We start from the raw sequence: 121,896 nt of genomic DNA on the forward strand, positions 1-121,896 counted from the left end.
CTATAGAAAGATAAACTCCATTAAATTTAATTAGTCTAAAATGTTATTGTTTTTCGAGACAGATGCCCTGGGTAGAAGGCTTGGTGTCAAGTTCACAGCAACTTCAAACTCGTGTACTCAAGTGATCATCCTGCCTCAGCCCCCCGAGTACCTGGGACGACAGGTGCCTGCCACAATGCCCATCTATTTTTTCTATTTTTAGGGGGTGGCACCTGTGGCTCAAAGGAATAGGGCGCTAGCTCCATATGCTGGAGGTGGCGGGTTCAAACCCAGCCCCGGCCAAAACTGCAAAAAAAAAAAAAAAAAGAAAGAAAGACATATTTTTAGTAGACATGGGGTCTTGCTATTGCTCAGGCTGGTCTTGAACGTGAACTCATGAGCTCAAGGAATTCACCTGTCTCAGCCTACCAGAGTACTGGGATACAGGTGTGAGCCACTGCACCCAGCTGGAACTCTACTTTACATTAAATTGTCACCACCTGCATAGGTGAGGCATGGGGTGATGGCATTCATATTAGCGATGAGAATATAACTTAGCAGAAATGTTCTCATGGGGAAGCTGGCAGTATGCATAAAGAGACAGTAGCCTTTGATCTTGATCTTCAACCAAACTAAATAATAAAGATCAGGCACAAAGACTTAGCTGCCGTATTATTTATGACCACATGATTTACAAAAGCAACATCCAGTAGGAAAACAGATGAGATTTTCTGAGAAATAGATCATTTAAATCTCCCACATGTACCACAACAAATACATGTTACTTTGTACAAAGAAAATGTTCAAGTAAGAGTCATATTTACTATTCTTAAAAGGATGACAAGGTCCTTACACAGAAAAAGTTTGAAAACCACTGTCAAACAGTGGATTTTGCCAGGGCCATCTCTCTAGATAACACCTCAATACACAGAGAGGTCATGGGGTAGGACCCTAACCTTTTCCAGTTCAGCCTTTCAGGGTCTCAGAGAACTGGGATTCCTGGAATGTGGGTGAGAAGGACTGGTGGAGGGGGAGGCACCCTGCTGCTTATTGCTTCCCAGGCTGAAACCCCAGGATAGATTGGCATCTGTATAACACCAGCCATCCTCTTCAGCATGGAGCTCAAGTTCTTTCTTTCAAATAACCCAATACCATCTCCCATCACTACCAACATAGAAAATCAATAATTTAATCCACATCTGCCAATGTAATAGCTCACTCCCTGCCCCAATGCCCTAAAGAAAAGCCTACGCAAACCAGCACTCCAGCCCCTCAGTTTGCCTCACAAGGCACTGAGAAAAGGCTGAGAAAAAAATTTGTCAACCCTATAGAAGACAAGGGGAGTGGGGGCTATGACTAGGCAGACGTATGATGCCACAGATTCAACTGGCATCAAAAGGAGACAGCCAGGAATTTTGAAAGCACCAAAAGGAAAATGGTGTGCAGTACGCAAAAGAGCTGCTTGTTAATAAGAAACATAGCTGACTTCTCATCCAAAATCATGACTGTCAAAAAATATGAAATACATATTCAGGCCTGGCATGGTGGCTCACACCTGTAATCCTAGCATTCTGGGAGGCCAAAGCAGGTGAATCACCTGAACTCAGGAGTTTGAGACCAGCCTGAGCAAGAGTGAGACCTCATATCTACTAAAAATAGAAAAAATAGCTGGGTGTTTTGGTGGGTGCTTATAGCCCCAGCTACCTGGGAAACTGAGGCAAGAGGAAACTTGAGCTCAAAGGTCTAAGACTGCTGTGAGGTATGACACCTCAGCACTCTACCCAAGGTGACACAGTGAGACCCTGTCTCAAAAAAACAACAAAGACCTTTTTCTTGTAATATCAGGCACTAACTGTCCAGAGCAAGTTGATAACTCTGGGTTAGGGCTAGGTTAAGTTCTCCACAAGACTTCCCTCCTTCCAGATGCAGTCACAAGTGGAGGCCCAGCGCACCCATACTTCTGAGCACCTAGATACAAATTTCTGGCCTCTCATGACTCCCTGATGTTTGATGGTTTACCAGATTCGCTCACAAACTCAAAGAAAGAGCTATACTTACAATTACAGTTTTATTATAAAGGATACAAATAAGTCTAGGAGAGAGATAAGAGCATTCATGTCCCCTACCTGAAAAGTCCACGCATATCACCCTTCCAGCAGATCAATTTGTTCAACAGCCAAAAAGCTCTACTCAGCCTTAGTGTCTACAGTTTTTATTCGGGTTTCATTATGTACACATGATGCATTCAATCACTGCCCATATGGATAAGCTACATCTTCAGCCTTCTTCTCTCTCCAGAGCCCTATTCAATCTACCTAGAGGCCCACTGTGAGTCACCTCATTAACATAACAAGACACTTCTATCATGCAAAAAATTCCCAGAGCTGATGCGGCGGAGCAAGATGGCAGCCGAGTAACAGCTTCCTTGCATCTGGGCACCGTGAGTCTGGGGAGATAGGACTCCAGGCATCTCTGACTGGTGGGATCTGCCTATCATCACTCCTATGAGGATACAGGGAGTCAGCGAGAGACTTCTGGACGCCAAGAGGAGGACTAAAACAGCGGAAAAAACGGCAAGTGGTCGCGTGTATTCAATCCATCTAAACCCGCCCGCAACTGTAAGTTCAGTGGCAGCGAGACTGCAAACCAGAAAGGCCTTACCTGTGAACTGTTTTGGTGTCCTTGGACTTGGCACTGAGTTGAACTGCCTTGGGGAGGGTCTGAGCGGGAGTGTGGAGAACTTTGGCCATTGTTTGGGGCCCCAGTCTGAGCCGCTGAGCCAGACAGAGCTAATAGAGTTTGGCGGTGGGTCACAGGGAGCCATTGTGAGTGATCTGCCCTGGCAAGCTCCGCCCTCAGGGTCGCAGAGCTAGAATTGGGTGGGAGCTGGTAACCCAGCAGACCAAGTAACCCTAAGGGGTGGGGGTCTGAGCCGCCTTGCAGCCCTAACCCTCAGGGGGCAGAGTGAGACCGGTTTTGGCACACTGGGTAAGTGGATAGCCACTTCAGCAGTGATTCCAGAGAGAAGCACATTACTGGGAAAGCTTCTGCTCAGCAAGTTTACAAGTTCAAAGTGACTTTTAAGTGGGCTGAAGAGAGATTTAGGGTGTCTACCTGCTGGGGTTTGAGAAATCAGCAGCCTCCAGTCGTATCAGAACTGTGATTAACATCTCATACCCCAGAAGACCACGTGTTGCCCAGAACAATATTCAATGACATATACAAAACTGCTTTGTTTTTGGTTGTGTTTTTTTTTCTGTTTTGTTTATGTTTGGTTGTTTTTTGTTTTTGTTTTTTTTGTTTGTTTATTTTGACGTTGTTTATGTTCTTTTGTTTTTTAATTTCAATCTTTTCCATACAGATCCTTTTTCTTTCTCAATTTTTCTAGTTTAATTATAATTTCCCATTGCTGCCTTTTTTAATAACAAGAACTTCATTTTTGCTAGTGTTTCTACCGCTATCATTTGGTTTTTCACCCAATTTTATCCCCGTGAAGTTTTCTGTTTGCTTGTTTTGGTTTGATTTATAGCATTTTTGTCTTTCCTCTCTACTTGGTGGAGTTGGGGTACTGTGTCTGATCAGGTTAGCAAAGAGCTGCTGACCTCAAGGGAACCACCCAACTGGGCACCCCGAGAAGGTGGGGTCTTTTTAAGGTTGTGTCAAAGTACCCTACTGTACACCTATATTGCTCTGTCTCCCTCTTTCTGTGCCTCTCTTCTTTTTGTCAATATTCCTTATACCCACACCCTCTCCTTTCTCTATTTTTCTTTTTTTTTCTTATCACTAGGTCCTCCTTTCTTTCATCCCTTTTTTGCTCTTCAACCTTCTCACCCTTCTGGTCCTGTAACCCTTAGTCCACAGGCACAAGAACTTTAAGAGCAAGAGGAAGTGAAAGGAAAATTAGGGCAAGGAAACAGATAAAAGAAATCACTCATGAGGAAGAATCAGCAGAAAACTCCAGGCAACATGAAGAACCAGTCTACAACAACCCCACCAAGGACCATGAGGTAGCTACTACAGATGATTCCACCTGTAAAGAAATGTTAGGAATGACAGAAGGGGAATTTAGAATACACATGTTGAAAACAATGAAAGAAATGATGGAAACAATGAAGGAAATTGCTAATAAAGTGGAAAATAACCAAAAGGAAATCCAAAAACAGAATCAAATAAGAGATGAACGATATGAAGAATATAAAAAGGATATAGCAGACCTGAAGGAACTGAAACAGTCAATTAGGGAACTTAAAGATGCAAAGGAAAGTATCAGCAACAGGTTAGACCATGCAGAAGAAAGAATTTCAGAGGTAGAAGACAAAGTTCTTGAGATAACTCAGACAGTAAAAGAGGCAGAAAGGAAGAGAGAGAAAGCAGAACGTTCACTGACAGAATTATGGGACTTTATGAAGCGTTCCAACATACGAGTTATAGGAATCCTAGAAGGGGAAGAAGAATGCTCCAGAGGAATGGAAGCCATACTAGAGAATATTATAAAAGAAAATTTCCCAAACATCACCAAAGATTCTGACACACTGCTTTCAGAGGGATATCGAACCCCAGGTCGCCTCAACTCTAACCGAGCTTCTCCAAGACACATTGTGATGAACCTGTCCAAAGTCAAGACAAAAGAAAAGATTCTTTTTTTTTTTTTTTTTTTGTAGAGATAGAGTCTACTTTATGGCCCTCGGTAGAGTGCTGTGGCATCACACAGCTCACAGCAACATCCAGCTCCTGGGCTTAAGCGATTCTCTTGCCTCAGCCTCCCAAGTAGCTGGGGCTACAGGTGCCCGCCACAGCACCTGGCTATTTTTTTGTTGCAGTTTGGCCGGGGTTGGGTTTGAACCCACCACCCTCGGCATATGGGGCCGGCGCCCTACTCACTGAGCCACAGGCGCCGCCCAAAAGAAAAGATTCTGCAAGCTGCCAGGAGTAAGCGCCAGTTGAACTACAGGGGCAAATCCATCAGAGTGACCGCAGACTTCTCTGATGAAACTTTCCAAGCAAGAAGACAATGGTCATCTACCTTTAATCTACTTAAACAGAACAATTTTCAGCCCAAAATTCTGTACCCTGCTAAGCTAAGCTTCAAAATTGATGGAGAAATCAAATCATTTACGGATATACAAACATTGAGGAAATTCGCCACAACAAGACCAGCTCTACAGGAAATACTTCAACCTGTTCTGCACACTGACCACCACAATGGATCAGCAGCAAAGTAAGAACTCAGAAATCAAAGGACAGAACCTAACCTCCACACTGATGCAAAAGATAAAACTAAGCAATGGACTCTCACCAAATAAGACGACTAGAATACTACCACACTTATCAATTATCTCAATAAATGTTAATGGCTTGAATTCCCCACTGAAGAGACATAGATTGGCTGACTAGATTAAAAAACAGAAGCCATCCATTTGCTGTCTGCAAGAAACACACCTGGCTTCAAAAGACAAATTAAAGCTCCGAGTCAAGGGTTGGAAGACAATTTTTCAGGCAAATGGAATTCAGAAGTAAAGAGGAGTTGCAATCTTATTTTCAGATACATGTGGATTTAAAGCAACTAAAGTCAAAAAAGACAAAGATGGTCACTTTATATTGGTCAAGGGAAAAATACAACAAGAAGACATTTCAATTCTAAATATTTATGCACCCAATTTAAATGATCCCAGATTCTTGAAAAAGACCTTACTCAGTCTGAGCAATATGATATCTGATAATACCATCATAACAGGGGACTTTAACACTCCTCTTACAGAGCTGGACAGATCCTCTAAACAGAAATTAAACAAAGATACAAGAGATTTAAAAGAGACCCTAGAACAACTGTGCTTCATAGACGCATATAGAACACTCCATCCCAAAGATAAAGAATATACATTCTTCTCATCACCCCATGGAACATTCTCCAAAATTGATCATATCCTGGGACACAAAACAAATATCAACAGAATCAAAAGAATTGAAATTTTACCTTGTATCTTTTCAGACCATAAGGCACTAAAGGTGGAACTCAACTGTAACATAAATGCTCCACCCCTCCCAAAGGCATGGAAATTAAACAGTCTTCTGTTGAATAACAGATGGGTGCAGGAAGAAATAAAACAGGAAATCATTAACTTCCTTGAGCATAACAACAATGAAGACACAAGCTACCAAAACCTGTGGGACACTGCAAAAGCAGTTTTGAGAGGAAAATTCATCGCTTTAGATGCCTACATTCGAAAAACAGAAAGAGAGTGCATCAACAATCTCACAAGAGATCTTATGGAATTGGAAAAAGAAGAACAATCTAAGCCTAAACTCAGTAGAAGAAAAGAAATATCCAAAATCAAATCAGAGATCAATGAAATTGAAAACAAAAGAATCATTCAGAAAATTAATGAAACAAGGAGTTGGTTTTTTGAAAAAATAAATAAAATAGATAAACCATTGGCCAGACTAACAAGAAATAGAAAAGTTAAATCTCTAGTAACCTCAATCAGAAATGATAAAGGGGAAATAACAACTGATCCCACAGAGATACAACAGATCATCTCTGAATACTACCAGAAACTCTATGCCCAGAAATTTGACAATGTGAAGGAAATGGATCAATATTTGGAATCACACCCTCTCCCTAGACTTAGCCAGAAAGAAATAGAGCTCCTGAACAGACCAATTTCAAGCACTGAGATCAAAGAAACAATAAAAAAGCTTCCAACCAAAAAATGCCCTGGTCCAGATGGCTTCACACCAGAATTCTATGAAACCTTCAAGGAAGAGCTTATTCCTGTACTGCAGAAATTATTCCAAAAAATTGAGGAAGAAGGAATCTTCCCCAACACATTCTATGAAGCAAACATCACCCTGATACCAAAACCAGGAAAAGACCCAAACAAAAAGGAGAATTTCAGACCAATCTCACTCATGAACATAGATGCAAAAATTCTCAACAAAATCCTAGCCAATAGATTACAGCTTATCATCAAAAAAGTCATTCATCATGATCAAGTAGGCTTCATCCCAGGGATGCAAGGCTGGTTTAACATATGCAAGTCCATAAACGTTATCCAGCATATTAACAGAGGCAAAAATAAAGATCACATGATCCTCTCAATAGATGCAGAAAAAGCATTTGATAAAATCCAGCATCCCTTTCTAATTAGAACACTGAAGAGTATAGGCATAGGTGGCACATTTCTAAAACTGATTGAAGCTATCTATGACAAACCCACAGCCAATATTTTACTGAATGGGGTAAAACTGAAAGCTTTTCCTCTTAGAACTGGAACCAGACAAGGTTGTCCTCTGTCACTTTTACTATTCAACATAGTGCTGGAAGTTCTAGCCAATACAATTAGGCAAGACAAGGAAATAAAGGGAATCCAAATGGGAGCAGAGGAGGTCAAACTCTCCCTCTTTGCTGACGACATGATCTTATACTTAGAGAACCCCAAAGACTCAACCACAAGACTCCTAGAAGTCATCAAAAAATACAATAATGTTTCAGGATATAAAATCAATGTCCACAAGTCAGTAGCCTTTGTATACACCAATAACAGTCAAGATGAGAAGCTAATTAAGGACACAATTCCCTTCACCATAGTTTCAAAGAAAATGAAATACCTAGGAATATACCTAACGAAGGAGGTGAAGGACCTCTATAAAGAAAACTATGAAATCCTCAGAAAGGAAATAGCAGAGGATATTAACAAATGGAAGAACATACCATGCTCGTGGATGGGAAGAATCAACATTGTTAAAATGTCTATACTTCCCAAAGCAATCTACCTATTCAATGCCATTCCTATCAAAGTACCTACATCGTACTTTCAAGATTTGGAGAAAATGATTCTGCGTTTTGTATGGAACCAGAAAAAAACCCATATAGCTAAGGCACTTCTTAGTAATAAAAATAAAGCTGGGGGCATCACCATACCAGATTTTAGTCTGTACTACAAAGCCATAGTGGTCAAGACAGCATGGTACGGGCACAAAAACAGAGACATAGACACTTGGAATCGAATTGAAAACCAAGAAATGAAACTAACATCTTACAACCACCTAATCTTTGATAAACCAAACAAGAACATACCTTGGAGGAAAGACTCCCTATTCAATAAATGGTGTTGGGAGAACTGGATGTCTACATTTAAAAGACTGAAACTGGACCCACACCTTTCCTCACTCACAAAAATTGATTCAAGATGGATAAAGGACTTAAATTTAAGACATGAAACAATAAAAATCCTCAAAGAAAGCATAGGCAAAACACTGGAAGATATTGGCCTGGGGGAAGACTTCATGAAGAAGACTGCCATGGCAATTGCAACAACAAAAATAAACAAATGGGACTTCATTAAACTGAAAAGCTTCTGTACAGCTATGGAGACAATAACCAAAGCAAAGAGACAACCTACAAAATGGGAAAGGATATTTGCATATTTTCAATCAGACAAAAGCTTGATAACTAGGATCTATAGAGAACTCAAATTAATCCACATGAAAAAAGCCAACAATCCCATATATCAATGGGCAAGAGACATGAATAGAACTTTCTCTAAAGACGACAGATGAATGGCTAACAAACACATGAAAAAATGTTCATCATCTCTATATATTAGAGAAATGCAAATCAAAACAACCCTGAGATATCATCTAACCCCAGTGAGAATGGCCCACATCACAAAATCTCAAAACTGCAGATGCTGGCATGGATGTGGAGAGAAGGGAACACTTTTACACTGCTGGTGGGACTGCAGACTAGTACAACCTTTCTGGAAGGAAGTATGGAGAAACCTCAAAGCACTCAAGCTAGACCTCCCATTTGATCCTGCAATCCCATTACTGGGCATTTACCCAGAAGGAAAGAAATCCTTTTATTATAAGGACACTTGTACTAGACTGTTTATTGCAGCTCAATTTACAATCGCCAAAATGTGGAAACAGCCTAAATGCCCACCAACCCAGGAATGGATTAACAAGCTGTGGTATATGTATACCATGGAATACTATTCAGCCATTAAAAAAATGGAGACTTTACATCCTTCGTATTAACCTGGATGGAAGTGGAAGACATTATTCTTAGTAAAGCATCACAAGAATGGAGAAGCATGAATCCTATGTACTCAATTTTGATATGAGGACAATTAATGACAATTAAGGTTATGGGGGGGAAGCAGAAAGAGGGATGGAGGGAGGGGGTAGGGCCTTAGTGTGTGCCACACTTTATGGGGGCAAGACATGATTGCAAGAGGGACTTTACCTAACAATTGCAATCAGTGTAACTGTCTTATTGTACCCTTAATGAATCCCCAACAATAAAAAAAATAATAATAAATAAATAAATAACAAAAAAAAAAAAAAAATTCCCAGAGCTGTTTAAGCTTGGTGCCAGGACAAAACACAGATTTTCTTCAATGAGTAATTATGAAAAATTCTAATACTATATTGCTCTGTGTCCCTGTGAACCAGAATATTTGATGTATAACATATATGAGACAAAAGAGATGAGATTAAGTAATAATGCTTCATTCCTGACTTTGAATTGGAAGTGTCAGTATAAACTCATTATGTACTTCATTCTTTGAAATAGGTGACATAGATGAATATCTCCATAATATAGATTATATATAATGCAGCTTAAATAAAAGAAAAGTTTTGTGACCACCCTGGGCAGAACAGCAAGACCCCATCACTATAAAAAAAATATTAAAAAATAAGGCAGTGCCTGTGGCTCAGTGAGTAGGGCACCAGCCCCATATAGCAAAGGTGGCAAGTTCAAACCCAGTCCCAGCCAAACTACAGCAAAATAAAAAGCCGGATATTGTGGCGGGTGCCTGTAGTCTCAGCTACATAGGAGGCTGGGGCAACAGAATCGCCTAAGCCCAAGAGCTGGAGGTTGCTGTGAGCTGTGATGCCATAGCATTCTACCAAGGGCAACATAATGAGAGACTGTCTCAAAAAAAAAAAAAAAAAGAGAGAGAAATTTTAGGAAGCTTCCTCAGGTCAGTTGAATATATCAAAGGCACCACAAACACAATATGCCTATTAAAGAACTCATGATTTTCCTACCTCTTTATGCTCCCTAGTGAAAAACTGACAGTCAAGAGGTTGACAAGGTCAGAAATAACGTAGGCAACTCCTTGACATCTGTCTCCATCATACCCAACGTCCAGCCATTCTCAAGTCCAGCTCTGTGTTTATCATGCAATTCTCCTGAATCCATCACTTCCAAAACTTTCTTTAGCTGTATGACCAATGCATTAGTCAAAACTATTACCTCTCAAGGGGAGGGGCAAGAAGGCCTACTGGAGGCAACCTCTGACAGAAGCTCCTATCCAGAGGAAGGGTAATATACAGAATGTACCCAAATAAGCTGAAGACTGGGAGCCAAGCTGAGAGAGAAGAGTGATAACTTCAGGTCACCTCTGCTGAGGCAAACTGCAACTACAAGAAAGCAAATTTCAGGTACAAAATTCATCCAAAATTAAAACTGTCCATCCCCTCCCCCAAGAAAGCTGGGGTTTTTTTCTTTCCTTTTTCTCTTCATTTGCTCCTGTAGGTTTTCTACAGGTGAGCAGTGAACTGAGGACCTCTTCTCTCGCCCCATGGGTGAGAACTGTAGGAATTTGGGAATTCTTCCCCAGAGGGACCTTGCTGTGACTCTGAACACTCTCTTGCCAGGCAGAAAAATTGAACTAACATTTTCCCTGCCATTCTGAATTTCCAGTCCACCCTTCCCCCATTTCCTGATGAACCAGAAGCCTAAACCCTGCAGAGACTGTGAGAGGAAGCTCATGAGCAGCGTCCCCCCCTTCCAGACTGCTGGAACATGTGCCCCAACCCTGCCCGGCCAGAGCCTGCTAGAGCTGGGCATCCCATGCCCTGCCCCCTGCACCCACCCTACCTCTGCACCATGCCCACACCCAGCTGTTGGATCACACTCCCGGAGCTGCTCCCACAGCCAGAAATCCCTAGCTGTGGCAGTCGCAGGTGAGCTGCACAGGATCACTTCCCACAAAGATCCAGCAACAATAGAGTGATCCTGCCGGAGTCTAATCTTGGAAAGACACCTCCCCAACTCTGAGGACTGCCAGAGCAAACCAGAACTCACTCTATAAGGATACCAGTGCTGCAGAGCGGCAGGGGCAAAGGTGCAGTGGCTGAGGGAGAAAAGTATTCACTGACTTGTTACCCTCAGGATTAGACTGAGTCCAAGTATAACACTCATCAGTGCCTGGATATTGAGTACCCAAGGTAGGCAGGCCTCAGCTCCCTCAGCTGGCTGGTAGCAGAGGGCAATGGCCAGGCCATGGGGGCATTGATCTTCCTTTGACTCTGACAGGCGCTAAGCCCTGGCACATCTGCTTATTGGTGGGAGCAGGAATGAAGCCCTGTGGGGTCACCAATTACTGGGCATGAAAGAGGAGCAAAGTGGAGAAAGACTCAACTCCCTGGTCCAACTCTGCTACCAGGCGGGACTTTCTGACTCCATAGAGCACCAGAGCAAGACAAATCTGAGCAGTCAGAGACCTCTGCCATCTAATTACTGGAGACCTTTTGAACTCTCCCACTTGAGAGTTTGTACTGACTGGGTCAATTGGTTTGGAGCTCCTAACCTGAGTCAATAACCCAAGGACACTCTTGGGTGGTACCCTGGTTGTGTAGTAACGAAAAGGGTTGATTTTCCTCTTCTAATTGTTGTCCCTGTGGGGGACTTCACCAGAGTCACTGATCCACTATGATCGGACAAAAACCAGCTGAATACAAGACAGAGCCACCTAACCCCACCATACCAAGCAGGATTCCTCAGCCTCAGACTGTAATACTATATGGGTTCTTTCCAAAGCTATAGGGGGAAAAGCTGCAATCATCAGTCCCAGATCCTTGACAAAGGGCTGGTTAAGCATAACTCCAGGAGCTCCCAATCCAATTTCACCTTACCTGCCCACCTAGCCAATGGTGAAAAACAATCATGAGGCAGAATCAATGAAAAAACTCTGGCAACATGAATAATCAGAGTAGATCAACTCCCCCAAGAAACGATAAGACAAGCACAAGATCCCATTCATAAACAAATGGCTGAGATGTCAGAAATCGAGTTCAGAATTTGGATAGCAAATAAAATCAACAGAATGGAATAAAAAATGGAATTAGAATTTCAAGCAGTAATTCAAAAGATGTCTCAAGAATTCAATGAAGTCACAGATAAAATGACCAAAGATTTTGACACATTAAGGCAAGAATTTGCAGCCCTCAAATATCTGAAAAATAAAATAGAATCCCTCAGTAACAGAATGGAGCAGGCAGAAGAAAGGATCTCTGTCATTGAAGACAAAGCTTTTGAATGCTCCCAAATGCTCAAAGAGGAAAAAAAGTGGAGAACAAAAATGAATCATTCTCTCAGGGAGCTCTGGGACAATTCAAAGAGATCTAATATTCGCCTTATAGGAATACCTGAAGGTGACGAGGTTGCTGTGAAGGACACAGATGCTTTACTTCATGAAATAATCAAAGAGAATTTTCCAGCTATGCCAAGAGATTCTGAAATTCAGATAGCAGACAGTTTCAGAACACCAGCATTACTCAACCCAAATAAAAATTCTCATAGACACATTATAATTAAATTTGCCAAAGTTAATATGAAGGAGAAAATTCTGCAAGCTGCCAGCTGTAAGAAAACCATAACCTACAAGGGGAAGAGCATTAGAATGACTGCAGATCTCTCTGCTGAAACCTTCCAAGCTAGAAGAATGTGGTCATCGACCTTTAATCTCCTTAAACAAAATAATTTTCAATCCAGGATCCTGTATCCAGCTAAACTGAGTTTTATCTATGATGGATAAATTAAATACTTTAATGACATTCACATGTTGAAGAAATTTGCCATAACTAAACCAGCTCTCCAGGATATTCTTAGACCTATCCTCCATAATGACACAATCCTCCACCACCAAAGTCAACTCACTCAGAAACTTTTGATCAAATTCCAACTTCCAGAGTGGTGAAAGGATTAAAATATCCACTGGACTTTCAAAAAACTCGATACCCCAAACTATATCTGGCTTATCAATACTCTCAATTAATGTGAATGGCTTAAATTTCCCTCTAAAGAGGCACAGATTGGCTGACTGGTTACAAAAACTCAGGCCAGACATCTGCTGCATTCAAGAATCTCACCACACCTTAAAAGATAAACATAGACTCAGGGTGAAGGGATGGTCATCTATAATTCAGGCAAATGGAAATCAGAAAAAAACAGTTGTTGCAATTTTATTCACAGATACAATAGGCTTTAAACCAACAAAAGTAAGGAAAGATAATGATGGTCACTTCTTATTTGTTAAGGGCAACACTCAACATGATGAGATTTCAATTATCAACATTTATGCACCCAACCAGAATGCACTTCAATTTATAAGCGAAACTCTAACTGACATGAGCAACTTGATTTCCTCCAGCACCATAATTGTCGGAGACTTTAACACTCCTTTGGCAGTATTGGATAGATCCTCCAAAAAGAAGCTAAGCAAAGAAATTTTAGACTTAAACCTAACCATTCAACACTTACATCTAACAGACATCTACAGAACATTTCATCCTAACAAAACTGAATACACATTCTTCTCATCAGCCCATGGATCATCCTCCAAATTTGATCACATCTTAGGTCACAAGTCTAACCTCAGCAAAATTAAAAGGATAGAAATCATTCCTTGTATTTTCTCAGACCATCATGGAATAAAAGTTGAACTCAGTAACAACAGGAATCTGAATACGCATACAAAAACATGGAAACTAGGGCAACGCCTGTGACTCAAAGGAGTAGAGTACTGGCCCCATATGCCAGAGATGGTGGGTTCAAGCCCAGTCCTAACAAAAAACCACACACACACACACAAAAAAAAAAAAAACATGGAAACTAAATAACCTCAAGCTGAATGATAGCTGGGTCATAGATGAGATCAAGAAGGAAATAACCAAATTTGGGGAACAAAACGATAATGAAGACATGAACTATCAGAACCTCTGGGATACCGCAAAGGCAGTCCTAAGAGGAAAATTTATAGTGTTGCAAGCTTTCCTCAAGAGAACGGAAAGAGAGGAATTCAACAACTTAATGAGACATCTCAAGCAACTGGAAAAGGAAGAACTTTCCAACCCTAAACCCAGAAGAAGAAAAGAAATAACTAAAATTAGAGCAGAACTAAATTAAATTGAAAACAATCATACAACAGATCAACCAAAGAGTTGGTTTTTTGAAAAGGTCAACAAAATAGATAAACCTTTGGCTAACCTAACCAGAAGTAGAAAAGTAAAATCCCTAATTTCATCAATCAGAAATGATAAAGGCCAAATAACAGACTCCTCAGAAATTCAACAAATCATTAATGAATACTACATAAAACTCTGTTCTCAGAAGTATGAAAATCTGATGGAAATAGATCAATACTTGGAAACATGCCACCATCCTAGACTCAGCCAGAAAGAAGTGGATATGTTGAACAAGCCTATAACAAGTTCTGAAATAGCGTCAACTATAAGAAATCTCCCCAAAAAGAAAAGCCCAGGACCAGATGGCTTCACAACAGAATTCTACCAAACCTTTAAAGAGGAACTAGTACCTATATTACTTAACCTTTTCAAAAACATAGAAAAAGAAGGAATACTTCCCAACACATTCTATGAAGCAAATATCACCCTGATACCCAAACCAGGAAAAGACCCAACAAGAAAAGAAAATTATAGACCAATATCTCTAATGAATATTGATGCAAAAATATTCAATAAGATCCTAGCAAACAGAATCCAACAACATATCAAACAAATGTAGACTTGTTTCATCTCCTGGGGTCCCAAGGATGGTTCAATATATGTAAATCCATAAATATAATACACCACATAAACAAATTAAAAAACAAAGACCATACAATTCTCTCAATTGATGCAGAAAAAGCTTTTGACAATATCCAGCATCCTTTCTTGATCAGAACACTTAAGGAAATAGGTATAGAAGGAACATTTCTTAAACTGATAAACACCATCTATAGCAAACCCACAGCCAATATTGTATTGAATGGAGTAAAATTGAAATCATTTCCACTCAGATCAGGAACAAGGCAAGGATGCCCACAGTCTCCACTGCCTTTTAACATTGTAATGGAAGTCTTAGCCACTGCAATCAGGCAAGAGAAGGCAATCAAGGGGATCCAAATAGGACCAGAGGAGATCAAACTGTCACTCTTCACAGACGATATGATTATATATCTGGAAAACCCCAGGGAATCAACTACAAAACTCCTAGAAATGATCAAGGAATATAGCAATGTCTCAGGATACAAAAGTAACACTCATAAATCTGTAGCCTTTATATATACCAACAATAGTCAAGGGGAAAAAAACAATCAAAGACTCTAATCCCTTTACAATAGTGCCAAAGAAGATGAAATATCTGGGAGTGTATCTAACTAAGGATGTGAAAGATCTCTATAAAGAGAACTATGAAACTCTGAGAAAATAAATAGCTGACGATGTTAACAAATGGAAAAATATACCATGCTCATGACTGGGAAGAATCAACATTGTTAAAATGTCTATACTACCTAAAGCAATCTACAGATTTAATGTGATCCCTATTAAAGCACCTCTGTCAAGACCTGGAAAAATTAGTACTTCATTTTACATGGAAACAGAAAAAAACTCGAATAGCCAAGACATTACTCCGAAATAAAAATAAATCAGGAGGAATCACGCTGCTAGACTTCAGACTATACTATAAATCAATAGTGATCAAAACAGCATGATACTGGCACAAAAATAGAGGTAGATATATGGAACAGGATTGAAGACCAAGAGGTGAACCCAGACACTTGTCATCATTTCTTTTTTGATAAGCCTATTAAAAACATAAATTAGGGGAAAGATTCCCTATTCAATAAATGGGAATCTGGCTGTCAACCTGTAAAAGACTGAAACTGGACACACACCTTTCTCCTCTAACAAAAATTGACTCTCACTGGTTAAAGGACTTAAACTTAAGACATGAAACTATAAAAATTCTTAGAGAGAGTGCAGGGGAAATGCTTGAAAAAACTGGCCTGGGAGAATACTTTATGAGGAGGATACCCCCAGGCAATTGAAGCAACATCAAAAATACATTACTGGGATCTGATCAAATTAAAAAGCTTCCACACTGCCAAGAATACACTAAGTAAAGCAAATAGACAGCCCTCAGAATGGGAGGGGATTTTTGCAAGTTATATTTCTGATGAAGATCTAATAATCAGAATCCACAGAGAACTCAAACTTATGACTAAGAAAAAAACAAGTGATCCCATTTCATTGTGGGCAAGAGACATGAACAGAAGTTTCTCTGAAGAAGTCAAGTGCATGGTCTAAAGACACATGGAAAAATGCTCATCATCTTTAATCATCAGAGAAATGCAAACCAAAACGACTCTGAGATATCATCTAACTCCAGTGACAGTAGCTCACATCACAAAATCTCAAAACTATAGATGTTGGCATGGATGTGGAGAAAAGGGAACACTTCTACACTGCTGATGGGAATGCTAGCTAGTACGTTCCTTTTGGAAGGAAGTTTAGAGAACACTCAGGGATATAAATGTAGACCTGCCATTTGATCATGCAAGTCCTCTTCTAGGTGTATATCCAAAGGACCAAAAATCATTTGGCAATAAAGATATTTGGCAATAAAAATCATTTGGCAATAAAGACCAGATTGTTCATTGCAGTCGTGGAAGAAGCCCAAGTGCCCATCGACCCGTGAATGGATTAATAAATTGTGGTATATGTATACCATGGAATACTATGCAGCATTAAAAAATGGAGACTTTGGGTGGTGCCTGTGGCTCAGTGGGTAGGGTGCTGGCCCCATATACCAAGGGTGGTGAGTTCAAACCCAGCCCAGGCCAAAGTGCAATGAAAAAATAGGCACATTGTGGTGGGCACATTTAGTCCCAGCTACTCAAGAGGCTGAGGCCAGAGAATCGCCTAAGCCCAGGAGTTGGATGTTGCTGTGAGCTGTGTGATGCCATGGCACTCTACCAAGGGTGATAAAGTGAGACTCTGTCTCTACAAAAAAAAAAAAAAATGGAAACTTTACCTCTTTTATGTTTACATGGATGGCTCTGGAAAATATTCTTCTTAGTAAAGTATCTCAGGAATGGAAAAAAAATATTCAATGTACTCAGTACTACTGTGAAACCAATTTATAATCGCTCATACTTGCATATGAAAATAACGTACGGAGTGGAGGAGAGCAAGATGGCAGCCGAGTAACAGCTTCCTTGCATCTGGGCACCATGAGTCTGGGGAGATAGGACTCCAGGCATCTCTGGCTGGTGGGATCTGCCTATCATCACCCCTGTGAGGATACAGAGAGTCAGCAAGAGACTTCTGGACACAAGAGGAGGACTAAAACAGTGCAAAACCAGCAAGTGGTCGCGTGTGTTCAATCGGTCTAAACCTGCCCACAACTGTTAAGTTCAGTAGCAGTGAGACTGCAAACCGGAAAGGCCTTACCTGTGAACTGTTTTGGTGTCCTTGGACTTGGCAATCAGTTGAACTGCCTTGGGGAGAGCCTGAGCGGGAGTGCAGATAACTTTGGCCGTTGTCTAGGGCCCCAGTCTGAGCCAGACGGAGCTAATAGTGTTTGGCTGTGGGCCACAGGGAGCCATTGTGAGCAATCTGCCCCGGCAAGCTCCGCCTCAGGGTCGCAGAGCTAGAATCGGGTGGGAGGCGGTAACCCAGTGACCAAGTAGCCTAAGGGTGGAGTCTGAGCCGCCTTGCAGCCCTAACCCTCAGGGGCAGAGTGAGACCGGTTTTCACACACTGGGTTAGTGGATAGCCACTTCAGCAGTGATTCCAGCGACAAGCACTTTCCTGGGAAAGCTTCTGCTCAGCAAGTTTACAAGTTCAAAGTGCCTTTTAAGTGGGCTGAAAAGAGATTTAGGGTGTCTACCTTCTGGGGTTTGAGAAATCAGCAGCCTCCAATCGTATCAGAACTGTGATTAACATCTCATACCCCAGAAGACCACGTGTTGCCCAGACAATATTGAACAACATATACATACTGCTTTGTTTTTGGTTGTGTTTTATTTTTTCTGTTTTTTTGTTTTTGTTTTTGTTTTCTTGGTTTGGTTGTTTTTTTGTTTATTTTGATGTTGTTGATATTGTTTTGTTTTTCAATTTCAACCTTTCCCATACAGATCTTTTTTCTTTCTCAATTTTTCTAGTTTAATTATAATTTCCCATTGCTGCCTTTTTTAATAACTACAACTTCATTTTTGCTAGTGTTTCTACCGCTATTATTTGGTTTTTCACCCAATTTTATCCCGTAAAGTTTTCTGTTTGCTTGTTTTGGTTTGATTTATAGCATTTTTGTCTTTCCTCTCTACTTGGTGGAGGTGGGGTACTGTGTCTGATCAGGTTAGCAAAGAGCTGCTGACCTCAAGGGAACCACCCGACTGGGCACCCACAGAAGGTGGTTTTTTTTAAAGGTTGTGTCAAAGTACCCTACTGTACACCTATATTGCTCTGTCTCCCTCTTTCTGTGCCTCTCTTCTTTTTGTCAATATTCCTTTTACCCACCCTCTCTCCTTTCCCTATTTTTTTTTCTTTTCACTCAGTCCTCCTTTATTTCATCCCTTTCTTGCTCTTCAACCTTCTCACCCTTCTGGTTCTGTACCAAAAGGACTCATCTAACCCTTAGTCCACAGGAATGAGAACTTCAAGAGCAAGAGGAAGTGATAGGAAAATTAGGGCAAGGAAAGAGATAAAAGAAATCATTCATGAGGAAGAATCAGCAGAAAACTCCAGGCAACATGAAGAACCAGTCTACAACAACCCCACCAAGGGACCATGAGGTAGCTACTGCAGAGGATTCCACCTATAAAGAAATGTTAGGAATGACAGAAGGGGAATTTAGAATACCCATGATGGAAACAATGAAGGAAACTGCTAATAAAGTGGAAAATAACCAAAAGGAAATCCAAAAACAGAATCAAATAGGAGATGAACGATATGAAGAATATAAAAAGGATATAGCAGACCTGAAGGAACTGAAACAGTCAATTAGGGAACTTAAAGATGCAAAGGAAAGTATCAGCAACAGGTTAGACCATGCAGAAGAAAGAATTTCAGAGGTAGAAGACAAAGTTCTTGAGATAACTCAGATACTAAAAGAGGAAGAAAAAAAGAGACAGAAAGCAGAACATTCACTGTCAGAATTATGGGACTTTATGAACCGTTCCAACATACGAGTTATAGGAATCCCAGAAGGGGAAGAAGAATGCCCAGAGAAATGGAAGCCATACTAGAGAATATTATAAAAGAAAATTTCCCAAATATCACCAAAGATTCTGACACACTGCTTTCAGAGGGATATCGGACCCCAGGTCGCCTCAACTCTAACCGAGCTTCTCCAAGACACATTGTGATGAACCTGTCCAAAGTCAAGACAAAAGAAAAGATTCTGCAAGCTGCCAGGAGTAAGCGCCAGTTGAACTACAGGGGCAAATCCATCAGAGTGACCGCAGACTTCTCTAATGAAACTTTCCAAGCAAGAAGAAAATGGTTATCTACCTTTAATCTACTTAAACAGAACAATTTCCAGCCCAGAATTCTGCACCCTGCTAAGCTAAGCTTAAAAATTGACTGAGAAATCAAATCATTTACGGATATACAAACATTGAGGAAATTTGCCACAACAAGACCAGCTCTACAGGAAATACTTCAACCTGTTCTGCACACTGACCACCACAATGGATCAGCAGCAAAGTAAGAACTCAGAAATTAAAGGACAGAACCTAACCTCCACACTGATGCAAAACATAAAACTAAGCAATGGACTCTCACAAAATAAGATGAATAGAATACTACCACACTTATCAATTATCTCAATAAATGTTAATGGCTTGAATTCCCCACTGAAGAGACATAGATTGGCTGACTGGATTAAAAAACACAAGCTATCCATTTCCTGTCTACAAGAAACACACCTGGCTTCTAAAGACAAATTAAAGCTCCGAGTCAAGGGTTGGAAGACAATTTTTCAGGCAAATGGCATTCAGAAGAAAAGAGTAGTTGCACTCTTATTTTCAGATTCAGGTGGATTTAAAGCAACTAAAGTCAAAAAAGACAAAGATGGTCACCTTATATTGGTCAAGGGAAAAATGCAACAAGAAGATGTTTCAATTCTAAATATTTATGGACCCAATTTAAATGCTCCCAGATTCTTGAAACAGACCTTACTCAGTCTGAGCAATATGATATCTGATAATACCATCATAACAGGGGACTTTAACACTCCTCTTACAGAGCTGGAAAGATCCTCTAAACAGAAATTAAACAAAGATACAAGAGATTTAAATGAGACCCTAGAACAACTGTGCTTGATAGACGCATATAGAACACTCCATCCCAAAGATAAAGAATATACATTCTTCTCATCACCCCATGGAACATTCTCCAAAATTGATCACATCCTGGGACACAAAACAAATATCAACACAATCAAAAGAATTGAAATTTTACCTTGTATCTTTTCAGACCATAAGGCACTAAAGGTGGAACTCAACTCTAACAAAAACACTCCACCCCACACAAAGGCATGGAAATGAAACAATCTTCTGTTGAATAACAGATGGGCGCAAGAAGAAATAAAACAGGAAATCATTAACTTCCTTGAGCATAACAACAATGAAGACACAAGCTACCAAAACCTGTGGGATACTGCAAAAGCAGTTTTGAGAGGAAAATTCATCACTTTAGATGCCTACATTCGAAAAACAGAAAGAGAGCGCATCAACAATCTCACAAGCCATCCTATGGAATTGGAAAAAGAAGAACAATCTAAGCCTAAACTCAATAGAAGAAAAGAAATATCCAAAATCAAATCAGAGATCAATGAAATTGAAAACAAAAGAATCATTCGGAAAATTAATGAAGGCGACGCCTGTGGCTCAGTGAGTGGGGCGCTGGCCCCATATGCTGAGGGTGGTGGGTTCAAGCCCAGCCCCGGCCAAACTGCAACAAAAAATTAGCCAGGCGTTGTGGCGGGCACCTGTAGTCCCAGCTACTCAGGAAGCTGAGGCAAGAGAATCATGTAAGCCCAAGAGTTAGAGGTTGCTGTGAGCCATGTGACGCCATGGCACTCTACTGAGGGCGGTACAGTGAGACTCTGTCTCTACAAAAAAAAAAAAAGAAAGAAAGAAAGAAAAAAGAAAATTAATGAAACAAGGAGTTGGTTTTTTGAAAAAATAAATAAAATAGAGAAACCATTGGCCAGACTAACGAGAAATAGAAAGTTAAATCTCTAGTAACCTGATTCAGAAATGATAAAGGGGAAATAACAACTGATCCCACAGAGATACAACAGATCATCTCTGAATACTACCAGAAACTCTATGCCCAGAAATTTGACAATGTGAAGGAAATGGATCAATATTTGGAATCACAACCTCTCCCTAGACTTAGCCACGAAGAAATAGAGCTCCTGAACAGACCAATTTCAAGCACTGAGATCAAAGAAACAATAAAAAAGCTTCCAACCAAAAAATGCCCTGGTCCAGATGGCTTCACACCAGAATTCTATGAAACCTTCAAGGAAGAGCTTATTCCTGTACTGCAGAAATTATTCCAAAAAATTGAGGAAGAAGGAATCTTCCCCAACACATTCTATGAAGCAAACATCACCCTGATACCAAAACCAGGAAAAGACCCAAACAAAAAGGAGAATTTCAGACCAATCTCACTCATGAACATAGATGCAAAAATTCTCAACAAAATCCTACCCAATAGAGTACAGTTTATCATCAAAAAAGTCATTCATCGGGATCAAGTAGGCTTCATCCCAGGGACGCAAGGCTGGTTTAACATATGCAAGTCCATAAACGTTATCCACCATATTAACAGAGGCAAAAATAAAGATCACATGATCCTCTGAATAGATGCAGACAAAGCATTGGATAAAATCCAGCATCCTTTTCTAATTAGAACACTGAAGAGTATAGGCACAGGTGGCACATTTCTAAAACTGATTGAAGCTATCTATGACAAACCCACAGCTAATATTTTACTGAATGGAGTAAAACTGAAAGCTTTTCCTCTTAGAACTGGAACCAGACAAGGTTGTCCTCTGTCACCTTTACTATTCAACATAGTGCTGGAAGTTCTAGCCAATACAATTAGGCAAGACAAGGAAATAAAGGGAATCCAAATGGGAGCAGAGGAGGTCAAACTCTCCCTCTTTGCTGAGGACATGATCTTATACTTAGACAACCCCAAAGACTCAACCACAAGACTCCTGGAAGTCATCAAAAAATACAGTAATGTTTCAGGATACAAAATCAATGTCCACAAGTCAGTAGCCTTTGTATACACCAATAACAGTCAAGATGAGAAGCTAATTAAGGACACAACTCCCTTCACCATAGTTTCAAAGAAAATGAAATACCTAGGAATTATACCTAACAAAGGAGGTGAAGGACCTCTATAAAGAAAATTATGAAATCCTCAGAAAGGAAATAGCAGAGGATATTAACAAATAGAAGAACATATCATGCTCGTGGATGGGAAGAATCAACATTGTTAAAATGTCTATACTTCCCAAAGCAATCTACCTATTCAATGCCATTCCTATCAAAATACCAACATCGTACTTTCAAGATTTGGAGAAAATGATTCTGCGTTTTGTATGGAACCAGAAAAAAACCCATATAGCTAAGGCACTTCTTAGTAATAAAAATAAAGCTGGGGCATCACCATACCAGATTTTAGTCTGTACTACAAAGCCATACTGCTCAAGACAGCATGGTACTGGCACAAAAACAGAGACATAGACACTTGGAATCGAATTGAAAACCAAGAAATGAAACTAACATCTTACAACCACCTAATCTTTGATAAACCAAACAAGAACATACCTTGGGGGAAAGACTCCCTATTCAATAAATGGTGTTGAGAGAACTGGATGTCTACATGTAAAAGATTGAAACTGGACCCATACCTTTCCCCACTCACAAAAATTGATTCAACATGGATAAAGGACTTAAATTTAAGGCATGAAACAATAAAAATCCTCAAAGAAAGCATAGGAAAAACACCGGAAGATATTGGCCTGGGGAAAGACTTCATGAAGAAGACTGCCATGGCAATTGCAACAACAAAAATAAACAAATGGGACTTCATTAAACTGAAAAGCTTCTGTACAGCTAAGGAGACAATAACCAAAGCAAAGAGACAACCTACACAATGGGAAAGGATATTTGCATATTTTCAATCAGACAAAAGCTTGATAACTAGGATCTATAGAGAACTCAAATTCATCCACATGAAAAAATCCAACAATCCCACATATCAATGGGCAAGAGACATGAATAGAACCTTCTCTAAAGATGACAGATGAATGGCTAACAAACACATGAAAAAATGTTCATCATCTCTATATATTAGAGAAATGCAAATCAAAATAACCCTGAGATATCATCTAACCCTGGTGAGAATGGCCCACATCACAAAATCTCAAAACTGCAGATGCTGGCGTGGATGTGGAGAGAAGGGAACACTTTTACACTGCTAGTGGGACTGCAAACTAGTACAACCTTTCTGGAAGGAAGTATGGAGAAACCTCAAAGCACTCAAGCTAGACCTCCCATTTGATCCTGCAATCCCATTACCCAGAAGGAAAAAAATCCTTTTATCATAAGGACACTTGCACTAGACTGTTTATTGCAGCTCAATTTACAATCGCCAAAATGTGGAAACAGCCTAAATGCCCACCAACCCAGGAATGGATTAACAAACTGTGGTATATGTATACCATGGAATACTATTCAGCCATTAAAAAAAATGGAGACTTTACATCCTTCGTATTAACCTGGATGGACGTGGAAGACATTATTCTTAGTAAAGCATCACAAGAATGGAGAAGCATGAACCCTATGTACTCAATTTTGATATGAGGACAATTAATGACAATTAAGGTTATGGGGGGAGGAAGCAGAAAGAGGGATGGAGGGAGGTGGGTGGGGCCTTGGTGTGTGTCGCACTTTATGGGGGCAAGACATGATTGCAAGAGGGACTTTACCGAACAATTGCAATCAGTGTAACCTGGCTTATTGTACCCCCAATGAATCCCCAACAATAAAAAAATAAAAAAAAGTACAACTATAGCCTAGGATGAAGGAGGTAAGAGGAGAGAGAGGGCAAGGGAGAGGGGTAGGTTGATAGAGGGAGGGTTAGTAGGGGGATCACACCTATGGAGCATATTGCAAGTACAAGTTGCATCTATCAGATGTAGAACACAAATGTCTTAATGCTGTAATTGTGTAAATGAGGTGAAAGCTATATAGATTAGTAGGATGCAAGCACTCCAATTTGTACGAATAATCAACACACCGAATCGAAAAAAAAATCTATTACCTCTCGCTAGTATGATCGCAACAGACTCCTAACTAGTTCCCACACATCTTGGTGCCTGTGGTCAGTTCTGTCTTTCGCACTAGTTCCCAGTACCTAAAATTTCATCAGATCACACTTTCAAACTTACATAACAAGTCAGAAAATGAGTTTCCAAACAATTCAAAATGTAATAATAGGTTCGGCGCCTGCAGATCAAGGGTTAGGGTTCCAACCCAGCCCAGGCCAGCTAAACAACAATGACATCTGCAACAATAACATAGCCAGGCATTGTGGTGGGCACCTGTAGTTTCAATTAGTTGGGAAGCTAAGGCAAGAGAATCACTTAAGGCCAAGAATTTGAGGTTGCTGTGAGTTGTGACACCATGGTACACTACCAAGGGCAACATAGTGAGACTCTGTCTCAAAATAAAAAAAAGAAGAAGAAGAATGTGTTTCAACTCCATCCAGGTAAACACCAAAGATGTAAATTCTTCAACTTTTCTTTTCTTTTTTGGGGGGGGATGGGGATGGGGCTCAAGCGATTCTCTTGCCTTGGCCTCCTAAGTAGCTGGGACCACAGGCTCCCACCACAATGGCTGGTTATTTTTTTGTTGCAGTTGTCCTTGTTTAGCTGGCCCGGGCTTGGTTCAAACCCACCAGCCTTGGTGTATGTGGTTGGTGCCATAACCACTGTGCTATGGGCGCCAAGCTAAAGATATGATTTAAATAGAGCTTATTAATCACTAGCATGCCTTTTATAGAAGTCCATTAGACTTTTCTTTTGATATTTGCTTTATGTATTTTTTGTTTTGTTTTGTTTTGTTTTGTTTTAATAATATTAAATCATAGCTGTGTACATTAATGCGATCATGGGGGCACCATACACTGATTTTATAAACAGTTTGACACAGATATTTGCTTTTTAATATGTCATTATATTACAGATTAGTCTCACACAGTTAAATGAATTTATTTTTTTTTTTTTATTATTGAGACAGAGTCTCAGTTTGTCACCTCAGTAGAGCTATGGTGTCATAGCTCACAGCAACCTCAAACTCCTGGGCTCAAGTGATTCTCTTGCCCCAGCCTCCCTAGTAGCTGAGACTACAGGTGCCGGCCACAATGCCTGGCTATTTTTCGTTTTTGTTTTTGTTTTGTTTAACAGGCCTGGGCCAGGTTCAAACCCACCAGCCCTGGAGCAGGTGGCTGGCACCCTAACCACTGAGCCACAGATACTCAGCCAAGTTAAATGGATTTTAAAATAAGGAAATTTCCTTTGCATTTGCACTGAGGTCCGAAAATATTTGTTGGAATTATAGTTTTGCTTTGGAAATATCTGATGCAAATTTGTGTGGGAATTTAGATCTCATTTCTCGTTTTAACTTTTGCCAATACAGAAAATGTATTAGAGAAACTTGACCTTACTTGAGATTCACACAAGTTTAGTTTTTGTCTAAAAGACTTCAACATAATATAAATTCTGCACATACAGGCTGTACTGCCTGGTAGTTTTAGATTTGAATACATTAGGAAACAATCAAGTTTGACTGAAAAAAAAAAAGTTTTCAGAGGCTTTAGTGTACAAGAATAGTGGGTAAAGTAGATCTTTTCATTCAGAAAAAAATTAATATTACCCCTGAGTTTTAAAAATCACAATAAAACTTCTAAGTTATTATACTGTACAGTAGAGCAACTTGGGTTAGCTTTTATTTCTGTCCAAAATTCATGGAATAGATAATTAGATCCCTGAAAGTGAGTAAAAGTAACCTTTGACACTGCTAGTTCACTAGTACGTGACAGATGCAGGTATATTCTGCAAAGTTCCTGCTGTTGAATTATACGGTGAATGTCAAGAAGATTTAAATGCCTTACCTTTAGACAAGTTTTATGAATTTATCCAACTTAGCCTTCCTCTTTTTTTTTTTCTTTTTTTGAGGCAGAATCTAGAATCTCAATCTATCACCCTGGGTAGAAAGCCCTGGTGTCATAGCTCACAGTAACCTCAAACTCTTAGGCTCAAGCCTCTGAGTGCCCGGCTAGTTTTTCTTTTTCTAGTAGAGATGGGGGTCTCGCTCTTGCTCAGGCTGATCTCTAACTCCTGAGCTCAAGCAATCCACCTCCCTCAGCCTCCCAAAGTGCTGGGATTAACAGGCGTGAGTCACTGCGCCTGGCCAGCATTTTTCTGTTCCATACAGGTAGTCCTCACTTTGCACTAAATGTACTCAAACTTTGATTATTTATGTGATACCATACAAGTTCCCGATAATATGGTTGTAATTTCACATTAACTGTGAGTAATTTAAATAAGTACAAATATTGCTGCCAGCTCTTCAGTCCACAAATCACTGTGTAAATAACACACAGGACCATCCATGATCAGTAGACAGTCATGTCATTTCTCTCAAAGTCTGTCAGTGTGTATCTGTCATTTAGGTTCTCCCACAGCCAGAAAACCATGTAGCTATATTGCTTCTTTGTCTTGTGGTAATAAATCCTTGTGGCAGTTTTTTAAAATGCATAATTGAAAGAGGGCCAAGAATGATAAAAGTGCAGGAAAGAAACAAAAAGCCTAACAATGGAATTGAAATTCACTACTTTTGACCTGTTTTGATCTCTGAGATTTTCTTCCTTGTCTAATATTTGTGGATGGATATTTCCTCCACTTTCTAGTAGTTTCCTAATATACCAGTGCTCAGACAAATACTTGAGGGTGCCTTCTACAGATCTTAGAGAATCTTCCTCTGTTCCTCTCATTTCTGGCACTCTGTTGTACAGCTGCATAGGCCTATAATTCTAATTTCATCCCCTTACTGTAAGGAGACTTCCAGGCTCCATTTAGTTCCCCCGTTCACGTAGCATGAATTTGAAGTTTTCTCTAGGCAATAAGATGGGGCAGTTATAGGGTCTACTTTGTATGTTGCCTTCCCATAATTTAAAGCTAACTCTCCCACACTGCTTCATGTACAATATCTTGAGACTTGTTTCATGTATTTTGTGTGGTTTACAATCATTTTAATTAAGAATAAATCTGCTCCCTGTTATTTTGTCTTGATTAGAAACAGAAGTCATATGTGGCATCTTTTGATTTGTCATGTGAGGAATTAATTCTGATATCTCAAAGACAATTTTGGTTCAGCAAAAGATATTTAAAATATTATAAATTAAGGAAGCAAAATTATAAATATCAAGGGGAGGGCAAAAGTCTAGAATATTTCTATGTGACCAAAGTTAAGTTACCTACATAAAATAACTCTGTATAATTCCATTCTTCCTTTACTAAAGCTAGAAGGAAACATAAAAGAAGACCTGGATGATGTGAATAAAGAAATCAAGAAAACAGCTAATTAAATTTGAGCTGAGATGAAGTTCACTGAACAAAGTTTTCATCAGGATGAGAGTGGGAATCCAACTTCTGTACATCTTCAGATAAAAAGAACTCACCAGAGGAATTCTGGGAAGATGGCCAACTAGTAGCAATGCTGGGCAGAGGCTCCTGAGCAGAGGAAGAAAAACTGGATGGAATCAGACTCTATGAAGCCAAAGACGGGGAGCTGAGCCAAGAAAGAAGTTCAGCAAGCTCTAACTCCAAGGAAGAGCATTCAAGAAACCAAATTACAGGTACAAAGCCGTTGACTAGAGGATGGGAGACCCTTCCCCAGGGGGCCTGCCGCAGGCCATCTGCGAACAAGCAGGGAACAGAAGACCTCTCATTTTACCTTCCTGGAGACAGCCACTAAACTCCAGGTCTCTTTCTCCGGGGAGGTCCCACTTATGAACCTAGACACCACCCCGCCAGGCATAAAATTGAACAGATATTTTCCCCCACAAGTCCAAACTACCACTCCACCCTTTCCCCCCTCTCATGGCCGTCTGAAGTTCTTCCCCCTGCAGAGCACAGAGTGTTTGGTCTTTTCCTGAGAGAACTGGGCATAGTGTGGACCACCAACCATCAGGATGAAATCTGTGACTAACGGGGAAGAAAGAGGGTGAGGGTAGAAAGGGACACTCGGCCGGAGGAGGAGCCCCCTGGTTATGACTATGCCTGGCCAGTGGTGGTGTTGACCCTTGGTTTGGGCTGGGTCTGGAGGGATGGGGTGCAGAACTCCCAGCTCTGATGGCACCCACAGAGGGAGAGTGGTTGCCCTGTGTGGACTGAGTTGGTAGACAGGGCTGGTCCCCAGCCCCTGTTGGGCCTGGAAGCAGAGGCTTGATGGGCATGGACTGCATGTGACCTGAGAGCAAGGGCATGATCCCCTGATTCCAACAGAACCCTTGAGCAGTGGCTTACTGGGTGGGAATCAAGACCTGAGGGCGAGGGCGTGGCCCACTGTCTCCAGCGGGGCTGGTGAGCAGAGGCTTACCAGGTGAGGGCTGAGACCTGCCAGTGGAGTGCAGTGCCCTGACTCTAACAGAGCCTACGAACAGAGACTTGCCAGGCAGTGGACCAAGACTGGAAGGCAGGGCTTGGTCCTCTGACTACAACTGGTCTGGCAAGCAGAGGCTAGCTGTGTGTGGAGTGAGACCAGAGGGTGGGCCTGGTGCCCTGACTCCATCAGAGCCTACAAACAGAGGTTTGCCAGGCAGTGGACTGAGACTGGCTGGCGGGGCCTGGTCCCCTGACTCCAACTGGTCTGGCAGGCAGAGGCTAGCTGTGTGTGGACTGAGACCAAAGGCTGGAGCCCAGTGCCCTGACACCAACAGAGCCTCCGAACAGAGGCTTGCCAGGCGGTGGACTGAAGCTGGCAGGTGGGGGCATGGTCCCATGACTCCACCTAGTCTGGCAAGCAGAGGCCAGTTGTATGTGGACTGAGACCGGAGGGCGGGGCCAGTACCCTGACTCCAACAGAGCTTGTGAATAGAGACTTGCCAGGCAGTGGACTAAGACTGGTAGGCAGGGGCATGGTCCCCTGACCCCAACTGGTCTGGCAAGCAGAGGCTAGTTGGATGTGGACTGAGACTGGTGGGTGGGGGCATGGCCCCTGGCTCCAGCTGGGTCTGTGAGCAGAGAAGCGAACCATAGTGTGGACTGAGTCTGGTGTGCAGGAGTGTAGATTCCTGGCTCCAATTGTGCTGTTTGAGACCCTTGAATCTCTCTCTATTGGGCAGGGTTTGCACTGCCTGAGATAATTTTGTGGAACCCGTGTCTGGAGCTGTCCACTTGGGGACATTCTGAGGTTGATCTTCAAGTTCTGTAGTGAAAAGAACTGAAGGGTGGGGGCTTGGCACCACAGCTGTTTGTCTCTCTCCTCAGTCGAGATTTAAACCTAATACTGTGGTTTCTTAGCATAGCATAGAGGTTGGTTCATATCAAACAGACCTAGCTTGCGCTATCTCACCAAGTAGGTCCTCAGAGTCTCTGGCTAAAACTCTGAAAGAGGCCTTTGTAAGGTTGTAGGAGACAAGCCACAATTACAAAGCCTAGTGCTTTGGTAAGGCGCTATCTCAACTACCTGAGAACCGCAATTCAATCTCACCCTACCAGTTCATTTTTTTTTTTCTTTCTTTTTTTTTTTTTTTTTATTGTTGGGGATTCATTGAGGGTACAATAATTCAGTTACACTGATTGCAATTGTCAGGTAAAGTCCCTCTTGCAATCATGTCTTGCCCCCATAAAGTGTGACACACACTAAGGCCCCACCCCCCCCTCCGTCCCTCTTTCTGCTTCCCCCCCATAACCTTAATTGTCATTAATTGTCCTCATATCTCACCCTACCTGTTCTAATAACCAAATGGTAAAAAAATGAACATGATGCGGACCCAACAGAAGAACTCTGGCAACATGAATAACCAAAGTAGATCAAACCTGCCACCCCCAAGAAATGACAAAGGAGATACAACTGAAGACGCCATGCATAAACAAATGGCAGCAATGTCAGAAATCGATATCACAATATGGATTGCAAATAAGATAAATAGAATGGAAGAAAAGATAGAAATTGAATTCCAAAGAGTAGTTCTAAAGTTGTCTCAAGAGATTAATGAATTCAAAGCCCAAGTCACCAAAGATGTGGACATAATGAGAAAAGAGATAGCAGAGCTCAAGGAAATGAAAAAGTTAGTTGAGGAGCTCCTAAATACAGTAGAATCCCTCAGTAATAGAGTTGACCAGGCAGAAGAAAGGATCTCTGAAACTGAAGACAAAGCTTTTGAATGTTCCCAAACACTCAAAGAGACAGACAAATGGAGAGTAAAAACTGATCATTCCCTGACGGAACTGTGGTATCACTCCAAAAGATCAAACATTCATCTTTTAGGAATTCCCACAGGAGAATAGGATGTTCCTAAAGGTACAGATGCTCTACTCCAAGAGATTTTGGAGGAGAAGTTCCCAAGCATTATAAGAGATACAGAAATTCAGATAGCAGACAGTTTCAGAACCCGAGAAAGACTCAATCCAAATAAGGCATCTCTAGACACATTGTGATTAACTTTGCCAAAGATAAGATGAAGGAGAAAATTCTGCACGCAGCCAGACGTAAGAAAAGCATCACCTACAAATGGAGAAATATCAGAATGACTGCAGATTTCTCAGCCAAAATGTTTCAAGCCAGAAGAAGATGGTCATCGACCTTCAGTCTCCTAAAACTAAACAACTTCCAGCCCAGGATCCTGTATCCAGATAAACTGAGTTTCATTTGTGATGGAGAAATCAAATACTTTAATGACATACACATGTTGAAAAAAATTGCGATAACTAAACCAGCTGTCCAGGATATTCTCAGACCCATCCTGCACAATGACCAGTGCAATGCGCTACCTCCAAAGTAAACTCACTCAGAAATTTTTGAACAAAACCCAACTTCCACAGTGGTAAAAGGATTAAAAATGTCCACTGGACATCTGAAAATCATGACACCCAAAATACAACCTTATCATTTCTCTCAATTAATGTGAATGGATTAAATTGTCCTCTAAAGAGGCACAGGCTGGCTGACTGGATACATAAACTCAGACCAGATATCTGTCTGAGTTTCTCAACTTACCTTAAGGGTAAAAATAAGAATCTCAACTAAACTTAAGGGATAAAAATAGACTCAGGGTGAAGGGATGGACCTGTATATTACAAGCAAATGGAAACCAGAAAAAAAAAGCAGGTGTTGCAATTTTTTTTTTTTTTTTTTTGTAGAGACAGAGTCTCACTTTATAACCCTCGGTAGAGTGCCGTGGCATCACACAGCTCACAGCAACCTCCAACTCCTGGGCCTAAGCGATTCTCTTGCCTCAGCCTCCCGAGTAGCTGGGACTACAGGTGCCAGCCACAACGCCCAGCCATTTTTTGGTTGCAGTTCAGCCGGGGCCAGGTTTGAACCCACCACCCTCAGCATATGGGGCCGGCGCCTTACCGACCCCATATGGGGCTCGGCACCATACCGAGCCACAGGCGCCACCCCAGGTGTTGCAATTTTAGTAGCAGAAACAATTGGCTTTGAACCAGGGGTCCTCAAACTTTTTAAACAGGGCACCAGTTCACTGTCCCTCAGACCATTGGAGGGCCAGACTATACTTTAAAAACAAAAAAAACTATTAACAAATTCCAATGCACACTGCACATACCTTATTTCGAAGTAAAAAAAACAAAACAGGAACAAATACAATCACACCACCTCATGTGGCCTGCAGGCTGTAGTTTGAGGATGCCTGCTTTAAACCAAAAAAGATAAAGAAAGATAAGAAAGGTCACTACATATTTTTCAAGGGAAATGCCCAACATGAAGAGATTTCAATAATAAACATTTATGCACCCTACCAGAATGCTCCTCAATTCATAAAGCAGACCCTAATGGATATGAACAACTTGATATCTTCCTGCACTACAATAGTTGGAGATTTTACCACCCCTTTGACAGTTTTGGATAGATCCTCCAAGAAGAAACTAAACAAAGAAATATTAGACTTAAACCTGCCTTAGAACAAATGGACTTCCCAGACCTCTATAGAACATTTCACCTTAATAAAACTGAATATACATTCTTCTCATCAGCCCATGGGTCATCCTCCAAAATAGATTATATCCTAGGACACAAGTCTAACCTCAGCAAATTTAAAAGTATAGAAATTATTCCTTGTATCTTCTCAGATATAAGATGGAATAATGGAATAAAAGTTGAACTCGACAGCAACAGGAATCTTCATACTCAAAGTCATGGAAGCTCAATAACCTTAGGCTGGGTCTAAAATGAGATTAAGAAGGAAATCACCAAATTTTTGGAACAAAATGACAACAAAGACACAAATTATCAAAACCTGTGGGATACTGCAAAGGTAGTCCTAAGAGTGAAATTTATAACACTGGAAGCCTTCATCAAGAAAACAGAAAGAGAGGAAGCCAACAACTTAGTGGATCATCTCAAGCAACTGGAAAAGGAAGAACAGTACAACCCCAAAGCCAGCAGAAGAAAAGAAATAACAAAAATTAAGGCAGAATTAAATGAAATTGAAAACAAAAGAATCATTCAGAAGATCAACAGAACAAAAAGTTGGTTTTTTGAAAAGATTAACAAACTTGATAAACCTTTGGCCAACCTAACCAGAAACAGAAAAGTAAAATCTCTAATATCATCTATTAGAAACAATAAAGGAGAAATAATAACAGACACTTTAGAAATTCAAAAAATCCTCAATGATTACTACAAAAATCTCTATTCCCAGAAATATGAAAATCTGAACAAAATGAACCAATACCTGGAAGCACGCCACCTTCCTAGACTCAACCAGAAACAGTTAGAAACCTTGAATAGACCTATATCAACCACTGAAATAGCATCAATAATATGAAATCTCCCTAAAAAGAAAAGTCCAGGACCAGATGGCTTCACATCCGAATTCTATCAAACCTTTTAAGAGGAACTAGTACCTATATTATACAACGTTTTCCAAAGCATAGAAAAAGAAGGAATACTTCCCAACACATTCTATGAAGCAAATATCACCCTGATCCCCAAACCAGGGAAGGATGCAACAAAGAAAGAAAATTATAGACCTGTATCATTAATGAATATCAATGCAAAAATATTCAGCATTATTTCTACATTTTCCTCTAGAATTCTTGTGGTTTTATACCTTATATTTAAGTCTTTTCTTTTATCCATCTTTTGTGGATCATGTTTCAGTCTAGATCCTGTTTCAGTCTAGATCTGTGAAATATGACATTGGTATTTTGTATTGCATCTGTTGATCACTTTGGATAGTATGCACATTGCAGCAATGTTGATTCTACCAATCCTTGAGCAATGTATGTTTTTCCATTCGTCTGCATCCTCTGCAATTTCCTTCATAAGTGTTTCATAGTTCTCCAGGTAGAGATCTTTCCTCTCCTTGTTAAGTATATTCCTAGGTATTTTATTTTCTTTGTAGCTATTGTGAATGGTATTGAGGCTTTGACTTGGCTATCAGCTTGACTGTTACTAGTATATAGAAATGCTACTGATTTATGTTCATTGATTTTTATAATCTAAGGCTTTGGTAAATTTATTTATCAATTCCAGGAGTCTCATGGTGGAGTCTGGGGTTTTTCAGATACAACATCATGTCATCAGTGCAGACTGACAGTTTGGCCCCCTCCTTCCTGATTTGAACACCCTACATTTCTTTTTCTTGCATGATTGCTCCGGTTAGGACTTCCGGCACTATATTGAAAAGTAGTGATGGCAGTGGCATATTTGTCTTCTTCCAGTCCTTGGGGGGAATATTTTCAACTCTTCCCCATTCAGCATGATGTTGGTTGTGGGTTTGTCATGTATGTCTTTGACAATTTTGAGTAATGTTCCTTCTATGCCTAGTTTGTTGAGGGCTTTTATCATGAAAGTGTGCCGAATTTTGTCAAAGGCTTTCTTTGTATCTCTTGAGATGGTGCAGTTGGCCATGTGATGCCTTTGGAAATAGACTCTGGGGGGAGATAACAGCAGTTGTCCCAGGAGGCACATTCTATAAGTAAGATTTTTCTTTTTTTGAGACAGAGTCTCACTTTGTCACCCTTGGTAGAGTGCTGTGGCATCATAGCTTATAGCAACCTCAAACGCTTGGGCTCAAGTGATCCTCTTGCCTCAGCCTCCCGAGTAGCTGGGACTACAGGCAGCCACTGCAATGCCCTGCTATTGTTTTAGAGATGGGGTCTCACTATTGCTCAGGCTGGTCTCAAACTCCTGAGCTCAAGGGATCCACCTGCCTCAGCCTCCCAGAGTGCTTGGATTCCAGGTGGGAGACACTGCACCAAGCTATAAATAAGACCTCAAGGCTGGGCGGCGTCTGTGGCTCAAGGAGAAGGGTGCCGGTTCCATATGCCGGAGGTGGTGGGTTCAAACCCAGCCCCGGCCAAAAACCACAAAAAAAAAAAAAAGACCTCAAGGCCTGAGCTCTTTCCATGATACTGGCATTCCTTGATGGTGAGTTTCTGTCATCTACTCCTTTAGTCCCCCTTCCCAGGCTGAGACTACTTGGTGTCCTGGTCCCCATGGCAGAACTCACAAGCAGCAGTGTTACTGCTGAGCATCCCTGCAGAAGGTTGGCCTCCGCAGGAGACATCTAGCCAAGAAGTAGAAAATAGGGAATGACACTGGGAGGCCAAGAGCGTTTGGAATGAGCCCGCCCAGTCACCTCCTGAGTTACTCAACAATTATCAGCCATATAAGAGACTACAGCCTTGCAACTATGAGAAAGGCCAGAGCCAGAGAAATGCTGCCTGTAGCTGCTCACACCATTTTTATCCTGCCAGACTCGTAGAGCCTAGGGTGACACATATGTTATTGAGTCCTCATTTGACATTGTACAGCATCATAAAGATAAACTGCCTTGCCCATGATCACACAGCTAGTCGGTGGCAGGGCCTGTCCCCACAGTCTCAGTGGCCACGTGTGTCATCTCTCCTCACCCTCAGCCACATTCTGCTCCTCACACAACACACAGACACCAGGCACGCCTTGCTGAGCTGCAAGTTTTTATTAGGGACAGTCTAACAAAGACAGCATCAGGTGGGGACAGGTGTCTGGATTCCAGCTTCAGGTGGGATGGAGAGCATGGCAGGAAGATGGTGCTCACATCAGGCATGAGTGACAAAGATTCATCTCGAAAAAGGGTTCAGTTTGGAAAGTCCTTTTTTGACATCTTCCTTTAGCTCTTTTCCTGCGAAGCTGAGGCATTCTGGACTAAAGGCAATGGAGCCCTGGGAGAGAGGGGGGAAAGAGGTGGCTGCAGGCAGGTCCTGAACCCACAGCAGGGCTACCCAACCCCCACCCAGCAGCATCCCACTCCTCATCCACAAGAATGAAAAGTTCCTCTCCGTGATCTAGCTCCACCACCGCAGGCCCACCCTGCCAGGGGGCTGCAGTCAGTCAAGCCAGAATGAGGATGGCTGCTCAAATGCCCAACTACAGGTGTCAGGAGGGAGGCTGAACAACCACTCCAGCCAGGGAGGGAAGGAGATGAGAAGGTTCTGGAGGGCAAGGGGAGACTGGGCCCAAGGGCGGGACAAGGTGGCTCAGCCTGGTTTTCTGTGAAGCACCTAAGACCCATCTGTCAGATGCATGGAGGATAGAACGTGTACACATATGTCCTAAACAACTTCATGTGTCCTGTGTGCATAGATCAGCATAAGGAATTCTGTTACTTGAAAATCTCTCATTTTGCAGAATCAGACACTCAAAATAAGAGCACTTTGGGTAAAATAGGGTGAGAGACAGACTATTCAAAATCTATGTAACTGTGGGACAAGAACAATAACAAAAGCAGCAAAAAGCTCATCAGGGGCCAGGCTGAAGTGGGAGCATCGCTTGAGGCCAGGAATTTGAGACCAGCCAAAGCTACATAGCAAGACCCATCTCTACAAGAAATACAAAAACTTAGCTGGGTGCAGTAGCTCATGCCTGTAATCCTATCACTCTAGGAGACCAAGACAGGAGGGTCACTTGAGCTCAGGAGTTCAAGACTGGCCCAAGCAAGAGTGAGACCCTGTCTCTTCTAAAAATAGAAAAATTAACCACAGGTCGTGGTGGGCACCTGTAATCCTAGCTACTTGGCAGGCTGAGGCAGGAGGATCCCCTGAACCAAGGAGTTTGAGGTTGCAGTGAGTTATGATGATGTCACTGCACTCTGGCCCAAGCAACAGAGCAGGACTAATCTCAGAAAGAAAGTAAAAATAAAAATAAAAAAGTTTCATCAGGAAATATATTGGATAATCCTGGTGAGCAGTAGCCTGTAACTAAAAGCTGCCTCAGGCATCAAAATCATAGGGATAAATTCTGGCTTTTGCAGCCTGAGACAATAGAGATGGAAGTGGGACTCCACCTGAGCTTGGAGAATGGCCATCAAGGCGGCACCAGCAGAAGTGAAACTAGCCCATAAGCAGAGGTCTTACAAGGCCAGGGCCTTCTTCCTGGGGAGGGAATCCAAGGGCAGATGCTCAATTTTAAAATTCGTCAGATAGAACTTACAGGGCTCCCACCTGTGCAGGAGCTGAACTGAGAACTTTCTTTGCTGACAAACGTTAGAAATTCTACTCCTGCTATGTTAGCTCCCCTAGGAAAACAATCACAGGAGTCTCACGGGTATCCTTCCCCTGTTTACCAACTGTGTGTAAGCTCATTGGTGTCAGAGGAACAGGTGTAGCAGCAGAACAGGGTGGATGTGCAGGTGGCTTATTGTGACATATTATATGTCCTGAAGGTTGGAGCAGATTGTTGGTAGCAGATTGTGCTGCGTGTGGAGTGGGCAGGGCAGGCGAGGAGAGGAAGTTACCATGCTGAACGTATCCAGCGTCTTGCCTTTGATACCCCCCTCATTGAAACATTCCTGGACTTTTTCAAAGGCTGTTATTTCTGGTTCGGTAGCCTTGAACTCTTTGAGGACGGCGTCCAACAGGTGCTTGTCTCCAAGGCCAAGTGCAGCAAAGACTTCGTCGAAAGCAGGGCAAGCTTCTGCTGAAAACACAAACAGGAAAACACCTCATTAGAAAGCAGCCAGGGTTGGACAGGTTGGGGTTCTTCATGTCCCCAGTGTCTCCTGGGTGACTTGCTACAGAGATGTGCCCTCTCCCAGGACTACTGATGTCCCAGAGACTGCCCTCTCTAGGGGGCACCCCCAGAAAGAAGGAGCAGTGAGAGAGGCCAGAACCAGCAACCCCTCTGTCCCTGAACACCGTCCCCGACACACCAGCCTGCTGTGCTTCTGGCTTTCAAATAAGCACCACTGTCCCTATTCATTCTCCCCACTATGTGCTCAGCTCCCAGCAGGCCTCTCTCTCCCCACCACTTTCTCCACTCAGGTCTTCTGAAGGCCCCTGGGTAAATGATCTCCCAGATGCTCCCTAAATCCCTAGAAGCTGCTCTGAGATCTGGAAGGACAGAGGGAGATAGAGGACGGCGAGGTATAAAAGGCCACCTGTTCCCTCCTTCCTACTCTCACCCGTCTTGAAGCTCAGCTCTCCGGTCACCAGCAAGGCCAGCATAAGCAGTGCCCCCTTCATAGTGTTGGCTGCTAGAAGGCTCTGCTCAGGGCAGGGTTTCTGCTGCCTTATAAACTGCTGGCTCCCTGAGACTAGCCCATGCCCCTTCCAGGAGCTCATAATGCCTGTGGGCTAGGCCAAGGAACACGTGATTCCTTTAGGCCCACTCTCAGGAGCAAAACTCCTGGAGATGGTTGTCCTAATGCTGTTGACTTTTGGAGAGAAGAGGTTGTATCTTTGCCAAAAAGCAACTGGAGTTGATCTTTCTAAGGTCAACAAATACTCTGTTGTCCCAGCCACAAATGTCATCTCTGCCTCCTGGCCACATCCTTCCCCCACCTATCCTGGCTCTAACACAGTACTCTCCTCAAATGGACAAATGAAAGTCACAGAAGGAGTCAAGGACAAGTCTGTGTCACTATAGGTGTCCAAAAGATCATCTAGAAAACTGACTTTTGCCTGAGTTAAAGACCTGGGGATAAGAATGGGGATCTGGGATTGACAGAGGCCTCTTGAACATCTTAACAGCTGCCATCTCTGGATCGGGCCACAGGGACAAGTGGGTGCATCTTTGGGCTCTGAGTCCCTCTATGCCAGGGAAGTGCCAGGACTTGTGGCCACTTGTTTTCTTCCTCAGGGTCTGGTAATGCTCTCCTTTCCCTACCAACTGGATCATGCCACCAGCTTCCCTCTCACCCTATAGGGAGCTAATTCCCGGACCCTTTCTTGACTCCTTATGGCTCCAGTACTGTCCCTTCTCTGGTTGTCTCACCCATGTCCATCAGTAAAGACGGCCCAAAAGGGTGGACCTACATAGCCCATCCAGTAACATCAGCAGAACCCCCCAAGGTGTCCACATCCCTAAAGGCCACTGTGGGCCAGAGTTCTATAGACCAGAGTTCCAGGTCAACCAGAGGTGACACTTTGTCTGCTTAGCCTCTCAGGAGTTCAACTCAATCTTCTACCCTAGGAAAGCTGTTTGTGGCACTGACAAGATGAGATTGTCCATGAGCACTGTAGCAGGAGGAAGCCTGAGAAAGTTCCTGGTGGTCAAATCTGGGACAGTATGAGCATCAAAATAAATGACGTATTATTGGATTGTAAGCCAGAGTGTAAAACTGTACACAGTTAGCACTCTGTATGTGTGGGTCCCGCAGCTGTGGATTCAACCAAATGTAGATTGAACATATTTCGGTGGGGGGACAGAATTCTACAAAGTTCCAAAACCCTAGGATGGCGCCTGTGGCTAAGTTAGTAGGGTGCCGCACCATATACCGAGGGTAGTGGGTTCAAACCCAGCCTCAGCCAAAGCGTGACAAAAAAAAGCCGGGCATTGTGGGGGCACCTATAGTCCCAGCTACTTGGGAGGCTGAGGCAGGAGAATCGCCTAAGCCCAGGAGTAGGAGGTTGCTGTGAGCTATGATGCCACTGAACTCTACCAAGGGCAACAAAGTGAGACTCTGTCTCAAAGCTCCAAAACCCTAAACTTGAATTTCTTGTGCACCAAGTGCTGTGTTTGAAGTCACGTGAATGAGGGGGAGGACGTGCCCAGGTGACATGGGATCACCGCACGTGCGCGCAGACGGAAGGGCCTAAGCGTCTGTGGATGTTGTTATCTGTGCGGTCCTCCTGCACCACATCCCCCATGAATACCAAGGGGGGCTGAATGTGAGTTCCTCCTGCAGCCAGATGGAGATAGAAATAAATGATTGAATAAACAAGCAGGGACGAAGAGACAAACGTTCCTTACAGAAGAATTCCCAGCAGGATCTATAGACATTTCCAAAGAAAAGAGTAGAGAAAGGGGAGAACAGAAAGGGTCTGGGAATGCTCCCGTTCTTTCCCACCAACTGGATCATTCCACCAGCTTCCCTGGCGCGTGGCAAAGATAATATTAATCAAGGGGTAAGTGATAACCAGTGATGAGACATGGATATCGCACACACCCTGATACCATGTGACAAGAAAGACACTTCATTTCTGTGGTGTCTTCCCCGAAATCCTACCCTAGTGTAAATTATGAGGAAAACTCAGACAGACTCAGCTTGGTGTACTTTCTACAACACCTGGCGTGTCCTCCTCAAGATGGCTAAGGCCATAAAATACAAGGAAACACTGAGACTGTCACAGAGCAGATGGCATGGTGGACACCTGGCAGCTACACTCAGTGCTGGAGCCTCTCGGCCAAGAGCAGTTACCGGATGCGAGTCCTGTTTGGCGTGGGGTTCTAATCCAGATCAAAAAATGTATGTCCTCCCTCTGGTTCTGGGACACCAGCAAACCTTACTCTGTCACTGAGAGTAAAGGTCGGGCAAGGGCCTCAAGCAGAAAATAAATAAATAAATAACTGTTTAATTCTGACATGACGAAGCATTGAGAACTTTCACTCTATTGAATACCAATTAATTTCATAAGTACCTATAGTGCAAGTGTACATATGATTTTTTTTTTTTTTTGGACTCACAGCCTCAAGCTGTCACCCTGGGTAGAGTGCCTTGGCATCACAGTTCACAGCAACCTCCAGCTCCTGGGCTTAAGCGATTCTCTTGCCTCAGCCTCACAAGTAAGTGGGACTACAGGTGCCCACCACAACGCCCAGCTATTTTTTGGTTGTCATTGCCGTTGTTTGGCAGGCCAGGACTGGATTCGAACCAGCCAGCTCTGGTGTATGTGGCTGGTGCCTTAGCTCCTTGAGCTACAGGCACTGAGCCTGTATGTATGATTTTCTTGTTTATAGATTCTTGTTTATAGCCCAGAGAAATTGGCTGTCCCTTCAATTTATCTCACATTTATGGAGCACTCATGTGGGGTTCCCTGTCCTAGTTCTGGGGACACAGCAGCAGGAGCAGCAAGGCCTTTGCTGTCCTGGACCTCAGCATACACACCTAAGAGGGAGCCAGACAGGAGTTTGAGATCAGCCTGGGCAAGAGCGAGACCCCATCTCTACTAAAAATGGAAAAACTAGCTGGGCTTGGTGGTGGGCGCCTGTAGTCTCAGCTACTCTGGAGGCTGAAGCAAGAGTAAGAGGGAGAGACCATCCACCCATGACGGGAAGTGGTGTGGAGGAAGGGAAGGGAGAACGGAGGACGCTGTGTAGGAGATGGGGAAGGCCTTTTATTGTAAGGGGTCAAGAATTTAGATCCATCTCTCTGAGAAGATGATTTTCGTTTTGTGTTTGTTTGAGACAGAGTCTCAGTTGCCCTGGGTACAATGCTGTGGAGTCACCATAGCTCATAGAAACCTCAAACTGCTGGGCTCAAGTGATCCTCCTGCCTCAGCCTCCTGAGCAGCTGGGACTACAAGTGCTGCCACGATGGCCGCTAGTTTTTCTATTGCTAGTAGAGATGGGTCTCACTCTTGCTCAGGCTAATCTTGAACTCCTGAGCTCAAGGGATCCACCTGCCTCAGCCTCCCAGAGTGTTGGGCTTACAGGCATGAGGCACTTCACTGCCCCCTTATAAGGTGATATTTGAAAAGAATGAGGGGGAGTCCCTGAGGAATTGGGGCATGTGGATCCTGCAGCCAGTTGGAGAAGGAGCATCTCAGGCAGCAGACACAGCACACACAAAGGCCCTGCTGCAGGAGCAGGCTTGGCCTGAAACAGAAAGGAAGCCAGTAGGGTGGCACCTGTAGCTCAGTGGGTGGAGCGCCGGCCACATACACCAAGGCTGGCAGATTTGAACCCTGCCCCAACCAGCTGAAAAACAAGAATGACAACTGCAAAATAAAAGAAAGGGAGGTGCTTTTTGGTCTTCTGGATATCTACCTAGTAGAGGAATTGTAGGATCGGAATGGCAGGTCTATTTTTAGATCATTAATGTACACAACTACAATTTAATAAAATAATATTAAGAATAATAATAAGAAGAAGAAGAAAGGAAGGAAGGAAGCCAAGGAGGGAAGGGAGGATGTTGGGGTGAGCTCAGAAAGGTCTCAGGGCTGAGACATGGGACCAGCACACCACAGAGGGCGGTGGGCTGCAGAAAGATGCTTGGCTTTCACTCTGGACAGATGGTGTTGTGAACTCCGTTCTCTTGAGTTCACAGTGACAGAGTAAGGTTTGCTGGTGCCACAGAGCCAAAGGGAGGATGCAAGCTTTTTGGTCTTGTTTAGAACACTGCACCAAACAGGGTTCACAGTTCGTCACTGCTCTAGGCCGAGAGGCACCAGCACTGAGCTGCAGCTGCCTGGTGTCCACCATGTCCTCTGCTCTGTGACAGTTTCTTAGTCTTTCCTTGTTTTTTTATGGCCTTGGCCATCTTGAGAAACTCAAAAATAATTTCCCTTTCCATTTGATAAATTCCCTTTCCATTTGATGTGCCCTCCCAATACCCAGGTGGCAGGACTCGATTAAAAGACAGCTACAGCTAAGAGAAACTTCTCTGAAGAAGACAGGCACACGACCTACAGACATATGAAAAAATGCTCATCATCATTAATTATCAGAGAAATGCAAATCAAAACTACTTTGAGATATCATCTAATTCCAGTAAGATTAGCCCATATCACAAAATCCCAAGACCAGAGATGTTGGTGTAGATGTGGAGAAAATGGAACACTTCTATACTGCTGGTAGGAATGCAAACTAATACGTTTGGAAAGATATTTGGAGAACACTTAGAGATCTAAAAATAGACCTGCCATTTGATCCTACAATTCCTTTACTAGGTATATACTCCGAAGACCCAAAATCACATTATAACAAAGACATTTGTACCAGAATGTTTATTACAGCCCAATTCATAGTTGCTAAGTCATGGAAGAAGCCCAAGTGCCCATCGACCCACAAATGGATTAATAAATTGTGGTATATGTACACCACGGAATATTATACAGGGTTAAAGAAAGATGGAGACTTTACCTCTATCATGTTTACGTGGATGGAGCTGGAACACATTTTTCTTAGCAAAGTATCTCAAGAATGGAAGAAAAAGTATCCAATGTACTCAGCCCTACTATGAAACTAATTTATAGCTTTCATATGAAAGCTATAACCCAATTATAGCCTAAGAATATGGGGAAAGGGGAAAGGGAGGGGAGGGGAGGGGAGAGGCTGGGTAGAGAGAGGGTGATTGGTGGGACCACACCTACAGTACATCTTACAAGAGTACATGTGAAACTTACTAAATGTAGAATATAAATGTTTTCACACAATAACCAAGAAAAAGCCAGAAAGGCTATGTTAACCAGAGTGATGAAAATATTTCAAATTGTATATAAAACCTGTGCATGGTACCCCATGATTGCATTAATGTACACAGCTACAATTTAATAAAAAAAAAAAGGAAAGAAAGAAAAAATTAAGATATCTATTCACTGTTGGAAAAAAAAAAAAAAAAGACAGCTACAGCTGCAGGCCCAGTGAGCACAGGAGCCAAGTCCAGGCTCCAGAAATAAACAAGCTGGCTTAAGGGAGACCACTGGGCAGGTCTGGGACAGAGAGCCACCAGGGGCCTGATCATGTGGCCTGCCCTTAATGCTTAGTAGCTGTCAGATCCTTAGCAAAAGCACTAAGTTTCCTGAAAAATCCATAAAGTCCTCACTAGACTATCCCCAAGGTCACATCCAGATGTGACAGGCTGACATGGGCCATCACTCAGGAGGCCTGATTTGGGAGCCCTCTGTCCATTTCTCTAGTCAAGTTGTCCGTTGGTTCTTCCCTTTGGCTTCCCATGTCGCCTGATCCTCAGAAAAAGCCCTGGGGGTGGGGGAGAGAATGAGCCAACCCCTCTGTTGACTCAGGACTTACCCTCTTCCTGCCAACACAAATTCTCCCTTGACGGCCTCAGGCAGTTAGGGTTATGGCCTAGGTGGGGCCTGGAGGTACCTCCTAGAACAAGAAGGCCCCTCCCTGCCCCACTGGGGGACCCAGGACAGTATAAAGGGCCCCAGGGTGAGGAGGGAGTACCTGCCGCCCGCACCATGAAGCTGGCTGCTGCTTTCCTGCTGCTCTGCGCAGCCTCGCTCCTGCTCTCAGGCGCAAGTGGGTGCCTGGGGACATGGTTTCCCTGGGACATCCTGAGCAGGCTGGGGAGGGGAAGGATGGCTGGGTTCTGATGGACCTCTTTCCAGGGTGAGTCAGCCTGTCTTTGTGTTCTAGATTGTGACATATGCCCAGCTGTGGAGAAGCATGTTAACCTCTTCCTGAAGGGAAGCATGGATGAACATCTCGATTATATGAGAAAATTCGTAAAATCCCCTGCAGCATTGGAAAATGCTAAGCAACTGAAGATGTGTGTTGACAATAAACTGACAGAAGAGGATAAGGATAATGCCCAGTCTGGGATGGTGAGTACCACTGGGTGTGTCTGCACCCCAGTGCCGGTCAGGGGCTCTGCTCAGCCCAGGTCTCATCCTCCTCCCCACCACGGCCCTTCCCTGGGAATCTGGGAGGGAAAAGTAACACATGAGCCAGGATACACAGGGAATGGAGCAGACACCAAACAGTGTGGGTGGGAAAGGGCCAGGAAGGGAGATTCGATCCAGCCCTTGAGCTCTGCAGCTGGCTAAGGCTGGTCAGCTGAGCAGGAGCCATGTGGGAACCTCCAGCATCTCCCCTCTCCGCAGCACAACCTGCCCTCTGATTCAGCTCCTCAGCTCTGGTCTCCCTGACTCCAGCACACAAGCCTAGATCTCTATTCAACCATAATTGGATTTGGATTAAGTGGCACAAGGGAGGTGTGTCACAGTTTACCCCCTCATGATTCAGAAATGTGTAATAAAGTATGGTTTGCAGCTTAAAAAAAAAAAAAGAATTGGATTCAGACAGTGCCTGTGGCTCAGTGGGTAGGGCATCAGCCCCATATACCGAGGGTGGCAGGTTTGAACCCAGCTCCGGCCAAACTGCAACAAAAAATAGCAGGGAGTTGTGGTGGGTGCCTGTAGTCCCAGCTACTTGGAAGTCTGAGGGGAGAGAATTGCCTAAGCGCAGGAGTTGGAGGTTGCTATGAGCTGTGACCTCACAGCAGTCTACCGAAGGCCATAAAGAGAGACTCTGTCTCTAAAAAACAAAAAAGAAGAATTGGATCCGTCCCCTCTTCAAATATTGCTTCCTTAGCTCTGCACGTGTAGCTCAGCGGCTAGGGCACCAACCACATACACCAGAGCAAGCGGGTTTGAACCCGGCCTAGGTCTGCCAAACAACAATTACAGCTACAACAACAAAATAGCCAGGCCTTGTGGTGGGCCCCTGTAGTCTCAGCTACTTGGGAGGTTGAGACAAGAGAATCCCTTAAGCCCAGGAGTTGGAGGATGCTGTCAGCTGTGACGCCATGGCACTCTATCCAGGGCGACATACTGAGACTCTTTCTCAAAAAAAAAAAAAAAAAAATTTTTTTTCTTCCTTCCTTTCTCCTAACCCCTCAAGTCCCCTCCTCCACTTCCCCTTCCCCCCAAATCTTCATTTCTTTATTATTTCCTGGATCCCAAGGAGCCATCCCGTGGCTCACATGCCAGGAGAGGAGGCATCTCTAAAAGCCTCCCTGCCTGTCCTCTCCAGGCCTGGACAACCCCTCGTAGAGTCAAAGTGAATCCTCTCTCTGTTGCCCCCGGAGTTGGTGGGGAGAAATTGGTGCTTCACCTACAAGTGTCCAAGGGGCAGAAGCAGGAAGGGAACTGGGAACAGTTCATTCCTGGAGGCTTACAGGTGCCCAGACTCACCAGGTCCTCCTCAGCAGCCACCAACACTGGCTGCCCCTCCTCTTCTTTTTGTCCCGTTGAAAGGAGCTTTCCAAGACTTCTCAGGCAAAGGGTGGGCTACTCTCATGGTGCAGAAGATTGGAAGGAACCCCCCTTTACCTGCCCAAATCCAAAAGCCACAATCCAGACGAGGCTGCAAGCCCTTTGCCAGGAAGTGTCCGAGGGGTACTCAGTGCAAACTCCAGGTCTCTATTGCCCCTGAGGCCTCACCAAGTTTCCCGATCTTCTCTTTGCAGCAAAAAGTCTACTCAAGCGAATTTTGTTAAGAGAACTGACCTTGCCAGAAGACCCAAGGGAGCCACATGCCTGATCACTAAGTAGTCTCAGCAACCCGCCATACCCAGGTGTCTAACTAGAGGATTCCAGCAATAAAAACCTTGCAATTCATAGAAGAGTGCTTACTCCTTGGACTAGAGATTGGGCTTTCCTGGGGATGGAGGTGGGGGACACCATGGAGACATCAGGGTGACATCCAACTGCAGCTGGATTTGAATGCTGTCAGATGTTGTTCCTCCACTGAATTTGACAGGTGGTAGGCACCATGGGATGACAATCACAACAGCCAGAGTGTCTGATCATTTCCATGAACCAGGAGCCCACAGAGGAGGGGCTGGGGAGCAGAATGGCAGCGCGACCCAGGGCACCACTTGCAGAGAGGGCTGGTCAGAGAACTCTGGCCTCAAGCATCTATCTCTAACTTGCACCCGGTGCTGCACGTTTGGGGCCAAGGTTTGTAGCTGGCTAAGTGGCCTTTCTAAAAGTGAGTTGAAAGGACTCAGGGACCCTGATGTGACTGCATGGCCAGACATCTGACCACCCAGCTGAGAACACAAGGCAGGAGCCTGGTGATCACCATACACTGTCCTCCCACTTCTGGCTTATGTGTGTCCCCCATGCCAGCTGAAGTGACACAGAGACCCACATAGAGTCAGACCACAGAAATGCCTGTCCCATGTTCATTCACTTCATTGATGACAGTAAGTCACTTTACTGAGCATTAATTAAGCACCTGTCAGTATTCCGAAAGGTTGACAGGTACAGTCCAAGTCACTCAGCAACACTCACCAGCACCCTTGGACCCAGGTACCAGGCCAGGGCTGGGCACAGCCGTGACCGTTGCACTCACAGCCCCCGTCCCCATGGAAAGTCTTCTGGGAAGACAACCCTGACATCACCCATGTGGGCTGAAACTGAACACGTGGCCAGGAAGCCTGAGCTGGGCCTCAGTGCCTGGGAGGACTCTGCCTGACCCCTCAGCCCTGGTCAGACACTGCAGCTGCTCCTGACTCTCCTTCCCACCCCTCATCTCAGCGGGTTGCCATCTGTGCCTCCCACTCACCTACTACACTGAACCAGCTTTATTCAAGACCTTCACCTTTCCTCCTCCTCCAGCAGCTCTACCACACCTGACCACCCTTTTCTTCCCCAAGCCCAGCAGGCTCAGATGGAGATGAGTCTCCAAAACTATTTGGCATGAAGAAGGGTTAAAAAAAGTCAGGCCTGGGCATTGTGATGGGCACCTGTAGTCCCAGCTACTTGGGAGGCTGAGGCAGGAAGATCACTTGAGCCCGAGTCCAAGAGTGCGAGGTGCCCATGGCTCTCTACTCAGGGCCTCTCTCAAAAAGGTAAAATGACTGCCCTGGGCTCAAGCCCCACCTAGGTGCCTACCAGCAAAGGTGATGGAGGATGGGGCTGGCAGCCCAGGTGGTGTCAGAAAAAACAGTGAGCCAGCTGTGTCCTGCAGGTGCTTAGAACAGGTCTGTGTAGCAAGTAAATTCAGGCAGGTAAGACTCAGTTCCTGAACAGTTGTGCGTGTACCCAGTGGCAAAGCAGCTGGTGTGGTCTGGGAAGGTCACCTACACAGCAGTTGTGAAGGAGGGTGTGCACTGGGTATGGGATGATGGGGTCACAAGTGAGGGTCAGGCACAGACAGGTGTGTGTGTGACGGGCTTACAAACACAACATCACTGCTGGGCACTTCCAGGTGTCCTGGGAAGGCCGAGGGACTGACTTCTTTAGGGAGCCTCCTCCTTGCAGAACAGGAAAGGGCCCATCTGTGACACCCAGGCCTGGGTTTGCAGCCCAGCAAAGCCCTCGGGCCCAGGGAAGGTGGCAAGAGAGGAGCTGCTCTCCTGCCCCAGCCGTATTTCCTTTGGGTTCTCCATGATCCCAGATGTGTCCTGGGGTCTCTGTCACCAGGGACTTGGTGAGGGCCTGTGACCCTAGACCAAGGAGCCTCCCCACCCCTACCTCACCCAATATGACCCCTCCCCCCACCCAGGCTGCTCTGAGCAGCCCCCTCAGTCACCACAGCATGTGTATACATACCGCTCTCCCAGCCAGGTCCCCACCACAGCTTCCTGGGGTGCAAACCCACCCTAGCAGGAGGGGCAAGCCCTCCAGAGCTGTGCTGGGTGACAGGACACAGGCGACCTGGGTGTGAGAGAGCAGGTAATGAAGAGGCGGACGGGCTGGGCCGGCACAACACAGCTGGTCTGGCTGCTTTACCCTCCTGTCTCCCATCCTCGTTATTTGGTAAATTCAGCTTCAACCTAAAAGTGTGTATCTTAAGTAGTTTAGTGCAATTGATTTAGAAGATTAACTTTTGAATTAGAAAGGTTGTTTTGGGTCATGAGTCACTCTGCTTTGTTATTATGGGTCATGAGTTTAAGATAAGGATTAACATTGTTTTTTGTTTTTTGTAGAGACAGAGTCTCACTTTATGGCCCTCGGTAGAGTGCCGTGGCCTCACCCAGCTCACAGCAACCTCCAACTCCTGGGCTTAAGCGATTCTCCTGCCTCAGCCTCCCGAGTACCTGGAACTACAGGCGCCCGCCACAGCGCCCGGTTATTTTTTGGTTGCAGTTTGGCCGGGGCCGGCGCCCTACCGATTGAGCCACAGGCGCCGCCCAACATTGTTTTTTTATTTGAACTTTTATGTATAAAACTTTGGTTTTGGAAATGAAAGAGCAGAACAGTCTTGGAGAGGCTACTCTTGCTGTTCTCCAGAATCACTGGCCTTCTAATAATAAAGCTAGTCAGACCTAACCCATCTCTGTGTTATTGGCTAGACAATGACAGGCAGCTGACACTCTTTGGTCACTAACAGGCACACCCCCACTCCCAGACATGTTTGTATGTCTCAATCCAAGACTTCCTAGGGACCCACAGGCCGACCCATTCCAACTCACACAGCAGCCACAGCCCCCACCCCTCCCTGGCTGGCACCTGAAGTCCCTGCTTGCCTCCTGGCTAGGTGTGGGCTGCCAGACACTTAAGAGACATGACCCAGTCTCTGATCCAAGGGAAGAACTTCTCTTTGAAAACAGCAAACCTCTGCTGGCTAGGGAGCCCAGGGGCTAAAGAATAGACTCAGGGTGGGGCTGGGGGAGAGAGGAGTGACTGCCCCCAGTCACCCCTCAGCCCACCCTGCTCCCCAACCTTCTCCTGCTGTGGATAACAGACCCAGCCCTCCCCAAGTCCAGTAAATACTCCTTAAGCCGATCCTCTCCTATCCTCCATAGCAAGCCCACCAGGTCACCAGCAGCTCAGCAAGCTTGCCCCCGTGTTTCCTGCCAACACAGGGCAGGGAGCCTGGATGAAGGACGAATCAGGGTGGGAGCAATCTACAGCATCCCCTCCCACCCTGGAGCCTAAGGATCCCTATGCCCAGGACCCACCACCCTGGTTGTGCGCACGCGCACACACACACACCCCTATATATAGCCTCTGGTTACCTACAGAGTGGGGGTCTCTTCCATCTGTGGGCCAAACCTCAGTGGGATAGCTGAGGCTGAGAAGTCACCCAAATACTTCCAACTAACCTGGCTCTGGAGCATCCCTGCCTGTCAGGAAGGGGTGGGAAAAGGCAATGCTGGCCCCTCTCAATGAGTTCAGCTCTCTCCCATTTTCTCTTTCTTGCTCATTCTCTCAGTACCTTTCGTTTATTTATTTATTTATTTTAGTTAGAGACTCACTCTGTCACCCTGGGTAGAATGCCATTGCATCATAGCTCACAGCAACCTCAAACTCCTGGACTCAAGCGATCCTCTTGCCTCAGCCTCACAACGCCAGCTAGTTTTTCTATTTTTAATAGACAGGGGGGTCTCACTTTTGCTCAGGCTGGTCTTGAACTCCTGAGTTCAAGGGATCCACCCACCTCGGCCTCCCAGAGTGCTAGGAATACAGGCGAGCCACCATGCCCAGCCCTGTCTCTCAGTATCCTTATCCACCTTTCTCCCCATCATTCTCCAGCACACTCAGTCTCCCTCTTACACAGTATGTCTCCCTCCCTCTCCCCATCTCTCTCCCAGTCTCCTGATCTCTCTCATTCATTCTCTCAAATATTCAACCCCTCTCAACAGTGTCTTTCTCAGTCTCTCATTGACTCTCCCTCTCTGCCCCCGCCCATACACACACAGGCAGCAGACCCAGTCCCCAAGAGTCTGTGCCTCTGGGCGAATAACAACTCAGACACACGAAAGCACACTGTGGGTGGCCAAAGTCACAGGCGCAGGTGTCAGCAGATCCCTACATCAGGGGAGATATCCTAGGGACACGTGGGTGTGGCACCAGGGCTAGAGGGTCACAGGGCATCTCCCTGGATGGGGTCTGGCTCTCACACTGCTCCCTCAACCTCCACAACCACCAGGTCCACACAGCTCCCAAGAATGGACTGCAGATGCTGCCTTTAGCAAATGAGCTTGGAGAGCAGGGGCCACATATCATGGGTGGCAAGTGAAGTGTCACAACTGGGAGACAGACCTCATGGCATCCCTGAGGAAGGATTTGTGTTTTCTGTTTGTTTTCAGACAGAGTCTCACTCTGTCACCCTGGGTAGAGTGCTATGGTGTCACAGCAACCTCAAACTCTTGGGCTCAGATGATCCTCTTGCCTCAACCTCCCAAATAGCCGGGACTACAGGCGCCCGCCACACCTGGCTAGTTTTTGTATTTTTAGTAGGTGGGGTCTCACTCTTGCTCAGGCTGGTCTCCAACTCCTAAACTCAAGCAATCCACCCGCCCGGGCCTCCCAGAGGGCTGGGATTATAGGCGGGAGCCACCACGCCGGGCCTGAAGGATTAGATGAAGAATGGAAATGCCAGGCGGGGGTGGTCCAAGCAGCGGCAGCTGCAGGTGGAAAGGCTCTGTGGTAGGAGGCTGCTGGGGTGGTCAGTGCTGACAGAAAGCACTTCGGGTCCCAGAGAGAAATGGCAAATGTGGCCTGAAATGAGGTGATTGTCCCACAGGGTCTTGCATTCCCTCAGCTCTGACCATTGACAAAGTATGACCTGCGACTGGGTGCAGCTGGGTGCAGGGAGCATTGTAACCAAGATAGAAACCGTGCGAGGAACAACAGTGACCCCACAGCTGGATGAGGAGCCACTTCCATGGCAGACACACAAGAAAAGAGAAGGGCCGGGTTTGCAACAAGGAGAAACCAAAACTCAAAGCCAGCTAGACAGAGCAAGCAAACAGGAGGGCAGACGGAAGAAAGCTTTTCAATTAATTGCTTCAAAAGCAAAGCAGCCCAGCTCCAAAGGAAGAGAGAGCTGGAAACAGATGCCATTCCTGGAATTTACTATCTGGCCTCGTTGGGACCATGTCCTCCAAAATCTCTCCTGATCCTGTTCACTCCCTGCCTTGGGAGACAGACTGTGTTCCAGCTTGGCACCTGTTTCAAGTACCCCGTTAAGAATTTCCAAACGCCCCTGTTCTTGCCTGCTCAGACCACCAGGGGGCAGGCCAGCTCCAGGCCTCGGCCCAGCTGGCCCCCACCGGCAGCCACATCTCCTGCAGTTCCCTCCCATCCCCTTGGACACCGCTGACAACCCATTTCCTCTGTTCCTCTCTCCTGGCTCAGCCAGATGGACGAGGCCACAGCAGACATATGGTGGGGGAAGTGAAGGACGACCAGCAGCCTGAGGGGGCGGCAGCGCCCCAAACACAGGAACAAATGGACTCAGCCCTAATGTCCCCTGAAAACCGCCGCGATGTTTCCCCAGGACGAGAGGCCGCCACAAGTGCAAATCCAACACATACCAGGAGGTCAAGAAAAAAAATGGGGCGGCACCTGTGGCTCAGTGAGTAGGGCGCCGGCCCCATATGCCGAGGGTGGCGGGTTCAAGCCCAGCCCCAGCCAAACTGCAACAAAAAATAGCTGGGCGTTGTGGCGGGCGCCTGTAGTCCCAGCTGCTCGGGAGGCTGAGGCAAGAGAATCGCTTAAGCCCAGGAGTTGGAGGTTGCTGCGAGCCGTGTGACGCCACGGCACTCTACCCAAGGGTGGTACAGTGAGACTCTGTCTCTACAAAAAAAAAAAAAAAAAAAAAAAAGAAAAAAAATGGATCAACAGCCCCCCAACTGCGTTTTTAGATGACGGCTCTTCAGACCCTGGCAAACACAAAACCCGACACTGAACTCTGAAAGGCAGACACACATGGTGAGATTTTAAAGGAATTTATACAAAAATAGTTAAAACTACAATGTTCTTACTGCCTGAAAACCAGCTCCATCATATACAAATTGGGACACTTGTGTGAGTTGGTTGTAATTTGCTTAAGGAATGACAAGCTCCGCCCAAGTTCTTATTTACATTCTTTTAAAGAAAAGGAAAACACCCTCAAGGGAAAACTTAATTTAAGTCAAAACCACATCCTTCGGTTGGGGAGCCTAATGCACAGCGCACCCCGCAGGCAGGGCGCCCCTGGCGGTCGCTCCGTGCCTGGAATACGGGACGCAGGGGCTGTTCCCGGGCTGAGGACCGGGACCCGGCAGTCCCCAAGCCAGGAGTCCCAGAAGTAGGGGACAGGGTAGGAACTGAGGCTGGCAGCATCCTTCAGAGTCTCCACTGCCAACTGCCACAGTGACCCACCACAATGACCAAAGACAGTGGCCCTTCGCAGGCCTCCTTCCCCAAGGGGGTCATTCCTCACCCTCCTGCGACCCCACCCAAACAAGGTGGGCAGGGCCTTTGAGACACACACCGACCTGGCCCTCCACCAACCCCGCCTTGAGACCACACCCTGTCCCCCCCAGCGGGAGAGCGCCTGGAGGGGCCCCAGGCCCGTCTGAACAAGGGAATTCAGCGCCCCCCAAGAGGCCACATGGCGCCTCGGGGCGTGGCAGCAGCCCACTTCCCCCGGTGACCCACGGCCTGTCCCCAGGGCCTGTCCCGAGTCTGCGGGGGTAAAGGGGGGAATGTCCGGAACGGAAAGCCGGTGCTGGAGTCCCGGAGGGAAGCGGCTTGAGGAGGCACAGACGGTGAATAAATAGAAGTGGCTTCGACGCGGGGGTCCGGCCCCTGCGGACAGCAGCTCGTGCCAAGTGTGGGATGGGGGCCAGGGGGAAGGCCACCCATGCGGCCGTCCCTCCCACACCCACCCGGCTCTTCAGAGCTCGGTGACGTGTACTGTGGGCGAGGGCAGTGGGCCTGGCCGGACGCGTCGCAGGTGGCAGCGGCGGCACAGCAGGTGGCCCGCCAGGGGGTAGCAGCGGCGTCCATCCTCCCCGCTCAGCTGCAGCCCGCAGTCCTAGGGAAGAACACAGGCCCCCACACCAAAGTAAGCACGAGGGGCTACGTGAGAACCCGTCAGCCTTGGGGACAGACCTGTAGGGCACCTCCTTGAGGGGGGATGGGAAGCCAAGAGTTGAACACCCAGAGCTGGAGGTGCCCCGGGACGTCAACAGCTCTTAAGTTTGGCCTGAGAAAGAGGGCGGGGCCAACGTGGGACGGCCATAAAAAACGTGACGAGTGCCGGGCTGGTGCTTACACCTGCAATCCCTGTACTGTGGGAGGATTGCTTGAGCTCAGGAGTTCGAGGCTTGTCTGAGCCAGAGTGCACCCCTGACTCATGAAAAATATTGAAAAACCCAGCTGGGCGCAGGGGCGAGCACCTATAATCCCAGCTCCCAGGGGCTTGGGAGGCTGAGGCAGCAGGATGCCCACAGCCAGAGTCTGAGGTTGCAGTGAGCTACAATGCCATTGCATTCTGCTCTGGGCATAGGGTGGAATTCTGTCGCAACAAAAAAAAAGAAAGAAAAGTGATAGGTGTTGTTTTGTTTTTCGAGGCTAAGTCACACTTAGTTGCCCTTGGTACAGTGCCATGGTGTCATAGCTCACAACAACCTCCAACTCTTAAGCTCAAGCGATCCTCTTGCCTCAGCCTCCCCAGCAGCTGGGACTACAGCCACCTGCCACAACAACCAGCCAGTTTTTCTATTTTTAGTAGAGACAGGGTCTTGCTCTTGCTCAGGCTGGTCTGGAACTCCTGAGCTCAGGCAATCCCCCATCTCAACCTCCAAGAATGCTGGGATTACAGGAATGAGCCACTGCATCCAGCTTTGTCATCACTTTCTGATCATTCTCCACTGTCCTCAGCTTAAGTTCACACTCCTTACTTCACACAGTCTTTTGTCCCAGTTCCTGCCAACACCCCTTGATAACACTCATCACCTTGTGTGGATGTTGCCAACTACATGCCTGTGCCCTGACAATGGGGACTGTCTGATCTCTGTTACATCCCAGGCCCCATATACCAAGCGTTTGACTGAATGACAGAGAAATGGGCTGAGAGAAAACATGTCTTAGGGCAGCAGTTCTCAACCTGTGGGTCGCAACCCCTTTGTAACAATGAAAATACATCCTGTATATCAAATATTTACATTACAATTCACATAACAGTAGAGAAATTACAGTTATGAAGTAGCAATGAAAATAATTTTATGGTTGGGGGTCACCACCACATGAGGAACTGTAGTAAAGGGTCGCGGCATTAGGAGGCGTGAGGAAGGTTGAGAACCACTGTCTTAGGGGAAAGGAGAGGGCTCAGTGGAAGAGGATGGAATATGTGGCATGGAAAAGGAGGTGGGCCCATGGGACACCTGCAGGGGAGCAGACCGACGTGGGGAGGGGGCTGCCCCAGCCACTGACCTTCTAGAAGGGCCCAGCTCACCTCACAGTGGTAACATTCCACGTGGTAGTCTCTGTCCATGGACACTACACGGATGGTTGTCTCACAGCCCTGGAGGAGGAGACAGGTTCACCGTGATAAGCACAGTGGACGGGAGAACTGTGCGTGAGAGCACACGCCTGTACCGCACATTTTTCCACAGCTGTGTGCTTTCACACGGGTGGGCGCAGACACGGTGCTTCCATAGGGCCAGGACACATGACTGGATGTGCATGAGCCTTAGACGTCTCCACGGCTGCAGCCGGCAGCATGCACGAGTCCAGGTGAGAGTCACATGGGTGCTAACACACGCGTACGTGTGATTCTCACTTCACTGGAGTCAGAAAAGACCACTGCCAGTTCTGCTTCCCCAGGCACAATGGCCGGGACAGAGCCAGCACATGTGGGAAGATAGACACCCACAGCCAGAGAGGGTTGTGCCACTCGGGGTGGCTCCCGCACAGACCATGTCCCTCTCTCATCTGCTCCCCCAGTCCACCTGTCCCCAGCCTGCAGAGCTGAACAGACCAGGGAGCAGCCCTCACATCAGCGGAGAATGGAGCAGAGGCCCCTCCTGCCAGGAGACAGCTGCGCCCTGCACGCAGGGGCATAAACACACATCCCTCAGCCCTGCAAGGTGCCAGGCAGGAGCACCTGCTCATCCCGCCCCCTGACCCCAACACCTGGGGCAGCCCCAGGCAGGACTGGGAAGAGGCCCAGCCGAGCTCCTGACCATCTCCAGGTGAGTGGTCCCTACCTGTGCAGGGAGGATAGGACGGGCACAGGAGGCACATTTTGGTGCAAAAACCCTGGAAGAGTAAAGGAAACCAGAAGTGACCAGCTGAGTGACCAGAAACCAAAGGGCACAGGACAGGTCCACCCATTGTAGCCCACGACATGGTCCAGGCATCAGGCCCTCTTCTCATTGTGTGGACACACTGGGTGGAGAAAGGGACAGCTTCAGCAATCGCTTCTTGGTACTGGCTCCCCAATTCCCCTCTATCCTACCATCTTCTCAAGGACGGCTTCAGGTTCTGCCCTGCCAGCCCCCTCACGCTTGCTACGGGTTCCCTGCCCCCTTAATGTCCCAGATATGGGCCACCTCTTGCTGAGAATGCTGTGAGACCTGGCTCCACCTTGCGTGCCAGGGTTGTATACTTGGCACCAATCCTGCGGGGGCAGCAGCACAGGGCCAGAGCCCTGAGCCTGGAGCCACCGCAGAGGGAGCAGATGGGCTGCCTACACGGGAACCAGACAAGCTGCAAAAAGGGTCTACAGAGACCTCAAGCCCCTACCACAGCCAGAAAAGGTCTGGCCGGGAATGGGACAGTGAGGAGGGGTGGGGAGTGCAGGCAGTACCGTCAGGAGATCCCACCACGCGGAGGAGGGGCAGACACAGGAAAAGGCCAGGAGAGAAGGGGAAAGACTACCCAGGAGAGGGGGCTCAGGCCGAGACCCACTTCAGGCCCTAGCCACTGAGTGTGCAAGAGGAGGCCAAAAGTAAAAAGGGCAAGAACAGAAGGCTTGGATACGCCAGGAAGATGTTCCAAGGGAGGCAAGAGGGGGCAGCGTGAGTGACACGGCGCCAGAGCACCAGCAACTCACGAGTGATAGTCTCTGACACAGTAGATGTTGTTCTCCACGTCCACGGTGAAAGGCACCCCATCCAGGCACTCGTTGCATACAGAGCACCGGAAGCAGCCTGGGTGGTAGGACTTGCCCAGGGCCTGCAGGATCTGGGGGTGGGAGGCACTGAAGGTCAGCATGGGGGCGGCTCTGCACCCCCCTGCAAGAGGCTCTGGCTCAGAGCCCTGGGTAGGTCGGGAACAGGTGAGAGGGTGGGGTCCTCAGACTGTGCCCATGCCCAGGGGCGCTCCAGGAGGCTGGGGGAGGTTCTCACCATCTCCATGATGAGGTGTCCACACACGCTACACTTGTCAGCTGTTTGCTGGAACCCGGAGTACTGAGAAGAGACACAGGATACAGGTTGTTATGTGACAAAGTGACTGCACTCACTGTCCAGTCAGCACATGCCCCCTGGCCTCAGGTCTCCACGAGTCAGGAGGAGGGTCCCCACGTTGCCCCCACCATGGCACCGCCAAGGGCACAGCTCAGACTTACCAGGAAGTCCTCCTGGCAGTACACTTTGTCACCCACGTTGTAGAACGCCTTCCCGCGGAGCCGTCTCCCTACAAGGTCAAGAGTTGAGAACGGGGTTCCTGGAAGGCTGGAAACCAGGGCAGAGCCCTGCTTCTGTCTCTCTGCACCATCCCGCAAGAGACAGCAAGTTGGATTATGGATGAAGTTTTTAAATTTCCCTTTAATGTTATATTATTATGGTTATAATAATAAATATTTCAGAAAAAAAACAGAATACACTATCAACAGAACTACTGCAAAAGACTGTCAAAGCAAATATGTGAAGAAATAGTTTTCAAGTGAAAATTCGGTATTTTGATTAATAAACACATTCATTTTGAGATTACTAGAATTCAGAGCAGATTTTTCAGAATGAACCTTCTTAATCCATGAGCTTTTTTTTTTTTGAGACAGAGTCTCACTTTGTCGCCTCAGCAGAGTGCCATGTCATCATAACTCACAGCAACCTCAAACTCTTGGGACTACAAGCATCCACCACACCACGTAGCTATTTTTTCTATTTTTAGTAGAGAAATGGTCTTGCTCTTGCTCAGGCTGGTCTGGAACTCCTGAGCTCAGGCAATCCACCTGTCTGCTGGAGGATCGCTTGAGGCCAGAAGTTCAAGATCAGTTTCAACATAGTGAAACCCCATCTCTACAAAAAATAAGAAAAATTAGCCAGGTGTGGCATTGCACACCTGTAGTCCACCTACTAAGGAGGTTGAGGCCGGAGGATCGCTTGAGCCCAGAAGTTGGAGGTTACAGTGTTCACACCACTGCACTCCAGCCTGGGTGACAGAACAAGACCCTGTCTCTAATAAAAAAAATATATATAGAAAGGAATCCCTATCAAAACAACAACCAACAAACTGTCAGAGGGATTGCATCAGACTTAGGAGAGAGATAATACAGGAGAGCCTCTAGTTGACTACCTCCCTACACTGACCACCTCCTTAAGTTGACCTAATATTCCTAGACTGGACATGCCCCATATGTCCATATCAGTACAGTAAGCCTGGATCCTTACGATGACCCCTGGGTATGTTGACCAGTTTGTCACAGTCCTGTGGGTGGTCAACCTACAGAGGTTCTACTATATTTAACCAGGAAGAAGAGAATACTTCCTCAACTGATGGTGTCTGTGAAACACCCATAACATCAGGCATAATGGTGAAATACTAAATGTGTTTCCTCTGAGGATTTAACAGAATACTAGAGGTTCTAGGCAGAGCAATAAATTATAAAAAAAAAGACTGGAAAACAAGAGGTAAAATTATCTTTAATCACAGATGACATGATAGTTGTTATGTAGAAAATCATAAGCAACCTACTAAAAAAGCCACAAAGGTAAGTGAGTTGAGCAGAGTTGAAAGACAGAAGGTCAGCATGTGAAAACCAAATGTTTCCACACACACTACATTTGTCAGCTGTTTGCTGGGAGCCCAGAGTGCATGATAAACTCTAGCAATGGCAATTGAAAAACGAACTCATAATTTTCTAAAATTCATTCATGACAGCATCAAAAAATGAAATGCTGGGTGGCACCTGTGGCTCAGTGAGTGGGGCGCTGGCTCCATATACTGAGGGTGGTGGGTTCGAACCCAGCTCCGGCCAAACTGCAACAAAAAAATAGCCAGGCATTATGACGGGTGCCTGTAGTCCCAGCTACTCAGGAGGCTGAGGCAAGAGAATTGGCTAAGCCCAAGAGCTGGAGGTTGGTGTGAGCTGTGATGCCACAGCACTCTACTAAGGGTAACAAAGTGAGACTCTGTCTCTAAAAAAAAAAAAAATGAAATGCTGATAAAGTTAATCAAAGATGTGTATGACCTTACACTGCAAAAACAAACTTTGCTCAGAGAAATTTTAAAAGACCTATAGAAGTAGAAAGATACATCATTGCTGAAGACAATTTCCCATTGGGTCACTTGTATTTTTGCACAACTTAACAGAAGACTGATAACTGTTATTCTGCAGAGAAGACAGAGGTACCATCTCTCTTTGGATCAGAGAGCAGGTTTGTTTACTGTCCAGTATTATTATAAAGATAATGTATTCCCCCAGGACAAGGGTCAAGTGGCTTTGCTGGCCGGGGCAACATACAGAGACACTGTCTCTACAAAAAAAAATTTCAAAAGGGGGTTGGGCATGGTAGCTCACACCATGTAATCCTAACTCTCTGGGAGGCTGAGGTGGGTGGATGGCTTGAGCTCCGGAGTTCAAGACCAGCTTAGTAGAGACGGGATCTCAAAAGCAAGATCCTGTCTCTACTAAAAATAGAAAAACTTGGCTTGGAGCCTGTAGCACAGTGGTTATGGCTCCAGCCACATGCATATTGTGGTGGGCACCTGTAGTCCCAGCTACTCAGGAGGCTGAGGCAAGAGACTCGCTTAACCCCAAGAGTTTGAGATTGTTGTCAGCTGTGACACCACAGCACTCTATCCCAGGGGACAGAAGGAGACTGTATCTCAAAAAAAAAAAGATTAGCCAGGTGTAGTGGCACAAGCCTATATTACCAGCTACTACTAAGGTAGCTGCAGGAGGATTGCTTAAGTCCAGGAATTCAGAGCTATAGTGAGCTAGGATCATGCCTCTGCACTCCAGCCAGGGTAACAGAGCAAGACCCCATCACTAGAAATATTTAATAATAAAAAAAATTCTCCAGTAATGAAATTCAACTTACTTCTTACCTCACACCTTACACAAAAATTATGAAATGAGTTATCAAGCTAAACATAAAATGTTCAAAATCTAAAGTTTCTAGAAGAAAATATGACACTAGCCCTTTGACTAAAGGAGGATGTTTTTTAAGTCACTGAAAGCAACAGAAATAAAACAAAAAAAAGATGGACAAATCAAGCTGTATTAAAATGTAAAATTTTAAGGAAACCTAAATTCACTTCCATATCCAGGGGTGGCCCTGAATCCCTCTTCCCTACCACAGTCTTGATTCAGAGCCTCAGGCAAGTCAATCAAATCACACACTACCCTCAGCCACAGGGATCTGATTTCAGCAATGGGCGTTTGAGATGACCTGGCCAGGGAAATACAAGGAGATATCCTTGGTGCTTTCTGGAAAAGAAGTTTCCTTACTCCAAAAACGAAATCAGAGGAGAGGTCCCTCTCCTTCCTCAGACCAATGGAATGCCAAGTGAAATCTTCTGCTGTCTTGACATTTCACCACGACAAGAGGAGGTGCTCTAAGGATAAACCCAAACCCAAGGGGAACCCAGCCACAGGGCCCGAGACACTAGATCAATCCCAGCCTGAAGCCAGTCCTATCTCTGGGCTCCCAGTTGACTGAGCCAAGAAATATTTTCAGAGTTGAAGCCTCCTCAGCGATTTCCCTGTTATCTGCAGCTTTGAGCTTCCAGGAAATAGTGAATGCAATGGAGGGCAACTGACTCACACAGGTGAGGGACCAGGGGTCCCAGAGGGAAGGCCTGATACAGTGGATCATGTGAGGTAATAAAACACCTGCAGATAGGAGAAAGTAAGAAAATACAAAAAAAAAAATTTTTTTAGGCCCGTGCAGTGGCTCGCACCTGTAATCGCAGCACTCTGAGAGGCTGAGGCAGGTAGCTCCCTTGAGCTCAGAAGTTCAAGACCAATGTGAGGAAGAGTGAGACTCCGTCTCTACTAAAAATAGAAAAACTAGCCAGAAGTGGTAACAGGTGCCTGTAGTCCCAGCCACTTGGGAGGCTGAGACAAGAGGATGGCTGGAGCCAGAGTTTAAGGTTGCTGTGAGCTATGACACCATAGCACTCTAGTCAAGGTGACAGAGTGAGACTCTGCCTCGAAAAAGCGTGAGTTGTGCTTTCATAAAATATTAAAACGAGGGCGGCACCTGTGGCTCAGTCGGTAAGGCGCCGGCCCCATATGCCGAGGGTGGCAGGTTCAAACCCAGCCCCGGCCAAACTGCAACCAAAAAATAGCCGGGCATTGTGGCGGGCGCCTGTGGTCCCAGCTACTCGGGAGGCTGAGGCAGGAGAATCGCTTGAGCCCAGGAGTTGGAGGTTGCTGTGAGCTGGGTGAGGCCACGGCACTCTACCGAGGGCCATAAAGTGAGACTCTGTCTCTACAAAAAAAAAAAAATTAAAACGAGCAATTAAACAAAAGATACCTGCTCAGGGGCAAGGACTGGAAGAAAATGGTAAAATCAAGAATGAAGATTTATAGGTGGCACCCGTGGCTCAGTGGGTAGGGCGCCGGCCCCAAATACCAAGGGTGGTGGGTTCAAGCCCAGCCCCGGCCAAACTGCAACAACAACAACAAAAAAAATAGCCAGGCATTGTGGCAGGTGCCTGTGGTCCCAGCTACTCTGGAGGCTGAGGCAGGAGAATTGCCTAAGCCCAGGAGTTGGAGGTTGTTGTGAGCTGTGTGAGGCCACAGCACTCTACCGAGGGCGATAAAGTGAGACTCTGTCTCTAAAAAAAAAAAAAAAAAGAAAAGAAAAGAATGAAGATTTATTAGGGTGGATGGATATAGTTATTTGTTTATAACTTATCTAGCTTAAATTATAACTTTAAAATTTTTTTTGAGACAGTCTCACTCTGTTGCCCCCTCGGTAGAGTGCCGTAGCGTCACAGCTCACAGCAACCTCAAACGCTTGGGCTCAAGTGATCCCCTTGCCTCAGCCTCCTGAGAAGCTGGGGCTACAGATGCCCACTACAACACCCAGCTTTTTCAGAGACAGGGTTTCATTCTGGCTCATGCTGGTCTCAAACTTATGAGCTCAGACAATCCCCCTGCCTCAGCCTCCCAGACTGGTAGGTTACAGGCGTGAGCCATCGCTCCCAGCTAAATTTTAATTTTTAACTTTTTTTTTTTTTTTGAGAAAGAGTCTTACTCTGTCATCCTGTGCTTCATAATTCAGAGTTGTATACCAGATCACCTATTAAAGGGTTGCTAAGGGGGTTTCAAAAACTAGTATTGGGAGCTTTTTTTTCTTTTTGTGCAGTTTTTGGCCAGGGCTGGGTTTGAATCTGCCACCCCGGGCATTTGGGGCCAGTGCCCTGCTCCTTTGAGCCACAGGCATCACTCTACTCTGTCATCCTAGGTAGAGCACTGTGGCATCATCACAGCTCGCAGCAACCTCAAACTCCTGGGCTCAAGTGATCCTTTTGCCTCAGCCTTCCGAGTAGCTGGGATTACAAGCGCCCACTACAATGTCCAGCTAGTTTTTCTATTTTTAGGAGAGATGGGGTCTCACTCTTGCTCAGCTTGTCTTGAACTCCTGAGCTCAAAGGATCCACCCACCTTAACCTCCCAGAGTGCTAAGAATACAGGCATGAGCCACCCCGCCCAACCTTTCATTTTTTGTTAAGTATCCTCAAACTCCAGGGCTCAAGTGATCCTGTCAACTAAGCCTCTTGAACAGCTGTAACTACAGGTATCTGCTACCATGCTCAACTAATTTTTCTTATTTTTTTAGAGATGGGTGGGTCCTGGTTATGTTGCCCAGGCTGGTCTTGAACCTCTGGCCTCAAGTGAGCCTCCCACCTCATTCTCTCAGGTCTCTGACATTACCAGGCATGAGCCACCGCACCCGGGTCTATAATATTAATAGTTTGTTGTATGTAAAACTAGATTGCAGAAAAAGAAAGATTAGCCCTAATTCCAGACAGGCAAAAGGACCCTTCCCAAGCAGCTAGGTGACATCAGTGCCCCACACTGATGAAGGCACCAATGTTGAGGACCGCGGGGCAACCTTTACCTACAACAAAGGCTTCCCCATGGCCCAATCCTCCCTCCTCAGGCCACAGCAGGAGCCCCCAGGAGCCTGGCCCTCTCAAACAGACCAGGCCCAGAGGGAAAGAAGCCACGGTCAACATACATGGGAAAACTGGGACCAGTGTCCTCCCCAGTCGAGCCTGGGGCACAGCGAAGTGGTCTGTGTGCTGGGACTTGGGGGCCAGGAAGAAGAAAAAGACATCACAGGTCCCCCTCACAGAGTCACCTGGAGGATAAGGTCACCTACCACAGGAGTCACAGGTGAAGCAGTCCGTGTGGTAGAGGCCGCCCATGGCCTGGCACGCCTGCCTTGCCCCGTAGATGCCGAGCCCACACTTGATGCAAATGCCTGTGAGAGAGAGAGACAGGCGAGAACGGTGACCAGCCGCACAGCAGACAGCGAGGTCAGGCGGTGGCCACCTGCCCAGCCTCGGGCAAGTCAAATTCTCTAGGCCAACATCACGTGGTCACTAATGACTAACATGGGGACATCAGGGGACCCAGTATTCAGGGATTGTTACTGCTGCCATTTAAGGATTGAAAGAATTTAGCAGCATGCCTGGTGCAGAGTCACTATTATCACACTACATTTATAAGGAGAAAGTTGCTCTTTTTTTTTTTTACTCTTCTTAACATAATATATGACTTTATTTATTTATTTATTTTTGAGACAGTCTCATGCTATCGGTTTGGGTAGAGTGCTGTGGTTTCACCCAACCTCAAACTCCTGGACTCAAGTGACCCTCCTGCCTCAGCCTCCTAAGTAGATGGGAATATAGACACCGGCCACAACACCCAGCTAATTTTTCTATTTTTAGTAGAGACAGGGGTCTCACTCTTGCACTGGCTGGTCTCAAACTCCTAAGCTCAAGGGATCCTCCCTCTTCGGACTCCCAGAGTGCTAGGATTACAGGTGTGAGCCACTGCACCTGGCCAGTATATAACTTTCAATAGAAAGTCATTGTAAGCTCCTTCACCCATGACCTTCTTGGGCTGAGAGAAAATGCTTCCTAAAGTCTATGAATAGGATTTGGTCTTTTTCTTCAAAATTAAAATAATTTTTTTTTTTGAGACAGATTCTCATGATGTCACCCTCGGTAGAGTGCTGTAGTGTCACAGCTCACAGCAACCTCAAACTTCTGGGCTCAAGCGAGTCTCTTATCTCAGCCTCCCAAGTAGCTAGGACTACAGGTGCCCGCCACAACGCCCAGCTATTTTGTTGTTTTTGCAGTTGTCATTGTTGCTTTAGCTGGCCCAGCCAGGTTCGAACCCACCAGGTTCCGTGTATGTGGCTGGCACCATAACCACTGTGCTATGGGCGCTGAGCCAAAAAAATACATATTTTCTTTTTTTGTTTGGAGACAGAGCCTCACTATGTCACCCTCAGTAGAGTGCCGTGGCATTCTACTGAGCACACAGCAACCTCAAACTCTTGGGCTTAAACAATTATCTTGTCTCAGCCTCCCAAGTAGCTGGGACTACAGGCACCCGCCACAATGCCCAGCTAATTTTTGGTTGTAGTTATCATTGTTGTTTGGCAGACCCGGGCTGGGTTCGAACCCACCAGCTCCAGTGTATATGGCTTGCACCCTAGCCACTGAGCTATGGGCACTGAACACCCAAAATACATATTTTCTAAAAAATGAATAAAAATACACATTTTCTGACCCACAACAAATAAGGAAGAAAACACCACACAGCACAGCACAGTCACTGACCCTGCCCAGCCACTCTTTCATCCTCTGAACCCTAAGAATTATTTATTCTCTCGTTCAGTCCACACACACATGCTGATGGCTGGTCACATGCCTACAGGCTGGGTGTTGGAAAGTCTGCAATGCACCCAAGTTCTACTCTCCAGGAGCCTGCATTCCAGCCACCCCATTTCCCCCCTTCCCTCAGTCAAGAAAGAGAGCTTGAGGCTCAGTACTTGTGGCTCAAGTGGCTAAGGCACCAGCCACATACACCTGAGCTGGCAGGTTCGAATCCAGCCCGGGCCTGCCAAACAATAATAATGGCTGCAACCAAAAAAGTAGCCAGGCATTGTGGCGGGTGCCTGTAATCCCAGCTACTTGGGAGGCGGAGGCAAGAAAATCGCTTGAGCCCAGGAGTTGGAGGTTGCTGTGAGCTATGATGCCGCAGCACTCTATCCATGGCGACAGCTTGAGGCCGTCTCAAAAAAAAAAAAAACAAAAAAACGAAAGAGCGCTTGAGCTGGGCACAGTGGCTCACGCCTGTAATCCCAGCACTCTGGGAGACCGAGGCGGGAGGATCCTGTGAGCTCAGGAATTCCAGACCAGACTGAGCAAGAGTGAGACCCCATCTCTACTAAAAATAGAAAAACTGGCCAGGGGTGGTGGTAGTCCCCTGTACTCCCAGTTACTCAGGAGACTGAGGCAGGAGGATCACTTAAGCCCAGGAGTTTGAGGTTAGTGAGCTATGACGCCACAACACTGTACCCAGGATGACACAGTGAGACTTTGTCTCAAAAACAAAAAAGAAAAAGAGCTTGGCACACACTTGGTCATCTCCTAACTGTGCACATCTGTGGCCCTTCCATTCTGATCATGCCAGCAAGTGACCCATCCTCTTCTCTTGGTTTCTAAGCTACAAGCTGCACCTGGCTTTCTGGAGCTTCCCACCCTTCCCAGCTCCCTGGGGTATTCCCGTGCTCTGTGTGAGGCCGCCCAGGCTTCACTCTCCCTGGAGGGAGGGACGGTCAGTTCAAATGAGTTCAAATGTCCTCAAAACCAGTCAGGAATGTAAAGGAGGCCTGGAGGGGACCCAGGTAGATGGAGAAAGAAAGAGAGAGGCAGCTGCCAGAGGGTACAGCCACACTTTGGCTCTGCTAACAGCTACTGGGTGGGAACACAGCCCCAGCAGCATTACCAGAGAGTCTAATTTTTTTTTAGACAGTCTCATTCTACTGCCCCAGGCTAGAGTGCCCTGGCATCATCTTAGTTTACAGCAAGCGCAAACTTTTGGGCTCAAGTAATACTCCCACCTCAGCCTCCCGAGTAGCTGGGACTACAGGTACTGCTACAACACCAGGCTGCTTTTCTCTATATTTAGTAAAGGCAGGGTCTTGCTCTTGCTCAGGCTGGTCTTGAACTCCTGAGCTCAAGGGATCTACCTTCCTTGGCCTCAGAGATTCTAACTTTTTTTTTTTTTTTTTTGAGACAGTCTCACTCTGTCACTCTAGGTAGAGTGCAAAATTCTAATTTTTAAAAGAAAAGCTCTTGGCTGGGTGCCCATAACTCAGTGATTAGGGCGCTGAGGCTGGTGGGTTCAAACCCAGCCCGGGCCTGCTAAACAAAAAAAAGAAAGAATGAAAGAAAAGAAAGAAAAGCTCTTAGAAGGCAAAGAGCATCTCTACAAAAAATAAAAAATTTGCCAGGCAGGGTAGTGGCGTGCAGTCCCAGTGACTCAGGAGGCTAAGGTGGGAGAGTGGTTAGAGCCTAGGAGGCTGAGGCTACAATGGGCTATGACTGCAGCACTGTACTCCAGCCTGGGTGATAGAGTCAGATCCCATCTCTAAAAATAATAACAGGAAGAAGGAAAGCTAGAAATCCTGATCTGCATGTAAAACCCTTCCATACTGAAGTTAATTACTAACCGAAATGTTTTGAAAACTGTGGAGGCCAAAGCAGCCACATGTGGCCCTGTGTGCAGTACCCAGGCTCAGGGGCAGTCCCGTCCCCTCCGACTTCTCACCCCCGAGTCTCTGATCCACTTCCCTCCCACTGGGATGGCCCCAGACACCCGCTGCCCAGGACAGAGCTCCAGATTCCCTACAACGTCCACCACAGGAAACGGCACTCTGCACACCCAGGTTTCAGGGAGCATCCAGGTCTCCCCTCTCCTACTCTGGCTCCTGCTCTCTAATCTTGATCCAATCCTTCCCCCCAGTACCACTGGCCTGATACAGAACGTCGATTCTCCTACAAATGTCTGTTGCCGGATAATCCATCCCCTAAATTGCAGCCAAACTTCTCTTTCTAAAGAGAAAGCAATCTACCCTCACATCTCCACTCTGTCACTATGAAAATCAACTTTATTCAGGGAGGCCGAGGCAGGCAGGTGGATCACTTGAGGTCAGGAGTTTGAGACCAGCCTGAGCAAGAGCGAGAATCCATCCCCTTCTAAAAATATAAGAACTACCCAGGTAGGGCGGCGCCTGTGGGTCAGTCGGTAGGGCGCCGGCCCCATATACCGAGGGTGGCGGGTTCAAACCCGGCCCCGGCTGAACTGCAAACCAAAAAATAGCTGGGCGTTGTGGCGGGCGCCTGTAGTCCCAGCTACTCGGGAGGCTGAGGCAAGAGAATCGCTTAAGCCCAGGAGTTGGAGGTTGCTGTGAACTGTGTGATGCCATGGCACTCTATCGAGGGTGATAAAGTGAGACGCTGTCTCTACAAAAAAAAATAAGAACTACCCAGGCATTGTGGCAGCATCTGCAGTCCCAGCTACTCAGGAGACTAAGGCAAGATTGCTTGAGCCCAAGAGTTTGAAGTTGCTATGAGCTATGACACCACGGCACTCTACCCAGGGCAACAGAGTGACTCTGTCTTAATAAACAAATAAATAAATAAAGGAGAGATGAAGATGGAAGATGTGGAGGTTGGAAATGGAAAGACTCGTATCCTCTTATTTTCTATTTTTAGTAGAGACGGAGTCTCACTCTTGCTTAGGCTGATCTGAACTCAAGCTCAAGGGATCCTCCTGCCTCAGCCTCCCCCGGGGCTGTGATTACAGGTGTGAGTCACAGCACCCAGCTGACCCTTATCCTCTTAGATGGCAGGAGAGTGAGGCTGGCCATGGACTTGAAAACACCTGCAGGGAGGAACAGGAAGCTGAGGGAGACAGACTGCAATATATCCTGCAGCCATCAGCCAGCCAGTGGCCTCAGGCTTCCAGACCTCAATATTCTGAACGAAGCAGAAAGCAAAGGCAGGGGTAGAGAGGAGAGGACGGTTGCTGAAGGAATGACAGAGGGGACTGGCCAAGCCTTAGGTGGGTGGGAGTGCAAGAAAACCATAGAGGTCAAAGAACCCAGGGCCTCCTCAGAGCCCCTCCCAGCCTGACAGCAGCAGCAGAGAGGGCCTGCAGCAATGACCCAGGGTCAGGGTTCGGCTGGGCAGCCTTCCGTGTGGGGATCAGAGGGACTGATCAGAAGCAGGAGTGAAGCAAAAACAGGGAGTGGCCCGGGGAGTGGGTGGCTGAAGAGAAGACAAGGAGGTCACCAAAGTTAAAGAGGTTGTGGAAGCCTGAGGTGGCTGGCTGGCTGATGGTTGCAGAAATTGGGCAGCAGAGAAGGGAAAGTTCCAAAGACATCAATAAATGGCAAAGAGGGGGCGATGCCTGTGGCTCAAGGAGTAGGGCACTGGTCCCATATGCTGGAGGTGGCGGGTTCAAACCCAGCCCCGGCCAAAAACCACAAAAAAAAAAAAAAAAAAAAGCATCTTGTGTCTCAACAGAAATCTTAACAGCTGATATTTGGGGCAGTGCCTGTGGCTCAGGGAGTAGGGCACCGGCCCCATATACCCAGGGTGGTGGGTTCGCACCCGGCCTGGCCAAACTGCAACAACAACAACAACAAAAAAATAAATAAATAAATGGCAAAGAGGTCATCCGGTACCAGGACCAAGGAAAAGAAGGGAGAGATGAGACAGAGAGAAAAATCATACTCTGAGGATAAGGTCTCCGGAGATCAGTACAACTCAGCTACCTGCAGACTTCTCTTTTTTATTCATTTGGGGTTTTTTTTTTTTTTCATTTTCTTCCTATATTATTCAAAGCAAATGGCCCATAATTCTTTTAATTTTTACTTTTCCGATTAGACTCTATAATTGTTATTTTTGGACCTCAAAAGCCCAATATTAATCAAAACCATTGTAGTTCAGGCAAATAGTTGCCCATATTTTTAAAAACCAGGAAAATGGGCCAGGCATCGTGGCTCACACCTGTAATCCCAGCACTCTGGAACGCTGAGGTGGGTGCATTGCCTGAGCTCACAGGTTTGAGACCAGCCTCAGCCAGAGCGAAACTCCTGTCTCTAAAAAAACAGCTGGGAGTTGTGGTAGGCACCTGTAGTCCCAACTACTTGGGAGCCGAGGTAGTGGATCCCTTAAGCTCAGAAGTTCTATCTACACCAGCCTGAGCAAGAGTGAGAACCTTGTCTCTACTAAAAATAGACACAACTAGCTGGGCGTTGTTGTGGGCGCCTGTAGTCCCAGCTACTCCAGAGGCTGAGGTGAGAGGATCTCTTAAGCCCAACAGTTTGAGGTTGCTGTAAGCTATGATGATGCCACAGCACTCTACCCAGGGTGACAGGGTGAGACTTGTCAAAAAAAAAAAAAACCCAGTACTCAGCACCTGCAGCTCATGGGCTACGGCGCCAGCCACATACACTGGAGCTGGTGGGTTAGAACTCCATCCAGGCGTGCCAAACAACGACGGCTACAACAAAAAAATAGCCAGGCGTTGTGGCAGGGGCCTGTATTCCCAGGTACTTAGGAGGCTGAGGCAAGACAATCGCTTAAGCCCAAGAGTTTGAAGTTGCTGTGAGCTGTGACCCCACAGCACTCCACCATATGGGTGACATAGTGAGACTCTATCTCAAAAAAAAAAAAAAACAAGAAAATGTTACATAAATCTCAATTTCTGGCAAAGAACAAAGATCTATTCCAGCCCTCTCACACTCCCAAGTAGCTAAATGAGCAGCAGGTCCTCTTTAAAAGAAAGGACGCCAGTCCCCCCCCACCCCATCTTATATCACCAGCACATTACCTGCCTGGGACTGTGGCCACCCCAGTGTCACATAAAGATTTAGGAGTGTCTAGGTAAGCCCACAGAACACACCCCTGCCCGGGCTCTGCAGTGAGCAGGGGCCAGAAAATGGGCAACTGGGGAGCATTTTCTCCACAAGACAGCCCCAGCTCTGCTGTTGGCACCTGCCTGGCACGAGATGTGACAGTTCCTAAGTCATCTCTCTCTGCCCTGGCCATCTAACAGCAGTCACAGACCTGCCAAACCACAAATTCTCACCCTGCCCCCAAGACAGGAGGTGTTCCCTAAGCCAAAGGCTGGATCAACCTTTGAGCTCATGTGCCTCTTGACCACCTGACCCTTCGGGGGCTGCAAGCTCTAGGTGGGAGGGGAACAACCTCACATCCCTCCTTGCCTCCTGCTCACATTCTTCCCCACCACCGGCCTGGAATGCACCCATCTGGCCTGACATACAAAGCAAGTTTAGGGCAGTCCTGAGCTGCTAGCTGGATTGAGTACCAGGACAGCCTCAGTCTCAGGCACAATAACCAGACATCCCCCTCCAAAGCTAGGTGCTTATCTGGAAGGAGGAAGGGGCTGTTTTCCCCTAACCCCAGAGTATTCTGTCCCTGCTTAGAGCCTCACCCTAAAAGCTGTCCAGAAAGGAGTAGACAGGGAAATAGAGGCTCTAAGGAAGACACTGGTGTGTTTTGCAAATGTGTGTAAAAAGCGGTTCTTCCAGGAAACATCCGGTATACGCAGCACAGCACAGAGTGACTGGATTGTCCCCATCTCTCCCAGGGTGGACCTTCCCTCCCTCATACTCTCTTTACCTCCAGCCACTACCATCACCAAGCCTGGGATGTGGCAGAGTGTATAGTACCTGAGCCACACTCCACGTCCTCGCTCTTGTACACACCCCCTACTGCTGCTAGGGACGAGAGATTGGGAGGGGGGGGGGACAGAATGGCAGGGGTCCCTTATTCTGGTAAGATCAGGTAGGATGAGCAGATGGAAGTGGCAAGAGTTAGAGATTACCGAAAAACAGCTCATCCTGCCTTTTCACCTAACTTTTCTCTAAGTTGGAAACAGCATCAACTCACTCCGCCAGACTCCTTCCCGTGGCGGGAGACTTGGAGGCGAAGCCGCGGTGGGAAAAAGACTCGGCCCTGGCGGTTCTCGATCGCTCCCAACCCCCGCGGAGACACCCTTCCCTCGGCAAACCCCTGCCCTCCGGCCCCGACCCCCAGCCCGACCCCGCGCGCTCACCGAAGTAGTCCCGCGCCGCGCGCGCCTCCAGCGCCCGCTCCAGCTCCCGGGTAAGCGTCTCCAGACGCCGCTCGGCCGCGCTCGGGCCGCCCTCCCGGGCCGCGGACAGCTGCAGCGAAGGCAAAGGGAAGGGGACCGGCCCGGCGGGCTCCGGGGAGCGAGCCGGCGCCGTGCAGGCGCCAGGCAGGAGCAAGTCGGCGTAGGCGCCCGCCGAGCCGCGGGAGCCGAGACTGGACACGCTGGAGCGGGCGCTGCCCACCGACGGCGGCCCGGGGCCGGGGCGCGGGTCCGCGCGGCCAGGGCGCGGGCTGCCGTGGCGCTGGTCGTAGCCCAGGCTGATGCCGCTCGAGCGGGCGCTGCCGCCGCCGCCGCCGCCGCCGTCGGAGCCCTCCAGGCTGGCCCGCGGGCTGCTCGCCGGCTGCGTGCTGAGCTCGGGGGCCGCCGCGCGCCGCGGGCCTCTCTCCGCGCGGCTCGGTCCGTCCGGCCCGGGCTCGGGGCCGCCGACGCCGCCCTTCCCTCTGCGGCCCAGCGCCGGCGCCGCCTCGTCTCCCGGCCCAGGCCGCGGCCCCCGCCGACCCCGGCCCGGAGAGTCGCCGCCCGCCTCCAGCTCCCGCAGGGCCAGCCCGGCCAGGAGCAGGGCCGCCTCGTCCGCGGCCGCCCGGGAGCGCTGCATGGCCCGGCCCGCCGGCCCTCGCGCGTCACCTCCGCCTCCGCTTCCCGCCGCCGCTCCGGCCGCGCCGCCGCATCGTCCGCCCGAAGCCCGGAGCCCGCCCCGGGACCCCTGGGCGCGGGGCGGGGCGGGGCCGGCGCCGGGCCCGGGTCGCTCCTCCGGCCGCGCGCGGGCCGGGGGACGCGGCGGCGCTCAGTGGCGCGCGCGGCGGAGGAATGTGCGCTCGGAGGCGCCGGCCGCGCCCCCTCCTCCCGGCGGCCGTGCTGGGGGCGGAGGGACTCCTTTGCGGGGGCAGGAATGCGAGGAAGGAGACGGCGCTGCGGCCTCTGGAATGTGGGGGGAGTGGCGGAGCCGCCGTGTCCGCGCGGCGCCGGGCGCTCAGAGGGGCGCGGAGGCCGGGCCGCCGCGCTGGGCCGGGCCTCCCGGAGCTGCCCTCGGGGGTCCCACGCACGGAGGTGGCGCCGCGCGCGGAGCCCGGGGCTGGCTCTGCTCGCTAGCCGTCGGGCCCCTGGAAAGATTCCGGATTTCAGCTGGCTGAGCGGGAGGCGCCTCCCCAGTCCCTGCCAGAGAAACCCGAGCAGTAGACAGACGTTTCCCACATCCTCCCCCATCGGATTCCCTGAGCCGCCTCCGTTTCAGCTGCTAGCCCGGCCCAGCAAACTCAGTCTCGAGCAGATGGCGCTGCGACCACTCCGACACTGTGGGGAACACTTGTGTGTAGCATACAGATGCGCCCTGGGGACCTTGCATGACCCCACGACGACCACCACCACCCCCGTCTGCCCCGGCGTCATGTGACAGCGCACTGGCCTCAAAGCCCCTCCTGGCTGGTGGGACAGGCGCCAAGAGCTAGGAGCCAGGGCCAGGTGTGGACTGGTCCTCATGCTGGGTCGCTATGCGCAGGCCTTCAGGGCCAGGCCGGAAACAGGCCTTCAGCTCAGCTGTGGCCACTACAAGCAGTCACCTAGAAATGTGAGGTCCCCTCCCTTTTCCAGGTGACAGCCCCCAGAGTTTGGAGTGAGGAATCAAGGGGATTCTCTCGAAAGCACTTGGTCCTGAGATGGGTGGAGTCATAAGGAGTCGCGTGGGTGGAAATGAGAGATAACTGAGGGCTTTGTCCCCAAGAACAGAAGCTGTAGGGAAAGAAAACCAAACCGTCATTTGTCAGGGCATGGTGGATCCTGGAAAACAGTCTTGAGTGAAGGCGCTCCCGCTTTTCCAAGCATCCCTTACTCAGATTTTTGGTAAGCAACCTACAGTATCTCCAGGTCAAGGAGCCCACGTGGGGGAATTGTCTTGGGCCAGACTGACCAGGGCAGTCTGACCTCAACGCTGCTGCAACCTCCCCCCCGCCTCCCCCGCCCCCCCCGCCCAGCACTGGGGTGCACTTCCTGTCCTACACACTGGAGTTTTCTTTGGGTGTACCTGTGGGGATTTTTTTCATCCCCTCTTCTCTAAGGCTCCACTCTTTCTACGTGATTGAGTCTAACCTAGACTTACCTGGGTCCTGGTAACCGCCTTTGGCCTCTCTGGAGGCACAAGAAGATTCAAAGCATTGCAAGGATTGATTCCCACTCTAAGAATTAGGGTTTGGGTATGGTACTTGAAGCTTGCTTCCCTTATCAAGAAGCAAGAGGACATCTTTTCTGGGCTTGAAACCTTATCTTGCACTTGGGAGTGAGAACTTTTGCCAAACTTCACATCATGGTAAAAACCCCAGTCTGTAGCTTACTGAGGAGTACCTATTTGGGCTCAGATTAGTTGAGCTTTTGGCATTACATCTTTGAACATGAACTTCTGAGTTCCCGGAAGCTGCGACTGGGACCAACTGGCAAGCCTGCCTTTTAGCTTGGCAGTAGGAGGTGAGTGCTCGGATCCCGAAGCAACCACCTATTTCTGCCATAATAAGATGAGAAGTTAGGTTTCCACGAACACAGGTTCTTAGTGTCTTCCTGCTTTTATTTTATCTTTTTTTTTTTTTTTTTTTGTAGAGACAGAGTTTCACTTTATTGCCCTCGGTAGAGTGCCGTGGCGTCACACAGCTCACAGCAACCTCCAACTCCTGGGGTTAGGCGATTCTCCTGCCTCAGCCTCCCAAGTAGCTGGAACTACAGGGAGGGGCCCGCCACAATGCCCGGCTATATTATTTTATTTTTTTTACCATGTTTTAAAGATAGTATATTTTCTGGACAAAAGATGCCTAGGCCCCTGAATCATCACTTACGAGAGGGAGACCAACTATTAATATCTGTTTTGGAATACTGGAAACCTAGAATACCTGTTTTGAAATACTTTTTTTTTCTTTTTTTTAATTAAATCATAGCTGTGTACATTAGTATGATCATGGGGCACCATACACTTGGTTCATAGACCATTTGACACATTTTCATCACACTAGTTAACATAGCTTTCCTGGCATTTTCTTAGTTATTTTGCTAAGACCTTTACATTCCACATTTACTAAGATTCACATATACCCTTGTAAGATGCACCACAGGTGTAATCCCATTAATCCCCCTCCCTCCACCTACCTCCTCACTCCCTCCCCTCCCTTTCCCCCTTCTCCCTATTCTTAGGTTGTAACTGGGTTATAGCTTTCATGTGAAGGTCCTACATTAGTTTCATAATAAGGGTGAGTACATTGGGTACTTTTTCTTCCATTCTTGAGACACTTTACTAAGAATATGTTCCAGCTCCATCCATGTAAACATGAAAGAGGTAAAGTCTCCATCTTTCTTTAAGACTGCATAATATTCCATGGTGTACATATACCACAATTTATTAATCCATTCGTGGATCGATGGGCACTTGGGCTTTTTCCATGACTTAGCAATTATGAATAGGGCTGCAATAAATATTCTGATACAAATATCTTCATTATGATGTGATTTTTGGTCTTCTGGGTATATGCCCAGTAGAGGGATTACAGGATTGAATGGCAGATCTATTTTTAGATCTCTAAGTGTTCTCCATATCTCTTTCCAAAAGGAATGTTTTATATGGAATCAGAAAAAACCTCAAATAGCCAAGACATTACTCAAAAATAAAAACAAAGCAGGAGGAATCACGCTACCAGACCTCAGACTATACTACAAATCGATAATAATCAAAACAGCATGGTACTGGCACAAAAACAGAAAAGTAGATGTCTGGAACAGAATAGAGAACTAAGAGATGAATCCAGCTAATTACCCTTATTTAATCTTTGATAAGCCAATTAAAAACATTCAATGGGGGCGGCGCCTGTGGCTCAGTGAATAGGGCACCAGCCCCATATGCCGAGGGTGGCGGGTTCAAACCCAGCCCCGGCCAAACTGCAACAAAAAAAATTGCCGGGCGTTGTGGTGGGCACCTGTAGTCCCTGCTGCTCAGGAGGTTGAGGCAAGAGAATCGCGTAAGCCCAAGAGTTAGAGGTTGCTGTGAGCCGTGTGACACCACAGCACTCTACCCGAGGGCGGTACAGTGAGACTCTGTCTCTACAAAAAAAAAAAAAAAAAAACATTCAATGGGGAAAAAGATTCCCTATTTAACAAATGGTGCTGGGTGAACTGGCTGGCAACCTGTAGAAGATGGAAACTGGACCCACGCCTTTCTTTCTTTTTTTTTTTTTTGTTTTTTGTAGAGACAGAGTCTCACTGTACCGCCCTCGGGTAGAGTGCCGTGGCGTCACACGGCTCACAGCAACCTCTTAACTCTTGGGCTTACGCGATTCTTGGGCTATTTTTTTGTTGCAGTTTGGCCTGGGCTGCGTTTGAACCCGCCACCCTCAGCATATGGGGCCGGTGCCCTACTCGCTGAGCCACAGGCGCCGCCCCCGGACCCACGCCTTTCACCATTAACCAAGATAGACTCTCACTGGATTAAAGATTTAAACCTAAGACATGAAACTATAAAAATACTAGAAGAGAGTGCAGGGAAAACTCTTCTTGCTTTTAAAGATTTCCACTACTAGCCCAGGCATGGTGGCTCATGTCTATAATCCTAGCACTATGGGAGGCCAAGGCGAGTGGATTGCCTGAGCTCACAGGTTCGAAACCAGACTGACCCAGAATGAGACCTCATCACTTAAAAAAAAAAGTAGCCGGGCGTTGTGGCAGGCGCCTGTAGTCCCAGCTACTTGGGAGGCTGAGGCAAGAGAATCACCTAAGCTCAGGAATTGGAGGTTGCTGTGAACTGTGTGATGCCACGGCACTCTACTGAGGGCGATAAAGTGAGACTCTGTCTCTAAAAAAAAAAGAAAAACCAGCGGATGAGGTGGCTTACACCTGTAACTCAACACTCTGGGAGGCGAAGGCAGGCTGATTGCTTAAGCTCAGGAGTTCAAGACAAGCCTGAGCAAGAGTGAGACTGAGTCTCTAAAAAATACCAGGTGTTCCCAGCTACTCGGGAGGCTGAGGCAGGAGAATCGCCTAAGCCCAGGAGTTGGAGGTTGCTGTGAGCTGTGTGATGCCACGGCACTCTACCAAGGGCAATAAAGTGAGACTCTGTCTCTACAAAAATAATAATAATAATAATGATAATACCAGGTGTTGTGGCAGGTGTGTGTAGTCCCAACTACTCAGGAGGCTGAGGCAAGAGAACCACTTGAGCCCACGAGTTTGAGGTTGCTGTGAGCTGAGGCCATAGCACTCAACCCCAGGATGAATGAGTGAGACTGTTTCAAAAAACAAAAAAATTAAAATTAAAATAAAAAAATAGAAAAACTAGCTGGGCATTGTGGCCGTGCCTATAGTCCCAGCTACTCAGAAGACTAAGGCAAGAGGATCTCTTGAGCCCAGGAGTTTGAGGTTGCTGTAAGCTATGATGCCATGGCACTGTACCCAGGGTGACAAAGTGAGACTCTTTTTTTTTTTTTTTTTTTTGTACAGACAGAGTGTCACTTCATGGCCCTCGGTAGAGTGCCATGGCCTCACACCGCTCACAGCAACTTCCAACTCCTGGGCATAAGCGATTCTCTTGTCTCAGCCTCCTGAGTGGCTGGGACTACAGGCGCCCGCCACAACGCCCGGCTATTTTTTGGTTGCAGTTCAGCAGGGGCCGGGTTTGAACCCACCACCCTCGGTATATGGGGCCGGCGCCTCACTGACTGAGCCACAGGCACCGCCCGTGAGACTCTTTATTAAAAAAATAAAAAACAGGGCGGTGCCTGTGGCTCAGTCGGTAGGGCGCCGGCCCCATATACCGAGGGTGGTGGGTTCAAACCCGCCCCGGCCAAACTGCAACCAAAAAATAGCTGGGCATTGTGGCGGGCGCCTGTAGTCCCAGCCACTTGGGAGGCTGAGGCAAGAGAATCGCTTAAGCCCAGGAGTTGGAGGTTGCTGTGACCGGTGTGAGGCCAAGGCACTCTACCGGGGGCCATAAAGTAAGACGCTGTCTGTACAAAAGAATAAAATAAAAATAAAAAACAAAGAAAGAAAAGGTTTCCCCTCCCAGGTTGATGGCATTGGCAGCATTTTCCATTGAGAGCAGTATACAGTGAGAAAGCAATTCACGCTTATTTGTTTATTCATTTATTTTGAGACAGTCTAACTCTGTTGCCCCAGTCCAGAGTGCTGTTATATTACAGCTCACAGCAACCTTAAGCTCCTGGGTTCAAGGGATCCTCTTGCCTGTTTCCCAAGTAGCTGAGATTATAGATGTCTACCACAGTGCCCAGCTGATTTTTCTATTTTTAGTAGACAGGGGTCCCCTGAGCTCAGGGGATCTACCTGCCTCAGCCTCCCAGAGTGTAGGATTATAGTCACGAGCCACTGCGCCTGGTCTACAATTCATATTTATAGAATGACCAAATGACATATTGTGCACACAATACCTGAATTTCCTGAAATTAAACTGTTCAGAGTTTTTTGGGGTTTTTTGTATGTTTGTTTTTGAGACAGGGTCACACTCTTATCACCCTGAGTAGAATGCTATGATGTCATACCTCACAGCAACTTCAAACTCCTGGGTTTGAACCATCAATCCTCTTGCCTCAGCCTCCTGAGTAGCTGGGACTACAAGCACCCGCCACAACTTCCAGCTAATTTTTCTATGTTTAGTAGACATGAAGTCTGGCTCTTGCTCAGGCTGGTCTTGAACTTCTGGTTTAAGCAGTTCACCTGCCTCAGCCTCCCAGAGTGCTAGGATTACAAGTGTGAGCCACCACACCTGACCTCTAAAGATTTCTGAAGTAAAATGCCTGAGGACCTTCTTGGAGCATTGTACATTATAGTAAACATTTTGCTCAGAACATTTACTGACCTAGTGAGTCATCATTGATTGCTAGACTTAAAATTTTCAAAGGTGGTACAAGTTAGAGACATTTAGCAAAACTTGCTAAAATGTTACTCAAGATATAAACAACTCAGTTGATATATTTTTTTTTTTTTGTATAGACAGTCTCACTTTATGGCCCTTGGTAGAGTGCCGTGGCCTCACACAGCTCATAGCAACCTCCAACTCCAGGGCTTAAGCGATTCTCTTGCCTCAGCCTCCCGAGTAGCTGGGACTACAGGCGCCCGCCACAACGCCCGGCTATTTTTTGGTTGCAGTTCAGCTGGGGCTGGGTTTGAACCCAACACCCTCGGTATATGGGGCCGGCGCCTTACCAACTGAGCCACAGGCGCTGCCCACTCAGTTGATATTTGTTAATTTTAGCAAAGCAGTTCAAAAATTTCTGTAATAAGCTTTTGGCTGGAATTTGTTTTGAATTGGATGCAGGGAGGAAAAAAATGTTCCTTCTGTGAGCAGAATGCAAATAATGTTTTCCCAGTATGAAAGTGTCTATAAAAATACTTCTCTAAATATATCCTCCCTCAAAATTGTCAAATGGAGATTCTGGACCTCAGGAATATTGGTTTAAAATGCAAAGAAACAGGAGGCAGGCCCTCCCCACTGCTACAAGTTATGATTAGAAACATCTGCCAACATTTTTCTTCCCTATCTCTTGAGGTTTTCTTTTGCTTTTAATAATTTTATTTTTATGTAAAAGACTAGCAAATAGCTCAAATCTGTCCTTGTCTCTTGATCATAGGGAAAGTTCACTTCTTTTTTTTTTTGGAGACAGAGCCTGAAGCTGTCACCCCAGGTAGAGTGTGTGTCTTCACACAGCTCACAGCAACCTCCAACTCCTGGGCTCAAGCCATTCTCTTGCCTCCGCCTCACAAGTAGCTGGGACTACAGGCACCCGCCACAACACCTGGCTATTTTTTGGTTGCAGCCATCATTGTTGTTTGGCAGGCCCGGGTTGGATTCGAACCCACCAGCTCAGGTGTATGTGGCTGGCACCTGAACTGCTTGAGCCACAGGCGCTGAGCCAAGAGTTAATTATTTTTAATGGAAAGAATTCAACATGCTTGCAGATGTAATGTATAAACTCCAGGCAGCAGAAACAGACACAGTGCAGACATTTGTAACAAGTATGCAGATGCCATTTATTTGGTCCATAGGTACAGTATAGTCTTATTTGAGTTTTACAAAACATCAAATATAAATAACCTGAAACTGTAACAATACACAAAAATTGGCTTCTTACACAGACATAACCAGGCAGTACAAGTTGAAAACTTGAGTAAATTAATATTGTTTTACATTAATATACATAGTGCCATTTAACATTTAAAAACAAGTTTCAATGCATAGCACTTGATACTTCTTTGAATCTGTTTCAGTCAGTAAAGAGTATGAAAATGGTTAAATCTAGGCTAAAAATAATTCTTCTTCTAGCCAAAAATAAAGGCATAATATTTATAACCAGGTATCAACTTTACTAAACCACAATATTTTGAAACCATTAAATGATACCTAAGGGTATTTACATTAAAAAGGCAACATGCATTGTGGTGTTTTATCTCATGACTGGTTATGCACACACTTTGTTCAAAAGGTTTTAAAACTCTATTCCTACTTTAATACAGCATACTGCAATGTTTCTAACAGTTTAGCAAAATGAATGCTTTCAAAGGGAGCACGATCATTTTCAAAAGTTACCAATGTCAGTTCTTTCCCTTTGGAACAAAGGACATAACGAATAATCTGGTTCTGCCCAGATAAATGAATGTAGTAAAGAGGGTCTGTCAGAGGCACTGCTCTTCAATCTAATGCTATGACATCATCAAGCTCTTCCGTCTGTTCCATACGTGACCTCTTTGCACTGACATTCTCTTTCTCATCCAATTTCCTCTTACGACTTCTCTCCTCTTCACTGATATCAGCATTATTTGAAGAACCTTCTTCATCTGAATCAACTATAAGCACGTCATCTTGCTCTTGTGCTTATTTCAGGAGAAAAGAATGAAACAAAGGTTAAAAGTGTGGAAGCTACTGGTAGACTCACCAATATTCTAACTCTTCTAAGTTACCAACCTTAAGAATGGCTCCTGACTTTACAATTATATATTCCCATACTGCTTAAAATGTTCTATGTAACAAGTACCTTTTTTGTTTTTAATCAAAATTTGTAGCAAGTATTATTAACTCAAAATTATCATTAAACTTCCTTGATTCTATCTATACTTTCTCCAACAGAAAAGCAGAGGGTGTATATTCTAATAATGGTAGTGGTGGTAACAACAACAAAACACAGCACTTACAATGTGCCAGGAACTGTTCTGAGCACTTTGCATATAATAACTCATTTAATCATCACAACAACCCTATAAAGAAGATAATATTATTATCCATTTTCCAGAAAAGGAAACCAAGGTACAGAGAGACTGACTTCCCAAGCTGACATAGAAGCAGAAGATGAGGTCAGGGTTCAAAACCATGCAGTACAGCTCCACAGGTCAAGACCTCACAGTGAAGGTGGCTTTAGCTCCCCCTCCACCAAAATCAAAGGCAGACTAAGTAGCTGCCGTAACCTCTGAAAGCTACCCAGAGTAGAGGATTAGCGAATATGTATTTCATATTATGATTCTGGAAAAACTACCACAGGTCTCTTCCTTAAAGGAGGATAATGAATCTTTCTGGTTTATTTTCTTTTCCTTATTTTTTGAGACAGAGTCTCATTTTATCACGCCTGGTAGAGTGCTGTGAAATCTCAGCTCACAGCAACCTCCAACTCCTGGGCTAAGGCGATTCTCTTGCCTCAGACTCCTGAGTAGCTGGGACTACAGGCACCCGCCACAATGCATGGCTATTTTTTGTTGCAGTTTGGCTGGGGCCGGGTTTGAACCTGCCACCCTTGGTATATGGGGCAGTGCCCTACCCACTGAGCCAGAGGCACCCCCCACCTTTCTAGTTTCAATGGGGAACATCTGGTCACGAATCAGTGGCCCACAGGTGGACCACACTCTAAAAGTCCATCTCCAAAACTCTCAAGAGAATATTAGAACCGAGAGTAAACATATTCTAAAGAATGCCAAGACAAATAGAGAAGTAAAAAATTAGTAACCTCAACTTCCTAAATAAATAAAGGGGAGGGGAATAAACATTCTAACTGGAACACAGTAAAAAGTTAGTTATTTGAAACTAATAACTCTCCGGCGCACTACACCTACCCATCACACTGGTTACGAGAAAATCCTAAAATACTAAAATTCCATTCTCACCAAGTGTCTGTGTACTCAAAATAGTCAGATGCATTGATTTGTTGCTTCTAATAAAACAAGTACACAAAATCCCAAACCACTACTACCTAGACTGAACTGACTTTGGGCACTAGAAAACATTTCCAATTGTAAAATATAAGTGTTTTTATTTTCTATAAAAAAATCTCCCAGCTGGGCGTGGGGGCTCATGCCTGTAATCCTAGCAAGTTGGGAGGCTGAGGTGGGAGAATCGCTTACCACCAGGAATTCAAGGAACTAGTGAGACCCTGACCACAAAAATCCCCCCAATCTTCAAAGTCACAGAGTCACATACTCAAAGCTTCATTGTAACAATCAGTTCAAACTAGTACACACCTCCAGCAGTTTTATGGATTTCAATGTTCACAAAATCAGCAGTTTGTGCATATACTCCTGCCTGGCAGGCCATTACGACGTGCTGGCTGGGGCCGTGACTCACCCGTGGAGGTGGAGGGCTGGGCTCCATCATCACTGCCATTGGTTATGCTTTTAGCAGCACCTTCAGCTTGTTTAGGCCCTACTTTTTCTGGGGCGTCACCAACAACTTCAAATTCAACATCCTTTCCTAGATCTTCACTGTAAGAGAAGCAAACATTATAAAACAGGACTACTGTTGTGACTAAAAAGCAAAGGTGCCCCAGAGAAGTACTGCTTCTTAGAACTCAAAGTATACACTACGTACACACAGAGTAGATTCTGACTTTCAAATAGCTAAAAATCATAATGAAGAAGACTGTACAAGGCCAGGCGCAGTGCCTCACGCCTATGATCCTCACACTCTGGGAGGCCGAGGTAGGTGTATCACCTGAGCTCAAGGGTTCAAGACCAGTCTGAGCCAGAGCAAGACTGTAAAAACGGCTGGGTGTTGTGGAGAGCACCTGCAGTCCCAGCTACTCAGGAGGCTGAGGCAAGAAAATTGCTTGAGCCCAAGAGTTTGAGGTTGCTGTGAGCTGTGATGCAACAGCACTCTACTGAGATGACAAAGTGAGACTCTGACTCCAAAAAGAAAAGAATGTACAATAGACTTTTGTGGTTAACTCAAAACTCTAACTGAAAATGGTTAAACCATTGCACCTTCAAGTTAAGGCTTTAAAAAAAAAAGTAACTTTTATTGCTAACACAGACTATTTCTTCAGCAACTACGTCAAAAAGATTCCTTACACTACCCTGTTTCCCCAAAAATAAGACATCCTCCAAAAAAGACCTACTTACAGGAAAGATAAGATGTCCCCTGAAAATAAGACCTAGCACATCTTTGGGAGCACACCTTAAAGTAAGACACTATCTTATTTTCGGGGAAACGGTATACTCATAGCCTGATTTTGACCCACAGTGATTTGGTGCTTTAGGGGTAGGGTTACATAGTTTCTGGGTCCCCCCCCATGTCTAAAGGTGGCATCCTACTTCTGTACATAAATTCCCAAAAACATGTATAAAAGTTTAATGCATGAAAGTCAAACAAAAGACTTACATGTTTTAAGGGGGGTTCTGTTCCCAGAGAGCTAAAAAATACGATAAAAAAAAAAAACCCTAATTATGCCTCCTCTTTTAGACACCATGAGATAAAATACCTTCCCACTTTATATTGAACACGTTCTTTCCATGACTTCGTTTACAACTAAACACGAGCACACCACTTACATCCAGCTGGTGTCCAGATGAGGAGACCACGCCCTAGCATACCTATCTCTGACACTGTGATGTAACTCAATGAAGTGTATGCTTCTTACTAATAACCCACATTTGGTCGTTCCTGTCATTTTATGCTTTTTATAAACCAAGCATAAAACACAGTTCCCTCCTAGCAACCACAAACACTATAATGTTCAGAGACGGATGGCAATGCTGGCAAAACAACTGGATGTAGGTGGCAGCACCACTCCAACCATAAGCCTTCATTAAAATTCCTAAGTCAGGGCACAGTTTAGCAGTAGCAGTGAGCATCGACCAAAATACACCTTGCTCAATAGGTCAATCTATCAAGGTGGAGGACCATTTATACTTTAACTGTGCTGTATATATGTAAATATTTTATAATACAAGCACTCTTTGTTTTTTAAGTGGCCAAGAAGTAAAATCAAATAAAAGAAAAAATATATGATTCAGGAATCTGCACAGGATAATTCTTAATATTCTTTTGTTATTGTCATAAAAATCACAAATAATGTTATTTGTTTTATGAAATATTTCTCCTAGAGGACTTTAAAAATAATTGAAAAGTTTATTTCAGTTCAATTATTGGAATGAATTCACTTCTGATTAAAGTTATTCAAAGGCCTAGACTCTAGGTCTTTCTCATAAGCCACCACTGATAAGTTACCACTCAAAATTTTTTGTTTATTGCTTTTCTTTCTTTTTTTTTTTTTTTTTTTGTAGAGACAGAGTCTCACTGTACCGCCCTCGGGTAGAGTGCCGTGGCATCACACGGCTCACAGCAACCTCTAACTCCTGGGCTTCCGCGATTCTCTTGCCTCAGCCTCCCTAGTAGCTGGGACTACAGGCGCCCGCCACAACGCCCGGCTATTTTTTTTTGTTGTTGCAGTTTGACCGGGGCTGGGTTTGAACCCGCCACCCTCGGCATGTGGGGCCGGCGCCCTACTCGCTGAGCCACAGGCGCCGCCCTATTGCTTTTATTTCTAAAGCTCAAACTTTTCTGTAAGTCAAACTTTAGAGAGAACTCCATGCCCAATTCGAGCAAATAGCAGTTTCAAATGAAAAGTAGGGCTTTCAGTAATAAAACACTTTTCCTCAACATTTTATCTGAAGTTTGTATACTCAAACAATCTCTTACATTTAAGTATCGACAGTTCCTACCTATGAAGGATGTTGATCAGTAAAGTGTAGTCCTGAAGGAAGTCGTCTGCTTGAAGCCGGCTGCCATTTCTAATCCCAAATTCTGACAACTTCTTGTGATTATTAGCTAGGACACGAAAGGAATTTTGACATTTTAGTTACACCTTCATGGAGCAGTCTGGTCAGTTTTTAAAAAACTAAATCCCTGGCTCAGCACCTGTAGCTCAAGTGGCTAAGGCGACAGCCACATACACCCGAGCTGGTGGGTTCAAATCCAGCCTGGGCCTGCCAAACAACAACTACAACCAAAAAAAAAAAAAGCTGGGTATTGTGGCGGGCGCCTGTAGTCCCAACTACTTGGGAGGCTGAGGCAAGAGAATTGCTTAAGCTAAGCAGTTGGAGATTGCTGTGAGCTGTGATGCCATAGCACTCTACCCAGAGCAAAAGCTTGAGGATCTGTCTCAAAAAATAAATAAATAAAAACCTAAATCCCTGTGGCGGCGACTGTTGCTCAGTGGGTAGAGCGCCAGCCACATACACCAAGGCTGGTGGGTTCAAACCCAGCCCCGGCCAGCTAAAACAGCAATGGCAACTGCAACAACAACAAGCCGGGCATTGTGGCAGGCGCCTGTAGTCCCAGCTACTTGGGAGGCTGAGGCAAGAGAATCGCTTAAGGCCAAGAATTTGAGGTTGCTGTGAGCTATGACACCACAGCGCTCTACCAAGGACAACTTAGTGAGACTCTGTCTCAGGAAAAAGAAAAAAAAAAAAAAAGCTAAACCCCTGTTATGGACTCAATTGTGTTTCTCCCAAATTGAGATATTGAAACCCTTTAAAACGGGGCCAAGAGAGTGGGCTCTAATCCAATCTGACCAGTGTCCTCATAAAAAGAGGAAATCTGGACACACAGACATTGTGGATGTGCACCCCCGAAGAGGCCCTGTAAGGTCACAGCAAAAAGGCAGCCACCTACAAGCCAGGGAAAGAAGCCTCAGAACACAGCCCTTCCATCCTCCACAACTGTGAGGAAATAAATTTCTGTCATTTACGCTACCCAAGCAGTGGCATTTTTTTATGGCAGCCCCATCAAACTAATACACTAAAATATTAGGCACTTAGGAAGTCCTGAACCCCAAACTACCAAAACTACTTCCAGGGCACCAAATAGAGAAGCTGTGAGAACTTTTCCCATTCAGACTGAAGTAATTCGAGAGTCCTGGAAGAGTTGGAGGCAAATTTTACAGCTGATTGAAATATATTCCACTTGCAAAGAAGTTACCTGTGACCTCAATAACATTTTAGTAAATTTTACAGCTCAAGAAAAAAAAACAAAACAAAAAACCTTGAATGTATTTTTCATATTTAATGAAGAACCCTCTGATCATGTCATCACGTCCCACCCTTCTCCTCCATTCCCAGGGCTTCTCTGCCCTAATTATCCCTTCTCTCCTGCATGCTCATCTGCTGCTCTCTCCTAGCCTATAACAGCCTTGAAGTAATAACAAAAGAAAGTGAACAAAATGTTTGGAGAACACTTAGAGAACTAAAAATAGATCTGCCATTCAATCCTATAATTCCTCTATTAGGTATATACCCAGAAGACCAAAAATCACATTATAACAAAGATATTTGCACCAGAATGTTTATTGCAGCCCAATGCATAATTGCTAAGTCATGGAAAAAGCCCAAGTGCCCGTTGATCCACGAATGGATTAATAAATTGTGGTATATGTACACCATGGAATACTATGCAGCCTTAAAGAAAGATGGAGACGTTACCTCTTTCATGTTTACATGGATGGAGCTGGAACATATTCTTCTTAGTAAAGTATCTCAAGAATGGAAGAAAAAGTATCCAATGTACTCAGCCCTACTATGAAACTAACTTATGGCTTTCATATGAAAGCTATAACCCAGTTATAACCTAAGAATATGGGGAAGGGGGAGAGGGAGGGGAGGGAGGGGGCAGAATGGGCAGAGGGAGGGGATTGGTGGGATTACACCTGTGGTGCATCTTAAAAGGGTACATGTGAAACTTAGTAAATGTAGAATATAATTGTCTTAATACAATAACTAAGAAAATGCCAGGAAGGCAATGTTAACCAGGGTGATGAAAATGTGTCAAACTGTTTATAAAACCAGTGTATGGTGCCCCATGATGCATTAATGTACACAGCTATGATTTAATATTAATAAAGGAAAAAGAAAGTGAACGAAAGAAAAAATAAAACAAAGAAAAAATTTAAAAGCCTTCAAGTCTTTTTTTTTTTTGTAGAGACAGAGTCTCGCTTTATGGCCCTCAGTAGAGTGCCATGGCATCACACAGCTCACAGCAACCTCCAACTCCTGGGCTTAAGCGATTCTCCTGCCTCAGCCTCCCGAGTAGCTGGGACTACAGGCACCCGCCACAACGCCCAGCTATTTTTTGGTTGCAGTTCAGCCGGGGCCAGGTTTGAACCCGCCACCCTCGGTATATGGGGCCGGCGCCTTACCGACTGAGCCACAGGCGCCGCCCAAAGCCTTCAAGTCTTAAAACTGCTTCACCTTGTCCCCAATTTACCCTCTCTTTTCACAACTCTCAGCTCGCAAATGGCCTAGAACCTGCTGAGCCGTCTCCCGGTTTCTCCAGTGCCTAAGTAAACAATACAGTGTATTGTAAATTCTGATCACCATGTTTAAGGTATTTAATTTCCTACATAATTTCACTTTACAGTACCACCATCCTTCTTATTTTTGGCTTATCTTTTATTGCTTGTAAAGGAAACACTTAGAAAGTTTTTCCCTACTTTGATACCCTCAAAGTACTGATGGTTTCTTACAGCTCCATTTCCAGATTCATTTATTGTTTTGCTTTTTGAACTACCTGGAATGTCCCTGGAGACTAACTTCTACCCAAATTTCCATCCCCAAACCTGTTTTCTTTTTTGCCAGGGCTGGGTTTGAACCCACCACCTCCAGTATGTGGGGCCAGTGCCCTACTCCTTGAACCACAGGTGCCAACCCTCATCCCCAAGCCTTTTCATATACCTCCTTGGACTTCAAAAATCCCTTAGAGCAGCGGTTCTCAACCTGTAAGTCATGACCCCTTTGGGGGTCAAATGACCCTTTCACAGGGATTGCCTAAATACATCCTGCACATCAGATATTTACATTACAATTCATAACAGTAGCAAAATTACAGTTATGAAGTAGTAATGAAAATAATTTTATGGTTGGGGGTCACCACAACCTGAGGAACTATATTAAAGGGTCGAGGCATTAGGAAGGTTGAGAACCACTGCCTTAGAGCCACCACGATCCAAAAGAAACCAGTTAAGGTGGGTTCTTCCCCCCCCCCCTTTTTTTTTTTGAGACAGACTCTCAGTATGTCGCCCTTGTGGCATCACATCTTATAGCAACCTCAAACTCTTGGGCTCAAGCGATTCTCTTGCCTCAGCCTCCCAAGTATCTGGGACTACAGGTGCCTGCCACAACTCCAGGCTATTTTTAGAGACAAGGCCTCACTCTGGCTGGTCTCGAACCTGTGAGCTCAGGCAATCTACCCACCCATCCCAGACTGCTGGGATCAGAGGCGTTAAGCCACTGAGCCTAGCCGTTTACAGCCCTAGTTCTATCTTCCCTATGTCATTTCAGCTTTCTCTTCAAATCCCCAGTACACAGCCCCAAACCAGAATACTAAATATACCTGGTAATGATCTCTCCTCCCTTCCAGGTTGCAAAGCACTTCAAGCCAAGGACTGCTGTCTTATTTACCCTTGACTTAGAAAATACCTAAGACTGGGCAGCGCCTGTGGCTCAATGAGCAGAGTGCCAGCCCCATTTGCCAGAGGTGGCAGGTTCAAACCTGGCCCCTGGCCAAAAAAAAAAAAAAGAAAATACCTAAGACTATGCCTATAATACAAGACTCCAAACATACCCGAACTGCTGTAGCACCCTCCATAACACATATATTCCTTGGAGAAGAGGACTACATTTTAAGCCATTGAGATTCCTGACTAGTTTCCTTTTATTTTTGGAGACAAAAGTCTTACTGGGTAGAGTGCCATGGCGTCACAGCACATAGCAACCCCAAACTCTTGGGCTCAAGTGATCCTTCTGTTTCAGCCTCAGTAGCTGGGACTACAGGTGCCCGCCACAATGCCTGTTTTTTTCTATTTTTAGTAGACACCGGGTCTCGCTTTTACTCAGATTGGGGTCTTGAACTCCTAAGCACAAGCAACCCACCTCCTTCAGCCCCCCAGAGTGCTAGGATTTCAAGCATGAGCCACTATGCCCAGCCCAGTTTCCATTTTTAAGCTAACATCTGAAAAAGTTGGCTGGAACTAAGTGAACAGCATATGATCACAGACAAACATCTTTTCTGGGTGAAGTCACCTGGCAACAATGGGGCTTAAATATTGAACTAGACTCCTAAAATAGAGTATCACCAGCCAAAATAGGGCCTCAAATTACACATGACTTAACATCCCAAATAATTTCTCCATAAGCAACTATAACCAAGAAAAATCTTGATAATAATCCTTAAAATTTAAATAAAGCTTGCCATCTGAATCCTCATAAGGATCTGCCAAAGTATACTGAATGAAAGACCACTGGACAAATAGTAAGAATAAATCAATATATAGTGCCCCGAACATTACAAAGTAATGGTATACTGGCAAACACAGGGGCATGGAGAAATCAATTACAGTGGCAACACAAGAAATGAGCTGTAGGGTCAGAGATAGTGTAAGACCATTTGAGTCCAATCAGATTGACTAGTTTGAGGAGGGAATAACTACAATGCAATTCTCACTAGAAAAGCTTTAAAACAATGAAATGTACCATACTTTGTATAACAAATGTAGTAACAAGGTGGTGACCTGGTTAAATTTCTAAAAAGAAAGATTCAAGCCAAATCTGGGCACTGGTTTTCTTTTTTTTTTTTTTGTAGAGACAGAGTCTCACTTTATGGCCCTCAGTAGAGTGCTGTGGCCTCACACAGCTCACAGCAACCTCCAACTCCTGGGCTTAAGCAATTCTCTTGCCTCAGCCTCCCGAGTAGCTGGGACTACAGGCGCCTGCCACAGCGCCCGGCTATTTTTTGGTTGCAGTTTTGGCCAGGCCGGGCTTGAACCCGCCACCCTTGGCATATGGGGCCGGCGCCCCACCGACTGAGCCACAGGCGCCGCCCCGGGCACTGGTTTTCAATAATACTTTTTGTTATATAGGAGGAGAAGGCAATCAGGGCTTCCCCATTCTTAGACAAAACCCCCAAACCTGTAATTACCCTCCTCACTCTGACTTCACAGTCAGAACAGTCTTCTCATCACTAGTTTAGTGCCCAGAATCCATGACAGAGACAAGAAGGCACCTTCGAAGTGGACAAGAGCATTGCAGCGACTGTAAATTGTAAATGGTCAGTATCTATAGCCTGAGACACCCTGATAAATTGGATTTCACAAATCTGGAACCGTGTGGCCCCACCTTGGAAGAACACCTCCATGACCAAACATTGCCCCTATCACTGAGTACCATATATCATGAATGGATAAAACTAATGGGCATTTCTTCCTTTAGGCAGCCTCCACCCATACACACAAGAGGAGTGAATAAATGCAATATATAATACCGTCCGTCTCTCCCTCTTCTGAGGATATTAGGATTGTTCCTTTCCCATCTTCAATTTGGACATCTGGTGCTACCATAGCAAATTTTTCTTTCACTATCTAAAAAAAAAAAAAAAAAAAAAAAAAATTCAAAATATTAATACAGATAACTGAAAATCATAAAAAGCCCTAGGCTTCTTTTCTAGAAAAGCTCTTACTTCCCTCTCTACTGGAAAGGGACTAAATCATTCTTTTAAGATCCCTGGGGCAAGCAGGAAAGCCATGGGGATTCACCAGCACTCCACCCCTACAACTGACCACTAATGCAAATCAGATCAAACTTCCTCCACTTAGGAGACTGAGAATTCCTTGACCAGTTCCTACTATTTGTCTTTCCCTGCATATTAGGTAGTGAGCTACATACATACAGTAGAATCTCCATAACTGACCATCTGTCTCCCTACAACGACCACCTCTGTATGTTGACCTAATTTTCATAGACTGGACATGCACCACCACCTAGTTCCTTATGTTGACCAGTTTATTACAGTCCCTAGGTGGTCAACTTACAGAGGTGCTACTGTATTTCACCTTAGTCTCTGTACCAATTGTGTAAAGAATGGCAGGTGGCTTGATGGAAACATTGCTCATTAACCTAATTATCATATAACATTCCCCTTTCCAAATGATTTCTATTTATTAATTTTAAGTAATGATATTCTATTTATCCTACATGCTTCAAAAAAACAATGGAGAAATTCTCTTTAGGTCTAATTACCTTACAAATAAAGCAATCATCTTTAAGCTCAAGAATTTGTAAATACTAAAGATAATAAACTTAGGAAAGAAAGTGAGGCAATCACCCCATGTGGTCTGCTGCTCCCCTCATCAAAACATGAACTCAATCCAATCTACCCAGTGTAACTATTCAGGGAGAAAGACCATTCACTCACAAGCAGAACCTCCCTTTTGGAAAAGGTCTATTCCTCCTCTAAAGAGGTATGTAAACTAAAGCCTTAAAATGGACATAATCAGGAAACAATCTGAAGTGATCTCCAAATGAAAATGACACTCTTTTGGGTCATTAAAAAACAACAACAAAAACCAACCCTTCCCTGATAAAGAAACTAATCTAGGAACCTAAGCACTGTTTCCTAAACCCCCCAATTCCCTCACTCCAACTCTACAGATGAATTCCGCGTGTAAATACCATATCTTTTCAGGGACTAATTTACCACACCAGAAGCATATTAGGTAAGTGTGTATCATCATGAAGACTCAATTCAGACCTCAGGAATTATTAACGAGAGACCCCAATGTGGTGGAAGGGGGTAATACCCAAAATCCAGAGAAGCTAAAACTCTGCTAGTTACCCACACCCTTTAATTCAAAGCTAGCAATAAGGGATCTGCTCTACTGCATATAAACACTTGTTTGTTCACTGCCATGGCCACAGCAGGACCACTCAAGGACACCTTCTACCTGTAAAAATGACAAAATTCATCCACTATCTGGGAAAAAAGAGCAAAGAGGTTGGTTGTCTGCTTGTCACTAAACTGTGCCACATTACCTGTGGTAAACACTCCAGCCAAATATACCTAATTCCTTTCTGGGATACGAAGCATATACTCTGGAACCACAAACCAAGCCTGCAGGAATCCCGCTGGTGAAGCAACCCAGTACCTTTCAGAGTTAATTAATTAATTTTATTTTATTTTATTATTTATTTACAGAACCCTTCAGAGTTAATTACCTTAGTCTGTCATCACAGTAATACTATATAAGAAGTCAAAAGGGAACTGGAGTCTTTTTTTTTTTTAAAGGAAAAGAAAACTAGCCTCTGCACATACCTTATCCTGTAGGGTGAGGACAGTCACTTTATGGACATTCAGCCGCACAGTCACTTCCGGCTTACTGGCACAGACGTAACAGTTGGGGTTGGGAGGGTCCAGTGCACAAGGCACAAGGAGCTTCTTTCTTGGGTTTGGTTGTTTATTCAAAAAAATCTTTGAAGGCAATAAAAACATGAAGAAATAAAAAATGTGAGTTCCAAGTTGTTTACTGAACAGTCAATAACTATTCCCTCCCAGATGGCAAAAAGGAGCAGAAAAAATCACATTGTTAAGAACCAGGTATTGGGTGGCGCCTGTAGCTCAGCGGGTAGGGCCCTGGCCCCATATACCGAGGGTGGTGGGTTCAAACCTGGCCCCGGCCAAACTGCAACAAAAAAACAGCCGGGCGTTGTGGCGAGCGCCTGTAGTCCCAGCTACTCGGGAGGCTGAGGCGAGAGAATCGCCTAAGCCCAAGGATTTGGAGGTTGCTGTGATCTGTGTGATGCCATGGCACTCTACCGAGGACGATCAGGTGAAACTCTGTCTCTACCAAAAAAAAAAAAAAAAAAAAAAGAACTAGGTATTCCAACTTTCTTTTCTACTTTGGTACCAGGTAAAAGGCTGAGCTTATTGAAAATAAGACTCCACGTTTTTCTACAACCTGGTTTACAAAAGGAAGGGCACAGCTATACTCATCTCTGGTACCATCATTAAATCAGCTTCTGAGCGTCTTTCTGAGTGGTCATTCTTGACAACTTTAAGCAATCTCTTGACACAACTAATACACTCATTTCTCCAATTAATGGTAATGCTTCCACAAACGTACAGAACCCATGGGACTGCCTTTCTTTCCCAATTTTCTGATCATAGTAGTAACATTTATATAGTTAGGGGAAAACAATTTAAGAACCAAAGTAAATGTAGAAAGTATACTGAAATTAAGAAAAGCTCCATACTTCTACTACTACAAAGTTTGGAGAATACTACTGAGATTCAATACAAATAGAACAAATGTCAAGAGAACAAAGCAGAGAGACAGGCTGGGCAAGTAGCTCACACCTGTAATCCTAGCACTCTGGAGGACTGAGACAAGGGGGATCACTTGAGTTCAGAAATTTCACACCAGGCTCAGTACCCATAGCACAGTGGTTACAGTGCAGGCCACATGCACCAAGGCTGGCAGGTTCTGAGCCTGGCCTGGGCCAGCTAAACAACATGATAAAGGCAACAAGAAAATAGCTGAGCACCTGTAGTCCCAGCTACTTGGGAGGCTGAGGCAAAAGACAAGAGAATCTGGGCGGCGCCTGTGGCTCAGTGAGTAGAGCGCCAGCCCCATATACTGAGGGTGGTGGGTTCAAACCCAGCCCTGGCCAAACTGCAATAAAAAATAGCTGGGGGGGGGCAGCACCTGTGGCTCAGTGAGTAGGGCACTGGCCCCATATACCAAGGGTGACGGGTTCAAACCGAGCCCCGGCCAAACTGCAACAAAAAAATAGCTGGCCGTTGTGGCAGGTGCCTGTAGTCCTAGCTACCTGGGAGGCTGAGGCAAGAGAATCGCCTAAGCCCAAGAGCTGGAGGGTGCTGTAAGCTGTGAGCCCAACACTCTACCAAAGGTGACATAATGAGACTCTAGTCTCCCAAAAAAAAAAGGAAGGAAATACGTACTTCTTTTTGGTTGGGCACCCATAGCACAGTGGTTACGGTGCCAGCCACATACACTGAGGGTGGTGGGTTCAAACCTGGCCAGGCCAGCTAAAGCAACAATGACAACTGCAACAACAACAACAAAAATAGCCAGGCGTTATGGTTGTGGCGGGTGCCTATAGTCCCAGCTACTTGGGAGGCTGAAGCAAAAGAATCACTTGAGCCCAAGAGTCTGAGGTTGCTGTGAGCTGTGACACCACAGCACTTTACCAAGGGCAACATAGTAAGATTCAGTCTCAAAATACAATAAAATAATAAAAATAAATAAATAAATAGACGTTGTGGCAGGCTCCTGTAGTCCCATCTATTTGGGAGCCTGAGGCAAGAGGATTGCTTGAGTTCAAGAGTTTGAGGTTCCTGTGAGCTTTAATGCTATAGCACTCTACCAGGGGCAAGAAAGTGAGACTCAAGTCTCTTAATAAATAAATAAAATTAGAAACGTTACAAGCTAATTCTGTTTACACTTATTATACAAAAATTTAAAAAGCTCTTTGTTTTTCCTTTTTGTTAATTTCCCAGGAAGACTGAACATGTACTCAGGAGGTAATTACTACAACTTCATTGTCTTAATTTAAAAACATTGTTTAATGTCCTTTTTAGAAATTACTTTTATTTATTTATTTTTTTTTTTCTTTTTTGGCCGGGGCTGGGTTTGAACCCACCACCTCTGGCATATGGGACCGGCGCCCTACTCCTTGAGCCACAGGCGCCGCCCTAGAAATTACTTTTAAAAGGAGAATGAATAACAATGCAAATATACTCACTGTTCTACACTGCTCTATTTTTCCTGATAAAATCTTCAACCCTTCCAAGACTATCAACCCAGCAATCACTGCGTTAGTGGTGGCGATAGCAGGAATGATGTTTCCTGCCATTGCTGGAAAAAAAAAAAACAAGTATGTTTAGCTGTTAAAAAAAGAAAAAACTTTTGAGGTTTCAGTGATACAAGTGAAATACAAACAACTTACATTTTATATCAAATCTGCTCTTCATATTCATACTGAAAATATGCATCCTGAGGTTTGCAGCTGAGGTGACAAAATCCATTGCAGATGGGTCATCCTGCCAAGAATGTAATCAGTTAAACAAGTTTTCCAACAAATTACTGTTTTGATTATCATTTCTTTCAGAACAGTACTTTCACATGTTTATAACTTGTAGACTCCCACCTAGAATAAGAAGTGGTCTTAAGGGAGAGACCAGCTAGGTAGTGCCTTATGGTAGCATGGAGACCGACTGGCTAATAAACAGGGGCAGGGTCTCATCATCACCTTCTCTGTTCCAGCAACGTAATGTGACAAGGACACCATGAACCGCAAAGCTTCTAAAAACTGACTCCTGCTTCAACAAATGCACTGGGGACTAACGCACACAACAGAACACCAATCCCACTCACTGATGATGGGAAGCCTGTCTTTGGGTCCATTCATCAGTAATGAGAAGGCTGCTGGATAACCACAATACCCAGGAAAAAAAATAGAGGCCCTCTGAGAAAGTTGTTTCACGAAAGTGTCAGAAAAACCTGGATGACTCCTTTTAGCTCTCCTCCTCCGAATTCTCTATAGACACTACCCTTTTACATGCTGTTTCTTCAGGTAAGACAAAATAATCAAAGTTTTCCTATTATAATTGGCATTTTCCCTGAGACTCTGCCCTAGTTTCTTTAGATTACAGCAGGGTTTCCTACTTTGAACAGAAAAGATCCTAACCTGGTCTAGAATTCAGAAAACCACAGTATAGAAGAAAAAGCATTAACAGGATGTGGGTTCTATATACAAGTATGTATACTTATTGGGTGTCTGTGAAACCTCAGGCAACTCAGCCTCCCTGAGGCGAAATCCCTTCATCTCTTAAATGAGGGAAATAAAACCCACCATTTCATAAGGCTGTGGCGAGGACTAAGAATATTTTACAGCCTAACATAGCGCCCATGAGGTACTACTTCCTTAGGCAATTGGCTTATCACATCCAGGAGATGCAGACTTTACTCAAGAGGGTGACGATTCCCAGTTCTGAGGTTTCTTTATTTAGCCCCTGTATACTGATAAAAACTTCCCAAAATCACTAGGATAGCAATGAAAATAGGAAAAAAAGAGTTGCCGTTTGGCTCCGCGCCTGTAGCTCAAGCGGTTAAGGCGCCAGCCACATATACCAGAGCTGGCAGGTTCGAATCCAGCCTGGGCCTGCCAAACAATGACAACTACAACCAAAAAATACCCGGGCGTTGTGGCAGGCATCTATAGTCTCAGATACTTTGGAGACTGAAGCAAGAGAATTGCTTAAGCTCAGGAGTTGGAGGTTGCTGTGAGCTGTGATGCTACAGCCTCTAGCCAGGGCGACAGCTTGAGACTGTCTCAAAAAAAAAAAAAAAAAAAAAAAAAAGAGTTGCCTTTTATATCACAAAAATCCAAGACTCATGTTTATAAGAATCTAAATTTACTAACTTTATTTTAAACATCTAATTCAACCAGTCTCAAAATTTGTGTACACAGTTACTTTAGGTTTCTAAAATTGGCAACTCTTTCCCTTTATTTCAAAACCCAAGATAAGGTGGCACCTGTGGCTCAGTGAGTTAGGGTGCTGGCCCCATACACCGAGGGTGGCGGGTTTGAACTCAGCCCCAGCCAAACTGCAACAACAAAAAAATAGCCAGGCTTTGTGGTGGGCGCCTGTAGTCCCAGCTACTTGGGAGGCTGAGGCAAGAGAATCGCCTAAGCCCAAGAGCTTGAGGTTGCTGTGAGCTGTGACATTACAGCACTCTACCAAGGTCAACTCTGTCCCCCAAAAAACAAACAAGATAAATCATTACCCCAAGCCTGGGCATAGTGGTTCATACCTATAACCCTAGCACTCTGGGAGGCTGAGGCAAGAAGGTTATTTAAGGTCAAGAGTTCAGGACCAGCCTGAGCAAGAACAAAGACCCTAGCTCATACTAAGACACAAAAAAATTAGTCAGGCATGGTGGCGGGCACCTATAGTCCCAGCTGCTAGAGAAGCTGAGGAAGAAGGATTGCTTGAGCCTAGGAGTTTGAGGTTGCAGTGAGCTGTGGTGACACTACTGCACTTTAGCTTAGGTGACAGAGTGGGATCTGTCTCAAAAACAAACAGAAAAAAACGTATTACCATAGGCACATGTAAACTTTATCTGATAAAGCACTTTTAGCCACAGAAAATACTGACCGTAAGTAAAATTAACCAATATCAAATCTCAAAATGTGATATCTTACTGTAGAGTACTATTAAATATTTTAATTTCTGAGAATAATTATATCTCATTTTTGTATTGAGAGCTCTGTCAGACTTCAAAAAGTTATACTCTTTCAACAAAAGGCAAATACATTCCTTTCAAGATCAAATAGGGCCAAATGAGACTCTGTCTCCAAAAGGATCTGACTTTTATTAACACATCTGTTATTATACAAGAAGTCTAAGTCTATTTTCTTACATCAATGAAACATTTCACTTTAATAAATTCATATTCTCCCAATCAACATAATTATACACCATGAACATATCACAAAAAGCCAAAATGAAGTTTTATGACATCGTATATAGAAAATTCAAACATTACAATTAGAGATAAAACATCCGAACCAAATTCAATATATTTCTTCAAAATTTTCTAGAAGAAAACAAAATACAAAAAATTACTAGCTTCTACTGCAGCTCAAGAACTAAAATATATTTGGATGTGAGTACTTGCCACACATTGTAAAAACGAACCTTGTCCCATATGAGCTCAGCTCCATCCCCCTTTTCTGCTAAATGAACTCTCAATGTCTCAATGCTCTTTGAAAAAAGACTTGCATAGCTCTTTACATCTAGAACCTGCTGGTCTTTCAGGCCTAACTGGGGTTCATTTTGTTGATCTGATGCATTGGTTTCTTCTCCTAAGGGAAAAAAAATATTAAAAATTTCACTAACAAACATCATTCCTCCACTGTGTTCTATTCAACGAATTCAGTCCCTGATTAATAAGAAAACCAAAGAATACGGTGGCTGAGGCATGTAATCCTAGCACCGTGGGAAGCGGAGGCCAGTGGATTGCTTGAGCTTAAGAGTTTGAGACCATCCTGAACAACAGCGAGACTTCATCTATTAAAAAAAAAATCGCCAGATGTTTTGGCAGACTCCTATAGTCCCAGCTACGTGGGAGGCCAAGGCAAGAGTCTCTTTTTTTAGAGACAGAGTCTTACTTTATCGCCCTCGGTAGAGTGCGGTGGTCTCACAGTTCACAGTAATCTCAAATTCCTGGGCTTAGGCAATTCTCTTGCCTCAGCCTCCGAGTAGCTGGGACTGCAGGCGCCTGCCACAATGCCTGGCTATTTTTTGTTGCAGTTTGGCTGAGGCTGGGTTCTAACACGCCACCCTCAGTATTTGGGGCCCGTGCCCTACCCACTGAACCATAGGCACTGCCCTTCAAGAGAATCTCTTCAGAGTTTGAGTTGCTGTGAGCTATGATGCTACAACACTTTACCAAGGGTGACAAAGTGAAACGGTCTGAAAAAAATAAATAAATAAAAATTAAAAAAACAAAGAATGTGTAACAAATTCTATTAAAATATCTATCAAGGCTTGGGTCCTGTGGCTCAAGTGGCTAAGGCGCCATATACCTGAGCTGGCAGGTTTGAATCCAGCCCGGGCCTGCCAAACAACAATGACAGCTGCAACCAAAAAATAGCCGGGCGCTGGGGCAGGCGCCTATAATCCCAACTACCTGGGAGGCAGAGGCAGGAGAATCGCTTCAGCCCAGGAGTTGGAGGTTGCTGTGAAATGTGATGCCACAGCACTCTACCCAGTGCAACAGCTTGAGGCTCTATCTCAATAAATAAATAAATAAATAATCTATCAATATAATACAAATATCTGTATAAGAAAACTATTAAAATTCAGACAGGAAAGGTAAAAACCACCTCAGGATCTGACAGGACTGAGGGATTCAAGGATATAATGTAGGTAAGTGTTATGCCCAGCACACAGTGCTCAGAAAGTGGAAGTCATATTTTAACATCTGGAAAGTATCCCATGTTGTCCAGAACTGCTCCAAAGTGACATTACAAGTCTCCTGAAATCACTTTTGAGTTCCAGAGCCTCTGCACTACTGTGCACAAATTAAGGGCATTGCAGTTCAAACAAAAGGGAGATGAAATGTGTCAATAAGGAACTAGTCACTACAATAGTTTTTTTTTTTTTTTCGTAGAGACAGAGTCTCACTGTACCACCCTCGGGTAGAGTGCCCTGGTGTCACACGGCTCACAGCTACCTCTATCTCTTGGGCTTACGCGATTCTCCTGCCTCAGCCTCCAGAGCAGCTGGGACTACAGGCGCCTGCCACAACACCTGGCTATTTTTTTGTTGCAGTTTGGCCGGGGCTGTGTTTGAACCCGCCACCCTCAGCATATGGGGCTGGCGCCCTACTCACTGAGCCACAGGAGCCGCCTACTACAATAGTTTTTTCTGAGACAGAGTTTCATTTTGTCACACTCGGTAGAGTGCCGTGATGTCACAGCTCACAGCGACCTCCAGCTCTCAGGCTTAGGCAATTCTCTTGCCTCAGCCTCCCAAGTAGCTGGGACTACAGGGGCCCACCACAACGCCTGGCTATTTTTTTGTTGTGGTTTGGCTGGATTTGAACCCACCACCCTTGGTATATGGAGCCGGTGCCCTACTCACTGAACCACAGGCACTGCCCACTACAATAGCTTTTTTCCCTGCATTTAGAATTTTAAAATGTGCTGGCGCAGTGGTGCAGGCCTGTAGTTCTGACCCCAAAACAGCTGAGCCAGGAGGACTGCAGTTCAGGGTTACAGTGTGCTGTGACCTGTGAATAGTCATTGTACTCCAGCCCTGACAACACGGCAAACATAGTTTCAAAAAATATTTTAAAATTTTAAAAAATTAACTTAAAAATATGCTTCTGAATTCAATCTTAAATATGTATGTACATCTGCATTCGTCATAACACTCTCAGAGAAAATGTGAAACAACTACATGTAACTCAACACGGGATTAATTTTGACTGAAAAAAGGCAAGTCAAAGTCTATGACTAGTATGATCTCATTTATATAAAGTGCACACGACTCTGTAAAACGGACCACCAGAACATTCCCTAAAATGGTAATAGTGGCTGTTTCTCTGAGTGATGGGACATTGGTGATGTTCTTCTTCATACTTTTTCTGAATTGTATGAATGTATGAACACACACCATTTTCAAGAAACAGTAGGGCTATTTACAGAGATTTTTAGGTGAGGGTATTTCCAGTTTAGGCATCATAACACCAAGAAGTATTCTTTACCTTGACTTTGTACTTCAGCCCAGTCCAATGGAACTGGAGGTTTCCTTTTCCGCCATAATTTGTCCATTGTCAATAGATATCTGATATCATCTTTAAAAAGCTTAAAAGAAAAAAAAAAAAAGACAAATTCCATGAAGCCCATCATCCTTAGGTTGATAAAAATGAGAAAATTTCAAAGACACGTGTCATATACCAGCAGAATAACAATTTTCAAAAGCAAAAATATTTGTAAATGAAATTTTACATATAATCCCTACATTTACAACAGTTAAAAGCTGACATGCCCTGGGGAATGCAGAGAAGAGAGTTTGAACTGTACTGACTGCCCTCCCCTCATTTGTCACCCCTCAAAGCACCCTTAAAACTCCAAACATCAGTCTGAAGCACAATCCTAAAAATTAAGGAGATGAATAAATACACACCAGCTCCGTAAGAACTGAACCCAGGAGCACAGAGGTATCTGTCAGCACGACCTCTGAGATCATGGGTACATGCCAATCAAGCACATCCATGTTTTTTTTTTTGTTTGAGACAGTCTTACTCTGTCGCCCTTGGTTGAGTACTGTGGAGTCACAGCTCACAGCAACCTCTGCTCTTGGGCCTAGGCAATTCTCTTGCCTCAGCCTCCCAAATAGCTGGGACTACAGGTGCCCTCCACAACACTCGGCTATTTTGTTGTTGTTGCAGTTTGGCTGGGACAGGGTTTACACCCGTCACCCTGGGTATATGGGGCCAGCACCCTGCTCATTGAGCCACAGGTGCCACCCGAAGCACATCCATGTTAAAAGTGCTCGACAGGGTTTCTAAACTGTCTCATCTTTGCAATACACCTTTCCTCAAACAAACAAAAAAGCAAAATTAAACACAAAAACTCCCAACAAAAATTACTACAAAAACATCACCACATGTAGACTGAGTGAAACCAGCAGCACATGAAAATGTGTGGCAGAATTTCAGGTGTTTAATATTTCCACTTTTTTCCCCATCTGCATTTTTCTATTGTTAACATCCAACACACTTACTGCAGGTACCAAGAAAGAATCTAGATTTGACTAAATTAAAAAATTAGGACTATTTCTATCAAAATATACTCAATTCAGGCTCAGTGCCTGTAGCTCAGCGGCTAGGGCGCCAATCACATACACCAAGGCTGGAGGGTTTGAATCCAGACTGGGCCTGCCAAACAACAATGACAATTACAAACCAAAAAATAGCCAGGTGTTGGGGCGGCACCTGTAGTCCCAGCTACTTGAGAGGCTGAGGCAAGAGAATCGTTAAGCCCAAGAGTTTGATGTTGCTGTGAGCTGTGATGCCACAACACTCTACCGAGCTCAACATAGTGAGACTCTGTCTCAAAAAACCTCAATTAAATCAATATGTATTGAGCATCCTTAATCTTTGGAGAACAATCTAAATACATAACCAAATGTAATTTATTGTGAAAATCACTATGCCTTGGGAGTGCTACAAGGATTTTTGTTTCACCTAAGAAATAAGGAAAAATTACAGAGATAATAACATCTGAAACTAGTACACAAGCAAGTAAGTCCATTACGATCTGGGTAACAAGTGTGAGTGGAGACATTTTATAGCGGTACTTGAATGCTTGAACCAGCAGTCTGCTTGTTGACCTGGGTAGAGTGCCATGGTGTTGTCATAGCTCACAGGAACCTCAAACTCCAGAGATCCTCTTGCCTCAGTGTTTCTATTTTCAGTAGAGACAGGGTCCTGTGAACCAGCAGTTTTCTATGTGTAAACTTCACCTCTCTGAATTTTAATCAACTACTTCTAAATACTAGGAATCCTTCAGAATTCTGTACTGACCCATCTTCTCGCTCTATCCTGTTGCTATATCATGTCCATCCCCAAGTTAAATCACATCTACAAACCTAATCCCAATTGCATGATCATCTAAACCTCTCTACCTACCTACAGAGTTATTTATCTAATGTTCCAAAACAAATTCAAATGGGCTTAAAACTGATTTATCAGCTCTGACCCATACACATCTGCCGCCCACCTTAAATCTCATCTATGTCCATCCACCTGTCCAGGAAGAAACAAGATGCTCGCCTTTGCATTTTCTTTGTTGTAACAATGGGGCCCTCTTTGCTGTCTATGGCAAATGTACCTTGCTTTGTAAATTTTCTTACTCTGTAAACCTAGCTTTCTCTTCCTCAATAAACTTTCTTTCATGCTTGCCTAAAAAAAAAAAGAAGAAAAAAGGGCGGTGCCGGCTCCATATACCAAGGGTGGCGGGTTCAAACCCGGCCCCAGCTGAACTGCGACCAAAAAATAGCCGGGCGTCGTGGTGGGTGCCTGTAGTCCCAGCTACTTGGGAGGCTGAGGCAAGAGAATCGCTGAAGCCCAGGAGTTGGAGGTTGCTGTGAGGTGTGTGATGCCATGGCACTCTACCAAGGGCTATAAAGTGAGACTCTGTCTCTACAAAAAAAAAAAAGCAGGTGCTGGGCGGTGCCTGTGGCTTAAAGGGGTTGGGCACTGGCCCTGTATGCTGGAGATGGAGGGTTCAAACCCAGCCCTGGCCAAAAACTGCAGGAAGAAAAAAAAAAAAAAAATCAGGTGCTATTCTGGATTCTTTGCTATACACATCCCAAGTCCTGTTGAGTCCATTCCTCTTCCATGCTAGCAGGCAAGCGCAGATGGCCTGTACTTCGGATGACTCAGGCACTACGCAACGTAAGAGGCGCTGTCACGCATTGGTTTCGATATGAATTCTCAGGTCCTGGAGTGGTGCATGCCTTCTGTGCCCTCACAGGGACTCATTATTATAGAAGTCTACCTTTCAATGGATTCTAGCTGTCTTGGTAAACATCTTTACCACGGCCAGAAAGTCTAGGCTGATCTGGCCTCAGCTCACCTTTCTAGTCATCTCCTTCCACTTTCTCCTTTAATGGTAACTATTTCAGTTTTCCAATCTGAGATTTTCTTTGTACATCCTGGACTCCTATTCCCACACCTATTCTTTCAAGTCTTAGGCTTAAATGTTATCTCCTCTGTGATGCCTCTTCTGAACCCTCCAAGTAAGTTAGGCCTACTTATTATTAAAGGGTCCCAGAACAATAAACTTACACTCTAAATCTGAAATTACTTGTTCAACATTTAACTTTCCATCTAGACTGAGTTCTTTCCAAAGAGCAGGGACCCTGTCTTTTATCTTGTTCACAACCAAAGCACACAGGAGACGCTTAAAATTATCTTTTAAACAATAAACTAAAGAAGGATGTCACATTTTTCTGACACTGAAATGTTGCTCAGATTGGAATAAAAAGGTTATCAATTGGGAAAATATTGCTGTTGTCTACAAAGTATAATCAAGGTAAAAATCATTTTTACCTTTTCCTTAAGGCTGTAGTGAGAAAATAAATGCCATGATCAACCTGTACCACTGAGGAAAAAAGGTGACGTATATTATAAGATGGAGAGAACAGGAGGCCATTTGCTTAGAGAGCAGAACCTGGCACATCAGAAAGCAGAAGAGAAGCCAGGAAGACAAGAGATATAAGGTAGAAAGAAAATACCATTTAACGAGTAGGTACGAAGGGAGAGAAAAACACCATGTCAAGAGTTAGCCCTTACTGAAAGAGCTTTTCCTCCAACAGAAAGAAAAAGGTAACAGTATAGCAAATTATGCCCAATGGCTTCAAACCTATTAACATGTCCTTAAGGTCACCTGCTCAGTGAGGGTGACAAGAGTATATGAGGTGGTTTAAGAAGAGTTGGGAAAGTTTTAAATATCTACTGTAATAAGCTTGTTAGAGTCAAGAACAAATAAAAAGATTTTTTTTGAGACAAAGTCTACTGTGTTGCCCTCAGTAGAGTGATGTGGTATCACAGCTCACAGCAACCTCAAACACTTGTGAAACAGGATCTTGCTTTTGCTCAGGCTGGTCTCAAACTTGTGGATCACCTGTGAGCTCAAACAATCCACTGCCTCAGACTCCCAGAGTGCTGGGATTACAGAGGCGTGAACCAGCCCAGCCCGTAAAAAGACTTAAGACATAGAACAGAGGAGCCCAGCTGAGCAATAATTACAGGTAGACTCAATCTTGTAGGTATCACTAGAAACAGTCTGCAGGCAAGTAACACACACCAATGAAAAGAGATTTCACCAAGAACACAAGACTAAGGGATTCAAGGGCGATTCAGAACTTGGCAAGATGACAATGAAGATTTGAGCAGGAAAAGGGGTAAAACTGAAGACGAGAAGCAGGAAAACCAAGAAATTCCATAAAAGTGAGAGAACAGAAGACAACCAAGGTAAGCAAGCCTCTGTATTTTACCTCCTATAAAGATGCTATACTGATATTTGGTAAAGGTGCTAAAATTTCGAAACCTCCTTATCCTCACCATATCAATTATTTTATCAGGACTGCATCAGGAAAATACACAGAAAAAAGTTTAACTTAATTTTATGTATTATCTAGAAACAATTAGAGGCTCGGAGCACGTAGCTCAGTGAGTGGGGTGCCGGCCACATACACCGAACAAAGCTGGTGGGTTCTAGCCCAGACCCTAAACAACAATGATAACTACAACAAAAAAATAGCTGGGCATAGGAAGGTGCCTGTGGCTCAAAGGAATAGGGTGCCAGCCCCATATACCGGAGGTGGCGGGTTCAAACCTGACCCTGGCCAAAAAAACTGCAGATTAAAAAAAAAAAAGGCACTGTGGCAGGTGCCTATAGTCCCGGCTACTTGGGAGGCTGAGGCAAGAGAATTGCTTAAGCCCAACAGTTTGAAGTTGCTGTGAGCTGACGCCATTGCACTGTACTGAGGGCGAACTAGTGAGACTCTGTCTCAAAAAAAAAAATAAAAAATAAAGAAAAAGTAAAATAAAATAAAAACAATTAGAATAATAAATCTACCCACAATTGTAAGGAAAGTAAACCAAACCTTGGTAAAAAGTTTAATTGGATCGTATCCAGTTGATTTGGCCCATTCCTTAGTGGAAATACGTTTAATGTCACCGTCTTCATTAGAGGCTCTGGCTCTGGCTTCAGCTTCTGTTGGCTCCCCTACAAAACAAACATTTTATTTTCAACAGCAATGAACTACAGGACTGAGCTCTCCCATTAGTGGTGGAAAAAAGAATCACTATGGAATACACCCACATGTGACACATTCTGAATTCAAGAAGGAAAATGCTTCTAATAAAGTCTATATATTCAAAGTTCAAAATGCAGATCTATCAAGAGATCTGAGAACAACTCCCAGCTCTTATTTCCTAGATTTGTTCAATTTCTCTTCACTTTCACTTCCTCACTAGTAAAACAGGGAAACATTTTTTTAATAACTACTTTAAAATAATTCATGTTAGACAAGGCGCAGTGGATCCTAGCACTCTTGGAGGCTAAAACGAATGAATTGCTTGAGCTCACAAGTTTAAGACCAATCTGAGCAAGAGTGAGACCGCGTCTCTAAAAAATAGGCATTGTGGTAGACGCTTTGGAAGTCTTGGCGCCTCAGCGACTTGGAAGGCTGAGGCAAGAGAATCACTGAGCCAAGAGTGTAAGGTTGCTGTGAACTAAGACGCCACAGTATTCTACCCAGGATGACTGAGACTCTGTCTCAAAAAAAAAAAAAAAAAAAAAAAAAAAAAAAAAAGCGGGGGAGGGGGTCCTGTGGTTCAAAGGCAGGGCGCAGGCCCCATATGCCAGAGGTGGCGGGTTCAAACCCAGCCCTAGCCAAAAAAAAGAAAGAAAAAAAATCATGTTAAGCACATATTATTTTGTACATACATCAACTACCTTTTTCTTTTAAGCTACCAATATTAAATTAGCAAAATAAAGGCAGCAGTCATAAATAAAACATATGCCAAATAGTTCACTCACAGGCAGCTTCAGGATCAGCTCTGTCAGGGGATACTTCTTGATCAGCATCTTCTTCACCAAACAGCTGGCTATAATTTAAGAGTAGTGAATATTCACATACAACCAAGCGATCCAAATTAATGGGGTTTATTTTTCCTACTTTCCTCACAACCACCTAATTTATCGCAAATGTTTAGCAGGGATAAAGAATGAACAGTTGATAAATACTCTATAAACCGAGAAGTATGAAAGCAATCTGCTTAGCTAGCTAGCATCGTAATTGCAACCACAATGCAAACAAGGCTAGAATCTTGCAGATCCATATCCAGGCCTAAGAGCAAGGCTCTGAACATTCCAACCTTGGTTCAGGAAACAGATGAGTGGCTTTTACAGTCCATCCTGGATAAAATTCTAACACCAGAATAATGTGAGTAAAGTGCACCTGAAATTAGCTATTCAAAAACCGTAATTTACACACCTGTCTGTGTGGAGTCCTATTCTACGTGCAGGAAACTCGGCAGTGAACAAGACTTTCTTTTTCTCATGGTAGTATCTTAACTACTGAACAGAGCCTTAAGAAACAATTTTAAAGTATTAAGTGAGATTCTTTATTTAATCAAGTTATCCTAAAAACTGTTTAATAACTTTTTTTTTTTTTTGAGACAGAGCCTCAAGCTGCCACCCTGGGTAGAGTGCCATGCCATCACAGCTCACAGCAACTTCCAACTCCTGGGCTCAAGCAAGTCTCCTGCCTCCGCCTCCCAAGTAGCTGGGACTACAGGCACTCCCCACAACGCCCAGCTTTTTTTTGGTTGCGGCTGTCATTGTTATTTGGCAGGCCCGGGCTGGATTTGAACCCTCCAGCTCAGGTGTATGTGGCAGGCGCCTTAGCCAACTGAGCCACAGGTGCCGAGCCACGTTTAATAACTCTTATGGATATAAAAGTTTCCAACCTTTCGTACACATAGGACTCAATAAAGTTATCTTAAAGAAATCCTTTGTAGGGTGGCACCTGTGGCTCAGTGGGCAGGGCGCCGGCCCCATATTTCGAGGAGGTGGGTTCAAACCTGGTCCTGGCCAAACTGCAACAAAAAAATAGCCAGGCGTTGTGGCAGGCGCCTGTAGTCCCAGCTACTCGCGAGGCTGAGGCAGGAGAATTGCCTAAGCCCAGGAGTTGGAGGTTGCTGTGAGCTGTGACGCCACAGCACTCTACCAAGGGCAATCCAGTGAGACTCTGTCTCTTAAAAGAAAAAAACAAAGGCGGCACCTGTGGCTCACTCGGTAAGGCGCCGGCCCCATATACCGAGGGTGACGGGTTCAAGCCCGGCCCCGGCCAAACTGCAACCAAAAAATAGCCGGCGTTGTGGTGGGCGCCTGTAGTCCCAGCTACTCGGGAGGCTGAGGCAAGAGAATCGCTTAAGCCCAGGAGTTGGAGGTTGCTGTGAGCTGTGTGAGGCCACAGCACTCTACTGAGGGCCATAAAGTGAGACTCTGTCTCTACAAAAAAAAAAAATAATAATAATAAATAAATAAATAAATAAATAAATCCTTTGTATAAAAAAAACCCCTTATATCTAATTTTAAAGCTCCTTATACATAAGAAAATGCCCATTTAGTGGTACTAACTCTTCCAATGACAGATGAGAGTTCCTACTCTTTACTTTCTCTCCAGACTTAATGCTTTGCCGAGTATTGAGCACAAAATAGTACAGATGGTCTGCCATTCAGCGGTCTGCTTGTAAGTTTTCAATTTTACACTGGGTGGTTTATTGAGATATTAAAAGCATTTGCAACTAATCATGTGTTTCTTGGGATCTCAGTTGAAGAGCATCTGTGTGTCACTGTGGTCTCCTATTTCGTTTTGCAAGTCATGTCAAGGTTAAACCTATCTTCCTTTGCTTATTGCCTACTTGGGTTACCCTTTAAGTAAAAATGCCTACTCACTGGCTCGGCACCTGTGGCTCAAGTGGCTAAGGCGCCAGCCACATACACCTGAGCTGGCAGGTTCGAATCCAGCCCAGGCCTGCCAACAACAATGACGGCTGCAATCAAAAAAATAGCTGAGTGTTGTGGTGGGCGCCTATAGTCCCAGCTACTTGGGAGGCAGAGGCAGGAGAATCATTTGAGCCCCATTGGAGGTTGCTGTGAGCTGTGAAGCCACAGCACTCTACCCAGGGCGACAGCTTGAAGCTCTGTCTCAAAAAAAAAAGAAAATGCCTATTCATGTTAGTTTTATATTTTTTCTTACTGATTACAGGAATGTATTTTGAATCAAAATCTTTAGTTGACTGGTATGTCAAATTTTCCCCAATATCTTATTTACAAGTCATTTTAAGACAAGACGTTTAATGAATTTAAATGTATGAATTCTTTTCATTACTAGTGCTTTTTGTATAGTTAAGAAATTATTCCCTAATCCAGAGTACAGATATTTACTCCTATATTATAAGGGTTTAAAGTTCTGCCTGTCAGAGCTAAATCTTTAATCCATTTGGACTTAATTTTAATTTATTGCTTAAAGGAGGGAATGAAACTTTTCCCACACTGATAACCAACTGCCCTACCTTTTATTTAATGCCTACGATCTACTCTGCAACCCTGGCTATGAGATCTCAATGGTCTGTTTAATCACAGTAGAAAATACCCTGTGCCAGCAGCACACTATTTTTAATTAATATTAAATACTGCCATCTGTTAGAACAAATCATCCCAACTTACTCTACCCTACAAGTGTTTCGGCTCCCCCTGGGCCCTATTCTTCCATATACATTTTAGAACCACTGAACAAATTCCAGTAAAATCTCTCATTTATAGATCAGTTTGGAGATAAATGATTTGACATTGTAAGAGTCTTATAGATCTTAAAAAATTTATCCTCAAGTACTTAATGCCTTCTGTTTGGTTTTGTTTTTCAGACAGAGTCTCATTTTGTCACCCTTGGTAGAGTGCGATGGCATCACAGCTCACAGCAACTTCCAACTCCTGAGCTTAAGCAATTCTCCTGCCTCAGCCTCCCAAGTAGCTGGGACAACAGGTGCTCGCCACAACGCCCGGCTATTTTTAGAAATGGGGTCTTGCTCTGGCTCAGGCTGGTCTCAAACCTGTGAGCTCAGGCAATCCACCCACCTCAGCTTGCCAAGTGCTGGCCTTTTGATGTTTTTATATTTATCTTTTTACAGTTACTCCATGTTTTTATAATTATCTAATTTTAAATTACATTTTCTAACTGCCTGATGTTATATAGAGAAATTTAATCGTTTTATGATCTTTTAGTTGACCCTGTAGATAAAAGATTTTATTTATAATAATTTGTGATTCTTTGGAGTTTTCTATGTAGCCATATTACATGCAAATAACAACTTTGTTTCTTTCCATCTCTATTCCTAAGCTTGTATTTTCTTTCTCTTGTCTTACTGTGCTGCCTGGGAAATCTGTACCCACACCACTGGAAACAGAATGGGCATCTTCATCTCAGCCATCTTTCCAAAGGGAACACTTTAAAGTTATTATTAAAAACAATGCTTGAGACTGAAGTGTGGTGGTTCATGCCTATAATCATAGCACTTTGGGGAGGCCAAGGCAGGAGGGCCACTTGAGCCTGGAAGTTTGAGGCTATGGTGAGGTATGACAGCACCACTGCACTACACCATGTTGACAGAGCGAAATCCTGGCTCTAAGGAAAAAAAAAACTATTGGAGGCTTGGTGCCTGTAGCTCAGTGGCTAGGGTGCCTGTCACATACACTGGGGCTGGCAGGTTCAAACCTGGCCTAGGCCTGCTAAACAACGACAACTACAACAAAAAAATAACCAGGCATTGTGGACGGTAGGCGCCTGTAGTCCCAGCTACTTGAAAGACTGAGGCAAGAGAATTGCTTCAGCCCACGAGTTTGAGGCTGCTGTGAGCTGTAATGCCCTGGCACTCTACTGAGGGTGACAAAGTGAGACTCCGTCTCAAAAAAAAAAAAAACACACAAAAACACCCTCTTGCATTAAATATATGGATGGCAAATGGTGGGAGCCAGGGTTCTATTAGAATGGGAATTTACACATAAGGGGAAGAAGCTAGAATGATCCATTAATGGATTACAGTTAGAAACATTTACTATAAACTCAAGTTTAGCTTACCATAGATACAGACAGTTGGATAATGAAATATTTTGCCCCATAAATTAAGAGGGCCCAAGATGACACCCCAGAAGCATGTCTAAATACCCAGGTCTTGATTTTTAATACCATTCTTCAATGAAAAGAACCAGTGATCCTTGGAGAAGTTGCTTATCCTAGGACTGGAGTAGAAAATACATAAGATGGCCTGGAGCATCTTGTATTGCCAGAAAATAAGAAACTGCTCAATAATAACACAAAAAAATTTAACACATTGATGGACTGAATCAACTGAAATAGCTCCCAATGGTCAAAGAAAGAACAATTTGAAAAACAAAATATAGGGCGGCGCCTGTGGCTCAGTCGGTAAGGCGCCGGCCCCATATACCGAGGGTGGCGGGTTCAAACCCTGCCCCGGCCAAACTGCAACCAAAAAATAGCCGGGCGTTGTGGCGGGCGCCTGTAGTCCCAGCTACTCGGGAGGCTGAGGCAAGAGAATCGCTTAAGCCCAGGAGTTGGAGGTTGCTGTGAGCTGTGTGAGGCCACGGCACTCTACCGAGGGCCATAAAGTGAGACTCTGTCTCTACAAAAAAAAAAAAAAAAAAAAAAAGAAAAACAAAATATAGTACTGGATTATAATCTAAAGTATAAAGTATATATAGTATCAATGAATCTATATTGATAATAAAAAATGACTAAGTGGGCTCGGTGCCTGTAGCAGTGGTTACAGCGCTAGCCACATAACCGAAGTTGATGGGTTCAACCCCGGGCCAGGCCAGCTAACCAACAATGACAACTGCAACAACAACAAAAAATAGCAGGACACTGTGGCGGGCACCTGTAGTCCCAGCTACTTGGGAAGCTGAGCCAAGAGAACTACGTAAGCCCAAGAGTTGGAGGTTGCTGTGAGCTGTAATGCCACAGCACTACTGAGGGTAACATAGTAAGACTCTGTCTCAAAAAAAAAAAAAAAGTGTTTATTAAGTTTCTTTAAGGTACAGTACTATATTGTGGCTTTCTTATTTCTTCCTTTTTTTCATTACACCTATTTGAGCCAGTCTTGTAAGTTTTAAAAAATGAATTTATCCAGATCAGTTATTTTTTCCAGTCTTGTAAGTTTTAAAAAATGAATTTATCCAGATCCGTGTATGTAACAGGTTGGTCTTCTCTTATTATCATTCATTTCATTTTTTTCTTGTTAATCTATGCTGAGATTATGTTCCTTGTTTAGTTCTTACTCATTACCCCCCTCTATTTCAATAATCAAAGCTGCCAGGTGTTTTTACTCTTAACTACATTATTCCTTCTCAGTTTTAAGTCTATTCTGTGGTTCATTTTCTAAATTAAGCCAGATTCTTAGCTTAAAAAAAAAAAAACTTCTATTTATAATCCCAGCTACTTAGAAGACTGAGGCTAGAGAACCTCTCCAGGTCAGGAGTTTGAGATCAGCCTGAGCAAGAATAATAGAAATAATTAGCCAGGCATTGTAGCACGTCTACATGTCTATCTTTAATATCAGACTTAATTTCCTAAAAAGTCATGACTGAATTTAAATTAACCCAAGATATATTATAAAAATGTTAACTAAAGTGTCCCCTCACAATAAACACTATCAGTATAATCTTAAGATATTTAAATATAAATGACTCCAATTTCCATCATCATCAATATTCCCAGAAACATATATACTCTTACTTGAACAAATACTTTGCCCAAACAATGCAATGAATAGGTTCTGAAGGTGTGTTACGAATTGTACAGCCAGGAAACGTCCTCTGGGTTGGCTTAGGATGACATTCATAACACTCGGTCACACCCTACAAAATTAGGATACAAGAAAAATATTTATTTCATCATGGTAGTTGTTGAACATTATAAGGTAATATAAACACTTTATATATTCATCTACATTCTAACTGGGTTTTATGTTGTCAAGAAAATTTAATCCTTATTTCATAAACTGTAACACAATAAATTTAATCAACCACAGCCACAGTTAAGGCTGTGCCATGACTCTTGATTCCTGGCCCAGTGGACATTACTTATAGCCAAATAAAAGTTATTGCACCTGAGTGTCAAAAGTTTACCTTGATTGAGCTAAACAGAAAGAAAAACTATTAAAAGATAAACAACAGCTTTTCAAAAATTGTTTCTCAAAGGAGTAAATTTGTTATTTAAATATTATTCATAGCCATATGCCTTGAGATATATACATATATATAAAGAAGTGAATTTAGAAGTATTAATTTCAAGATATATCTAGATACTCAGAAAAATCCTAGGTATTACTAAACCAAATACTCTTCGTTTTGTTGATATATATCAAAGTTTCAGATTACAGTGGAAGGAAAAATTCTCTGACACCTGTGAAAATTTTTCAAAACTTATCAAATGAGGTGGCTCACACCTATAATCCTAGGAGTATAGGAGGCCAAGGAGGGTAAACTGCCTGAGCTCACAGGTTCGAGACCAGCCTGAGCAAAAGGGAGACTATCTCTGAAAAACGGCCAAGCATTGTAGCAGGCGCCTATAGTCCCAGCTAATTGGGAGGCTGAACCAAGGCAACTGCTTGAGCACAAGAGTTTGAGGTTGCTGTAAGCTGTGATGCCACAGCACTCTATAGAGGGCAACAAGAGACTCTGTCTCAAAAACAAAACAAAATAAAACCTTAATCAAATGAACCTTTTTTTCTTCACCTCAGTAATTCTCTTCGCTGGGCTTGGTGGCTCATGCCTGTAATCTACTGGGAGGCTGAGGCAGGTGGACCGCCTGAGCTCAGGAGCTCCAGACTAACCTGAGCTAGAGAGAGACCCTGTTTCTAAACACAGCCAGGCATTGTGGTGGGAACCTGTCATCCTGGGCAGAGGCAAGAGGATAGCAAGAGATTGAGGTTGCTGAGAGGTATGATGCCACAGCACTCTACTGAGGGCAACAAAGTAAGACTCTGTCTCAAAGGATTGGCACCCGTAGCTCAGTGGTTAGGGTGCCACATATACCGGGGCTGGTGGGTTCGAACCTGGCCTGGGCCTGCTAAACAACGACAACTACAACAAAAAAATAGCCGGGCATTGTAGAGGGCGCCTGTGGTTCCAGCTACTTGGGAGGCTAAGGCAAAAGAACACTTAAGTTCAAGAGTTTGAGGTTGCTGTGAGCTGTGACAACATGGCACTCTACCAAGGGTAACATGGTGAGACTCTCAGGAAAAAAAAAAACTCTGTCTCAAAGAAGAAGGAAAAAAAAAAAAAAAACAAAAAACCAGTTTTCTTAGACCAGTGCAGTGGCTCACGCCTGTAATTCTAACACTCTTGAGAGGCTGAGGCGGTGGTCTGCCTAAGCTCAGACCAGCTGGATTAAGACAAGCCTGAGAAAGACCGAGACCCAGTCTCTACTAAATAGAAAAAACTAGCCAGGTGTTGTGGCGGGCGCCTGTAAACCCAAGAGTTTGTAATTGCTGTGAGTTATGATGCCACAGCACTCTACCTAGGGCAACAGTCTCAAAAAATAAATAAATAAAAACAAAACAACAACAACAACATTTCAACTTCAAGTCTTAACACACTGGTAACCTAGGATCACGGGAAGGAGGTATAACAAAGGCAACCTTGGCGGCGCCTGTAGCTTAGTGTCTGTAGTTCGGCCACATACACCGAGGCTGGCGGGTTCTAACCGGGCCTGCGCCAGCTAAAACAACAATGACAATTCCAACAACAAAAATAATAGCCAGGCGTTGTGACGGGCACCTGTAGTCCCAGCTATGTGGGAGGCTGAGGTAAGAGAATGGCATAAACCCAAGGCTGTGAGCTGTGATGCCACAGCACTCTACCCAGAGTGACAGCTTGAGACTGTCCTAAAAAAAAAGAACCCGAGAAAACAAAAAAACAAACAAAAGCAATCTCATAATTGTTAAAGAACAAAAAAACCATAAAAATTGTCTTTAATATAAATTGCAGCAGATTCAGGACTATTCGTCTAAAACCATTTCTTATACACCCTTAGCATTCCAATGCTTTCTTAGAAGCGGCCACATAGCAAGCACTCATCTCTCACAGAATACTACAAAAAGAATCCTGCTTAAATTTTCAACAGATATGGAAGGCCTCCATTTATTCAACTAAATTTAACACATAGTCACATGTACAACAGTCTTTGTAGAATGATACTGAATATGCTTCTAAGGATAATATTTAACAGTTAAAGTAAAGCCATCATTTTCAGCATGGATAAACTGCTGAAAATTATCAGACAAAACCAACGAAATTTAAGTATAATTCCCTTTTCATAATCTCAAAACCTATAAAACGATTCTTCAAATATTTCCATAACGTTTAATTTCTTAAAATAAGTAAAAGAAAAGATATTTGAAAAGCAAGCAAATCACAATGTTGAGATTTTTACAACTGTGTTATGGATGTTCAAGTATTTCCTCTATTATTCTCTAGTACCTAAATGTTTGAAATACTTCCCCCCAAAAGCATTTTCCAAGTTCTCTTCAGATACAGAAATCCAGACTCCTTTAGACAAAAGTAACTTTCAGATATCTGGTTTATCATGTATCCACTACAGCAAGGGTGTCCAACCTGTGGCCTCTGGTTCACAGGATGATTTTATGAGTTTTTTTGCTTATCTGTGTTGTCAGTTACCAGGAAAAGTACACACAGACCTTTTTTTTTTTGTTAATCAGCTTTTGCTAGTGTTTGCTATTTAATGTTGTGGCCCAAGACAACTCTTACTCTTCCCATGTGCAGCAGGCAAACAAACCAACAAAAAGACACTCCTGAACTACAGTATGACAGGTAGTCACGGCTAACAAGAATTTTTAAAGGAAAGTAAAGTTTATTATGCTAGCAATCTAAGGATTGCTAATTAAACAAAGTGGCAAAACTAAAGTATCTGCCTGCCCATAGTCTTTCTGGGTACTTTCCCGGCATCCCAACTTTTATACAGGAATGAAAATCTTTGTATTTTGGATGCTGATCTGCTTCTATAATATAAATTTGACGTTTCTTCCTCCCTAGGTCTCAAATATTTGAAAAAGTAAGAAACAAACAACACTTTTCTCAACCTTTTTGATAGTAGTTACTTGTCCAAGGTAACCAGCAGTTCCACTCTCAATGAGAGGGACATCGGCTGCCAGACACATCCTATTAACATGGTTTCGGGCAGCTGGAAAAAAAACATTAGTTAGAAAGAGTTTTAGTTAGGATGACATATACACAAACTATTTCTCACTGTTTTTATTTTATGTACTATTTCCTTATGGCTATGACCAGAGTAGTAACTGTAAATCAGAGACATTCACTTAACAAAATCTCAAACACAAGGAATTTATGTATCACTAATTTAATCCAGAAAAAGCACCCCTAGAAACAATTTTTTAACCCTAAATAAAGTGCCACCATTTTTTTTTCTATTGTTGTATCTCAGCCAAAACAATGTGTTCCTTAACTCACCAATATTCCAATATAGTTACCAAGTAACACATGGAAGTCAAGTGAGGACTATGGGATTATCAGTTTGGAACTATTACAGCAGTTTAAAGCTGGGGGGAAAAAGAGGTTATAAAAGAGTCATTCTGATTCTGACTCTTTCTCATGGTTTTTCTTCTCATATTTCTCATCTCAAATCATTATGGATCCACTTGACAGATATAATTTTACAAATGGAAATAATTACAGGCAAGTTATATCACTAAGTATTATCACCCACACACATTGTAGGTAGTCACACTCTTTAGAGCTTTTTAACTTCACCTTTATTTACACTTTTTGATAGAACAGTAGAGTAAAATTTGATAGCTAAATTCCTACCTGGAACAAATCACTTCTAGATAAAACTGTAATCAGTTGGCAAGCTTTAAAACTGAGCATACATCCTTTAGGTGTTTTAAGTTCTAACTTATAAGGAAATACTTTAATAAATTTATAAGCTTTAATTTGGGAGAGAGGAAATACTGAGAAATTAAAAGTATTAAAATCATCTCACCTCTGTTATCTAAAGCATTCATAACCAATATAAACTGTCGAAAAAATTCCACATTATAGTCGGGGCTACAAGGCAAAATAAAAAAAAGGTCACCAAAACAACTAGCCTTATTTTATGTGATCTACTACAGTACACAGAGTCCTGAAAAAACATCAGTAAGTGCAAAAAATAACTGATATTAGGAGGATATGCCATTTAGACAAAAAGGTTTGACTTTTTCCAAATACAAGCCAATTTTAAATTATTTTCCCCAAATTCCTATCCTTTCTGGCTAGCTACCTAGGGTACAAAAACAGGATTACAAACTGGCAAAAAGATGGCATGACTTCACTAGTCCCACCAGGCCCTCTCCAGGCAGCAAGTGCTGGGAACATATAAAGAATACATTCCCAGGATCTGTCTGGCCTCTGGCTTCACCTCACATGGTCAGGATCAGGCAGAGTTCAGGCCCCTAGGGTCTCTGCTTTTAACAGCACAGGGAAAGCAACACAGGATAAGGAAGTTACAAGGCTATAGGCAGGTTTATAGAGCAAACATCCAGATTATAAAATAAGCTAGAGATACAAATGCTCTTAGAAAGTATAAAACTGGCGGGTGCCTGTAGTCCCAGCTACTCGGGAGGCTGAGGCAAGAGAATCGCGTAAGCCCAGGAGTTAGAGGTTGCTGTGAGCCGTGTGACGCCACGGCACTCTACCCGAGGGCGGTACAGTGAGACTCTGTCTCTACAAAAAAAAAACAAAAACAGAAAGTATAAAACTTTCCCCAATTCCAATACCTCAAACGAGGACTACTTTATTTTGAGACAGAATCTCAAGCTGTCGCCCTGGGTAGAGTGCCATGACATCATAGCTCACAGAAACCTCCAACTCTTGGGCTCAAGCAATCCTCTTACCTCAGTTTTGCTCAGGCTAGTCTTGAACTCCTGAGCTAAAGCAATCCACCTGCCTTGGCCTCCCAGAGTGCTAGGATTATAGTCATGAGCCACCGCACTCGGCCAAGAGGACTACTTCTAATGCCATTTTCTTGTAAACTACACAATAACTGTACATAAAGGATAATTTAGGTCCAGAGTTCCTTTGCTCCCACACCTCCAAAATTATACATTTATTCTGTTTATCTTTACTAAGATAAGTGAATTTATGTACTGTCTCAACTACTGCTGCATTACAATTCTAATTATCATATTACAGAAGTCACAGTCCGTATAATAGATCATTTTTGGGAGGGAATTTTATAAGTGAATGCCGAAATCAACCAGAATGAAAGAGACGTACATTTTAGGAACGTCTGATTCATTGTATGTAAGGATGTTTCACACTTTAAAATATCTTCTTATTTAAGGCAATATAAGGTCCTTTATGAATTTCCAAGTAACTTATTAAAAGTACTAAAATGCCACATCACTTATCTAAATCATTCAAACCATATACTGGTAAAAAGAATGCCATGTTATGGGCACAAATTACGACATTTTTATTCTAGAAAATTCCTTTATAAAATGAGGCTAGGTGTGGTGGTTCACACCTGTCACCCCGGCATTTGGGGAGGCCAAGGCAGGATTGCTAGAGGACAGGAGTTCAAGACCAGCCTGAGCAAGAATAAGACTTATCTATTAAAAGAACAGAAAAATCAGCCAGGTGTGGTAGTAGATGCCTGTAGTCCCAGCTACTAGGTAGGCCAAAACAGGAGGATTGCTTGAGCCCAGGAGTTTGAGGTTGCAGTGAGCTATGATGATACCACTGCACTCTAGTTTGAAGGACAGAGTAAGATTCTTTCAGAAAAAATAAAAAAGCCAAACAACTATGAGCTCATATATCTGGCTAAAAAATACCTCACACTTTTAATGTTTAATTAAAAATTCACAGCAAACCCAACTTTGCAATGTAACAATTAGAGCATACTTCATGACGCTGTCATGGTAGGCAATGATATTAGCTTTCGGGTAAAACTGCAGTACGCTTTCTTTGGCAACCTAGAAAAACAAACAACACTAAATTACTACAACATTACTGTTCCTGTTTGAAATCAGATTCTGGCAGAAACAATGCTATTGTTTGCCCACTTACATAGTACCTTTTTATCTTAAACACTAAAGTAAAACAAAAATGTTACACAATTCCACTAGGATTAAGTTACCTACACATATTTAGAGACCATCCCCATCTCATCTAACGCACTTTTACTGAATGGCAAGCTTAAAGAAATGTATAAAATGCAATAACCAAATGTCATTTATTAAGAAATATTTACTGAGCATCTTCTGTGCACCAGGACCTATGTAATGCACAAAAGACATTCATCAAATAACTGTCCAAGCGACAAGTGTAACTACAAACTATGACAAACACCACACAGGAGAAGTATAGGTTATAGGAGACATGATTTAGTCTAAAAGGTTTAGGAAAGTATCTGTAAAGAAAACCAAAGTATGAAAAATGAAAAGGAGAAACAAGAGGAAGTTTAAAATATCAAAGAGTTGGGAGAGAAGCAAAGGGAAGAGATGTTTTAAGACCCTGAATCGGGCGGCGCCTGTGGCTCAGTGAGTAGGGCGCCAGCCCCATATACCGAGGGTGGTGGGTTCAAACCCAGCCCCGGCCAAACTGCAACAAAAAAATAGCCGGGCGTTGTGGCGGGCGCCTGTAGTCCCAGCTGCTCGGGAGGCTGAGGCAAGAGAATCGCTTAAGCCCAGGAGTTAGAGGTTGCTGTGAGCTGTGTGACGCCACGGCACTCTACCCGAGGGCGGTACAGTGAGACTCTGTCTCTACAAAAAAAAAAAAAATAATAATAAAAAAAAAAAGAACCTGAATCAGGGGTGGCGCTTGTGGCTCAGTGAGTAGGGCGCTGGCCCCATATGCCAAGGGTGGCGGGTTCAAACCCAGCCCAGGCCAAACTGCAACAAAAAAATAGCCGGGCGTTGTGGCGGGCACCTGTAGTCCCGGCTGCTCGGGAGGCTGAGGCAAGAGAATCGAGTAAGCCCAAGAGTTAGAGGTTGCTGTGAGCCGTGTGACGCCACGGCACTCTACCCAAGGGCGGTACAGTGAGACTCCGTCTCTACAAAAAAAAAAAAAAGAAAAAAAAAGAAAGAAACTGAGGGCCGCGCCTGTGGCTCAAGGAGTAGGGCGCCGGTGCCAGAGGTGGCGGGTTCAAACCCAGCCCTGGCCAAAAACCACACACACACACAAAAAAACCTGAGCAAGGTGAGAGTGGCTAGAGCCCCAGGGGAGGATGTTCCTTCTTAGACCAAAAATGGAAGGCTTTTAGTCTTTGGTCTAAGATTTTCATGTGGTATATCTTTTTATTCTTCAAAATCTCTCAAATAAAGAGACCACTTTCATGCATTCTCTTCCTCTACCTGAAAGGCAGAATTATTATTCTCTAGCGTCATAAATAGAAGATCCATCAAAGGATAACAGAAATAGTAAGAGAAAAATAGTTACCTGTGCCTTTGACCTTCCAACATGTTTCTTTTGAAACAAAAACTGCCTGTTGAGGTTGCTGACATCAATAGTATCCAGATCAATCTACAAATGCATAAACCCCAGATAAATCATAAATACCTGGAGATGTCTGAGCAATGTCACTGTCTTCAGCATCTATAATCAGAACTTTTACATTTGCTACCTTAGTGGAGAAAATGCTTTCCAAACCACTCATGCCGAAATTATTAAATTGATCAAAGTAATTTAACGCATACAAGAACCAAGATTTAATACCCTTCTCAAAAACACTTTGAAAGGATGCCATTTTTGTTTTGTTTAATCATCCTGGCCAGTGTTTCAAGAAATAACTCAGATGGCATAAAATGTAAATTTATTGAAAATGTCTGTGCTGAATGAAGTGAGCACTACTGAAAATATATTATTGTTATTAATTTTTTTTTTGAGACAGAATGTCATTTTGGTAAAGTGCCCTGGTGACATAGCTCACAGCAAACTTAAACTCTTGGGCTCAAGTTTTCATTTATAGTACGGGTCTGTACGTTCCTGCCTCAGTTTTCATTTATAATACACGGGTCTTACGCTTTAGGTGTGAGCCCCCACGCCTGGCTTAATTTCTTTATCTAATCACTTTCGAATCCAATGGATCGTAAATTTTACTGTGCCCTGTTCTCTAAAATAATACATGGTAAAACAGATTTCTGCTGGCTTCATCCATACATGATTTCATTTAAATTACCACCTAAGGACTGTGGAAAGAAGCTTCTCCACATAATCTTTTTTTTTTTTTTTTTTTTTTTTGGTTTTTGGCCAGGGCTAGGTTTGAACCCGCCACCTCTGGCATATGGGACCGGCGCCCTACTCCTTGAGCCACAGGCGCCTACCCCTCCACATAATCTTTTAAGGTGTCATGCTGTAAGTCGACTAATTGCTACTTAAAATATATATATATGAGGAAAGAAAAATATGAGGGGAAAAATGACCAATGAAAGCCATTTTTATTCCATTTCAATAAACTTATATAAACAGTAATCAAATGTCTAACTGGGTGATAGCATCATGGTTTTGGTTATAATCTGTGAAAATCACCAAAACACTGGGAGGGTGAGGCAGGTGGATCGCCTCAGTTCAGGAGTTTGAGACCAGCCTGAGTAAGATAGAGACCCTGTTTCTAAAAACTAGCCTGGCATTGTAGCAGGTACCTGTAGTCCCAGCTACTTGGGAGGCAGAGGCAGGAGGATCACTTGAGCCCATGAGTTTGAGGTTGCCTTGAGCTATGATGCCACAGAACTCTACCCAGAGGGACAAAGTGAGACTCTGTCTCAAAAAAAAAAAAAGGGGGGGGGAGGGAGGGGGTGGTGGGTAGAGGGAAGGGGATTGGTGGGATTACACCAGCGGTGCATCTTACAAGGGTATATGTGAAACTTGGTAAACAGTCTGTAAAGCTAGTGAATGATGCCCCATGATCATATCAATGTACACAGCTATGATTTAATAAAAAAAAAAAAAAAAAAGAAAGAAAATCATCAAAACCAAGAAAGAAAAAAAATCATCAAAACATGTAACCATGGGGTGGCACCTGTGGTTCAGTGGGTGGGTGCCAGCCCCATATACCGAAGGTGGCAGGTTCAAACCAGGACCAGCCAAACTGCAACAAAAAAATAGCCAGGCGTTGTGGCAGGCGCCTGTGGTCCCGGCTACTCGGGAGGCTGAGGCAAGAGAATCGCCTGGGCCCAGGAGTTGGAGATTGCTGTGAGCTGCGTGACGCCACAGCACTGTACCAAGGGCGATAAGGTGAGACACTCTACAAAAAAAAAAAAAAAGTAACCACCAAAACATGTTTTATGTGTACTTCCTAAATTTACTAGAAAAATACCAAATAAAGAATAAGCATTTATTTTTTTCAGGTACCCAAATTCACTCCTATTACAAAATAGTTCTTTTAGACAAGTTATCAGTAGTTATCAGCTGAAGCACAATCATATTTGGATTTGTGGTACAGAATTAGGTATGAAGACGGACCGATAAAAGCCAAATTAAAGTGTGTACGTTTTTCTCCCCCCCCCCCCATCATTCACTTATTAGTTGAGTTTGCCACCACTACTTTTTTCATTCCATTTTTCCATGACACCTTAAGACAGTCTAAACTCACATTCAAGTTCCAGGTTACATCTCCAATCTCTAAAAAGATTACATTAATAGAAATAGCTTGATTTAACATTATAGTGGCTTCCTGTCGTTGTACACCAATGTAAAAGTTAATAACACCTTTAAAGAAATAAGCAAATGTACTACCTATTGGGGATGCAATGACAGTTACGCAGAATGTACCAACTGCAGAAGAGCGTGAGCCCCCAAGGAGCCCTGCCCTGCTTTGTGACCCAGGGTGTCACTACATTAAACCCCAGTGCACCTCATTTTCCTCATCTGTCAGAAACAAAACAGGTTGAAGATAGCGTCTGCACTCGTTAAAGTGAAGACTAAATACATTAATGCGTGCGACCAGCTCGGGACGGCGCGGACTCGCGACACGCGCCGGGATGTGTTTGCCGCCATCCTCTGCTCCTCGGGTCGTTACTGCTGAATTAAGGGGGCCTCAGAAATAAAGCCACAACGTCCAGGAGGGACTTAGTCACCTTTTGCATCCCATTACAGTTAGGGAACTTTTGAAGAAAAGAGATACAGGGCGCCATCCAAGCCTTCGAGGCGCCACAAATCGGCGCCGTGTAAGAGACCGGAGCTGCGGCCTCCTCCGCTGCCAGACCGGCCCGGCGTACCGAGGCCCGCCCCGTCCCCGCCGCCCTCTCTATGCGCACAGCCGCAACCCCGGGCCTCTCGACCCGCCCTCGGCCCCCAGCTCCAGACCCCAGCGCAGGGCCCCGGCCTCGGCCCCGCACCGCAGCCCGCCATTCAGCCTGCGCGCGCGCCTGCCCCTCACCAGATCGATGTTGGAGAAGCCGGTGAGCACCAGGTTCTTGAGGAGCTCGCAGCCGATTCCGCCTGCGCCCACCACCAACACCCGGCCTCCGGCCACCGCCTCAGCCAGCTCCCGGGGAAGCCCCCGCGACAACGCCATGGCGGGACGACCACGAGCGCGGCGGAGGCGGGAGAAGTGAGCGCCGGCCGGAAGCGGGTGGGGGAAGGGCGGTCCGGCTTCCGGTCTTGCGCACTGAGGGCGGCAGGCCGCGCCGGGCGGGCGACCCCAGAAACCTGGTGGGTTTGGCGGGCAAGGCAAAGAGCCCCCTGAGAGCGGTGGTGTTTCTCACCCGGGAGCGCGGGTCTGCCACCCGGCTGAAGAAGCCTCCAGTCGCCTTTTAGGTTGGGGGGTCTGAACTTCCAGCCAAGACTTCCTTACAGGTTTGAAAACTTGCATTCCTTTGTAAGCTCTTACAAATTAACCGGTGTCACCCAAACAAAAAAATACAGGCACTCACAAAGAAAACGGACACTATGATCCATAAACGTATTAAAATGCAAAACACGCAAAAACAGTGTTACGATTTATGTTCAGGCCGGGCGCGGTGGCTCGGGGCTGGAATCCTAGGACTCTGAGCCCGAGGCCGCAGGATCTCTTGAGCTCAGGAATTCCAGACCAGCCTGGGCAAGAGCAAGACCCCGTCTCTCAGCTAAAAATAGAAAGGAGAAAAAAGAAAGAAAGAGGGAAGGAAGGAAGGGAGAGACAGGGAAGGAAGGAGAGAGGGAAGGAAAAATTAGCTGGAGACAGTGGTGCAAGCCTGAG

The 121,896-nt window shown here is 44.8% G+C and overlaps 2 protein-coding genes across 5 annotated transcripts; both read right to left on the bottom strand.

Annotated features, from left to right (window-relative positions):
* Nucleotides 1–35,380: 35,380 nt before the first annotated feature.
* WTIP (WT1 interacting protein) lies at nt 35,381–71,184 on the bottom strand. Of its 3 annotated transcripts, none has more exons than XR_008383319.1 (10): nt 70,371–71,184; nt 62,584–62,685; nt 56,589–56,656; nt 56,368–56,430; nt 56,073–56,203; nt 55,225–55,276; nt 54,471–54,539; nt 52,900–53,048; nt 37,117–37,295; nt 35,381–35,545 (listed from the first exon to the last, which is right to left on the bottom strand). XR_008383319.1 is itself a non-coding variant. In XM_053608247.1 (8 exons), the coding sequence occupies exons 1-8, from the start codon at nt 71,041–71,043 to the stop codon at nt 52,908–52,910; spliced, it is 1,299 nt and encodes a 432-aa protein (XP_053464222.1). In that variant the 5' UTR covers nt 71,044–71,184; the 3' UTR covers nt 52,896–52,907. The 3 variants fall into 3 exon arrangements, 1 of the variants encoding a protein (XP_053464222.1); XR_008383318.1 differs by having other exon boundaries at nt 37,117–37,298; XM_053608247.1 differs by lacking the exons at nt 35,381–35,545; nt 37,117–37,295 and having other exon boundaries at nt 52,896–53,048.
* Nucleotides 71,185–78,431: 7,247 nt separating this feature from the next.
* Nucleotides 78,432–121,549, bottom strand: UBA2 (ubiquitin like modifier activating enzyme 2). Of its 2 annotated transcripts, XM_053608250.1 has the most exons (17): nt 121,096–121,549; nt 118,158–118,241; nt 116,622–116,692; nt 114,721–114,785; nt 113,801–113,901; nt 110,434–110,555; nt 104,655–104,722; nt 103,717–103,838; nt 98,804–98,903; nt 96,229–96,395; nt 93,474–93,567; nt 93,270–93,382; nt 90,820–90,975; nt 88,993–89,089; nt 83,403–83,508; nt 81,028–81,164; nt 78,432–79,292 (listed from the first exon to the last, which is right to left on the bottom strand). In XM_053608250.1, exons 1-17 carry the CDS (start codon nt 121,231–121,233, stop codon nt 79,111–79,113), a joined length of 1,923 nt encoding a protein of 640 aa, XP_053464225.1. In that variant the 5' UTR covers nt 121,234–121,549; the 3' UTR covers nt 78,432–79,110. The 2 variants fall into 2 exon arrangements, with proteins under 2 accessions (XP_053464225.1, XP_053464226.1); XM_053608251.1 differs by lacking the exon at nt 116,622–116,692 and having other exon boundaries at nt 121,096–121,111.
* Nucleotides 121,550–121,896: the final 347 nt, after the last annotated feature.

Source organism: Nycticebus coucang, chromosome 10, assembly GCF_027406575.1.
Source record: "Nycticebus coucang isolate mNycCou1 chromosome 10, mNycCou1.pri, whole genome shotgun sequence".
Classification (NCBI taxonomy): Eukaryota; Metazoa; Chordata; class Mammalia; order Primates; family Lorisidae; genus Nycticebus; species Nycticebus coucang.

Coding starts and splice junctions, on each gene's coding strand:
- WTIP (XM_053608247.1), bottom strand. CDS start 71,043: ATGCAGCGCTCCCGGGCGGCCGCGGACGAGGCGGCCCTGCTCCTGGCC. Junction 56,431..56,588: donor ACTGCCAGGAGGACTTCCTG/GTAAGTCTGAGC, acceptor GTCTCTTCTCAG/TACTCCGGGTTCCAGCAAAC. Junction 54,540..55,224: donor GTCCTATCCTCCCTGCACAG/GTAGGGACCACT, acceptor CTCCTCCTCCAG/GGCTGTGAGACAACCATCCG.
- UBA2 (XM_053608250.1), bottom strand. CDS start 121,233: ATGGCGTTGTCGCGGGGGCTTCCCCGGGAGCTGGCTGAGGCGGTGGCC. Junction 113,902..114,720: donor GAATGCTTTAGATAACAGAG/GTGAGATGATTT, acceptor TTTTTTTTCCAG/CTGCCCGAAACCATGTTAAT. Junction 90,976..93,269: donor AAATAGAGCAGTGTAGAACA/GTGAGTATATTT, acceptor TTGCCTTCAAAG/ATTTTTTTGAATAAACAACC.